General features: G+C 36.1%; 2 protein-coding genes across 2 annotated transcripts; one reads left to right on the top strand and one right to left on the bottom strand.

Annotated features, from left to right (window-relative positions):
- Positions 1 to 19,622: 19,622 nt before the first annotated feature.
- Cdc73 (cell division cycle 73) lies at positions 19,623 to 139,745 on the top strand. The gene is made up of 17 exons (XM_041648886.1): positions 19,623 to 19,970; positions 23,503 to 23,608; positions 26,890 to 26,959; positions 32,715 to 32,777; positions 32,861 to 32,913; positions 35,955 to 36,043; positions 42,423 to 42,639; positions 48,791 to 48,889; positions 50,783 to 50,861; positions 53,173 to 53,237; positions 95,579 to 95,636; positions 107,132 to 107,167; positions 107,472 to 107,559; positions 119,010 to 119,171; positions 120,949 to 121,049; positions 128,291 to 128,432; positions 129,384 to 139,745. The coding sequence occupies exons 1-17, from the start codon at positions 19,840 to 19,842 to the stop codon at positions 129,418 to 129,420; spliced, it is 1,596 nt and encodes a 531-aa protein (XP_041504820.1). The 5' UTR covers positions 19,623 to 19,839; the 3' UTR covers positions 129,421 to 139,745.
- Positions 71,544 to 80,403, bottom strand: B3galt2 (beta-1,3-galactosyltransferase 2). Its single transcript, XM_041648887.1, has 2 exons — positions 79,744 to 80,403; positions 71,544 to 75,509 (listed from the first exon to the last, which is right to left on the bottom strand). Exon 2 carries the CDS (start codon positions 75,382 to 75,384, stop codon positions 74,116 to 74,118), a length of 1,269 nt encoding a protein of 422 aa, XP_041504821.1. The 5' UTR covers positions 75,385 to 75,509; positions 79,744 to 80,403; the 3' UTR covers positions 71,544 to 74,115.
- Positions 139,746 to 141,286: the final 1,541 nt, after the last annotated feature.

Raw genomic sequence — 141,286 nt, 5'->3', positions numbered from 1 at the left:
TCCACCAACTGGACCACTCCATTGCTGGGGGAGAAAAAAGTCTATTAGGAATCAAACAGCTAAGGCTATGGGGTAAAAGCAGGCGAATTTAATGACAGCCAGGTGGGGCCTTTGAGCTGCTACAGGCTGTTCCGATTGACAAGGAACTAGAATACCTTGCCCACAGTAGGCAAGATTTAGGACTTTTGCTGGTAAAGACAAGCTGAATTTGGATTTTTGTTTGTTTACCCACCTGTTTCGAGTCCTTCTGTTAGGACATTGTCACCACCACTGCCATTTGGGTGGTCAATTTGGACCAACAGTGATGACTTCAACAATATAAGAAGGATATTAGGGCCAGGCAGTGCTGGCTCTTGGGAGGCAGGCAGATGTCTGGGTTTGAGGCCAGCCAGGTCTGCAGAAGGAATGCCAGGGCTTCACAAAGAAACCCTGCCTGAAAAAAACAAACAGAAAGAGAAGAGAATGACAATTACTGCCAGCTCGGGGGAGTGGTGGTATATGGAGATTTTACTGAAAGGGGCAGAGGGCTACTTATACAATTCAAGTAAATTCTAGCTACGTAACATACAACATGATAAGTATAGGTCACAATACCACACTGTATTCTTGAAATTTGCTAAAGTTATTACTCTCAAATTTTCTCACCAACAGAAAACAAATGTAGCTCTTAAGAAGGATGGATATGTTCATTATCTTGGTTGCTATAGTTACTGTAAATTGTCTGTGTACATTAAAACATCAAGCTGTGGTGGTTCTTGCCCGGATAGGGCAAAACAGAAACTTCTGTCAATACACGCCTTTAATCCCAGCACTTGGGAGGCAGAGGCAGAGGCAGTCAGATCTCTATGAGTCAGGCCAACTTGTTCTACAGAATGTGTTCCAGGACTGCCAAGGCTACACAGAGAAACCCTGTCTCAAACAAACAAAACATTAATTTCTGAACCGGAGAGATGGCTCATCAGCCAAGCTCTTCAAGATGTACTCTAACCTGCACACATGTAAAGGTTGGATTTCAATCCTGTAACAAATGGCTGGGGTGCCTATTTAACATAGCAAAGCATACCTGACTGCCAGGTTCTGCCTGCATCCCTCAGGCCTTACCTGTTTCAGGGTGGGGTATTCCTCCTGGCAGGCATACCCCACCCTCAACCCTGAACTTCTCCAGCTCAGGGGGTTGGACTGCTCATGCCTATATAATCTAACCATTTTGATTACCCCCCTCTTTGTCTCTTTCTACCTTTATGCCTCCTGTGTGTCTACATCTGGTCCCCTTTCTCCCCTCTCCCTTCCCCCCTCCTTTCCACAGGGCCCAGCCCAGTCTGAACAAGCCCACTTTGGGCTCTCCTAGATATCCATATTCCTGACTTCACTCTCCTTTTAATCTATGTATAACCTCCATCATACCTAGGAGCAGTCCTGTTTCCTTTTCTTTTCCTTTTTTATATTCAGTAGACATATATACATACACAAACATATGTGTGTTATATATACATATATATATATATATATGTAAGTTGTACAACTTAGATAAAGAACTTTTTGTCAGCCAGGAGCTGGTGGTGCACACCTTTGATCACTTCACTCGGGTGGCAGGGACTGTAGGATCCCTGTGAGTTTGAGACTGTCCTGGTCTACAGAGTTCCAGGACAGCCAGAGCTACATAGAGAAACTCTGTCTGGAAAGAAAAAAAAAGCTTTTTGTTATTTTTAGCTTAATAAAACTGAAGGTAGATGATAAACAGACAGGCAGACAGACAGACAGATGGTAGATTGATAGATGTGCTGGTTTCTGACTACATAAATAGTGTATATATAATGGGGGTGTACAGTCAAAATCAAGAGTATATTGATACAGTCATAAATTTGAAGTTAATGTGGGCTATAGCCAGATTGGAAAATATAGGAACTGAGTTTTTTGTTGTCGTTGTTTTGTTGAGACAGGGTTTCTCTGTGTATCCCTGGCTGTCCAGGAGCTTGCTCTGTAGACCAGGCTGGTCTCAAACTCACAGAGAAATGCCTCAAGCTTTAGGTTTTAGATGCCATTTTAAATAACCTTTACAAGCCAGTCTGAAATTTAAATGTAAACTTAAAAGTAGTTACAACAGAAGTCAAAGCAAGCAGAAGTCTGTACACTTGAAAATTAACAGCTATTACTGTCGTCAACATAAATTTGTTCTCAAATTTAAAAATATAATGAAATCAATGGCTGATGGCTTTTAGGCAGCAAGGAAGTATGATGATGTTCAGATTATACTAGGTTACTTACATTTTAGTGATTTTGCCATACAAATATGGAGGGAAGAGAGCAGTGCAGTAGGAAGATAACCGATTATCCTTTTATGCATAGCTGTTGTCTCCAAGGTGGACAACTTTGTTTCTCTGTTTTACAGCACTCAGACTGATCCCCTTGGCCTCCTTGCCCCACAGCCTCCCGAGAGACTCTTAGTCACTGTCACAAAGTTCTACACCCGCAGGGCTAGCAAGATGATTCTGGGTAAAGGTACACCAAGCCTGGTGATCCGAGTTCCAGCCCCAAGATCCAAACAGTGGAAGGAACTGGCAAGTTGTCCTCTGATCTCCTCATGCGTGCTACACACATTAAAATAGATAAACGTAATAATAATTTATAGACAAAAATCAAAAACCTTCCCCCCAGTTCAAGCAGTTCAGATGCTGACTACTTCCTGCTTATCATCTCTTCCAGCACTAGTTGGTTAGGTTCCCCGTCTTCATGCTGAGTCATGGGTTTTCCTTTCCTCCACATTAAAGGTCAGATTTCAGTGCTATCTTCTGTCACATCTGCCTTGTTCTTTCCCTCTTTGCTGTCCAATGCTTCCTGTTGTTCCAGTTTTTGGATCCCAAGAAGGATCATTACCTCAATCTAACTTGTACTGTATTCCCTTGCTTCATACTAAAGAAGGAAATAAACACAGGCATGCGTGCACACACGCAAACATACACACACACCCACATCTGTACAGATGCACCTAACAAAATCAAATTAACTCTCTGATTATGAAAGCCTAACAGCAATCCTTGCCTAGAAACCATAGGATTAAGTAAAAAGTAGAGTGTTATAAACTTCACTCTGGCACGCAGACCGCTTGCTTAAAGCCCCTGCCTCTTATCTTAGGAAAGCAAACACTTGCACGAAGCTGCCTCGAAAAATGATTACCACGACTGCCTGGTTGAAGGTCACACTACAGATCCTATTTGCTAAGAAAGGAATGTTTTTTATTACTACCTGAAAATATTTGTCCAGTGGTGTCTGTTCCTGTAAACATGTCTGATTGTGATGGCAATTCCCCTCAATGGGCAAGGGACTCAGAAGGTATCCTCAGGTGGTCACACTTTTACCCAGCCTACAACACCTGTGGGAAAAGTTATGTCCAGGGCTACTGGACACGCATAAGCTTTGGTCCATGCCTGCAAATAATAAAGCTGAGTTTCTGCTCCTGTATGTTTGATTCTTTGATGGTCAGACTCAAGACAAGGGTTCAGTTCCCAGCACAGATGTAGGGTATCTCACAAACCACTCATTTCTCCAGTGCCAATAGATCTCATACTGTCTTAGGGTATTGCTGTTAAGAGACACCATGACTACCACAACTCTATCTGTCTGTCTATCTGCTTGCCTATCTATCTATCTATCTATCTATCTATCCATCCATCATGTATACAAGTTCTGCTAGCATACACATGCCAGAAGAGGGCACCAGATCTTTGTGAGCCCCCATGTGGCTGCTGGGACTTGAACTCAGGACCTCTGGAAGAGAAGCTAGTGCTCTTAACTTCTGAGCCATCTCTCCAGCCCCACTACAACTCTTATAAAGGAAAACATTTAACTGGGGCTGGTGTATGGTTTCAGACATTTAGTCCATCATCATCATGGTGGGAAGAATGTAGGGGTTCAGGCTCCAGATTAGCACAAATCTCTATTTAGGTGCAAAATGCATCATCTCACTTTTACTTTGGGAGATATTCACCTCAGAATGGGGTACGGATGGCAGACAAAAGAAATTATTCCACCCAAGCATGCCTTAATTTACCAGTTTATTGGAGTCGCTTACAAGAGTATAGATGAGGGGTGACTCACAGAAGCATGAGTGAAGAAAGGCCAAGTGACAACTCAGAAAAGCTGCAAGCCTACAGCTCCTGGCACAATTCACAGATAGCTTGGCCTTCAGGAATGCTTCATCTTAGCAGAGGGTGTTCGCTGCTTTTCTAAACCTAGGGGAGGAAATAGCAAGGGCTTAAGAATCTTGTACCCTTCTGGAGCTTCCTGAGCTATTTTGCTGCTGCTTTGGATTTTTTGTTTGTTTTCGAGATAGGATTTCACTATGGAGCCTTGGCTGGTCCAGAACTATGTAGACCATGCTGGCTTTGAACTCATGGAGACCCACCTGTCTCTGCCTCCCTGAATACTGCTGGGAATACATGTTCACACTACTATCAAGTCTGGTCCTTAAGTTTTATTTACTTCTCGAGTCTTCTGACTCTCCTTCCTCCCTACAGGAGGAGATGTTCCATACAATTGCATAACAGTTCATCATCCTCATTTAATGTCGGGTTATACATGTGGTGTTTGTAGAACATAATGTTCTGCATTTGTGAAATGAGTCTTGAAATTAGAAAGTCGTGCAATCAGCTGGGAAGGTGGCTCAGTGAGTAAATGTGCTTTCTATGGGAACGTGGTAACGTGAATTCAGATCCCCAGCACCCATACAAACGCTGAGCATGGTGGCATGCTTCTGTAACACTAGTGCTGGAGGGGCAGACAGGCAGGTCTCTGGTGCTTACTGGCCAGCCATTCTAGCCAAAAAGGTGAGCTCCATATGCAGGGAGAGACTCACTCTCAAATAAGCTGGGGAGCAGTTGAGGAAGACATTCAACATTGAGATCTGGCCTCTCTATGTGAATGCACACACTGGAAAGCTATCTGAATACATGGTTGTATACCATACACACAAACACACACACACACACACACACACACACACACACTCGCAAAAACAGGGAAAGGGGAGGAGGGGAGAGGAGGAGGGAGAAAGAGGGAGAGATTTATATTTGTGTAATCCCCGAACTAAGACTTTACTACTGTGAGTAAAACGTCAATATATGTAATTTTTCTTTAGTGGCAATGACAAAACATAATTTTTCCATTTTATAATTCTTTTAAAAATATTCTTTTTGGATCTCTTTATGTATTATTTTATTTTATATGTATGAGTGTTTTGCTTGCATGTACTTTTCAGCACCATGTGTGTGTCTGGTGCCTTCAGAGGTCAGAAGAGCGCATCAGACCCCCCTGGGAGGCGTTTCAGATGGTTGTGAACTGCTGTGTGGGTACCAGGAATCAAACCTGCAACCTCTGCAAGAGTAACAAGTGCCCTTAACCACTGACCCAACAACTCCTTCAGCCCCAGCCATTTTATAATCCTTATGTTTTCACTCTGTACTTATATACCTTAGTATAAAGTGAATTCATTCCATAGGAACCCCTCATTTATTTATATATACATATACATGTGTGTGTATATATAGAGAGAGTCTAAGCTTTTATAAGTATTTTTATATTTTTCAAAGTAAACAATGTCCAAAACAATACTTTTGTGTGGAGTTAAAGCTTCACGGCAAAGCATTTGCCTGGCAGCACCGAGCCTGGGTCCAATTTCCAGCTCTGTATAATGAATAAACAAAAACAATTTTAGTTTATACTGATGTACTTCCCATGAACCCAAAACCAGATAGCATCAGCTAGCTGTACACCCTACCTTCTACCATATCCGTCTGACAAACAAGGTGTGTCATTGGAACAATAAGGGTATGACGGCTATGGGCATGAACAACTGCTTGTGGATTGGACTTGAGGCTTGCTCCACTGGGAGGGATGAGAATCCCTGGTACTGTAAATCTGATGAAAATCCCAAGCCTTGGGAGGGCGCGTGCCTTAGGAAGGAAACTAATACTTTGCTAAATGGACATGCCATCAAAATGCCCTCTAGATAGTTATGTTTATAGACGTAGATTAGTATACGCTCATCCTTGGCCAGAAAAACTTTTCTCGAAGTAGTCATCAGTTAATGCAGAAACTCATAATCAAAGTGTTGAAACTAGTGACTTATTGAGTATTCAGCCCTAAATGGGGCATCCTTTTCAACCCATGCCCCACAGCCCAGAAGACAGGATGGAAAAAAGAGGATGCGGAGGAGTACCTGCTGTCATCTTTATACCTCATGACCACTGCAGCTATGGTTACCTGCACTACACTGAAGCTATGCTTACCTATACTGTAGTAACAGTTACCTATGCTGAAGCTATGCTTACTTATATTGTAGTAACAGTTACCTATACTGAAGCTATGCTTACCTACACTGTAGTTAACAGTTACCTATGCTGAAGCTATGCTTACATATACTGAAGCAATAGTTACCTATGCTGAAGCTATGCTTACATATACTGAAGCAATAGTTACCTATACTGAGGCTATGCTTACCTATACTGCAGTAACAGTTACCTATGCTGAAGCTATGCTTACCTATACTGTAGTAACAGTTACCTATGCTGAAGCTATGCTTACCTATATTATAGTAACAGTTACCTATGCTGAAGCTATGCTTACCTATACTGTAGTAACAGTTACCTATGCTGAAGCTATGGTTACCATGCACAACATCAAGCCATCAAGATTAGTCAGCATTCCAACAGAGCACTAATTGGACTCAGGGGGCTATAAACAAAAAGAGAAGTCATAGAAGGTGGAGGGGATGTGTTGGCAGTGCCCCGGGAGAATGTGAGGAGGGACTCTGGAGAAGATATGAGCAAGATACATTGTTCACATGTACAGGCTTGTCAAAGAATAAATAAAATATGTTTGAATTTAAAATGCAATATATGTATAGTTTCTAAAAACATAGTCTAACTGTAAAAAAAAAAGATTCTGTGCTCAGAAAATAATTGTCCACTGATGGAGGAACTTGGTCTCTGTATGAAGTATAAGGGGAATGGGCCCATGGTGAAATCCAAAAGTTGCTCATCTGTTGCAGTGAGACTGGGGTTAAAAAGGAGATTAAGAGAAGTGGGGCATGGTGGACCACACCCTTGATCTCAGCACTTGGAGGGTAGAGGCAGTTAGATCTCTGAGTTTAAGAACAGCTTGGTCTGTATAGTGAGTTCCAGGACAGCAAGAGATCTAGAGAAACACTGTCTCAGAAAAACAAAAACAGAGTCAATACAGTGAAGTCTGGAACAGGGAGAGAGATAAATAGGGGCTTAGAGTTGAGCACGAGATAACCAAGCTAGACAGATAAGAGGGAGGCCCGGAGTCTGGGTCAGTGACCGCAAGTTGCCTGTTCCCTCACAACCCCTCCAAAGCCCTTGAGGAACATATGTAAGTCACTGTTGTCCCTTTATATTGATTCTCCTGCAGTGATAAGACACTCTGATCAAACAGAACATAGAGGAAAGGATTTGTTCAGCTAGACTTCACGATCACAGCCCTTGAGAGAAGCTGAAACAGAAACTGGAGAGATTTTTCTTGGGGCTCACTCTGGTTCACTCATTGGCACATACTTTTGCTTTTGATTTGTTTTACATAGCCCAGGACCACCTGCCCAAGGGATGTTGCTACCCAGAACAGACCAAACCCTTCTATATCAGAAAAGCACTCACAGAAATGCCAAAAACCAACCTGTCCTAGGCAATCCTCAATTGTGCCTTCTCATCTCAGATGACTGTAGTCTGTTAAGTTCTCAATTAAGACTAACCAGGACATGTGTGTTCTTGCTTCTAATGCAGTTAATTATAATAAAATAAAAAGTAAATTGAAAAAAGGAAATAAAAATAAAAAGGAAAGGACAGGACATGACCGCTCCTAGGTATGGCGGAGGAGAAAGTTTATTATAGATGTGTGGGAGAGCACAGCCAGAGGCAGGGACATCTGGAACAGTCCAGAGCAGACGTGATCAGGCTGAGCTGGGCCATGAAGGGAGAGAGGAAGAGGAAGGGAGGGGATAAAGGGGAGAGGGGAACTCATTTTGTACACCAGGTTGGACTGGAGCTCACAGAGATTCGCCTGCCTCTGCCTCGCAAGTGCTGGGATTAAAAGGAGTTCCAAGATAGCCAGGACAGTTACACAGAGAAACCCTGTCTCAAAAACAAACAAACAAACAAACAAGTTTGTCTCATGAGAATGGTGCTGGTCAACATCTGGGTAGTTGGAATCCAAGGAATACTACAAAGTGTAGCAGCTCACAGTTCTGCTCCAGGAAAAAGTTCTCCAGTCAGGAGGGTTTCTCCCAGTGAGGTTTTAGAGCTCTGTCTGACTCACTCTGGAAAAGTGTTACAGCTCTGCTACACTAATTGCTGTTCCAGCTGCCTCCACTCAGGGGAAAGAGTTCACAGCACACAATAAACCTCACTCTTACCAGGAAGGAAGAATCCAGGAGGGTGGCTGCCCCTGCTAGGGTGGGAAGCAGCAACAAAATGAAGAGAATACAGAGTTTATATAGAGTGTGGGGGTGCTTTCCAGGATGGCTTGGAATTGGTAGGTTGTTGTGGTTTGATTCTGGCACAAGCTTAGCGATTGGTGGGATTCTACAGCCTGCCTTTGGAGCAAGCACAGGGATTAGTGGGATTTTAAGTCTTTGGTCTTAGAGTCAAGTCAAGGGCAGAGCGTTTTTTCCTTGGCCCTTTTAATTCTATAGTTGGGGGGTACAAGACTCACCCTGAAAACCTTAAGAATACCAAAACTTTACCTCCAAACACCACAAATAAACACATTTGAGGATTGAGTTTAAAGCACATGAAATTTGGGGTATGTATTGAAACTATAGCATTTTTCACATTGCTTTGTTCCAAAGTATTTTCATACTAAGTCCATAGACACTTTTCACTACAAATTTTTCCTAACATTCCCAACCAGTAATTATGGAAGACAGCAAACGGAATAAGAATCTAGTCTGCAATGGACTTAATATTTAATACTGTTTTCCTAAGAAATGAGACTCGCAAATGTTGGTCCATACACACCGGGCTAGAGAGAGAGCTCATTTGGTAAAGTGCTTGCCATGCAGTAAGCACTGTATTAGGATTCTCAGCACCAGTGTAAAAAGCTAAGCATGGAGGACCATGCCTGGAACTCTAGCACTGGGGAACCAGAGACAGGAAGCTACCCAGAGCTTACTGCTTGATAGTCTTACTGAATTAGTGAACTCCAGGTTGAGTAAGACATTCAACTAAGTGAAAGGTAAGAAAACGAAGAAGAAACCCAACATTTACCTTTGGCTTACACACACACATGCACACACGCAAACACACACAAAACATACGAAGATCATACATCATACAGGGACAGAATACCCCTTTTATTTGTAGCACAATCTCTCCACATCTCCTGCCCTTTCCTCTTTCCTTTCCTGCTCCTTTCTTGCCCCCTGCCCATTTTGAGTTTCGACATGACCCAAGGGAATTTTTAACTAGAGTAAAAACATTTCTTGAGCAAGTGAGATGATTCAGCAGGTACAGGAACTTGCTATGGAAACCTCACAACCTGAGTTCAGTCCCTGGAATCTGTCATGGAAGGAGAGAACCAAGTCCTAAAAGTTAGCCTCTGACCTCCACATGACTGCCAGGGCACACACATACCCACACACATATACACATATATGTAAATACATACACTAATAATAAATTAGAAGTTAAACATTCTCTTTTTATTAAAATTGTGTCTCTTGCCCTACTTTGGGAATCCTCATAGGAGAATATAGGATAGATTATGGAAAGAACAATACTTTCTGAAGAGAATGGCACTCACTGGTACCCAAAGAGGATATTTATGTTAATCAGTGTATTAGATGCTACATTTGAATTGTATACATATAAAAACTGGTTTAATGGGCAATAGCGCTTTAGTCTATTTTGTGTTACAGTTGTCTGTTTATATATGGATCAGTTTTGAAGAACATAGGCTCATCCCTCACAGTTTTAAAGGCTAAGTTCAGAACAAGGAGCTGGCATTTGGTGAGGTGCTTTTTACCGCATCATCCACAGCAGAAGACAAAAACAAGAACCCATGAATGGGGTATGGGGATGTGGGCATACAGGGAATTAACTTCCAACACATGGACTTTGGAGAACACATTCGACTCCTTTTTTCACTTAACTTCCTTAGCAACCCCATGATTTTATATATAAAGAATAGGAAATACTAAAGGGTTAAGTTATTAAGGGAATAATCCTAGCAAGTTATTAATTTAAGCGTTCTGAAGATCCCAGATGCCACAGTTGCAATCATCGCATTATTCTGGTTCTCCAAAAATATTATGTCTCTAACTGATGATGGACAATTTGTCTTTTGAGAAGGAACGGAACTGGGAATTCAGTGCTCTCTTCTGGCTGGTGTGGGCACCAGGCACACATGCATGCATAAACATACATTCAGACACTCACGCATGCACACAAAATGAAACAAAAATATCTTCAGAAAAGATTGATGAAAGAGATCTGAATATAAGTCTCTCTAATTCCAATGTCCCAACTTATCACTACCTTATAAAGGTCAAGCATGAGTCAAAACCTGTCCAGCTTTTTCCTGTAAAGGGCAAATTGAATAGGGCATTGGCGGTAGATCACTTTGGTTCTCTATGTCTCACAAGCAGGAGAAAAGTAGCTTCTGTCAGCATCTGAACTGACAAAAACAGCTGGACCCTGGTATTCTTCTGTGAAATAATTTCATACTATCAAGAGTCAGATCAAACAGGTTGACTTCATGGAACAAGACAAAACAAGATTGTTCCATAAGTCTTGTTCCATATCTGAACACATGTAAATATGATCACTGTAACTCCTACTTCTTTTTAAATTACAACTTTAGCTTCATTTATTTCTTTATTCATTCATACCTTCCAAATATAAAAAACCATAACCCTGTGGGCCAAATCAATCCATATTTTTTCTTTTTCTTTTTGTGTTGGTGATTGAATGTATGCTCTAACACTTAAATATATCAGTTAGTTTATTTTTATACAATATTTAGAAAAAAATGTCTCTAACACTTTAAAACAATTTTGCTGGCCTATGGTGGTGCACTCCTCTAATTCCAGCACTCTGGAGGCAGAAACAAGTAGATCTCTGTGTTCGAGGCCAGCCTGGTCTACAGAGTGAGTTCCTAACAGCCAGGACTATAGAGAGAAACTTTGTCTCGAAAAAAAAAAACCAAAGCAACAACAACAACAAAACAATTTTAAAAGATCAGATAAGAAGACGTGAATGAGACTATGTAGTCCACAAATCTTAAATGTTCTATTACCTTTTAACATCACCCCACTGGGATCATACCACTAACAAGTGACTCTTTAGGGAACACATCCCGACCATATTTGAAATACAATGTTACCCCAAATCATGTAACACAAACCACAAATTGTATAGATTGATGGATGGATGGATGGATTAATGGATGGATGGATGGATCAATAAAGACAGGGTCCCAAGCTGGCCTCAAGGATGCCTTTGAATTTGTGTTTTTTTTAAATTTCTTATTCTATAATACATTGGTGTTTTGCCTGCATGTATGTCTGTGCAAGGGTGCCAGATCCTCTGGAACTGGAGTTACAGACAATTGTTGACTGCCGTGTAGGTGCTGGGAATTGAACCCGGGTCCTCTGGAAGAGCAACCAGTGCTGTTAACTGCTGAGCCATCTCTCTAGCCTGAACTTGTGATCTTTCCACCTGTTTCCTGAGTGGTGAAATTACAAGTGTGTGCTACTAGGTCCTGTCTTGGTTGTACTGAGGATGCAACCCAGAAATTTATGCACACTAGAAGAGTATTCTACCAACTGAGTTATATTCCTAGCCCATAGGCCTAAACTGAGCAAGTCCAATTCAACATTCTCTTACAGAAATGTGCATAGGTATATATAATGTATGGCTTTCCTTGGGCACATAGTCAGTGAATCCAACCTACTTTGTTTAATCAGTGTACATAAAAGAAAAAAAAGACTCAAATGACTGTATTGGCCAATACCATTTGTGCCATGTTTTTGTGTGGCCTGAAAGCTAAGAATGATTTTTTTTCCCACATTTTAAGGGGTTGCTTCAAAGCAAAGAAAGGAAAAGAAGAAAGAATCAAGACAGAAAAAGAAAAGGACAGAAACCATCTGTAGATCATGAATCTTCTTGCACTTATTAGTTAACATCTTACAAAAAAAAAATAATGCCACCTCTTAGTTTGGAACTATGAAAGGCCTGAGATCTTTTATGGTGTTTGAAGCTGACAAGTTAGTCCTCCAGTTTCCTGGGTGATAACAAAAACAGGATTCCCATAGAAGAGATAAAGCGCTTCCCTACTGAAATCACTTTCCAGCGTGTCAGCACTAACCCCTTTTAATGAACAAACCTCCTTCTGAAGGTCTTACTACTGCTTACTAGTGTTACAACATGGGCCGAACTTCAGCACGATTTCAGAGGGGACAAAGCGTGTTTGTCACGTCCAGCACGGCTCCAGCACAGCTCAAGGGATGGATCTGACTGGGGCAGCAAGGCAATTAAGAAAAACACACAGATGCGTAAAACAGTTAGGATAGGCCCTCTGACACAGAAAGACAGCACCCAAGAAGTGCAGCATAGCTATTATATACAGTCCAACAGGGAGGCTGGTTATTGCACACAGCTGAACAAGAAGGTGGTGTTATTACATACAAAGAGGCAGGGTAATTACATACAGCTGAACAAGGCGGCCAACTCCATAGAGGAGCAGTCTTCTTCAGGCCATAAACATAGGGTAGGCGTAAGGAGACTGCTATGGTGGGCAATTTCTGCTTACACTATTAACATCTTATTAACATCTGCTCGTGGGCCAAGGAAGGCTTTGCCGTTACTTTGTGTCTCACCAGAGAATGGTGGTGGTGGTTTGGTCGTGGGGGGGTGTCATCATTTTCCCACGAGTCTGGGGCACTGGAATCCTTGACATGGCTGTTTCTGGGCCAACAGTACACATTCACTCAGGGCTTCGTCCCTGCCACACGCATTTAAACCCCAGAGCTAGGTGACTACTTAAAACAGCTATTCAGATCACGAGCTGAACAACCTTGCAGCCTGGCCCCTCGTTGCATCCATGGCCTATGCCGGATTGCCTCTCCCTACTGTGTGCTCCTGGTAGTCTTTGTAAGCCATTGACACAAAGGGAGGTTTTTTGTTTTGTTTTGTTTTGCTTTTTTGATTTTTCGAGACAGGGTTTCTCTGTAGCTTTGGTGCCTGTCCCTGAACTAGCTCTTATAGACCAGGCTGGCCTCGAACTCACAGAGATCCGCCTGCCTCTGCCTCCCGAGTGCTGGGATTAAAGGCATGGGCCACCACCTCCCGGCACAAAGGGAGTTTTTAAGGAGGTTCAGGAGAGACCCTTGCTGCAGCTGATGAGGCACCTCCGTTGTCTAATTCAGCCTTCTGAAATCCTGGGCACGCTCCTGCCTGAAGCTGCCTGGCCCAAAGCCGAGAGGCCCAAAGCAGTTTACAGTGGATCAGCTGCAAATTAAACTCCAGTATGCTGTCAGGGGTAGTCATCCCCCCTCCCCCCATAATGTCCCTTAGGACTAATCAGAATTCTACTGTTCCTTGATGAAACTGTTTGTTTAGCTTTCAGTCTTTCCATCCGTCTGTTTGCTAGTCTGGTTACCTATTTGATGAAGCTTTACCGGGAGAGGTCAGGCAGAGGTGTTTATCGTTGAGCTGGAACTAAGAGGGTCAGAAGGCCCGCTCAGACCGATGTTTTCAGATCAACTATGCCTTGAGTCTCTGTTAAGAATTATACAAGGACTTTCTCACTAGCTTTGTCTTCTGTCTGTGCTGTATATAATTGTTCTCATTGGAATCACGTTTATCCAACTTGTGTGTGGTGACATATAGTTTATCTTCTTTTGGAAATCTGGGCTACACAAGGGCCATCTTTAGGAAATGTGTTCTCAAGTTCATTTCAATTGAAAACTGCCTAATGTTTGTCAACCACTAACTTTCCTTCAATTTCCACATTTTAAAATTAATTTCTATGTTTATCTAACTAACGACCTTACCAGGGTTAAATATGAACTACAATAGTCATTTCCCTACTTTTAACAAGATTGCCCCTTCCAGGAATGCTTTAGAACAAAAAAGGAAAAATCTTTTGTGAGGAAATTGTTCTTGTTGGTCTAAAAGAAAGAAAAAGAGGCCATTAGGAATTTTGGGTTCAGTTGCCAGCAGTAATCCAACCTGGTATAATGTCATGTGCCTGTAATCCCACTTAGTACTCAGGAAGGCAGAAGGACATTGTTAGTCACATAGCTAGTTTATAGACATCCTGAGTTAAATTAGAACCCTGTCTCAAAGTCACAACAACCAAAGAAAAGAGGAAGAACATCTCCTTTAAGTATGACACTCTCTTTATATACTTATTTTGAAAATCAATAAAATGCTAGTTTTCCCCCAAGACATAGCTAGACAAAATTTGTAGAACCCAGATTATTCTTTAAATTAGCTATAATGAACCTCTTGAGTTGGCAATGTTGTACACCTGTAACTTAAACACTCAGGAGGCAGACGTTCTAGGCCTTCCTGGACTACATGGCAAGGTCCAACCAGAGCTTCACAGTGAGAATTTATTTCAAAAACTGAAAGAACAATAACACAAAAACAAACAAAGTTACACTTTCATATGTACATTTTGTTTTTTCCTATTCTTTTCTTTTTATTCTTCTCTCATACATTACATTCCAACCGCAGCTTTCTCTCCATCCACTCCTCCCAGCACCCACCTCATTCCCTCAGAGCCACTTTGTCTCCATTTCCCTGCATAAAAGAACAGGCCTCCCAGGAATATCAACCCGCTGTGGAACAATGGTCTTATACCCTGAAAAGACTTGTCACTTCTGTTGGTTTAATAAAACACTGATTGGCCAGTAGCCAGGCAGAAAGTACAGGCAGGGCAACCAGAATAGGAGAATTCTGGGAGGAGGAAAGGCTCAGTCTGCAGTTGTCACCCAGACACAGAGGATGCAAGATGGGAATGCCTCACTGATGAAACGTACTAAGCCATGTAGCTAACACAGAAAAGAATTATGGGTTAAGATGTAAGTGCTAATATGAAAGCCTGAGCTAATAGGCCAACCAGTTTATAATTAATGTAGGCCTCTGTGCATTCCTTTGGGGCTGAACAGGCTGCAGGACTGGGCAGGACAGAAATCTCTGCCAAGATCAACCCAATGATGAATAATAAGATACAATAAAACTTGGTACAAACCCCCATACCAGGGCTGGATGAGGAAGAGTCCCATGAGCAGGCAAAAGAGTCAGAGACACCCCTACTCCTACTGTCTGAGGTCCCACAAGAGCACTAAGATAACATATATGCAAATAATTTATACTCAGACCTGACCCTTGAGGCTGTGTGACTGCCACTTCAGTCTGTATGAGCATGAGGCCAGCTTAACTGATTCTGTGGGCTGTGTTCTGAAGTTCTTGACCCCTCTGACTCCTACAATTCTTACTCCCCCTCTTCTGTAGGGTTTCTCAAGCTCCAAGGGGAGTGACCTGATCGAGATCTCCAATTTGTACTCTCTCTGCCTTATGTTTGGCCCTGAGTCTCTGTATCTGCTCTCATCAGCTGTGGGCAGAAGCCTTTCTGCTGATGGCTGGGCTCTGTGTGCATTTAATCATGGGTATTTTTTCATCAAACTTTCTTTCCCTTTGCAGAGAAAGCACAATTAACCTTGTATATTAGTCATTTTATATTTACTTGAAGCTCTTTGTTTCTATGTTTTATCTGTCATGTAAATTATAAAGATTAATTGATGAGCAAACAAACATCCAGTTGTGTCCTCATTTTATGAATATTCAGTTCAATAAGACAGACTAGCTAAGTGATAAAAATGTTGGTAAACTTTTTGTGTTTATTTTGTGAACCTTGAAAAGTGTATTCTTTGAACTGCCTTTGTTACCACAATTACAAGATAAAAAAATAAGGCCTTAATTTCAAGGTAAAAAGGAAACTTCTGGTATTATTCACTCTTTAGTTTTTTTTTCTTTTTCTCTTTCTTTCTTCTTCTCTTTTTGGTTTTTAAGACAGGGTTTCTCTGTGTAACGGTTCTGGCTATCCCAGAACTCACGCTGTAGATCAGGTTGGCCTCAAACTCAAAGATCCACCCAACTTTGCCTCCCAAGTGCTGGGATTAACGGTGTGTGTCATCACCCATCCAGCTCTCAGACATTAAATCTTATATCACGTAAAAATAATGTCAACACGGGCTGGAGAGGTGTTTTAGAGGTTAAGATCACTGACTGCTTTTCCAGAGGTCCTGAGTTTGATTTCCAGCAACCACATAGTGACTCACAACCATCTGTAATGAGATCTGATCTGGCCTGCAGGCTTACATGCAGGCAGAACATTGTATACCTAATAAATAAATAAATCTTAAAAAAATAATGTCAATACAAAGTTGTGTTTTAAACAGGGTCAGGGTTAAATTTATTTCAATTTAAACTTTTTGAATCTCCTATGTTGATTTTCTGAGTCATTACCATATATTTCTGTATTGTTTTTAAATTTTAGGCTGGGTATAATGGCACATGCCTTTAATTCAAACACCCAGGAGGCAGAGGAAGGCAGATCTTTGAGTTGAACACCAGTCTGGCCTACATAGTGAATTCTAGTACAGCCAGGGATACACAGAGAAACCCTGTCTTGAAAGACAACATCAGTCTGACTTCAGGGCAAGGCCAGTTCGGGCACCCTCTCCTCTATTGCTTAAGGTCTTAGGTGGGGTCATCCTTGTGGAGTCCTGGGAATTTCTCTAGTGCTAGGTTTCTTTCTAGTCCCATAATGGCTCCCTCAATCAAAATATCTCTTTCCTTGCTCTCATTTCTGTCCTTCCTCCATCTCGACTATCCCGTTCACTCAAGCTCTCCTTCCCCTTCTTCTTCTCCCCTCGTTCAACATAGAACCTTTATCCAGCAACTGACAGAAACAGAGGTGGAGACCCACATCAGAACACTGGACTGAGCTCCCAAAGTCCAGTTGACGAGTGGGGGGAGTGAGAATATGAACAAAGAGGTCAAGACATGATAGGTACACCCACTGAAACAGTGTATCCGAGCTAATGGGAGCTCATCAACTCCAGTTGGACAGAGAAGGAAACAGCATAGGTCCAAACTAGTCCCTCTGAATGTGGGTGACAGTTGCATGGCTGAGGCAGACTACGGGGCCACTAAGAGTGGCCCAAGGATTTATCCCCACAGCTTGTACTTTTTTTTTTTTGGAACCTATTTTCTTTGGATAGCTACCTTACTTAGACTAGATATAGTAGGGAGGGTCTTGGACCTTCCCCAAAGCAATGTGCTTTACCTGTCTGAGGATTAGATGGAAGTTGGGGTGGGAGGTTAGGTACAGGAAAGGGGAGGAGGGGAGGGAGTGGGAGGTTAGGTACAGGAAAGGGGAGGAGGGGAGGGAGTGGGAAATGGGATTGGTATGTAAAATGAAAAAAGATAGTTTGTTTTCTTTTTTAAAAAAATAAATAAAAAAGAAAAACAACAACAGCAACAACTTTCCCCCAAAAACAAAAAGACTTCTCAGATATGTATATATGTGTCCAAATATTTTTAATATATGTAAGTAAAATATATAGCTATAGTTACCTAGTAAAATGGTATTAATAGATATCATTTTAAAGTTTTAACTTCATTAACTTTTATTTATTTATTTATTTTAGGTTGCTCACTTTTATTTTTATTTTTTTCTCCAAAGCATTTTTTACTTTCATTTGACAAATACATCTTTGATTTCTTTTTTTGAAGTTAAGGTAGTCCTAAATTATATAGGCTGGCTTATTTCAGCCTTTATTAACTTTTAATGCACCAAAAATAATTCATAATTCTCAGATCCTTGACAACTTTTAAGGCAGTAGGGATGTGATTATTTAATCAGTAAACCAGTATTGATGCCTGAATGATATTTAGGTAAAACCCAGATATGTTGGCTATGTATGCAGGGAGTTCGGAAGACAATTAATTTTAATGTCAAATAGGAAGATAAACATTAACAACTTTTCTCATATCTGTAGGAGAGATGAGGATCTGGGGCTAACCATTGTCCCCAAACCTGGACAGATGCAGTTCACCTGAGGACAGGTCTCTGCCTAGAAACAGACACAAGGACCAGAGCTAGAGCTGGAAAATGTCATCACAGTTGATTTCTATGACTGTAGTAAAACATCACAACCCAGGAGCAAGTCAACTTCTAAAAACAAGCATGTAATTTGGGCTCACAGTTGGGTTAGAATCCATGACTGTCATGTCAGGGAGGCTGGTAGCAGTCAGGCCCTGGTGCGGTATCTGAGAGCTCACATATTGAGATACGACCACCAGGCAGAGAATGGCATCGGATTTTGGACCCCCAAAACTTGACTCCAGTGACACACCTCCTCCAACCAAGCCACACCTCCCACTTCTTCCCAAACAGTTCCATAAACTTAAGAACCAAGCTTGAGGTTTGCTTAAGATACACAGGCCACGCAGGGTATGCAGAGTTGATTTCTAGGTTCCCATAACTGTAAGGGCACCAACAAACCTGCTGAGTGCCATTTAAAAATCCCGTAGTCTGGCCGGGAGTGGTGACACAGGCTTGTAATCCCAGCACTGATTCAGAGGCAGGTCTGGTCAACAGAGTAAGTCCCAGGACAGTCAGGGCTACAGAAAGAAACCCTGTCTCAACAAAACAAAACCCCCAAGCCCCCTGGTAGTCTGAAAGTATTCTGTTTTACAGTTTGAGGTTTCTTAAGAATTATTTTCCCCCCACCCCTTCACAACCTGGAACCCTTTGAGGCTTTTTGTGATTACCCGGGAAAAGTCGCTGGGATGGAAAAAAATATTTCCAAGGAAAGGAAGGGGGAAGAAATAAACAATTGATTGTATATCGTTGACGCGTTAGGATGCTTTCAGCGTATTTTCGTATTAATTTTATTCTGCCATCAACCAAGCGATGTTAGAAAACCAGCGACTAACAAATGGTACCCGAATTCTTTTCCCAGCCAACTCATGTCCTCCTCTTTGCAAATGCACCCCTAACCAGAACTCATCCCAAACTACAAAACGTCCGTATTCCAAACTCCCCGTTGTCTGTAGCAGCTTATCCTGACCCCAGGGCCCTAAACCCCTTTCTCTAAGTGTGGGTCTGCAGCAGATAGGAAGGTAGTGCTCGGATCCCGCAAATCGCCTTCAGAGAGTCTGCTCTTAAGGAAGCCTCGCGTCGGGAAAGTCAATGAACTCAGCGCGCGCTCCAGGACGGGAAGCACAGACGCGCCGGGCAGGTGCGCGCGCACCTGTCGCTCGCACGCTCGCTCGCTTGCACAGAGCAGGCTATGCGCTCGTCCAGGGCGATCCGAGGAGCCCGCGCCGGGCCCAGCTCCGCTAATGCTCGGCACCGGGGATCAGCGTGGCCGCCCTCCCCGGTGCCCGGGAGTCGGCAGCGCGCCCCGCGGGAGTCTGGGAGGCTCGTCCGCTCGGGCGCTCGCCGCGCCCCCTGGCGGTGGCCGTCGGCGCCGGCAGAGCGTGGGTCAGTCAGTCAGGCGTTCTCCGCGGGCAGCCCGCGGCGGGGCCTTGCCTTATATAGCGCGGGGTCCTCTGCGGCCTGGGTGGCTTCTGCCCGTGCTGCTGTCGTAGACGCGGGCGGCTGTTAGTGCGGCGGCTGTTGGTTCGCGGCGGCAGCGGCGGCGGAGGCTGAGGGCGAGGCGACGGGGAGAAGCGGCGGCGGGCGCGGCAGCGACGGCGGTGCCCGGGGCCCGCGGCGGCGGCGGCGGCGGCAGCGAAGGGGGCGAAGATGGCGGACGTGCTCAGCGTCCTGCGACAGTACAACATCCAGAAGAAGGAGATCGTGGTCAAGGGAGACGAAGTCATCTTCGGGGAGTTCTCCTGGCCCAAGAACGTGAAGACCAACTATGTAGTTTGGGGGTGAGTGCGGCATGGGCTTCGGCCTAGGGCTGCTGGTGGGGCAGTGTCGGGCGCCCCCGGGCGACCTCGTCCACCCGACCCCTCCTCCTCCCCGAGTCCCTCGGGGCTGGGAGGGAAACGGGTGCCCTGGGGAAAAGTTCTTCTCTGGGGCAGAAGTTGCACTTGTAGGGTGAGGAGGGGAGAGGTGGAGAGGATTCTCGAGCGGTCCAGTCTTTTCTGTGTTGGAGAAGCCACAGGGAAAGGTACCATGGGAGTTTCCACTTCACCAGTTGGTGTTCACCAATTTGTCTTGGTGTCCGCGCAGTGTAGGGCTCCCGCACGGCTACCTGAACCTAGGTATGAAAGCACAAAGCACAGCCTCTGGCGGCCACCCTGTCGCTTTTTGTTCTTAGTTTTTTTTAATTTTTTTATTTTTTGCCCAGAGGCTGCCATGTGTTGCAACTGTCTCCTCTGGCTCTTGGAGCGACTGAGTAATTTTCTTTCTTCTTTTTTTTTCTCCCTTCCCCCGCTTCATAATGGAGCGGGGGAGGGGGGATGATGTTATTCCTCAAGGAAAAAAAAGTAAGGGAATACTACTACTTGAAGTCTGGGAAAGAAAGATTGGGAGAGTTTGGAAGTCTGCAAAATCAGTGTTCGAGATGAAGCAGGACTTGGTTGGGAAGAAAGTTCCTGGCGAAATGGAGTGAACTACACTATACATACGGGCGTGAGAAATTGATCCTATGTGCTTTTCGGAAAGCGCCTTAAAGAAAAATGTTTGGGAATATTGATCCATGCATGCCATGAATTTAAGTCATTCAGGAAATCAAGTTTAGTAATCCCTTGGGGCTTCTTTAACGATATTATTGGCAATGATGCTTCACTTTGATAATTAGAATGATGGAGTCAGAATTTTGGTACCCATTTTTTTTTTTTCTGATTGAATGACTCGATGAATGGTCAGTTAAAAACTAGTTGTTTAAGTGTCTAAGTTTACCGTGTTTTACTCTTTCAAATAAATTACACAGAAGTAATGATTATATTTTATTGGACTTTGATAAACTTAAAAACTCGGTATAGCTGGGCATGGGACGCACGCCATTAATCCCAGCCCTTGGCAGGCAGGGTTGTGAGGGGGTCCTAAATTCAAGGGCAAACTGGTCTACAAAGGATTCCAGGACAACCAGGGCTGTTAAACAGAGAAACCCTGTCTCCAAAAACCAAACCAAACACCCACCCAGCCACCCCCCAAAAAACTCCTCTCAAGGTATAATAAAGAGGTTTAATTTGAAAAATAGAAAAAAAAAAAAGCTGAAAACTCCCGATCCTGCCTTAGGAGAAGTTGACCTAGCTTAGCTAGCGAAGATGAAACGTTTCATCTATTGAAACAAATTGATGTGAAGTGTTCCTAGTTTATAGGAAGAGAACAGTTGTTTACATTTACTTCTAACCCGGGCAGTGTAGGTCTTTAATCCCAGTGCTCTGGAGGCTAGAGCAGGCGGATCTTTGCGAGTTCGAGGCTAGTTGTATACACAGAGCGAGTTTCAGTACAGCAGAGGGTACACAGAGAAATCTTGTCTCCAACGGCCTCCCCCCTCCCAAAGTTGTTTACTTCTAGTGGTGTGGGTGGGTATTTAGAGAGGGTTTCATGAAAATGCGTTTGACACCTGTTCATTCTGCAAAGTCCCTTCCTTGAATAAATGAATGAACAGATGAGCAAGCTTTAAAGAGTGGGTAAGAATTCTACATGAAACGGTGGAATAGCCTTTCAGGGTGATGGAACTGTATACTTGAGATGAAATCTGGAAAGGACATGTTTGGACAAGCGCTTATAAACGAGTGAAAAAATAAAGCTTAGAAAAAAAATTTGAACTTTTCAGCATCAAATCTTTATTTTATTTTGTTTTTTGAGACAGGGTTTCCCTGTATCTTTGGAGCCTGTCCTGGAACTAGCTCTTGTAGACCAGGCTGGCTTTGAATTTACAGAGATCCGCCTGCCTCTGCCTCCCGAGTGCTGGGATTAAAGGCTTGGACAACCACCTCCTGGCTCACCATCGAATCTTTAATAGTTATGTTCCACATGTATACATCTGAATATGTTCATATATAAAAGATTAATCACTACCCTTAATGCATTCAGTGCTTTCTGATATTTTTATAATTATTTTGTATAATAATTAACAAGTAATGGCTGATTTGATGTATCACCTTAGAGGAAAAGTGATAATAGAGGATAGTAAAGTAGGCTTAGGAGCAGCGTTCAAATGGATTCATATAGTTCAACCATCATAGCTATAGATGGAGGGGGAAGGGAGAATTGGAAAACTGTGTATCCTTAAGACTACATTGATTAATCACGGATAGAATTATGTCTTAGATTTGTGTCACCGGTCTGTCTTAGTTTGAGAGACGTTATAAGAATCACATCCTTGAAGTTCGCCCTGTTTACTTTGAGGATATTGTTGAGGATACTGTAGGGCAGTGTCTTTTTTAAAAGAACTGTAACGTGTTTATTTTTTAAGTGCAGCCAGCCCTAGTGATACCTTCCCCTAAGTAGTTTTTTCTGAGTGGTCCTTCCCATTGTGCAACTGCCTGGGTTTCTTCCTCTGTTAACAGAGCTCAGAACCCAATTGTTGGGGTCTGGTGCTAGCCCGGGCCATAAATTATTTCTCTACCAGACCCCAACATAAACTATCTCTCTCTGGACTGGTGTGGAGGAGACGGGAATAAAGACACGACTGACATGGTTTCATTTGGAGGGAGATTTTTAGTGGTGCCTCATGATGTCCTGAGTTCACATCCTGAAGAATTTCTCCGTTTATTTCCCAAACAGTCTTTATACTAAAACTTAACTTAGGGGAAATACGTTAGCATTCTGTCTCCTAGGTAACTAGGTGAATGGCTTTTTGTCATGTCCAGAATTACCTGTCTGCTCTGTGTGCTAGCTGTCATGTAGGCTTGAATCAGCATCTCGATCAGATATCCTCCATATTACAAAGAAAGGAGCAACAACATTCTGACCTTTTATTAGGACAGTGACAGCCTGTCTGCAGGGCTAGCTGACCACCTCAGCTGGGGCCTATGGCTTCAGAGCCTGGCTGCCACACCATATAGAAATATGGGCCTACACTAATTCCGGTCTTATTTGTGTGTAAAGTGAGGCTGAGGATGTAGCCCAGTTGGTAGAATGCTTGCCTAATAGGAGTAAGTTCCTGCATTTGATTTCCAACACCACACACAACATGCCACCCTCAGCTGTGGCGCAGATTTGAGACCAGCTGGGATACATGAGACCTTGCCTGTTTTAAAAATAGAAAAGAAAAAGTATACATAGTAATAGAGTGTGAATTTATATGCCCTCCCTGTTCCTTTCATTTTTTATTTTGTCCTTTTGCTCCAACAACTCACTTAATGAGAGTTTATATTGCATGTATATTTTTGCTATGTTAAGTACATTGTTAGATAATTACTAGATATAGATAATGAATACATGTAACTAAGGTCAAATACTTGATTTGATAAATTAATAAAATTCATGCTTTAATCATTTTAGGACTGGAAAGGAAGGCCAACCCAGAGAATACTACACATTGGATTCTATCTTATTTCTACTTAATAATGTACACCTTTCTCATCCTGTTTATGTCCGACGTGCAGCTGTAAGTAGAATTCATTTTATAGTTTTATTGATTAAACAATTATTGTTTGGTGTATATAACTTTCCCTCATGGTTTTCAAATGTGTGAAATTATTTTGGACAGTCAAAATTAAGCTGCTATGTGATTTATTAAGTTGTTTTAGTTGGCAATTCATTATTCCTGTAAAATCTAGGTAGTGTTTATAACAGTAGACATTTTTTGTTTGTTTGTTTGTTTGTTTTTAGAGGCAGGTTTTTTTCTGTTCCTAAATTCCTGGCTGTCTTGGAACTCTGTGTGTAGACCTTGTCTGTCTCACAGAGATCTGCCTGCTTCTGCTTTTGCCTCCTGAGTAATAGGATTAAAACCTGGTTCCACCAATGCTTGGCATAGTAGTAGAAGTTTTAAAATAGGTGTTTCAAAAAATGTATAAGCAGATGGAAGAACTCTGATAATTCAGAACTATAGTTTCATTTCAAGAAAACTTTTCTTCGTATAAACATAATACAGGGCAAAGGAGAGGTAAAAGGGATGTAAATTGAGTACTCCAGTGTGAAATTCTCAATAAATAAATAAATCCCGTTTGAACAGATACTTTTAGAATTTTAAACAGTGCAGTGCTTTTTTACTTTATTGGCAAATTTGTTGTTTTTCAGTTTTTATCTGCATTTTTAGTGTTTGAAAATTCTTTATTGAGAGGAAATCATTAGAAATAATTTAAAAGGTTCATTTCACAGAGATTGTTATGATGGGATTCTTCCACTGGCAAGGGACTTTTAAAAAGTGATAAAGATTGAGTTACTTGAGTTTTACATTGCAAATTGCAAAAAACGTCCAAATTAGATGGTTCCCAAATACTCTTTTTTTGGATATTGGAGGAACACAGGGGTTTCATGTAGCCCAGGCTGACCTTGTAGTTGAGGATGACCTTACATTTCTGATTCTCTTGCCTCTAAGTCAAGTGCTGGGATGAGATGTGTGTGCAATCATGCCTTGTTTATCTGGTGTTAGGCACTGAACCCAGGGCTTCATGCATAGCAGACAAGTACTCTAAGGATACCTCCAGTCCTTTAGCATTTGTTAAAAATAAGATCCTTATCAGATATCTTGGTGGAGTAGGATATAGAATTATTTTGGAGATATTGATATAATCAGATATCCACTCTAAATGTTGTCTTAAGTTTTGAGTACATACTTTACTGAGTTGTATTAATTTAAAATAGTACTTTTATGTCTTAAACACACTCCTCCTAAGCACCGTCATTGTGCCTTCCATCACTGGAGCTACTACTTTTTGATATCTGACGCTACTGGTGGATCACATTATGTTGTGGGAAATTTACTTTTATAACCTTTCCTCCAAAGCAGTGATGGGTGAGGTTTTTGAATAGTAACTTGTTATTTGGACCAACTGAGAAAGGACTCACCGTTGAATGGGCTTCAGTATTCAGTAGAACCGCTTTTCTGAGCAAGAAGCATATTCAGTGTTAAATACATTTAAAAAAAACCTTAAAATTAGTAAGTAGTAGGGAAATATTAGCAATCGACCATTACATTGTTCTTCATTAGATGTTTAAATAAAAATTGAATCAAGCAGTGGACAGTGGTGGTGCACACCTTTAATCCCAGCACTTGGAGGCAAAGGCAGGTGGATCTCTGTTAGTTCAAGGACAGCGTGGTTTCCAGACAGTCAAGGCTGGACCTTTGAGAGAAACCATCTCTCAAAGAAAAGAAAAGAATCCCCCAAAACAAACAAACAAAAAACAAAACCAGCAAACAAAAAACTAAAACTAAATCAAGCAATAATTAGAATTGTTTGTTAAATAATTTAAGTACTTAGAGATATAAAGATTCTATTCTTGTAGAGTGGTTATAGTTTATAACTTACGGAGTTGTTACTGTGGACCCTTGTATTTTAAAGTCATATAAGATGAAACACTTGTTTTTCTTATCTAAAGTTCTCTAGTCAATTGCCACGTTACTTGTTCTTTGTTGCACGCAGACTCTTCCTGAGGTGCTCCTGACCCTTGGTGCCTTTTACCTTTTAGTGTCAGCAGGTCTTATCATTGTGAGGTAATTGGCTAGTGATACTAAGGGTTCTTATTACTTCATTGTTGTTTAGAGTAGTTGACAAAGATTTTAATCTGTGTAATCCCTTGGCAACCAGTTTTTCTTTCACTCTGTTGCTTACATTAGAAAAATGATGAGGAAAAATGTGGTAATGGCAAAATTCATTGGCCCAAAGATGACTTGATGCCTAAAGTGTACATTTTATGTGTTTTAATCATTTTTTAAAAAGTTGTGATATTTTTAATTATGTGTCTCTGTATATGTCTTAAGTACACATGAGTACATGTACCAGATAAGGCCAGAGGAATCTAGCCTTATCCTGAACTGGAGCTACAGGTGGTTATGAGCCACCTGACATGAGTGCTGGGAATCAAACTCTGGTCCTCGGGAAGAGCAGAGAGTACTCTAGTTGCTGAGCCAGCTCCCTAGCCCCGTTTAAATCAGTTTTAAAAATGATGACTGTAGATAGGTTAAAGGAAAATTACTCATTTTTCTAAAATCAATAACAGGTTTTCAGATAGGATTTTTCACATCTTTTTTCTTCGTTATCTGAATTTATATACCTTTTTATATGCAGCTTCTTAGATGGCTCTAATGTGGTAAACTACTACAATTAACGTTTTTTTTCTCATATACTTGTTACTAAAATTTATATTTAGTGGTTTATGTAGTTCATTTGGAAGAGTTTCAGTTGAGTAGTTTGAAGAGGTTTGATCTGTGGGGAAGAAAGCACTAAGTATAAAGTGAGTCAACATTGGGACTGAAAAGATAGTGGCCCTCTATGTGCATAACATCCTGAGTGAAATTAGAAAATAAGTAACAGCTGGGTGGTGGTGGCGCATGCTATTAATCCCAGCACTTTTGAAGCAGAGGCTGGGGGAATCTCTGAGTTCTAGGCCAGCCTTGTTCTAAGACAGCCAAGACTATACAACGAAACCCTGTTTCAAAAACAAGTAAAGGTTTAGAGAGCCTGAGATTGATACTAGAAAAAAGATAAAGTTATTACTTGCTTTCAACCAAGTGTCTTGAATTTATCTTTCTGAAATTCTCAAAGTCTAATTTCTGAAAATTAACATTTGAGAAATTTTCAAGATTTTTAGATAGAAAGCTTTTTATCTAAAAAAAAACCTGTGACTTTAAATACATGTATGTTAGATAAATTCAGAGATTACATGATATTTATCAAGTTTTATAGTTGCTGCCATTCAATATCTAATTTAAAATTTTGGCTTTAGACTGAAAATATTCCTGTGGTTAGAAGACCTGACCGAAAAGATCTACTTGGATATCTCAATGGGGAAGCATGTGAGTAGTTTTAAAATTGCTCCCACATTTAAACATTGTGTTTTGTTTTTTTTTTTATCTTCCCTATAAATAAGCTGTAGAGGGAAGTTTGTATTTTCACTGAGTGCCTTACCTGAAGTTGGTCTGTGTGCTTCTCCATGTAGTTGCATGAGGGTTCTGTTCATACTGTTGAAGACTTTTGTCTGTCAGTTATTATTTGTGTCTTGCTTTACTGTTTTTTTTGTTTCATCTGAGTATACATATGAGTATATATGTAGAAATATTTATTCTTTAAAAATTATTTTTGATTCCTCTCTCTCTCTCTCTCTCTCTCTCCCCCCCCCTCCCTCCCTCCCTCCCTCCCTCCCTCCCTCTTCTTTTTTTGGAGACAGGGTTTCTCTGTATATAGCCCTGGCTATTTTGGAGCTCACTGTTTAGACCAGGCTGACCTTGAACTCAGAAAGATCCACCTGTCTCTGTTGCCCAAGTGCTGGAATTAAAGGTGTGTGCCACCACCACATGGCTGATTCCAGATTTCTGTTTCATAAAAAGAATTGTCATAATATCGCCACTTCCTTTTTACATGCTCAAAGTTCCTCCTGCTTAGCTTTCATCCTCACCATCCCATTAAAGTCAGAGACACTGGTCGTGCCACATTCCTTTTACCCGCTTTAACTGTGAATATTGATAGTGTTGAAGAGTGCTTCTTTCAAGTCCTTCACTTGACACTGGGTACTGTAGACTTCGGTATTCTTTCTATTCATTATTTACCTTTCAGAATATTTTGTCACTTCTGTGCCTAATATTAGTTGTCTTAGGTTTTCTATTGTTCTGATGAAACACCATGACTAAAATCACTTTGGGAAGGAAAGCATTTATTTTTGTCCTACAGCATGTGGTCCATGATTCAGGGAAGTCAAGGCAGGAACCTAAGAGTGCTGCTAACTGACTTGTTCCTCATTGCTTGCTCAGCCTGCTTTCTTATGGCCCACAGGACCCTTGTGGGGCCCAAGATTGGTATCAACCTCACTGACTTGGGCCCCCCATCAGTCATCAATCAAGAAAATGCACCAGTTTTTTCTACAAATAATCTTACAGAGGCATTTTCTCATTGAGGTTTCATCTTTCCAAATGACTTGTGCCAAGTTGACAAAAAACTAGCCAGGAAGTTTTCTATGGCTTGATGTTTCTTTTTCTCTTGTAACATAGAATCTCTAGGTGATGTCTTCTAAGTTTTATGCTGTAATTGCTATGTTATGTAAATGTTATGTAAATACACATTGCTGAATTCCAAATATAGTTGGCTTTTGAACAACATGGGTTTGATAAGTGCAGGTCCACTAATGTGTAGTAAGGATTTTTTTTTTAAGATTTGTGACTGTTTTGAAAAACATAAGCCATCACAAAAAATATGAAAAAGGTATATTATTATGTTATATACTAACTTAAAAATAATTTAAAAATACAGTGACAGAAAGATGTGTAATAAATGTGTAAATTATCTTTATTCATTTATAATTCAAAAATCTTTTATACACAAAACTTACTTAGGCACATGATATTTCTATACCATATTGATACCATTCACTGTTGCGAGAAATGTAAACAAACATAAGATGCAGTATTAAGTACAAAGTAAAAGGGTAGTATGTTATAGCTTTATAGTCCTCTCCTCTGTCAGTTGTAATAAACTCAGTCAGCACAAGTATCTGCTTAATCTTTTTTTTTTTATAATTTTTTTTTTAAAATTTCATTTATTATGTATACAGAGCTCTGCCTGCAGGCCAGAAGAGGGCATCAAATCTCATTACAGATGGTTGTGAGCCACCATGTGGTTGCTGGGGATTGAACTCAGGACCTTTGGAAGAGCAGCCAGAGCCAGCTCTTAACCACTGAGCCATCTCTCCAGCCCCTCCTGCTATGTAATCTTGTAATGTGATTACTTCTTCAGAATACTGTATATTATTGTAAGAAGTGATTTCTTGCAGTTGTTAGATATTTTTTCATCATATATCATGTGTGCAGCACACTAAAATAAGGGTTGTTGCCTGTTATTGTTAAGTAGCTTCTGGTAAAAATCAGTTTATTAATTTTTTGAGCAGTCAAATTTATACATGAACTTTCAACTTGATGAGAGAATCAGTGCCCCAACCTTCATGTTTATGAGTCAATTGCATATAACTCCACAGACTCTGCTTCATATTTATACATTTACTGTTGTCATCTTCCTTTAAATGTTTAACAGGCTTCTGAATGTCCAAAATAGTGTGCCTAATTTACTCCTTCCCACACAAAACAAAACAGTGAGTCTGTTCTCATCTTAGAAAGGAGTGATGGTACCTTATGTAACTTCATGCTGTGACTTAGGCCTTAAACACTAGTGAAATGATTTTCTGACATATACAGCATTTGTTACATCCTCTTCTCTGCCTTGAAAACCGTGACAGTTTTCCCACTCTATTCCAACCCTATCCTACTTCTCTTCTTCATCTAAAACCTCCTCATATGTTCTCTTTATCTGCTACAGTTTATTCTGTAACAAGATTTGTTTTTGAAAATGTACATTTATTTAATTGTGCCAATCATCTGCTCAAGGCCATTTGTGGGTTCCATCACACTTAGGATAAAGCTCATACTTTTTACTGTGTGGACTCCTTGATCATGTTTCTGTCTAAATCTCTATGGCTTTATCTTCTATCTTTCGACAAAGGAGTCAGTGTATTGATCTTTCAGTTGGTTTAGTTAACCTTAGAGCCTCTGCCTTTACTATTCTGTCTTCAATTTTCTGTATTGTTATTGGGCTCTTATTTTCCCTCCATGCCCAAATATTCTTCCAAGTATTGTCAGTGAAGACATCCCTGACCATTCTAAAATACGGAGTAACATCCACCCTCATATCTGTCTATATGTGATCAAATCATATTTATTTTCCAAACAAATACCATATTTTTGTCTGAAATTTTATCTGTTGTTTACTTGGATACTGTTTATTAGAGACTGAACCTTAAAGGATAAATTGTCCAGTTGTCTTATTTTATTACTCATTAAAGTTTAGAACAGTATTGTATAGTAATTGAAAAAATGAATAATTTTTTTATTCTAATATACATAAATTAGTATTATAGAAAAAATAGATCTCACCTTTAATAGCAGTTATGTTACACATTCTGCCCCATGTTTGTAAGCTGTAGTGTTGGTGTGTGTAGAGAATGTTGTGCTTAATAGGAAGATCCCCAGGACTGTTTTCTTGTGCTATTCTGAAAATGTCTGACTTATTCTTTACATTCTTTTTTCTAATTGTATGTGTGTGGGGTGTGTGTGCCAAAGTTTGTATGTGGAGGTCAGAGACTACCTTGGAGTCAGTACTCTTCTACCTTCCTGTAGCTTCCCAGAATCAAACTCAGGTTACTAGGTTTGTGTGGCAAGTACTTCACCTGTTCCCATCACGCTTATTCTTGAGTCGTGTTATGCAGGGCATAGTACAGAATTCAGTCTTGGTAAGCAAGGAATGAGAAGGAAGCCATTCCTGTAAAGGCAGTTGAGATGGAAAGATAACAAAAAAGCTTTTTATTTTTGTCTGTTTTGAATCAAAGAACATTTAATTATTTGGAGCACGAGAATCATGGTATACATGTTATAAAATGCACCTTTTTTTCTTCTTAGGCTCACTATAATTGCCTCGTAAAAAACGTATTGAAGAGAGTGTAGGATTCTTCAGTTTTACTAAGTGTCTCAAATGCACCTGGTAAATGCATTCATTTTGGGATAGTCTCAATGAGTTTATCAATTCACATAATTTCTTGTGTTTTATATAGGATAAATTTAGTTTTCAAATATACTGTTTTATTAATTTGTAATCATGTTCAATGGAAAAGTTGAACAGCAGTTAAAATAATGTTATAATTAATAGCTTAAGGACATTAACTGTTGAGCAGTAGAGCTACATAAATAATTTTAAATTTTATTTGGTAAAATTGAGTATCTTAACAATTTGAGGAAAAGCAATGAGAAGAGACTAATGATTCTGGAGTATAGAACTTAAAGACCAAATGATTTAAAAACTGAGAATGAGTAGATACATTAATAAAACAACTTTTGTATGTTAGATAAGAAATACTAATGTGAAACTGGTCTTACAGTATGATGGTAGTGCATCTGACTCCAGAAATACACATAGCAATTTAACATTGGAGTAAGACATGCCAGAGCAATGGAAGAAGGTGGGATTATCAGTTAATAATGAAAAAAGTTCTGTATCATAAAAAATAGCCAGGTAGTGGTGGATGGGGAACATGTTTAATTCCACCACTCAGGAGGCAGAGGTAGGATCTTGGTGAATTCTAGGCCAACCTCATCTACAGAACTAGTTCCAGGACAGCCAGGGTTACACAAAGAAACCCTGTCTTCAAAACAAAACAAAACACCAATACAAAAAAGCCCCAAAACAAACGAATACAAAAAAGAAGAAAAAACAAAAGGCCTTGATATACTGGGAAAATGTTTCCACTACTATAGAGTCAGTCAGTTATGATAATTAACACATGAAGTGTGACCTTGGAAATAGACACACAAAAGACCAATAGCTTGAGTATTGATAATCAACATATAGTTAGCAGAAGAGGTGATAAAACCACTTGCAGATTTGATTTGTTTATTATAAATTACAAATTTAAAGAATACAAAGATAAGATTTTGAATTTTGCTGTTTATCAGTGAACTCTGATGAGGCTGTTAGCATTGTTGGTTGTGTTACTAAGCTGTTACAGTTCATTGCAAGTGAAATAGAAAACCTACATTTGGAACTATCCTAGAGCTATATTTAAAATGTAAAAAGTCACATACATGTGAAGTTTCTTTACTATTTTTTGTAATAACAGAAGATCTAGAATTGAACTGTCGACTCATGGGGGAACCAGTCAAATGAATTATAATTATTCCATACAATAGGATACCCATAGAAAAAGAAAAAGGAGTCGGGAATTAGCCTATGTACTGGTATGGAAGGGGTGTCTTTTGTAAATGAGAAACAAGTTTTAGAATATTCTGTGTATTATGCTGCCTTTGTGCACAAAGGTACAAATAAATATATTTTATGTTTCTTGGATTTTTAGAAGAATATACAAGACAGCTAGGGGAGTAGGAATGAACTTTTTGATCCATTCAAAAATAAAATAATTTGGGGGGCTGGAGAGATGGCTCAGCGGTTAAGAGCACTGACTCTTCTTCCAGAGTTCCTGAGTTCAATTTCCAGCAACCGTATGGTGGCTCACAACCATATATAATGAGATCTGGTGCCCTCTTCTAGGTTGCAGGTACACATGCAAGCAGAACACTGTATATGTAATAAACAAACAAACAAATCTTAAAAAAAATAATTTGAAGGATAGTTGGAAGTATCCTACCAATTGTGAACAACTAAAATTTGCATAATTAACGTGATAGTGTATTTGTGTATATTTAAGTATCTGGGGAATTTTTAAATGTGTGTTATAGAGGAGTGTAATCTGAACTGATCAGTTAACTTATGTAATTAGCATCTCACTAATCTGTAAGCTAAATTATTAAAAATTATTTGTCTTTCACAGATTTTTAAATACAGACTTATCTTATTAAGCAAATGCTTGTATAGAGATGTTTTTTGAAACCATTTTACCTAGGGAAATCCTTCTATGAGTATAAGAAATAAAACAAAGCTTGAACATTTCCCCTGGAATAATATCCAAAATATATGCTCAAATATTGATCTGCTTATATGACTTTTCTTTTCTGTTTTCAGCAACATCAGCCAGCATCGATAGGAGTGCACCCCTGGAAATAGGCCTTCAGCGGTCCACTCAAGGTACATTGTGTCATTTCTTTATCTTGAACTTAAAAAACCCCTTTCATAAAGTGCACACTTACTTGCTCCTTTTTTTCTTATAGTCAAAAGAGCTGCAGATGAAGTTTTAGCAGAAGCAAAGAAACCACGAATTGAGGTAACAAACTCTTATTTTTAAAGTAATTTTATTTGTACTGAAACTGGAATTGTGTAGAAATAAGAATTCTTCATAGGCTGGGCAGTGGTGGCAAATGCCTTTAATCCCAGCACTTGGGAGGTGGAGGCAGAAGGATCCCTGAGTTCAAGACCAGCCTGGTCTACAAAGTAAGTTCTAGGACAGCCAGGGTTACACAGAGAACTCCTGTCTTGAAAAACAAAAACAAACAAACATTCTTCATAGTAATTTGGGTAGCTTTTTTTCCCCCTGAAAAGTAGATCAATAGGTAGTTTGCATTATTATTGTATTAAGTTCTGTGGGGAATATGCCATTTTATTTTCTTTGCTATTCTTTGCCTTATTTGATGAAAACAGTGTCCTAGATCTATAGTAAGAAACTATTATCTGATCATGTTAAAGGTCATGTGCTAACTAGTTTAGGTTTTTAGGGCCCTGCAGTCTTAATTTCTGCACCTCCATCTTGCTGTGCCTCCTAATTCTATTCTCTGTTATTTTAGTGGGGAAGAATTTCTAAATCTTACATAAATTGATAGATGTGGCTGTTCTAATAAAACTACTTTTTAGGGAATAAAAGCTACTAGTATTACTTAGGTTTGTAGAACCAAAATTAGAACCAAGGTAGTCTGGCTGCTAAGCCATGGTGCTGTCTATGAATTTTGTGACAGTTGAACTGAAAGTTTCCCCTTTTCCTTCTGTATGAAAGAAGACTGGCCACTATCAAAACAGTGACTACGGTGCGGGGAGGAGGCAGAAATCCTTAATAAATAAATAAATTAAAAAAAAAAAATTTAACACCCAAGGAAGCTAAATGCCAAAGCTACCAGTAGCTTGTAACATTCTCTTTTCTCTGTCTGTCATATATATAAAGTTACAACATAAACATTTGTATTAGTTGTTACTTCAACAAATTGAATTCTCTAAGATACTATGGGAGGAAAAAGAAAAGGACTTTTGATTTGATTAAAATTTTGGTTGTATTTTTTAAAGTCACTAGTTTCTTGAGGACCTTGACCATCATAGATTATAACTTCCTTACCAATGGAAAAAATTAAGTACATTTGCTAAAATATCTTTGCTGATGTGTCATTTTTCTTGACATTTTTACACGGTATAAAACTAACAGGGCATGAATTGGAGCCCAATATTTTTTTCTTTTGGTGTTTTAACTATGCTAATGTATTGTGTATAGTTTTATATGGTCTTATTCTTTGACCTACTCCTTGTTTTTTTTATTTGTTGAATATAAACTTTGACCTAGATAGCTGTCACTTCATTGGATTTTTTTCTTAATCATCCACATATCTTTCAAACTAAATTTCACATGGCTTTCCAATAGAAGTTATAAATCATATTTTCCAGGTTTACCTCAAGCTCATAGTTGTAGCCATTATTGTCTTTAAACTCTTGATGCTTCTGCCTAAGCATCCTGACTTCTGGGATTATAGGTTTGAACTACACACCCTTGCCAGATAAGATTTTGAAATAGTCTATTGAGAACTTTGTAGGGAGATTTTAATGTGCTGAGGAATTTACCTTTCAAAAGCAATTCAAGTTTTCTTCTGGTGTTATGACTTGTATTTGGTAGATTTTGGGACCTGTGGCACCAGATTAAAAAAAAATTGGTATCCAAAGTGAAACATTTAACTTTGATAATGACTTCCTTTAAATGCTAGATTTTTTTTTTTCCATTAAAAATGGATCCATAGGGGCTGGAGAGGTGGTTCAGCAGTTAAGAGCAAGTGCAGAAGACCTAGGTTCAGTCTTAGCACCCACTAGTGATTCATAACCATCCATAACTCTTATCTATATATAACTGCAGGCAGCAGGCATGCATGTAGTGTACATACATATATGCAGATAAAACACTCAGTACTGCCAGGCAGTGGTGGTGCACACCTTTATTCCCAGTACTCAGGAGGCAGATGCAGGTGGATCTCTGTGAGTTCGAGTCCAGCTTTGTCTACAAGAGCTAGTCCCAGGACAGGCACCAAGCTACACAGAGAAACCCTCTCTTGAAAAATCAAGCAAACAAACAAAACAAAACAAAACCAAACCAAGACCAACCAGCCAACCAAATAAAAACAAAAACAGCACACACTCAGCACATGTAAATAAATCTAAAAACTTTTTTGGGAGAGAACATAGAAATAGATGTCTGGGCATCATATTGTTTTTAGTCTTTGATGTTGCAAAAGCAATACATAAACGTTTAGGAGACATTAGTTTCCTTTCAGTAAAATATTCAGTAAAATGTGAGATGTCCAACACTTTATAATAAAACAAGCTTTGTGTTATTTGGAGGCTAGTATATGTTCAAGTAAGCAGCACTAAGCTATGATATTTAGTAGGTAGATGTGTTGAACACATTTTTGGCTTATTGTGTTTTAAATTTGCTGTGGTATCTTAATTTGGATTACTGTTGCTGTGATGAAACACTGTAACCAAAAAGTAGTTGGGAACAGATTTATTTGGCTTTCGCTTCTATATCTATAGTTTATCACTTGAGGGAAATTAGGACAGGAACTCAAACAGGGCAGAAACCTGGAGGCAGAAGATGATGTTACTTATTGGCTTGCTCAGCCTGCTTTGTTATAGAACCCAGGACCATCAGCCCCGGAAAGACCCCACCCACAATGGGCTGGACGCTCCCACATCAATCACTAATTAAGAAAATGCTCTATAGGCTTGTCTACAGCCCAAACTTATGGAAGCATTTTCTCAATTGGGGTTCCAGATGATGCAAGCCTGTTTCAAGTTGACATAAAATTAGCCAGCACACATGGTTTATTAGATCATAGCCCTATGTTCCTTGTAAGTTGAAGAACCTCAGAAATCAGTTCCAGAATTAAGTGATTCAAAATACATTATTGTCTTTGTGAAAATAAAGGCCTTAAAGTTGATTTAAGTCCAACATTGCATGGAACTATTCTGTGGTAATCTTGGTAAGAAGTTATGTTTAGTGATTTTTTTCCATGTAAAGTTAAATAAAACTTAATGTTACTAACCAGTGATTATTTTTAGGATGAAGAGTGTGTGCGTCTTGATAAAGAGAGATTGGCAGCTCGTTTGGAAGGCCATAAAGAAGGAATTGTACAGACTGAACAGATTAGGTAAGGGTTTCTTAAGTAGATAATACAGATTTTACGTAAAGGTATGTGGGAAAATAGAATGTTCAGATGTTACAATTTGCATTTGCTTCTTTTATTCATTGTATGCCCCTGTTCACTAAGTTTAGAAGAATGCAGTTGTTCCTTTGGAATCTATTGGAATTGGTCTAGGATCTCTCCACAGATATTAATACCCATAGGTGCTCAAGTCCCTCGAGTAAAATGGCATGGTATTTGTTTATTACCTGGATACTCTAGATCACTTACTGTGTTAGACTTTCCACTAGTATATCAAACATGAGAACAGTCATAGAAGAGAATATTTATTTAGGCTCACTTTCAATTTAGAGTTCTACGGTTCTAATTTTGGACCCATGTGCAGAAAGGCAGAACATCATTGTATAGAATGGAGTATGTAGTAGAAAGCATTGTTATAGCACACAGGAGAAAAGTTGGGGGTGGGAAGCAGAGAATAGTGTGTGTATGGAAACTAGAAGGACCAGGGAAACAATAGTTCCAAGAATTTAACCCCAGTGAACCACTTTTTTGCTAAATCCAACCTCTTATAATTTTTAGAAACTCCCAAAATAGCATCAATAGTTGGGGACTAGGCCTTTAACACACCACCTAGTCCAATACTAATATATCTGCGACTCCCAAAGACTTATGTTTGTCTCATAATGCAAAATGTATTTAGTGCATCTTTGATAGTCCCTGAAATCTTAATAGTTCCAACCTTATTCAGAGCAATCAACTTAAAGTCTCCTCAAGTAGAAGTCTCTTAGCTGTGAGTCTATAAATTTTAGTAGTGCCAGGAGGTGGTGGCACATTCCTTTAACTCTGGCACTCCAGAGGCAGAGGCAGGCAGATCTCTCTGAGTACAAGGCCAGCTTGATCTACAGAGTGAGTTCCTGGACAGTCAAGACCACACAGAGTTTCTAGAAAAAACAAAAACAGTCCTTTGGGACTAGAGAGATGGCTTAGTGGTTCAAAGTACTGGCTGTTCTTCCAGAGGTCCTGAGTTCAGTTTCCATCAAACACATGGCTTAAACCTTCTATAGTGGAATCTCATGTTGTCTTCTGGCATAAAACCATACATGAAGACAGAGCACACATATACATAAATTAAGTAAATTTTTATTTAAAAAATTTTAGTAACAAGTTCCATATTTTTAGCATACAACAATGCAGAATAAATTATTCTTACTACAAATGGAGACATGAAACATAGAGAGGAATGGGACTAAAGCAAGCCTGCAATCTAGAGGGCAAATGTTAAATCCTGTAGATTCATGTCCATCATCAGTGGCATATGATGTGGTAATATGATATGTGTGTGCCAGTGGGCTTGGGTAGCCCCATCCCTATGGCCTGACTTGTTATAGTCCACATGAGCTCTATGGTTACTGTGGCAGATTTTCTATGCCTGAATTTTGCAATATCCATGCTGAGCTGCCTTGACATTTCTGCCTTTTTATTTACTACTTTTAAATTTAACCCCACTCAGAGTCTGGGATCATGGACAAAATATGACAAATTCTGTGCAATAGTATAGTAAAATGGTTTCTGTAAAAGTCCTAATAGAGGTCTTACTCATGTGAAACCACGTAATTAGCTAGTCTCAGTCTTAGGGCATTCTGGATTTCTGAGGTCCCACAAGAATTAAGCTCTACCTATGTAGCATTCTAGGACTTATCTAGCCCATCTCTCCAAACTTAATAAATTCTTCCTAAAGCCGGGCGATGGTGGCCCATGCCTTTAATCCCAGCACTCGGGAGGCAGAGGCAGGCGGATCTCTGTGAGTTCGAGACCAGCCTGGTCTACAGAGCTAGTTCCAGGACAGGCTCCAAAGCCACAGAGAAACCCTGTCTCGAAAAACCAAAAAAAAAAAAAAAAAATTCTTCCTACAAACCAGTTCTGAAAGCTCCTGAATGGAACAATCAAGGGATAACAGCAGTCTGAACAGACCATCCTGTCAATTTTCTCTGTTAGACTGTTAGAGGAAGATCTGTTTTGTCTTACAGTGTCAGAGGTTGCAGTTGAAGGTTACATAATTCAGTTGCTTCTGGGTTTATGTGTCTGTAGCATCTGGGGAGAAAGGATCAGTGTCACTTCACACATGAGCACTGACCAATCCACATAGCTGTTTTATGTTTTTCTTTCTCTTGATCCTCTAGGGTAACCTCTTTCCTAACCCACAATTTGACTATGGAATTGTGACATTCCAACTCTCAAGGAATTTCTAGTTACTCAGCCAGACTGCCTTGTATAATCTTCACCATAGGCATGACTTCTTTCCTGGGAACTTTACATTGAACAGAGATAAATTACAGTAATTATTCTCACTCACTCTAGAGACAGTACTGTTTTAAGTACTATTCCTAAATATCTCATGGATATTTCTCATTTTGGCTGAACCAGCCTTGAATTACCAGCTTAAACTTACCTAATGGATGGTGGTTGTTTCCAGGTTTAGATAGTTTCTTTGTTAATTCCATGTGCTGGCATTCTACTGCAATACCTCTGTTCAGCTCTTTTTTTTTTTTCTTTTATTTTTTTTTTATTGAGAAAAGGAGAAAAAAAAACAAGTTTCCACCTCCTCCCAGCCTCCCATTTCCCTCCCCCTCCTCCTACCCTTCTACCCCTCCTCCCACCCTTCTCCCCCTCCCCCCACTCCTTTCCCCCTCCCTCTCCAGTCCAAAGAGCAGTCAGGGTTTTCTGCCCTGTGGTAAGTCCTAGGACCTCCCCCCTCCATCCATATCTAGGAAGGTGAACATCCAAACTGGCTAGGCTCCCACAAAGCCAGCACATTAAGCAGGATCAAAACCCCGTGCCATTGTCCTTGGCTTCTCATCAGCCCTCATTGTTCGCCATGCTCAGAGAGTCCGGTTTTATCCCATGCTTTTTCAGTCACAGTCCAGCTGGTCTTGGTGAGCTCCCAATAGATCAGCTCCACTGTCTCAGTGGGTGGGTGCACCCCTCGTGGTCCCGACTTTGCTCATGTTCTCCCTCCTTCTGCTCCTCATTGGGACCTTGGGAGCTCAGTCCAGTACTCCAGTGTGGGTCTCTATCTCTATCTCCATCCATCACCAGATGAAGGTTCTATGGTGATATGCAAGATATTTGTCAGTATTAATATAGGATAGGGTCATTTCAGGTTCCCTATCCTCAGCTGCCCAAGGAACGAACTGGGGACATTGCCTTGGGCTCCTGGGAGCCACTCTAGGTTCAACTATGTTCATAGCAGTATTATTTGTAATAGCCAGAACCTGGAAACAACCTAGATGTCCTTCAATGGAAGAATGGATGAAGAAAGTATGGAATATATACACATTAGAGTACTACGCTGCGGTAAAAAACAATGACTTCTCAGCTCTTTTCTTAAATATTCTGTACCCAGCAACCACATGGTGGCTCACAACCATCTGTACTGAGATCTGGCGCCCTCCTCTGGCGTGCGGGCATACATCGAGGCAGAATGTTGTATACATAATAAATAAATAAATCTTAAAAAAAAATATTCTGTACCATGTAAACACTTTGGTCTTGTTTAAATTCTCCCTGGGTTCTTCTTAGGACCTAGTAAGCCAGGGAAGTTAGAGGAGTGACTTCATTTGTCATTTGTCAGAGAATCACTGTCATTCAGTGTGTACCTAATAACCAGTAAGCCCTTATTTTTTGAAGTTTAGCTAATCATTTCTGGTTGTTGAGCTGTTTTAATCACTGGCACTTCATCTTCTTGGCTAGAAGTAGAAGTCTGATCATTGAAAGTCCAGTGTCGGCTTGAGAGTCATCCAGATTGCTCCCTGGTGAAGACCATGCTGCCAAGCTCAACCAGTGACCTGAGTTTGCTACCCAATTTGTCCTCTGATTTTCTTTCTTTTCTTTTTAAAGATTTATTTATTTATTTATACAGTATCCTGCCTGTAGGCCAGAAGAGGGCATCAGATCTCATTATAGCTGGTTGGGAGCCCCCATGTGGTTGCCGGGAATTGAACTCAGGACCTCTGGAAGAGCAGGCAATGCTCTTAACCTCTGAGCCATCTCTCCAGCCCTGTCCTCTGATTTTCACACATTGTGCTGCATGTGTGTGCACACACAGAAACATGTAATAAAAACAGTTTGAATTTGTCTAAACACGTGCATATAGGCTTTAATTTTACAGCTAGAAATCAATGCAAAATAGAAGGAGAAAAAGGTAGAAAGTAAATTATCTCCGATAACTCATTTATGGTACCTTTTTACGTTACAAATCAAGTGAAAAGACATGACTTCTGTGAACTGTACTAAACTATCTTTTGTAGATAGACTGCAGAAAGCTCCCCAAACAAACAATTATCAGTTTGTTTTTTTTTTAAAAAAATCACAGTATTTAATCTACACCCATGTTTTTCACTGTATACCAATTAAGATTTGAGCAGGAAAGCAGAGTGCAGGAGGGACTGTGTTTAGAATTTCTTTGGAAATGTTTGTGCCTATTACAATGACACTGGAGCCACATTTCCTCCAAATTGATGATGAGTCAGTACATAAGAATTGAGTTGGGATGTCATTTTTCTTTAATGTTTTGTACAGTCCGTGTCTGGACACTGTGTTGACAGTTTCAAATTACTAGTTTTTCCTCTTGTCACCCTTTGTTAGTGATTATTATATTTTTAGCTGTTGCCGCAAGGCCTTGACATTTGTCCTGTGCTGGTAGAGTTCCAGTGACACACTGGATTGCTAGCCTATGTTCTGTTTTTTAAGGCTTTTGTTAAATGTATGGTTTCATGTATGCTAGGTAAAGACTATACCACTGTACCAGTCCTCAACCACTGTTGAATAATTTTTCTTGTTTTATATTATAAAAAACAAAAACACATCTTCAATTCAGACCTTAAAGAGTGGTTTCCACATGTGTTCTCATAAAGGGATGTTCCCTTTTTGGGAGACCAGAATTTTAAATTATTTTTTCCATTGAATTTTCCTTTTTCCTTTTTTTTTTGTACGTTGTAAGTACTACTAAAATACATGTATTTCATTCTTTAGACAAGGATTTTTGCCATTCCTATTAGAGAATTGCTATGAAGATTGTTATATTTAAACCAACATATTTTTGAAAACTGACAATTCCTGGGTTACTGAATTTTTTCTTTGAAATTTTAGATTGGTTTATTTTCTTTTTTAGGGTGTTTAAATATTCTGCCTATGTGTATGTCTGTGTACCATGTCCTTGGTGCTCACAGAGGTTAGAAGAAGCCATGGTGATTTCCTGGAACCTGAGTTATAGATGGTTTTGGGCCACCATGTGGTCCTAGGAACTGAACCCTGTTCCTCTGCAAGAGCAACCTCTGAGCCATCTCTAACCCATGGAATACTACTGATTTATTGTCCCTGAATCTCAAAGAGAAACACACCAGGAAATTGAAAGCCCTAAGAAATTTTCTTATTTTCATTGCATACTACAGTTTTTATTTATGTCATTGTTGGTGAATACATTTTTTTAAATAAAAAGACTGCTTTTTGCCTATTTGAGAGTCAAGTAAATTGAAGACAGAAATTGTCCACAGTACATTTATTTCAGTATGTCTTTTTTTTTAATTTTAAAGTTTTTTTTTTATAATGAAGTTTTAATTAAATTAGGTATGGTTTTGTCTACCAGAAATTGAAAGGACTATTGTGGCATCTACAGTCTCTTTGGGCTCTGATGTCAGTCGTATATGTAGCCTGTAGTTTTACAAACTGGAAATACATTTCATGGAAAAACCCAAGCTTTAGCCTTTTTACAGAATGACATTTTCGCCCCATCACAAGATGCTTGTTTATAGTTTTCATATGTAGAGAGGTACATGTATAGATAACACTGGTAAAGCCTCAGGAATACAAGCAAAAGCACCCGAATTAGTTCTGCTCTTCTGTGGGAGATTTTAAAAAAAAGCAAGGAATTTTATTATTAGTTTTAAATTTAAAGAGATTACTAATTCAAGACTAGGTGGTTCAGTGGTTAAAGCACTGGCCATTCTTACAGAGGATCCTGATTTGGTTTCAGCACACACATAGTGGCCTATAACTGCCTGTAGCTTCAGTTTCAGGGAATTTGAAGCCCTCTTGACTTTCTTGGGTACCAGGCACAGAAACAACACATAGACCTACATGTAGGTAAAGCACTCATACTCATAAAATTAAAATAAATTACCAACTTGCTTTTAGAGTATTATCTTTATGAACTGTTGCCTGTAAAATTCTGTGTGACTATAAAATATTAAGGTTTATAGAAAAGCATATTGTTACTTGCAGTGGTGTTTTTTTTTTTCTCTTTTAAATCGTCATTTTAAGTGCAACAGTATAAATGTTGTACAGAAGGAATCTTTGCTGTGAAATTTTAAAAATAAATTACTTTTAGGTCTTTGTCTGAAGCCATGTCAGTGGAAAAAATTGCTGCAATCAAAGCCAAAATTATGGCTAAGAAAAGATCTACTATCAAGACTGATCTAGATGATGATATAACTGCCCTTAAACAGAGGAGTTTTGTGGATGCTGAGGTAGATGTGACCAGAGATATTGTCAGCAGAGAGAGAGTGTGGAGAACAAGGACAACTATCTTACAAAGCACAGGAAAGGTAATTAAATATTTTACTCATTCTTTGGAGTGTTGTAGGATTGTTTAAAATTTACTAATAGGTTTCAAGTTTTATTTTTTTATGTTTATAAATTAATAAATTAGCTAAGGACTAATTCTTTTCAACTTCTGCTCAGAGCAAATGTATGCTCTGTAAGTTTTGAAAGATAAGAATTTGAATGAGAGTTTGATAGTCTGAGGATCATGCACACCCATGTGAAGGGAGAAAGAGAATTGACTGCACAGTTTTCCTCTAACCTCCATGCACACACACACCCCATACACATTAATTAAAGAAATTTAAAAATTTAATACTAGACGCTCTAGGATGTCAATTAATCTCTTGGAAAAGATACATCAGTCTGTGTACATATTTTCCTCTGCGTTGTGGGCTTTCCTCTTAAGTTTCCTTTGTCATTGATTCTCTATTGCTGCACAAACAATGGTGGTTTGGTAGAACATTTGAAGAAGTGTGTGAGATTGTTGTGAAACTGAGCTTTACATTGAAAGAGACTTTATGTTTAGAGACCCTCTTGGCTTTCTTGAGGTAGGGTCTTTCTTAGTGGCTTAGGCCTGCGTTTGCCTACAAAGTACTGTGAGTACAGGTATGTGCCACCTGCCCTGACTGGTTTTAATTGGTAGAATAATATTGAAACTTTAGCTTTTCATTTACTGTCCCGTTTTGGTAGGAATAAAATAACTAGAAAGAGTGTAAGGAAAATAATAATTTCTATTTATTTTATTCTATTTACTTTGACTTATCTTACATTTTAAGAAGCATTTTCCATGGGCCAGACAGATGACTCATCTGGTAAAGGCCTTCATTGTGCAAGCCTGGCAACCCAGGTTGAATCTCCAAAAGCCATGTAAAGGTGAAAGGAAAAACCAGTTCCTCAAAGTTGTCCTCTGGCCTCCACACATGGTGTGGCATGTATGTTCCCACATTCATATTATGCATGTGTGTGTGTGCACAAAAATAGTAATAAGTAAAATTAATTTAATTTAGAAAAAAAGCCGTTTTTCCAGGCCCAATGAGATAGTTCTGGAGTGACGGTGCTACCCACACAATCCTGGTACCCTGGGTTTGATCCCTAGACTCCTTGGAGAGATGAAGGAGAAAACTGAGTCCACAGTGTTCTTCTCTGACTTCTGCACTTGCACTGTGGTGCATGTGTCCACTTCAACGTATTTAGTAATGAAAAAAGATTATTCTAGAGCTTGGAATTCTAAAGCAATGTGAGGTTATAATCATTCTTTATTTTCTGTTATTTGCAGTTAAATGATAGCATTCTCATTTTCATTGTTTCACATGGCTAATATTTGATTAATACTGTGACTTTTTAGTTCTTTTTGTTTTGTTTTGAGACAGTTTAACTGTGTAACCCTGGCTGTCCAGACACTCACTATGTAGACCAGGCTGTCTTTGAATTCACAGGGATCCACCAGCCTTTGCCTTATCTGAATTATGATTAAAGATTAAAGGTATGTGCCACTATGCCTGGCTTTTTTTTTTTAGTTCATTTTAACTTGGCAGTCTTTAACTTATAGTTTTCTTCTGTCTGAAACATTAAAATTTTAAATTGTTGAGATGAATTCTTTTCTACCAACTCTAGGTGGCAGGATTGTACCAGTTTAAAAGTGTTGTAATTTAATGTTGGTACCACTGTGATTTTTTTTTAAAACAAATCATTTAACAACTGTTTAGAAGGTAGGTTTGCTTTTATGAATATTATCTTTAAAAATTTTTATTTTTGAATATTATCATTTTTAAAGATCAAAATCAAACATTTTGATTGCTGATTTCTAGGTATATATACTGTGTTCATGTGCTAAAGTCTGTAGATGTTAAAGACACTTAGAGCAGCGTAGACTTTGCATTTGCTCAGTGTGCATGTGTGGACACATTTGTCACAGTGCACATGTGGAGGTCAGAAGACACCACTTGAGAGTCAGTTTTTTCCTTTCACTGTGTGGGTTCCTGGAATTGAACTCAGGTTGCCAAGTGTGACAACACCAGCTTAGTGTAGACGTCAGATGACGTTCATTATTACCTATGATCAGACTCTTATTTTCTGATTTTTAAGGGGCAAGAAAGTTAAGTTTTCATCCTCTTTATATAGTTACTACACCCTTGTTAAAGCAACCTGATTTTGTAGTATCATTAAATTATATTAAATGTCTTACTCCGTTTTGTGCTGCTGTAACAGAGTATCACAGACTGAGTCATTTATAATGAATAGACATTTCTGTGGTTCACCATTCTAGAGGCTGGAAAGTCCAAGATCAAGGAACTGCATCTGATGAGGGCTTTCTTACTGCATCAAAAATGACGGAAGGTATCACCTGGGTGAGAGAGAGGGAACGAAAAAGAGGGCTGAAAATAATTACTATTTTATCAGAAACTGACTCGTAAAATCACTGAGCCACTCATTTAGTCTCCACTTAATCTATTTTGAAAGTCACTTCTTAAAAATTCTACTTTTCAGTACTACTGCATTGAAAATAAAGTTTCTAACACATAGATTTCGGGGGATATTTTCAGATCAAAGTAATTTATTATTGAATCATATATATAATATAATTGTATAAATATATTTGTACAAAGATAATCACCTGTAATTCTTGCACACAAAACTTCCTGGTGCTATTTTGATTGATTCTTTCAGAGTTATGTCTTTCATTCAATTTATCACTTTAAAAGTGATCTGATTTTCATGTTTTCACAGTAGAACTGAGGTTTTGTTTGCACTTGGCACTGTGCTGACGTTTGCAGTGATGGTACAGAAGTCGTGGTTGCTAAAACTGCTGGTACTTGACTGAGTCACCCAACATTACTAGCAAATCATGGCGTTCTTCACTTATCAGTTTTAACCTTAGCTTAAGTGTGATACTTTAATATATTTAATGAAGTTTGAATGTGTAAAGCAGTCCTACACATTAAAAAAGCTGTGGTTGCTTTTATGAGCAGCATTTCTGTTATGGCTTGGGTTACTAACTAAAGCACATTTTAAAAAAGAAAACCATCACATTTTATTTGAATGACAATGCTATTCAGACTTAGGTATTTTATAGACATACTCTTGAAAGAGTTTGTCAAGAAAAGCAACAAATAGTATTTGTTGCCAGTGGTAAGATGTGAACTTTCCTGAGAAATTCAAAATTTTGTAGAATTTCTTTCTGCTATGAGTTTTCCAGCTTTCTAATTTTTGACTGTTTTGGTAAGACTTATTAAAATTATGATTTAATGAAAAATGTCATCAGCAAATACATATTTTAAAATGTTGAATAATACAATATATTAATGTTTGGAAGATATATATAATTACATAACTCAGTGATAGATATTTTCCAGAGAAACAATGCATGAATGAAAGAAATCCATTTAAAGTACAAAGTAGATTACACTTTATACTTTATATACTTTAAAAAGTATATTTAATGCTGGGCGGTGGTGGCACATACCTTTAATCCCAGGACTTGGGAGGCAGAGGCAGGCGGATCTCTGGGAGTTTCAGGCCAGCCTGGTCTACAAGAGCTAGTTCCAACACAGGCTCCAATGCTACAGAGAAATCCTGTTTCAAAAAGCCAAAGAAGAAACTATTGAGGACTCTTAAACACCTTTAAACTAAAGTTACAATTTATCACACTAAAGATTAAAACCAACAAATTTTTCAAGTAGGAATTAATTCCTTTAAAAAAAATAAGAAAAGCAAGATTCTATGCAAATATAATACATTTTATGAAAATTCTTTTCCAAAATCTACCCAAAAAGTAGTAAGACTAAAACTTGAAATTTTGTAAATGTGCTTAATATCTAGCTTACTAGACATGATAGCTGCATTCTGGTATTTACTTCTGCATATCTATTGTTATCCTGTTTGGTCAAAGATAAGAAAATCTAGCTTCAGCAGTAAAGGGAAAAGGATTAAGAGATGTTGCAAGTGGAAAACATATCCATAAATACTAGCATTACTACTCAAAGTATATAAAATATAAATGCATTTTTTTTTTGTGGTTTTGGTTTTGGTTTTACTAGCTCTTGTAGACCAGGCTGGCCTTGAACTCACAGAGATCCACCTGCCTCTGCCTCCTGAGTGCTGGGATTAAAGACATGAGCCACCACTGCCCACACACTGCCTGGCAAGAGTCCTCAATAGTTTCTAAGATGGCAAAGAAGTTCTGAGATCTATATTTGCTACTGTAAAAAGTCAGTAACTAATTAGTATCATGGTATAGTGGTAATTATACTAGTGGTATACAGTTAATATAGAACCTAACTTTTGTATACATTTGCATAATATTTAACATGTAGAAGTTAGGCAGTGATTGAAGATGCTTTGGTCATTAGCCCTGTGATAATAGTTTAGTACAAGCAGCAATGAGATGCAATATAAGACAGGTAACTTATTCAAAAGTAAAGAATTTCATGTTAGTACAGTGCTTGCGGGCCATGAGGTTGATGCTAGTCTCACTAGGAAACAAAACAGATTTTGCAAAGTAAAAACTAATAAAGTAGATGCAATGGTAAAATGGGACGAGTAGTTGAAGCAAAGCAATTGAATTTCTTTTTTTCTTTAAAAAGACTTTATTTATGTGTATGAGTGTTTTGTTTTCATATATGTTAGTACACTGTACACAGTCTATGGTGAAGAGAACAGGATGTCACTTTTTCTGGAACTGGAGTTAGGGTTGGTTGTAAGCTGCCTTGTGGGTCCTGGGAATTGAACCCAGTTGCTTGGGAGAGCAACTCTTGACTGAGCCATCTCTCAGATTTCCGTTTTAAAAAGAACTCCGTGTGTGTGTGTGTGTGTGTGTGTGTGTGTGCGCGCGCGTGTGTGTGTGTGTGCGTGTGTGTGCGCGCGTGTGTGCCTGCGTGTGCGTCTGTATGTGTGTTTGCGTTTCCTATCATGAAAATGGGGAAGTTAAAGGGTAATATTGTGGAGTTGATTCTCTTTCTTCTACCTTTACATGGTTTCTAAGGATGGAACTCTGGGAGATAGGCTTTTGTTACAGGTGCTTTACCTGTTGAGCTACTTTGGTGGCTCCAGAATGCTTCATTTTCTAGAGAAGAGAATTGTATTACATTTGAAGTACATGAGAGCAGGAACCATGTGATTGTTGATCATCAATGGATTTAGTTAAGGTATTTAGCTCATAATAGATGCACATATATTCTTTAAACCATTGAATGATTGGTAGAGGGGGAAAGAAGCCAAAAGTATTATTAGTCACTGGGGGATACTGTTAGTCATTAGGTAAAAAAGTCATCAGAGAATAATGTGTCAGGACTGAGGAAGCTTATTTCATGAAGGAAAGAGTAATCACCTTGTTGGCTGTGTTGGGTATTAATGGAACAGCTGATATATGATTACTTCCCGTCTTTTCAGATTTAAAAAATGTACAGCGACTCCTACAAGTATCTGTAACCTTTGGGCATCTGAGGAAGTCTTTGGCAATCTAGATGTAGCACAGGGGTTATTGCACTTTGAGGATTTAGTAGTCCTCTTTCATAGAAATCTGTTACATTTAAATGGTTACTTTTCTTGGTTTCCTATGTTCGAGTAGATGCAGAATAATAAAAAATTGTATATAATTGGTCTATTTAAGTATTTGTAATAACCAGACTCAGGGTAGTTGGCGTTTATTTTTATGTATAATTACAGTAGCTTGTTTTCTATTACCTCAGTGAAATACACAAGGTAAGAGCTTCATAGGAGGTTAGAGCTAGGACATAGCTAGTATAGAACACTTGCGTGACTATGTGAGAGCCTAACATTAGGGGTGAGGGAAGGGAAGATATTTAGCTCAAGATCTGGAGACTGAAAATTGAAGTTTGGACAGTCACGTTTTGTGACGTGGTAATGCCTCAAGACCACTATCAACCCCTTTTGGTACCAGTGCTCAGATAGCTAATTGTTCCTCACTGGGCCTCACCTTTTAAAGTCCCCTCTACCTCTACATCCTACATTTAGGAGCACTTATCTCACATAGCAATCCTCGGGAGACCAATCACTTCCAAACCAAAGCAATTATTGTACCTTGTAAATAGGAAACATTATTAGAAAGAAAGTTTCAATATAAATCGCTTAATGGAAAAACTACTGCTTTTGCACATGTACATTGAGTTTAATTAGAATTTATTTATGTTTTAGAATTTTTCCAAGAACATTTTTGCAATTCTTCAATCTGTAAAAGCAAGAGAAGAAGGGCGTGCCCCTGAACAGCGGCCTGCTCCAAATACAGCCCCTGTGGTAAGAATCTTTTCTGCTTATGTTGTTTTAAGAAAGTGATGTTTATATTGTATTTTATCTTGTAATTTTGACATCTTAAACATTTTACAACAGTAGGGTATAAACTTGCTACTTTAGCATACTTTAAGGCTATAAAGACCCTCTCTAGTTTTAAAAGTTAACTCAGCAGTAATTTTGGGTCATTATTGATGTATACCTGGATGAGAGTCCGAAAAGGGGTTAATTAGGAAAAGCCTTCTAAGTTAATTTGTAGGTTAACTGTAGCTGGTCTATTTATTGCTTGAGAAAATTGTTAACTATTATTAAAAATCTAAATCACTACCTTCCATTTTGGACTTGTTTGAAATCTTTGGTGACCATTTTATATTGGTATATTTATTTTCCCTTGTCATCTGCCATATGGCCCATTGGTTGGACCTCAGCCTTAGCTCCTCTGCTAAGTTGACTGCCTCACTGTTTCAGGTATTGCTTAGGATCCTCCAAACCCTAAATTTATGCATGCTTTATCGTCTCCATTTAAATTAGAAAATACCCTCTAGTTTGCTGTAAATCCATTACCTGTTCTCAAGATTCAAGAAAGACAAAAAATATAACTCAAATTGATTTCACTTTTTTTGTAGAATTTGGAAAAACATTGGTAGAGTACTAAACATAGCCTTGAAAGTAATTTTATTTATGCATGGAATTATTGATACTTAATTTTTACAAATACCAAGCTTTTTTTTTTTTTAAGATTTATCTATTTATTATGTATGCAGTGTTCTGTCTGCATTTACATCTGCAGGTCAGAAGAGGGAACCAGATCTCATTACAGATGGTTGTGAGCCATCATGTGGTTGCTGGGAATTGAACTCAGGACCTCTGTTCTGAGCCATCTCTCCAGCCCCCTGAGTTGTTGATAATATTTAGACAGATACTTTTAGTTGGCTTACCACAAATAGCATCTAGTTGCTATGCAGTGTTCTGAGCATCCAGGGATAAAAGAATACAATGTCATAGTCTCTGTCCTGTTTTGAGTTCATATTGTAGTAAATTAAACCTAAATCTATGAAATGAAGTATAGTAAGTGCTGTGATGTTAAAGCATAGGATGCTTATAATAACAAATCAGACACCTGTCATAGTAATTGGTGGGAAGAATGTGAAGCCTTAAAAACAATAAACCATGGTCTTTGTAAATGTGAGTATTCTATGGTGTATTTTACAGTCATTAAAACCGTTGAAATTTTTATGTTTGGCATTTGATCATATAGATCATATGTATGATCTATAGTAGCTATAGTCTTTGATAACTTTTCTTTTGTAATGTTTGAGTGTAATCCTATTGTAACAGAATGAAGAATATATAAATAGGTATGATTTTTCCCAAGTACCTTTAAGGTGTTTTTAGGTTATTATAGACTATGAGTTTAGTAAGGAATATTTGAATTAATTTATACATAATTAGAAAGTTGCTTTTTTTAAGTTTTAAAAAACTACATCTATTGCTTTTAGAGTATACGTTTTTAAGTGTTTATTGAACATCTTTTTACTTTTGGTTTTTTGCAACAGAACTTTGTGTAGCCCTCCTGGAACTCAACTCTGTTCCGATTATCATTGTAGAGAGTATTATTTTACAGTCATTTAAGTAATTTGAGTATCTCTGCTTACCATATCATCTGCAGTTTTGGTATAAGTACATTTGAAATTGTTTGTTCTTTATTTGTCATTTTTTATAGCAAATAATATTGAAAGTGAATCCTACTCATCAAATTCCAAGTAGTCTTCTTACCTTGTTCTGTCTTTTGGCTCATGTTGGTAATAACACTTATTTTATATGTGTCTGTATCAGGCTTTACGAGTGTTAAGTAAGTAATATTTAATAATATTGACTTGCATCTCTGTTTTGTTTTAGGATCCTACTTTGCGTACAAAGCAGCCTATCCCAGCGGCCTACAACAGATATGACCAGGAGAGATTCAAAGGCAAAGAAGGTATGGATCAGCAAAGGCTTATCCTTTATGTTTGTCCCATCATTGTTGTGCTGAGCTTGAGTGGCAGTGTAGTTTGATATTTAAGAATAAGGATTCTTAAGTAACCTCTGTAGTCCAGATCTGTCTAGTTCAATCACCTCCTTTTGTAATAAAGCTTTTGTTATTGTTGTTGTAGTTTAAACACAGCCAGATTTACTCATTCATATGTGATCTACAGCTGTTTAGATTTACTCAGTCATATGTGATCTACAGCTGTTTAGATTTACTCAGTCATATGTGATCTACAGCTGTTTAGATTTACTCATTCATATGTGATCTACAGCTGTTTAGATTTACTCATTCATGTGTGATCTATAGCTGTTTAGATTTACTCATTCATGTGTGATCTACAGCTGTTTAGATTTACTCAGTCATATATGATCTATAGCTGTTTAGCTCTCACAGTTCTTTTAGGTAGTTTTGAGAGGGCATACAGCCTACAACACATGAAAAGAGTATTTGGACTCTACACAACAAAATTGGTTAACCTCTTGTTGGTAACTTTGATTCTGCATCCAGATGACTTGTGTTTCAGTTAATTTTTGTGTGGATTTAATTGTTATTTCAACTCTATTCTCTCTTACCTCATATCTATAATTAAATATTAAATAGTACTGGTAACTTATTTCATAGGGTTGCTTTGGGTATACACTTGGTACAGAAGATGAAGTTCCTAGAATAATGTCTGATAATGTAATAAACTACCCACAAATGTTTGCTATTATTGATGGTTGTTGTGGTTATAACAATTTTGGAATGGGGAATGTTGTGTGTTGAATTGTTTCCCAAACTATGAATGTGTATATTAAGAGGTAGGGGAAGCATAGAGTTGGAGCAAGTGTGAGAGCAAATTTTGTTACAGCTCCCTTGACAGTCTACCTAATGCAATTCTGAACCGTTTCTTTATTAGTGAGGTGAGACTACCACCAGTTTTTCTTGAAAATTTCATTTATTTTGATTTCACTTATGAAGACAGGAGATAGAAATACTGAAAGTTTAATGTTTACTTTTTTCCCTGTATAATCCGAAGTCTCAAGGTAATTTTTAAAAAGGCTGTATTGCTTTGATGAGTGAATTATATGTACTGACTTCATTTACCAGAGAAAGGCACATGGTGAATAGGTGCCACACAAAGATAGTAATCCAATTTTTAATTCACTGCTGTTTTCTTATGGAATGATTAAATAAAGCAATTCATAGCAAATCTAATCCTTTAAGGACCATGTATACACATATTACACATCTTGTTTCTGCTCCACAGCTACAAAATCTTAGAGTTGATACAAAGGTATTTGGTCTGTAGTCTGTAAAATATTTGCAATGTGATCTTTCCCAAGAAGACTAGAACATGCTATATGAATTTTTTAATTAAAAATATTTCTTTGGTAGTTATATAACCTAGGTGAAATTTAAACAGTGCATGTTTTGTTTTAATAATATATAGAATGTTTATATCATTCTTCCTCTGGAAAAATACTGTCAAAGTTCCAAATTGATGACCGTTAGTTGAGTGACCATAGAAAGAACCAAAACAAAAATGTGAAATAAATTGCCATGTATGTATAGAATTAAATGTTTACTTTTAACAGAGAGCGAGAGCGAGCATGTTGCATTTATGTCCTGCAACTCATTGTTTATACCACCATTTTCTAATTAATGTATAATTTGTCCCTTACATTAAACTTCAGAACAAAACTTGGTATAATTTATGAACTTTCTATTTTACATGCTTTTATAGATACAATCATTTAGTAGTTACTAAAAATAAAGGGCTTAAAAGCTTTTTATTTAGTGTGATTTAAGCTCTATTTCATTTTTATGCATATGGATATTTTGCCTATGTGTATGTCTATGTACCACACATGTCCCTGGTGTCCATAACGCCAGAAGAGGGTATCAGATTCCCCGAAACTGAAGTTAAATGCAGTTGTAGGAGGATTGTGTGCTGGGAATTGAACCTGGGTCTTTTGTATAAGTAGCTAATGTTGATTCTTCTTTTTAGCTCTTTCTTTAGTGTGGTTTTCAAATTAAATTTGAAAAATAATCTTAATCAAATTCTATGAAGTCAATGCTTTGTCATTTATTGAATAAATTTTGCAACTAGTGTCTCAAAAGTTTTTAATTTTTAGGATATGTGATAAAACTGTGTATAGTATATTTAAGTAAGGCCTTATTACAATGTTGAATTGTTAGGTGTAATGTAAATTATGGTTGAAATTTTTTTCTGTGTGTAAAGAAATACATAAATCATAGTAAGTTCTTTTCTTTGCAGAAACGGAAGGCTTTAAGATTGATACTATGGGCACATACCATGGCATGACACTGAAATCTGTAACGGTAAGTTTTTATGACTGCAGAGGTTATTTGTTCCAGGTGTTTTATGTGAGTAGCAGATGGTAAATTTTTATTCTCTACCATTTTCTAATTGAAACATTTATTTTTTAGTGACCGTTGTAGTACTGATAGGTCTGTGTGATATTATTTGATTCATGAGTGTTTTCCCTTTTTTTTTTTCTGATCAGATTTTGAATTTATAAGTGTCTTGACTAGTTTGAAACTTGGGATGTTTAAAGCCATTGAGTTGAAGGTCATATGGGACCCCCCCCCCCCCCTTTTTGGTCGAATATCTTTTGTTCTTTCAAATGTAATTGTCTTTGGAAAAATAAGAATGGGACTGGATCTGTTCAGTGATAGAGCCGTTGCTGAGACTGCTCAGTGGCATGGGATCTGTCTTCAGATCAGTTAAATGAGTAAACAGAGTGTAATAGTTGATGGAGTACTTTTTTTTTTTTTTTGAGACAGGGTTTCTCCGTAGCTTTTGGTTCCTGTCCTGGAACTAGCTCTTGTAGACCAGGCTGGCCTTGAACTCACAGAGATCCGCCTGCCTCTGCCTCCCGAGTGCTGGGATTAAAGGCATGCCCCACCACTGCCAGGCTTTGATGGAGTACTTTTACAGACACTTATTGGAACCAAATATTTATATATTCATGAATATAAGTCTTTGGTTCAAAGATTTTCAGTTAGCTCATTTGTTTTATCCCCTTCTTTTCTTTCCCTTCCCTTCTCTGTTTGTTCCTCTCTCCTTCCCTCCCTTACCCCTCCCTTCCTGCCTTTCTTCCCTCTTTCGCCTTTCTTGCTCTTGGCCCCCAAGCTCTCTTTCTTGCTTTTGCCATGTTGTTTTAAAATTGGACTTAGAAGTTCTGGGGTCCAGGAATCTTTTTTTCTCCATTTCCTGAGTAGGCTCTCTAATTTTATTTTTTTAAAGCTATTCCATAACTAAAATAGCCTGGCCAGAAATAGCCTGACTAACTTCTTTCTGTTTAACACTTTTCATTGTTGTGTAGCAAATGACAGTATTTTATGATGTAGGTAAGGTATACTTTTAATTCTATTTTGCATTTGTATGTTTTGATGCATGCATCTTATACTTTAAAATACTATGCGTATGCATCGGCTATATACTTAAGACCTAAGACTGTTGCTTTTGTCTTTGCTTGTGGGTCATCAGATATTTACACACCTCAGATGACATGATAATATATTTGTTGTGATTTCTGAGTTCAGGTTTAATTTTATACTTAGAATTCGCCATAAATCTATGAAGTTTTGGTTTTTTAAATTTCAAATTGATACTCTATCAAGTATTTTGCTAATATGTCTTTAAATGGCCGATTTGTTTTTGTGTCTTTGAAATTGTCTGTAGGCTTACAGATTCATTCAGCAAGTATTTATTGAGCACTTGTGTTATGTCTTTGACCCTGAATACTACAGGTGTAACCGCTTCTGAAGGTAGTCAAAGAGGCCTCTCTCTGAGGTCAAAGTCCTGCCAGAAGAGCATTCCCCAAAGGAACAACAGGGTTAAAAATGGACTCAGTAGACAGTGATAAGAAGGCCAGTGTTTTCCAGTTTAGTGAGCAAGAGCAAAAGTGGTAAAAGATCAGATATCTTATGTCATTTGTTTGGTTGTTTCTGATTTTAGAATTTAATTAATTGTGGTAAGGTTTAACTGAAATTGATTATTTTGTTCTTTGTTTATGTTTATATTTTTAAAAGACAGGGTCTCAACTTTGTGGCTTTAGTTGTTCTGAAACTCACTATGTAGATCAGGCTGACCTTGAACAGAAATCCACCTAGCTTTGCCTCCCTAGTGCTTGTACCACTAAAAGCATATGCCACCATGCTTGGTTTGAATTAAATTTCTGTGTGATTCAGTTAGTTGATGTTTCTTGGACACAGTGTTTGTTGCTAATTTCCAAAGTAAATTGCCAGGGAACTGAAGTTACTCTTAGGTAACCATTAAAAATTAGGTTTTTTTGTTAAAGGTTTTTTCTTACTCATGGCTCTGAGTGCCATGGAATTTGTTTTTTAATATGAGCTTCTAAATATAAAATATGAATTTAAATAAATTTATGCTGTAGGCATTTAAACACAATAAAATAATCATAAAAAAGGATTGCTTAGGAACGCAACAAAAAAACTAAACGTGGTCAGATGTCTGTCTAATTTCATTACTTCAGTAACCAGAACTGCTACTTTTCATATGCTGATTATTTGCTTGAATTAAAATACATAGACAAGGAATGTTTTTTAGATAAGTTTATTTTTAGTTATTCCTCAAACTTATCCTTAGAATTTTTCCCTTCTCTTATGTTTTGTTTTGTTTTTGTTTTTTTGGTTTTTTAGAGACAGGGTTTCTCTGTGGCTTTTTAGAGCCTGTCCTGGAACTAGCTCTGTAGACCAGACTGGTCTCGAACTCACAGAGATCCGCTTGCCTCTGCCTCCTGAGTGCTGGGATTAAAGGCCTTCTCTTTTGTTTTGAAATTATCATTTGTGAGCTGCAACAGCTTCTTACCTCATTCTACTCTTCAGAAAATTTCTCTTGTACTATCAAGACAGGCAAATGTATATTAATGTAAAAGCTTTTGTTGCTCACAAGTGATTTCCCTGCTTTTATATGTATAATTCATAGTTGCCAATGTTCTTAAAATTTTTAATGTGCCTAGTTCACATAGTTCCCAAAATTAGGGTTTATGTGCATTAGAATTAATCTTTGTAATTTTTTAAAATATTTATTTATTCCAAAAAAAATATTTATTTATTATGTATACAATATTCTGTCTGTGTATATGCCTGAAGGCCAGAAGAGGGCACCAGACCCCATTACAGATGGTTGTGAGCCACCATGTGGTTGTTGGGAATTGAACTCAGGACCTTTGGAAGAGCAGGCAATGCTCTTAACCTCTGAGCCATCTCTCCAGCCCCAATCTTTGTAATTTTTAACTTCAGTATCAGAATAGAATCTTCTTGATACATGAATAGATCAGTACATTAATAATTTTTATACAATTTATTTTTTTCTGTATGTGTTAGGTGTTTTACTATATGTGTTGTGTTTTACTGGTCAGTTCCTAAGTCTAAGTTACTGAAACTTGTATGACTAAAAGTCCTGCAAGTGTTCGATAATAAATATCTAAAATATTAAGGAGTGAGAGAGATGATTCAGTGGTTAAGAACACTTGCAGCTCTTCCCAAGGAGCCAAGTTGGTTCCTAACACAACTCACAACAAACAATTTACAGAAGCTCGTTGGACACAAAAGCATGTACTTCCTGGTTCAGAAGATCCAAGGACTCTGGGGACCTGCACTTATTGTCTGTATTGTGTTAATCATGTCTTAAATAAATGCTGATTAGCCAGGCCGGAAGTATAGGCGGGTCAACCAGACAGGAAGTAGAGGTGGGGCGATGAGAACAGGCATATTCTGGGAAGCAGGAAGCTCTCTCCTCAGTCCTGCCCAGACCATGGAAGAAGCAAGATGTAATCTGCCTGGCTGAGAAAGGTACCGAGCTATGTAGCTAACGTAGATAAGAATAATGGGTTAATATAAGCTACAAGATCTAATAAGAAGACTGAGCTAATGGGCCAATCAATTTTATAACTTATGGAGATCTCTGTGTGATTTTCTTGGGGGCTTGCCGGCTGTGGGATACCGAGCAAGACCGAAACCCCAACAAGCAGGCCCCTTCATGTTACAGATGCACTTGAACTTTCTTTCTTAACACCTTTAATACCCAAATCTGTGTAGAGAATTCAGCTAACCTTTTCTTTTCTTGAGGTGAGGAATCTCACTTTATTTATTTTTATTGTATCTTGGTATCACTTTTTAAAAACAAAATTTCACTATGTAGCCTTGTTTGGCTTAGGATTTGGTATATGGACCAGGGTAACCTCAAACTCATAAATTATTCACCTGCCTCTGCTTTATGAGTGCTGGGATTAAAGGCATGAGCCATGTGCCTAAAGGGATCTCACTTCGTAGATCACCTAGCCTTTTATTTTATGTGAGGGGAACTCCATCTGTCTTTTCCTCGACATATATGGGGTTCAGGTACACATTGCTTCACCTAGCTTCTGTTTAAACTTTGACTTAGATAGCTAAGGAATATGTTTGACATTTAATGGTTCCAGAGTCCCAAGGAGCATAATTGTTTTCAGAACTTATCTTAGATGGAATTTTGCTTCAAGATAAGTTCCCAAGATTCATTCTTTCTTTTTTAAAAAATTCTATTATCTATGGATCTATTGATCGATCTGATCTAATCTAATCTAATCTAATCTAGATATTGTGTGTCTTTGTCCATAGAGGTTATCCGAGGCTATTGGATTGATAAGTCTTGTAACTGGAGCTACAGACATATGTGAGCTGCTATGTGGGTGCTGGGAATCGAACATGTGTCCTCTGGAAGAGCATCCAGTGATCTTAACCACTGAGCCATCTCTCAAAACTGTCCCCAGCATTTTTTAATGTTCTAAGAAACCTTATATCAAATAGTTTCTGTGATAGAGGAATGTGAATGTTTTTTAACATGCGGTTATTGAAGAAAAGAGACTTCATTGGTGGTTTTCTCTTTACTCACTTATGATGGGAATATTCTTAGAAAGAACTAATATTACACAGAATTTATTTAAATAAAACTAGCTTAAAGTTATGGGTTGGAAGTAGAAACTTATTGAAGAAAATTCTTCATATAGTTCATATATTAGTGTTTTGGTTTAGTAGTAATAGTGAGAGTATATGAAGTTTAAATTTAAAAGCCATTTTAGTTATGTTTCATATGTTTTTGTAGTATATATAATTTGTTAATGGATCATCACAGATTAAGAAAATGTCATTTGAGTGTATGTAGTGCTGTGCATCAATATTCTGAATGCTTGGGATGCAGAAACAGGAGGATCGCTGTAAACTTGAGATCAGCCTGTCTATCTAGTTCTAGGCCAGCCAGAGTGTGAAACTCTCTCCACTACCATCCTAAAAAACAGAAAGAAAGTATTACTTGGAAATGCTTTTTGTTATATAGTAAGTAGGATATGGTAAAGGTTTTTTGCTTTATTTGTTTGTTTATTTATTTTTAGTTGGGGTATGGCAAGGAACCTTTTTCTCTGGAGAGGGAAGATGTTCTTGGAGTTGATTCTTGTTATTCATAGGGATTTTATGATTTCATTAAGTACCACTTAACTTTTCTCTAGTCTAGCCTACTTAAGATCATGTAGAAAGTTTATAAACTCCAGCAACTATTTCTTTCATTTTTGTTTGTTTTGAGAAAGGATATTTTTCCATAGCCCTGACTGTCCTGGAACTTGATAATGTAGATCAGGTTGTCCTTAACCTCACAAAGACCATGTCTTTGCCTTCCTAGTGCTAAGATTAAAGGCATGCAAGCATCTCAGCAGGCACTGTCTTCATATTTGAGGAAAGAAATTGTACAAATTTGAAAGCTTTTCTTTAAATGTTCACTTGGATTAAGTCCAATAGCTATAATAAGTAGTTCTTAAATCTTCTATGGTGAACCATTTTTCAGATAGCACATACAAAATGGAGGTATAAGAATATCACCATTACTTTTGTTATTTAGGATAATATAAAATTTCTATTTCATCCAGGTTATAATTCTTAAAAGAAGTTATACATTATAACTTCCCTACATTTTTATAAAATTCTGCACATTGTTCTTCATTGACTAATTTGTTCTCTTTTGCTTACAGTGTTCTGGTAGTACTATACTAGCATTAATGTTTTGACTTTGAGTCTGTCTAGATCTCAGACCAGCCAAGGTGGAATAGGTGCTCAAAGATTTATTCCTTTTGGGCTGCCTGACCTAGGAAGCTTCCCTCCCTCCCTCCCTCCCTCCCTCCCTCCCACAAATAATCTTTTGGATGCTTCCTGTATATCATATCATCTGGTGGATACAGAGACAACAGAGATGAACAAAACCAGACATACTATAGTGTAGGCTTGATTTATGGTCTTTTGGAGAAGAGTTAGTGAGTAACTTGAATATGAAATTATTATTGTAGCAAGTGTGTATATTGAGGAGTTAATGCTTGAAAATGGACCTGAACTTTGAGTAGGTGCGAGAAAAGCAAGAAAACACAAATTGGGAATCGTAAACAAAAAGTTAGAATAAAAACTCTATGATGAACGGGAGAACATGGAAAACAGAAAGATTTGAAAGATTGAGTTGTTTAGTGATTGTAGCAGAGTTTCTTCTCTGAGCTAGATGTGGCCTGATGTTCTTAAATGCCTATATCTTGTTGATCTACGTCTAGCATTATTCTTTTTTAACATCTGTTTTCCTAGTAGATCTATGTTTTAAAATTTATTTTAATTTTGTTTTATTGTTTATGTTCATTTTATTGTTATGTCTGTGTTAGAGTGTTGGATCCTGGAGTTACAGACAGTTGCAAGCTGCCATGTGGGTGCTTGGAATTGAACCCAGGTCCTTTGGAAGAGCAGTCAGTGCTCTTAACTGCTGACCCATCTCTCCAGCACCTCATAATTCTTTTTGTTGATCTAAAATTTGCCTCAAATATATTAGGAATCTGTTGTAACTTCAACTTTTACTTCTTATTTTAAGAGTGTCATCTATATATTAAGTTTCTTTTATGGTATTATCCGCTCATATGTGGATTTTCACAGTAGTCTGAGCTATGGCTATTTTGTTTCTTTGAGATGCCTCACTCATTAGTCAGTAGATGTTAACCCCCAAGCCCCAGTTGGTTTTAAGTTCCTGATCTAAAATAAAGCAGGTGCCAGGTTCCTAAGGAGAAGCCAAGTACTTGGGAGCACTTAAAAAATATGGCTTTGCAGTCAGTTCTAGCTTTGAGCCACTAAATTCTGTTTTTATTTGGCAGTAAAGATAGTAGAATTTACATTGTAAGCATTTAAGAAACTGTTGTCCTGTTTATGCTAAGGTGGAAATGTTGAGCACAAAAGAGGAGTCAATAAGTTGTATCTTTCCTCATTGACTTAGACTGTTATATATACATATATAAAATAAAAAATATGTATGTATATATTCCCAGTTTGACTTACATATGTTTGTTATAGCTTTGTTGATGCATTTAATATTACTTGCTCAATGATAAATTTTTCATTCAGTGTTATCAAGAGTAGTCTGTTTAAATTTTAAGAGAAACCATTTTCTTTCAAATCCATTAGGTATTTTTGTTATCATTGTGTATGCTTATGCTGTAGCAGACATTTTTAGCTTTTTTTTTTTAAATTTTTTTTAAATTTATTTATTATGTATACATATTCTGTCTGCGTGTATGTCTCCAGGCCAGAAGAGGGCACCAGACCTTATTACAGATGGTTGTGAGCCACCATGTGGTTGCTGGGAATTGAACTCAGGACCTTTGGAAGAGCAGGCAATGCTCTTAACCACTGAGCCATCTCTCCAGCCCCATTTTTAGCTTTTGAGAGAAGCTAATTGCAAGAAAGTTTTCATGTAAATGCATAACTCAGGTTGCTTTTTACTATTCACCTGTCAAGACACATGTATGGGAAGAGATTTTATTTATATTGATTTCTTTTCCTTTGAAAAAGAAACTATAGGATTTGAATATGTTATAGAAATTACCTCCACGTCACAAGATTTTATGACTATATTTTTAGACTGGTATGTACTATACTACTTGTGGATATTACCCTTGAAAGTAATTTTTACAACATATATTTCAAGATGCTTGTGAACCACCATGTAGGTGCTGGGAAACAAACCCAGGTCCTCCATGAGAGCAGCACAGGATCTTTGCTGCTGAGAAATTCTTCCAACCTCCAATATATCTCTTAATCTTTTGAAAGTTAATCTTATATATTTCCTAAGTGCTACATGAATAGCCCATAATTAACATGCTATATTTTATACATAAATTTTAAAATTAGACTTGAAATTTTACAAATTGCTTTAAGAAGCCATTGCTAAGTCTAATGCATGGTATTTTTTTTTTATTCAGAACAAGCCTTTGCATAGCAGTTTTGTCTCAAGTTTTTAAATAACAACAACTTCTTTATGGATTTATTTCCTTTTTTTTTTTTAAAAAAAAAAACACTTGTTTTGGCCTTGCTTTTTTTTTTTTAAATATTGTGTTATTGGCTTAGATTTGAATCATGTCTAGATAGGAAAGAACTTTCTAGTATGACTTACCAGCCTATTTGTTGCAGCAAATTAGGCATTAGCTTTTTACTTGTTTTGTTTGTTTTTTTTAAAATGTGAAAAGGGGTGTGACTTTCTTCGGTTTTGTTGTGAGGTTCAAATCTATAAATGAATACCTTGAATTGTATTGTCCTCAGGCTGTTTGATAGTAGAATGGGATTCAATTTTAGTTTTGGCATAATTTGTTTTATCATGCATGTAAATTTTCTGTTCTGAATAGAATAGCCTGTTCTCTTTCTACTTGACTAGTATTTAGAGTGAAGACATTTGGCGAATGGATATTATTACCTTATTATATGAATACTTTCTTTGTGATAGAGAGTTTATGATTAGATATATTATTGCATATTTTGTCAACATAATCAGCATTTAAGTGGTAAGGTACTTAAAGGAGATGAACTGGAGCAGAGCATAAGTACAGATATACCAGAGAATTTTAATGCACATACAAGTTTTATAATATCATTTAGTGTATGTATCTTACAGAGTTTTATTAAAAATCCACTTGTTCCTTTTGGTAAGAAATTTGTATAATCAAATTCACTAATTGATTTTATTTACTCAATATCATCTTTAAGAGATGTCAATAACATGTATAACATACACTTTAAAATTAATCTAGAGGCTAGAGGAATGGTTTGGGCGTTAATGCTTGATGCTTTTATGGAGGACCATGACTCATTCCTGAGCATCTACACGATGGCTTACCACCATCTATAATTCTAGTTCCAGGGTACTTGATGCTTACTTTTGATGTCTGAAACCACTAGACATGCGTGTGGTACATATACATACAAAGAAACATTTGTATTGTGAATTACATATAATTCCAAGAGCTGCGTAAATATAGATTTTAGTTTTTTTTTTAGTTTAATCTCTTATATTACAATTAAATTATTCTGATTTCTATTTCTTGGCATTGACACAACTATAATTCATTTAATTTGAATAAATTTGATACCAATTTTAAACATTTCTCATTGTTAAATTCTAACCCGTCAACTTATATTTAGGCTGCTACTTTTATTAAATACCTTGGATCTTCTTTACTATTTAGAAAAATAGATATTAATTTTTAACATTTTATTTATTTCATGATTGACGATCTGAACCACTTTGTTCATATGACAAAATCTAATACATTTAATCATATGCTATTTAAGGGTGTTAGGTTTTGATACTTTGATGACTGTTGGCTGAGTTTTAGTGTGCTATATCAGATTATAGTGTTTGTAAATGAAGTCTTCAATGAATTTTCAGTCTTTTGTATAATTCTTGCATTCAAATTATTTTCCTACTAATATTTTATATTCATTGGGTTTTCTATTAATATTTTGTATTATTTCATTGGATTATCTGCTTATTTCATCTTTTCCCTCTCCCTTTTCCCATCCTGCCCAATCTCATTTGATCTTTAATTCTAAGTTTTGGTTTCTTTTCCAGGTCTTGTTCTTGATGGATGTTTCTTTTAGTGTTGTTCTTCTTGTCTTTCCTGCCTCTCATATTCCTCTGTGAGTGACTGCTCTCATGTTTAAGTATCTGGTTTAAATTCTTACTACTTCTGCTCTGGACAGATCTTAAAATTAGATGCTAAGTTCTTGGAATTTTGGAATACTGCTTTTCTGTGTATAAGTTGAAGACATTTATTTGAAATGGTTGGAAATGGAAACTTTAAGGTCCTGCTTTTGCTAGAGAAAGTATTGTTCTAGAACTGGATTATTTTTACAGTTGAGCGTGTATTACAGTGACATTGAGATAACATGTTCTTTACATTTGGACTTTTTTCAGTAGTATGTAAGGTGAAATAAAGATGTTGTTGGAAATAGGTCATTTTAACTTCTTATGAATTTAACAAATTAATCATATCTTCTGTTGTCATCTACAAGTAGCAAATTCTAGAGATTATTGATCCTGTAATCATATTTTCCCAGATTTGATACTTTACTTTCAAATAGAGGGTTCTATTTTGCTTATGCTTCTGTTATTATGGTCTTTTACTTGTTGTTTTAAGTATTCTGAAATTAAATCCTTAATTTATTAATTAAATCTTAGAACTGAAGTTAAGCACTCCTTTAATCTTTTAGGAGATACTGAGTTTTATCTTCTGTTATTATTATTAGATAAAACCTCCCCAGTTCAGGTTTTGATGTTATCTTTTGATTTTAGCAATACATCCTATAAAGCTATACATAGTACTATGTAGTGTCCATGAGGGTTAGATGGAGTGGCACAGTAACCCATCGTTTTGATGCTGAATATGTGGGTATGTTATAATGTATATGTGGGTATGTTATAATGTATCATAAATTATGATATATGTTTTTCATATAGTGTAAAAGTTACTGTAGCATTATCATGAAATAAGACTGTACCTTTGGGCTGAGTATGGTAGTACCTGCTTGTAATCTCAGCATTTAGAAAACTGAGGCAAGAGGGTCATGAGTTTGAGGCCAATTTGAGCCACATAATGAGACCTTATTGATTTTAAATATATAAAAGGAAAATATAACTTTAAAGTGAGGGCTGAGGGATCAGTGTGTGACCTAGCATGTGTGAGGCTCTGGGTTAAAACTCCGGCATCATATAGACAAAACAAGCACAGAAAGCTTTACTAGAAATACTTTATCTTTAGCTGCATTGCATTGTAAAAGATGATCTTCAAATAATTTGAGTCAAATTTGGGGACACCTATGATACATAAAATTACTCAGTTTTTGAGTTACTGATACTTTATGGTGCCATTTACTTTGATTACTTCTTGAATTTGCCACTGTTACTTTTCCTTGTTATTATGTCTAATATTTTTCCAGGTAGAATATATTTCTTTAGATACATAGGTAATGTAACTTAAGCACTAGTACCCGATTGTATTCTGTTTGGTTTGGTCAAGGAGTGGTTTTGAGGTAACTAACATTTATTCATAATAATGTAGGTATCCTAAAGGTCTGACTTATCACAAGACAGGATAGGAGTTGTATAATATTTTTGCTTTAATTCTTGGCTTTTTATTAATTACATTGTCATGTTAATTTCTAAAGACACAGTAGCACCGTGCGGTGGTGGCACACACCTTTAATTTCAGCACATGGGTGGCAGAGGCAAGTGGATCTTTGTGAGTTCGAGGCCAGCCTGGTCTACAAGAGCTCTTTCCAGGACAGGCTCCAAAGCTACAGAGAAACCCTGTTTCGGGGGGTGGGGGGGTGGGGGAAGATACAGAGTAACAAGGATTTCTTATTGGATTCCATATTTTGATCCTTTATACATTCCAGCTTGATAAATTAAAGTTAGCTTAAATCCTGCCTTCTTCCTTAATTCCAGTTTAGTGTTAAAAGGCACCTTAGTTTTTTTTTTTATGTCATGGTATAAAAGATTTTTTTTTTAATTCACCCATAATGAATGCAAAAGCCAGAGAAATACTGTGACAAGTACCACTGTGGATGACTATGATTAAGGACATGTGTAGTTATACTGTGTTGTCAGGCACCTACTGTGTAGTTTCAGGATACCACCACTGAAAACATTTCAATTTGTAGTATTTATTTGAAAGATGTAAAGGTACACCATAGAATGAGATACTGTTTGAAAGTTTTCTTCCTAAGAATAACTGGATTAGGTAGAAAGTTTTCTTCACATTTTACTCAGTTGATATTTTACAAATAAAATTCATTAAATGGATTATTTTTCTAATAGAAGTATCTTCTCCTATTCCTTTCTGTCTTCCCTTCTTTCCCTCATACATATGTTGATATAAATGTGCTAGAGGTTGCCTCATACTTAAACTGAATAAACACATTTGTATCTGTTGTTCAAGAAATACATATTGTAACAGGTTCCAAGAAGCTGGCATGCCTGGAAAGCATTGGCTCTTTCCTTGGTCTAGAGTGGGAATTAAGACATGATGAAAGCCTGAAATTTCAGTCTCCATTCTTCATTTGTTTCCTTTTCTTAGTGTCACCTGTTTAATGGGCAAGTAGGCACATTAATCATTCAAGAAATGGCTATTTATAAGTGAGTGATAACTCAGGCACAAGGATGAGTCATTTCTTAAATCATCAGTCACCTTGAACAACAATGTGGAACGGTGAGACTATTTTTCAGGATGAGAGCAAGTTTCCTGTGATGGGAAGACTGTACCCTGGTACAGATTGTCTTCTAGGAACCAGGAGTCTTCTTGGGAATGACAGTAATTACTGACAGATTAACAGCTTCTTGTTATATAGGAGTTGATACAACCCTTAGTGGGTCCACACCTTTCATAATTAAATATATGTGCTTCCCTAATTCTTCTTTTTATTTAGTATAAAGCTTGTATCGGCACTGTGAGACCAAAATTTGGGGTTGGACCTCTTTCTCTGTTAGTATTCCCAGTATTCATGAAGTTTAATGGAACAGAGGGCTTAGGTGTATTGTATTATGACTGCTTTAGTTGGGCCTTCTGGTCAGTGTCACCCTACTGTTTATATTGGCCTCTTGTTTATGTTATGTTTGTTCTTGTCCACCGAAACATGCAAGCTATCCTTTTACGTAATGTGAATATAACACATACCCTCTGTGTCTCTGTAACTTTAATTTATTTCGCCTAAATAATTAATGATGTCTCTAGAAAAAGGTTGTTTTCTAAATCATTTATTGCCTAAGCTTCTCTTTCAGAAATGTTACCATTGTGTTTTTAGTGAGATGTGTACTAGATGGTAAGATGAAAAGTGTGAATTAGGAGTTGGGGGTGGTGGCGCATGCCTTTATTCCCAGCATTCAGGAGGTAGAGGCAGGCAGATCTCTGTGACAGGCTACACAGAGAAACTTTGTCACAAAAAACAAAACAACAAAGCAAAAAAAAAAAATGTGAATAAGAACACTTTCAGACTACTGGATTTTTTTTGTTAATTTTTATTGTTTTTCAAGAAAGGGTTTCTCTTTGTTATTTCCCTGACTATCCTGGAACTCACTCTGTAGCCCCTGACTGACTGCCTTCAAACCCACAGAGATCCACCTGCCCCTGCTGCCTCAGTGCTGGGATTAAATGTGTGCACCATCATTGCCCTCTTCTTCTTTCTCTTAATGTTGTCTAGAGATCAAAATCTCTGATGATGGGAGGTGTTTTAAACAAAAATTTAAAAACCAAACTTTAAGAAAAAGAGCAAAATGCTAGATTATTCTGTCATTTCTAACCCCAGACAGTGTTTTTACATTGTATCAGGCCTAGCCAGAAAATTTTGTAATTAGAGTTCTGTTGGCTCTGCCTCAAAAGGATATGATGTTAGGAACATGGGCTCCTTATTTATTGCAGCATAGTCTTCATTCTGTTAAATTGCAGAGACTAGCACAACTTTGGTTATTCTTCTGAGAGGTTTTGCTAAAGAGGAAAATGCTAGATAGTGTTCAGCTTTGTATTTTATTTTTGTCTGTCTGTCTGTCCATCTATCTACTTATTTTTCCAGCTATTATCATGCTATTAGCTCAGATTAGCTTTGATTTCACAATTCTCCTGCTTCTTCTGCCTACTAATGTTGGGGTTAAAGTCATGAACCACTACACCTGTTTTCAGCTTCTATTCTTTAACTTATAAATTGCTCTTGGATTCTTTCTCATTCCAATTTATTCCCGTGGAAAAGCATACTATGGGCATGGAATCCCTATACATACTAGGAATAGTTTTGTCTGCTAATCTTCCATCATTTAGGATTTTTTATTTTTTTTTGGCTACAGTCATAAAGTAAGCAAACCAAACCAAAAAGTTGGAGAAACTGGTGCAATTAAAGAACCAACCTAGTGCTCTAAAGGCCTAAAGCTGTAAGAGCTCTGAGGATTTGTATGCAGGAACTGAATACATAACACACATACAGAAACGTGTGCACGTGTACACACACAGACATTTGTATATATATTTTATATTTAATTTTTGGTCCAGTTATAGTTTTAGTTAAAGTAGTAACTGTTTTTCTTTGTTAGTCTTTTTTTAAATAAAAATTTGGGTTTTTGTATGTGATGGACAGAGTTCTCTTTAATCTCACAGTTTTATTTGTTGCTGAATTCATTTTATTTTAAAATAAATTTTATTGTCTGTTTAACATGGTGTTATAAGATACATATATAGTAAATTGGTAATTGTAATGAAATAAATTGATATTATCAATTGACACAATCAGTCTAGTTATCTAGATACTTCATCCTAGTCAGTAGAGAGCCTCTTGAAGTTGTGACCTAATATATTTTGACTTCATTAATTCTCATTCCTTGATTTCTGGCAAAGTCATATGTTTATTTTCTACTACAGATACGGAACTCAGCATTTCTGCAAAGATAAATTGTTGATTTATAAGGCAGTGGTATCTAGAAACTGTAACCTGAGCACTGAAAGTGTTCAGTGGACCAGGGAATTGGTCAGTGCTTGTTGCCAAATCTAATGGCCTGAGTTTAGTTTTGGAACTCACATGGTGGAAGGAAACAACTAACTTCTACAATCTGTCCTCTACTTGCTGTGGCATATGTGTGCACAAGCACATGCAAACACACATAGAGTAAATAAATAATTTGGTGAAAAAAACTTTTGAGACAGGCTCTCTCTGTTATGTAGCTCTGGCTGTCTTAGAACTTTCTTTGTAGAGCAGCCCGGCCTTGAACTCCTGGAGATCTGCCCACTTTTGTTTCCCAAGAGGCTTAATTAAAAATAGTTTAAAAAAAAAGTTCTCTACCATTGAGGCTCCCTTTTTCTTTTGATATTTTATTTATTTTTTTAAAAATATTTATTTATTTATTCATTTATTTATTTATTTTTCTGCCTGTGTGTATGTCTGCAGGCCAGAAGAGGGCACCAGAACTCATTACAGATGGTTGTGAGCCACCATGTGGTTGCTGGGAATTGAACTCAGGACCTTTGGAAGAGCAGGCAATGCTCTTAACCGCTGAGCCATCTCTCCAGTCCGTCTTTTGATATTTTAGTAGACAAATACAGAAATTTCTTTTAAAATGCTAGGCAATATCTTTTATATTGCTAGTATAATAATTCCAATGTAATCCTAAAACCAGAGTTTTTGCTTAAATTCTTCCTATCATAAAAGAGTTCTTCTGTTGTTAACAAGGAAGGAACGTCCACATAACCTTATGCTTCACGTGCTTCCTTCTTACAAGAACACTTATTCTGTTGTGAGGGCAGCATTTCCAGTAGCTGTCGATTTATTACATTTTAAAGACCTCATTTTCAAATACCACCACATAGGGGGTTGGAACTTTAATGTATCATTTTTTTATATATCATTTCTTAATCTTGTGTATGTCTATAACATATCAGTTAAAGCTTTGTGATAATAATGCCAATGGCTTTTTGCTATTATTTTTACCTTAGATTGTCTCCCACTAAATACATTGTGATGTACCTTTGTAGTCCTTGTGAATTATGATTGTTATCTATCCTGTGCTATTGAAAGTCCTACTTGTGTTGTTACTTTTGTTTTAATTTTGTTTCATATTACCACTATAATTTGGATTCAAACTTCTGGTGCATAATTGCTGAACAAAGGGATCAAATTCTTGCAGAATTTTGCTAAATATTACAAAATCATTCTCTTTTAGCATCTGTTTCATTTTCATTTCTGCTAGTACAAATGGCCATCCAGAAAGTTTTTCCTTATTTGTTATTTACAGAGTAGTTTATCTGTACAATTTGATTTAGTATTTGTCTTAAGTCCAGGGTTGACCTTGATTTAGGGGATGTATCATTGCTCTATAATGCCTTAATATTTTTCCCCATTTTCTATTGAGGATGGTCATTGCTTTCTACGTCTTCCCTTTTCATATATGGGGGCTCCAGCCTGTATAGATAGCAAGCTTCTCATTTTCTCAGTTATGTTTTAACTATGAAACAATTTTTTTCCCAAAATTTTTATGTTATCACTTGGACATTGTATTGTCTCTGGTTTTTCAATTTTCCAATGTTTCTAACTTTGAAAGAATTCACTTTTTCTTTAAGAACTAATGTTTTTCATTATTGGCATATTTTCCATGAATTTGGAAATTATTCTTGGATTGAGACACAAACAGATACAGTTCTATGTTTTCTCTATGTGGCTATGCTCTTATACAGAGTAAGTTACCAAAGACATCCACATTTTGTCTTGTTATTAATGTTGATACCTACAAATAGTAGATGCTACATAATGTTTGATGAATGATTGGAAACAATGTGTTAAACATTTTATAGTTTACTTGCTTAAGGTTTTGTCTGTCACCCTCTAGTTCTAGAAAGTATAATTTTGGTTTGATTAAATTTAGTTTAACTGCATTACATTAAATGAGTAATTGATATGTTTTAGTTAAAAAGATATAATATTGGCTGGAGAGAGGGCCAGCCATTCTATTATATTGTAGAGGACCTGGATTCACAACTGTCTGTAACTCTAGTTCTAGGGTATCTGTGGCACTAGGCATGCATGCATGGGGTATATATATATGTGCATGCAGACAAAATACTCATACACATAAAATAACATAAATCTTAAAAGATAAGTATAAACTTAAATGGTATGTATTGACACGAAGTAAGGAGAAACATGGATAAAATAGCCCGGATATATCTTCCTAAGATCATGATTCTTATGTGTGGTTAGTACCATTAAAATTTTTTCTATATCCTGAGCAATTTATTGGTAGGGGAGCTTAATAAGAACATGTTTTGTCCATTTTTAAAGCTTGTCTTTTATCTTTTTGTTTTGTTTTTTAAATGAGCATTGCTGTGTTGCTTTAACCAATATGGAACTGCTAGGCTGAAGTAATTGAACTATACCTCATCTTCTAGACTAACTGTAGGCCGGCTTCACCATACCCTGCTTGTCTTTTGTTTTATTTTTTATACAAGTTAATTTTGCTTAGTTATAAATAACTATGCTGTTTGACTTCATTTTAGTTTCTTTTCTGACTCTGCAATGTCATTTATTAAAGAAGTCATGCCAACCCCATGTTAAAAGCAATCTAGGAAGAGTAGGTGCTTGAGTAGTTAATATTGCATTTTATTTCATCTGGGATCTATTTTTTTCTTAAATTTTCTGCATTTCGTTCACTGTATGGTTTTTGTGTAAATGTGTGTGTCACTCGTGCCATGGCGCACAACTGTAGTGCTGAGAGAGCTTGTAAGTCTGGTCTCTTTTATGCCGTGTGGGGGCCTGGGAAAGAAGCCTGCTAGCATCTTTAGATTGTCCTTGAGAAGTGATCTCTGTTGTACAGCTCTGACTGTCCTGGAGCTTGCTTTGTAGACCAGGCTAGCTTCCATCACATCAAGATCTTTCTGCCTCTTCCTGGGATTAAAGGTGTGTGACACTATGCCTGACTAGACTTAGTCAGAGAAGTTTGTTTTGACTGTACTGTAGATTAGTAGCTGTTAAATGGTGTAGTGGATAAATATGCATAGTATCTTATTTGTCTGCTGAACATCCATCATCAGTTGTGAAATTTCTAAGTCACTTGCCTATCACTGTAGGTGTAACCCAGTTCCAAAAATAGCAGTGTACATGTTTTTCAAAATTAAATTTACCATTCACTAATATCTGCAAAGGGGAAGAGAAATCAACTAGTGGATCAAATATGTGTTCTTTTCCCTTTTCTTTTTTATATCTAACACCTGGTGCCATATGCTAGCAAGAGAAAAGTGCCTGTGAAATCTGTGGGCATGGCCAAAGAGAATAAGTAGAGAATGGCAAATAGTGGAATAAGCCAATTTTGCTTGGGTTTGTAGACCTGTTAGCTTCTGTCATAAGTAAAACATGTAGCAGAACAGCATAATGGATAAGACCATAATCTCTGAGATGGAAGCCTTTTACTAGTGTTGTTATTTTATATATATCACCTCCCACATGAGCCTTTTCTTTTAGTGTTACAAGTATTATATGAAGTAATGTACAGTACTTTAACACAGTACCAGGTACACTGCTTCCACGATCAGTGAATAGTGTGTGATACTATTATTGGTACTATTATTGCAGACTTTTCTGGAACTAGAAATTAATAAAGTTCCAATGAGGATATGTGTACTTTTGCATATTATAATACATGAAAGAGATTAAGTAAAATGCGAATTATTTAGTCATTGAAGAATTATTACTTTTAATTTTATCTTAAACAAACTAGAGTTGTAAATACTGAAACTTGCATTTTCCTTTTGAAATATCTGTTAGCACTTTGAGTGTCGTGGTACCCAGTTCACTCTGTAATCTTTCCTTTGATCAAATCCATGTAGTCATTTTCAAACATTTCTTTCTCATATTCAAAAATTTTTCATAGTGCTGAGGTAAAGTAGATACTATTAACAACTGATGAGACTTTCATATAGCGGCTTATTTGGCCTATAAAGTTAACATTTATGCTGTTGGAAATGAAATGTGAAAATAAATTAATAATAGAATTTTTATTTTAAAGTAAGTTTTGGTTGTCTTCTTAGTCAGGATTTCACAATTTAATCTAGTTTTGCCTTGAATTCTCATTCCTCCTGCATCATTTTCCATGTGTTACTAAAGGCAAAACATAGTTTTTTTTTTTTTTTTTTTTTCCGAGATAGGGTTTCTCTGTAGCTTTGGAGCCTATCCTGGAACTAGCTCTTGTAGACCAGGCTGGCCTTGAACTCAAAGAGATCCATCTGCACCTGCCTCCTGAGTGCTGGGATTAAAGGCGTGCGCCACCATCTTTATACTGATTTTTTACTTTGGTTTAATCCCCTTTGGGGTCTCAGATCATCATTATCATTATCTTTCAAGTCAATCATGAGGAATATAGAAATGGTTTTAAATTGATACCTAAGAATAAGTACTTAAATATTTTTAAGGATTTTGTTTTTCAGAAGTCAGTGTTTTAAACCCAATAATACTATACTATTATATTTTCAAATATCTTCAGGGTGTTGGTTCTATTCCTGTTACAAACCTGTACCTTAGTGCTCACAAACGTACATTCCCCCCAATTTCTTCTGTGGCATAATTCAGAGGGAATTAGTTTACGCTGATAGTCCCTCTGTCTCTCATCACTGCTGTGATTTTTTATGTCTTTTTTGTAGTAATACTGGTAACTCTGCAATTATATTGAGTAATTAAGTGAAAAATAATCATTAAGCAAAAGCTGGAGGATGTTTCATAGCTGATTGTTCAGAAACATTTGATGTGGAATAGAGTCCTTAATGCTTCTAATTTAGAAGGGGGGATAAATTTATGGACTCAGTGTATTGCAAACAAATAACATTTTTGTACTTCTGGCAATTTATCCTTTCATAATAGGTTCTGTGATAAAATTGTTAGAATTCTGGTCAGAAACATTCTGACTTAATTAAAATTGATAAATTTACATATAATAATACACTTAAGTTAGTGGGTAAAATTGATAAATTTACATACAATAAAAACACTATTTTTAAGTTAGTGGGGCTCTGTTTATTGATGTTAAAATTCATGATGGGGCCAAACAAAATATGAGAACATTTCTATAACATTCAGTTCAAGGTTTTGGTGTTTACCTTTTAAAAAGTAATAGTACCTTGATAAAAGTGCATTGAATATGTTGTCCATTCCAAAAGCAAACAAACAGTCATCAAACATTTGTAGCTTCTCCCCATCTCTTCCTAAATGGTTTTTAGTTGGTGATGCAGATATTTGTCATTTACCAAATTAGAAACTTAGGTTTGTAAACTTGACATTGAGAGAAATAAGTAAGTTTCACAAAACGATTTAAGTGTTGGATTCTGTACATCTGCTCTCAGGAAATAAAACTTTACCCATTTGTTGCTGTTTGGCAGACATACATCTTAAAAATATATTGAGTGAAATTTCTACCTGTATTCCTTTTTTTCTTCATTTTTCAGCAACACTTCATCATTGTGCTTTTCTGTTAGGACTTTTGCTTCACTGAGAGGAACATGATTTATTTCACAGACATACATGACATAGGTATAGTTGTCGTTAAGCATTCTCCATGAGTGCAATATTTTGTCCAAATGCAAAATTCATTGAAATACTGGGTTGGCCCTTAATACTAATGAGAAAACAAAATTTATCTATTTTGAAACCTTTAATAATTCATTTTAAAAACTTGAGCCTGAGACACATTAATTTTTCACATTTATCACATGTCAAAATAATTTCCCCAGTATATATGAGAATTAATAAAAGAAATTATAAAACACTTATCAATTATTTTTAAAAGTAAATGCTTGAATGAGAATTGCATTGCTCAAATGCCTGAATATATAACTGAGTTTATGGCATAACTTAACTAAGTCTTATTGTGTGTGGTATAAAGTTAGAACTCTAAAGTCAGGTCAGAAAATGTGTTCTTTGCACAGTTACAAAGTACCCTTGTACATTAGATTATATGATGAAATTCAAAGTAAACCTAGGAATCTTTTGACTATCTTCATTTCTTAAATTATGATTTATGTGGAAAATGTATGCTGATACACTGTATTGATCCCTAATATAAGACTTAAACCCTTTATGTATGCATGCTTATTGCATGTTAATACAGAGAATCCTTTTCTTTATACAGTTTTTTTTAAAGTAGACTCTTTTGGGATACCTTTTTGTCATAATGTAATTTTATGAATTAGCTTCTTCAGAAATTAAAAAAATAGTTTTGAATTCCCTTACATGATGAGCTGAACTAAAACTTGTTCTATGTATGTATCAAGTTTTTAACTATACATGCTCTAAGCAATATTTACAAATTGCACACTTGAACAAAAATAGTCTTTTAGTGTACTTTACGGTGCCGATACCTGCCTGCTTTTTCCTTTGCTGCGTTGGCACAGGCGTTGTGCTTATTTTGTTGTAAGTGGTTCCAGTATTTTATCAGTTCACTAGGCTGGAACTGATGAGAGGTAATTAGGTGGCTGTATTTACAGCTTGAGTAAGAAACTCGCCAGTGATTGAACACGAACTCATTGGGAGGGGGCACAGGATCAATTCTCAACTTGGCAAGACAGATCCCTACATACACATCTTCCAAGTGCAAACGACGGATGCCTAAAGAAACCTTAAATATCTTTTCTGCTAGATCCCCAGAAAAAACATAACCAGTTCCTGAACAGAATACAGGGTAACGCTCACTTGGATAAAGGTCTGGTGGCATGTACCACTTGCTGTCTTTGTTTCTGTTAGGTGCGTATCCTCTCATTAGATACCCAGTAAAGTAGTTATGTCTAGGAGGCAGTTCTGGCTTTAGTAACTTGTGTATTAAATACTCAGTGTTGACAAACATGTCACTGTCTGTTTTCATAACATATGGAATATGTGGACAGTATGTTGCAACCCAGTTCATACCCATTAGTGTTTTAATCGTCAGATTATAGTATGTATCTAAGTATTCCTGTTGAATTATATCATGATATTGTCTGCTTTCTTCTAGAATTGCATGTTGAAGGTAGCCATTTAGCTTAATGCTTATGCCCAACAAAAAAATCCGTGTGATTTGGATGCCAGGTGCCAAACTTTCATTGCCCCACGTTTGCCGGATAGCTCTTCTTGCTTCTATTTGTCCAGGTTCTGCAGCTATTAATAATATTAAAAATGGACTTTTCTCTTGGCATTTTTCAGGCTCATTGATAATATATTTGAAATGATAAGAGTTTGGATGTCCAGTACCTTTTTCATTATAATTACTTCCATTGGCACTGAGTGTGTTCTCTAGTCCTGTAACTCCTTGTGGTGATAGATCTGTGTTATTGGAGTTAGTTGCTGTCTGAGGCCTCAGAGTCTGAGGAACTGTTTCTTTCCATATGTTCCGAAGAGAGCTGTGATTTGTCTCACTTTTTGTAGAACGAAATCCTCGGAAAGTGTATGTCACAGGGTTTTCTTTGAATCCAGCTCTACCTGGTAGCCAGTCATGATGGTTGAAAAACAAAAACACAGCAAAAAGAAACACTAGGGAAAGTACACCCATAAGGTGGGTCCGGAACAGAGACCTTTTAGCATTCCAGGTCATCTTTGCAAAGCAGCAGTGTCTTCTCCTCCACTGAAGCATGTTGGAAATATCCAGTAAGATGTATGAGGCCAGAAATACTCTTGGGTTTGTTTTTTTTCTTCCTGAATCAATCCTGTTCTTTGGTCATCATTTTCTGGTTTAGTTGTGTGTCCCTTGAAGTCATTCTGTAAAGATGAAGCATAATGGTTTACAAAATGCAAAATCTTACAAACTAACTTGAAAGGACTCTGATTGCTAATAAAAGGACGTTTTTAAGTTGTGAAAAATAGGATAAGCCAGAAGAAAGCATATAATTTGTTTCCTTTTGACAAAATGAAATAATCAAGGTTTATTTCTTTTAAAATATTCTTGTAACACAATGATCACTTGAAAGGTAAATGATAAATTAATTTTATTGTACTCATTTGATGATCTCAGTAACTCTGGTCACCTGTTCTTTTGACTTAAGGTAAAGATTTTTAAAGTTGTATCATGTAGAAAGAAAAAAAATGTTTAGATTTCTTACAAAGGCTCAGTAAGAAGGCCTTCAGAACAGATGGAAAGTTTATTGACATTAATTAAAATTGATTTGACATGCCATGATGATATGGTTGCACAGTCAGTGTCCTTTTTTGGAAAATGGTCATGTATTGGTTTGGGGACAGACGGTGCAGGTTTGATTGTGGCAGAGTTCAGTTAGTCACAGTACACTGCCTGGCGCATTTCCACTGGCCCCCACTGCTGAAACTCAGTGAGAACATACACCTGTCAAAATTAATTTTCAGGGTCCAGTAATTTCAGTGTGAGATTAGAAAGTAATAACTGATTAATATTTAAATATTTTACTAATTTTCACCATCCACCTCAAATAGGAAGTATCCAGGAGATCAGTCTTTTTTGTTTATGATTTTGGCAAAGGACATGCATTTTTACAGAGTTTTTTTTTTGGACTGTATTTTTGCAAAATATAGGCAGTGGCCACTACTATCTTCAACTGCTTTAAACCCTATTTTGTACAAATTATATCTTAAAATATTCTTGAATTATGTTTTGTTAAAACAAATCTCTGCAGCAATCAGAAATTAGTTTATTTTTCATGTCTTTATAGTAGCATAGCACATTCATTCCTTGATCTTTAAAAAGTTACAAGCTGGATAAAAGAAATGAATGATGCTACATAATGAAATACTGGTTTTTGCAAGAGGCTTTTCAGCAAAGCATAAACTTTATTTGTATTGTATTTGTTAATTGTATTTTGTTTTTTCTTTTTTCCTATTCTTAGATGCTTCTAGATGAAGTGGGGTCATAGAAGTAGTTTGAATTTCAATAAAAGCTGTTTGGAGGAATGGAGACAAATATTTAGCATTTATTTTTCCAACTTATTTTTTTTTAAACCAAACTTAGAAGTAGAAGTCATTTATTTAATCATTAATTTTGGGACTTGCAGTGTTAAATTAAATTTGTGTGCTCAAGAAGTGATTTTATTTCAATAGTTCACTGTAATAATTTCTTCAAGCAAATAAAATTTTAACTTAGCCACTTACTTTAACTTATATGTGTAAATGCATGTTCTTATTTAGCTTATCATAGTGATCGACTTATTGTTGATGGCAGATTGGTTTAACACTGACACAAATACGTTTAACAAGTAATATAATTTACATGTAAGTCCTCAAGAAATTGACTAATTGTAGCATAAAACTTACACATGCCTTACTGCTTAAAGTGTTTGATGGTTATGAATGAAATCCTATTCTAGTAGCAGCCACTAGGAGGAGCAAGTAGATGGGAATTTGAACAAATTTCTAATGTGTACCAGGCACTAAGGTTTGATCTTGTTTCTGAAATTGAATGGTGCTTTTATTGAATAAGGTATTTCTCAAAACTAAAAATGTATTTATTTAAATATATGAACGAACAGTGATTTTTTTTTAAATTTCTAGTTCGCTTTTAGTTTTATTTACATGGATTAAATCTTACAGTATTGTATAAAATTGAAAGCTGTTTTCATCCTGTGGAAACATGGTTCCTATATGACATGAGTTGAAAATTATAGAGCTTCATGGCCCAATTTAGAAACAAATTTTCCAGCCTGTATTTATAAATTATATTTAAAGCTGAAAACTGTTAAAGAATTTATTGGAAAATTATATTATTTGGTAGCCACTAATGATACACACCCACCTTATGAGTCTAATGGATATTGAAGACTTAGGTGTATAAATTTAAAAAGAAGTAACTTTGGAAAGTTCATTTGGTCTGTTTCAGGTGTTATAAATACATACTTATCAGCCTTCTGTTGATATAAAATTGCTTAAAACATGGTTTAGATCCAATCATTCAGATACTTTAAAAGTGCAGACTTACAGTTCAAAAAAGAATAAATTCAAGGTCAGATTTTTAAATGAACCTAAGAGAATGAAGTATTAACTATTATAGTAAGTTACATTGTTTTCAAGAAAAGTGTACTTAAAGTGATATTTCAAAGTGTTTTAGTGTTCTAGAAAGCAGCTAATTATTTTTATTGTAGCTTTGCATTCATTCATGAATTGGTTTTAATATAACTTTATAAGATGGAGGTACATCTTAATTCACATTTCATGAGTATTACATGTTTATAAGTATTAATCTAGGAAGGCTTAGAATCCCTTTACAAATATACCTATTTGATACCCTCCCATTTATAAATGAAACTCATGCATCTAGCCTTAACATTCTTTGCTAAAGTTTCCCAGAATGGAGATATATACCTATATATCTGCTTGTATGTGCTATTAAAAAGAAAGTAAAATTGCTGTAACTGTTTCTTTTGTTAAACGATAAAATTATTCTCAGATTATAATGTCTGTTGTATTTTAGTTTAGTAAATGAGAACAGGATAGAGACTGAAGTATTTTGCCATGTCTTACATTTTTTTAAAAGTAGATCCTTTCTTTTTTGTTTTGAATACCTTCAGTGTGATTCTGTATTTTATGGATTAAAATTAATAAGGATGTTACTATTAAATGTAACCCCCATATCAAGTTTAAAAGTTGGTATAATTATATTAGTTTTTTTTTGAAACAGAGACAGATTTAAGTGATGCTTTGGTAGAAAAACTTGTATACTTTTGTCTTGAAACATTTATTTTAGTCTGTTAACTTAATTTCTAATAAAGATACTAGGAAAGGCTAGATTTTTAAAACTTTCATTTAATAGTTTCTAATTTTAATCTGTTAGAATACAGATACTTATGATTGAGAATTGATGTTTATATACAGCAAGGTTTGATACACATTCAGTCTTAATTTTACTATGCGGTGCTTCCACAGATCTTAAAATTATTTGCTTTTTTTTATTGTTAGTAAGTTTTATGAAAGTGAGGGGAAAAATCAAAGTACGATAGGTTTGTAAAATTGAGTTAGTTGATCTTCTGGTGTTGATTGTCCCCAGGATAGTTTATCTCTTTCTTGTAGACACATGTAGAGGCAATAGATAGATTTTTGTTACATGTGAATAAAGCTCATAAGCCCATTATTGATATTATTTTGATCTTATATTATTAATGAATATTTTCATATCAAACTATTTTATGCTAGATTTTTAATTTCACTTTAAAAATTATCTTTAGGAACAGTCTTATACTCGATTATTTGGAATCAGTTTGTTACTTAAAAGCTCCCTACTTCACTAATGTACTTAGAGCAACTATTTGATATTTCTTTGTTTAAAGTTGTATTCATTGATACTGTAATAACGTGTGACTGACTTCTTGATGGTGTTATGCTTTTCATAAACTTACTGCCGTATGTAATCTGATGCTCATGTTTTAACTTGTAATATCCTTTTGTAGTTCAATAATACCTAAAATTTGCTGATATACTCTTGAACTGTGTTTGTCGTCTCTGAGGAACTAGATATTAGAGCAAAGATATTACTATGAGCTGTTAAGATTTTGTTTTGAAAGGGTTTCCCCAAAAAGACCCTATGAAATTAAGATCATATTAGATGCTATTTAGTATAATTTTCCTGCACTATCTTTTGAAAGCCACTTTTTAAAATGTACTTTAATTTATTAGACAAGGAATCAATTTGACCTAATTTGCTAGAGAATTGCTGGCTTTTTTTTAAAAAAGGGCTACAGATTTTTTTTCCTAGTTTAATTTCTCAGAGAATCTTTTTAGTATATCTAATTACTATTTGTTTTTTCTTTAATGTTTGTAATCGTACAGAATTACTCCCAGCTACATGTTTAGTTGAATAAAACAATGACAGCTTGTCTTTTAGAAAAGACAAATTTTAAAATCTTGTATTTAGAGACCCTTTCATAGTTTCAAGGGCAGTGAACTGCATGAACTTGTTTATCAAGTATTAGTGCCCGCAGGACTATAAAATCATAACACATTTTTAATACACATTGTACACAAGACAGCGACATACCTTTCTTTCTTGGTCAGGCCATTTAGGTGGAGAGGATTATGCCCACTGAAAATACTTTTGGCACGCCATCACTTCAGCCAAAGGAAAAAAAAAAAACAACAAAAAAGCCCCCAAAACGATGCTATCGAACATGCGCACATCCCCCAACAGTCTGCCTCCTGTGATTGCTTTTCACATTATCCAAACTGTCCATCTGTCGGCGTGTCTTCAAGTTACCCTTCTTGTTCATATGTGCCCTAGTCTTCAGAGATTTTCCCTGTGTTTTATTTTCTCTCTTTCTTTAAACAAAAGGGCTGTAGTTGTCCGTTCTATTTGGTGCACTGTTGACTCTTTCCGACAGTTGATGCATTGACGCTCTTTACATCTGCTGTATTCTCCGGCTGGACAATGCGGTGCTGTATTCTCTTCTCAGTATCCATATTTCTAGTAGTAGTGCTGAGCTGCAATGTAAAGCAGCAGAGCTGGGGTTTTGTGTTTCAGTTGCATTGGGGGAAAAAAAAGGCTTTGCCTCTCTTCCGTCGTCGTTGCCTGGCAGCTGCAGGAAGGATTTTTTTTTTTTTTGAGCAGTTTTACTGGGGTTTTAGTCTGTAATATGAAATCCACGGTTCTTCAGCTGCTGCACAGGCAGGCAGCAGTTTAAATGTGGGCTTGACAGATGCTCTCTCTGACAGAGCAGAATTTAACGTCACTGCTTGGCTGAGTCCCACGTGATTGTTTGCATTCATTTTGACTAAAAGCCTAAGGTAGGGAAAAGCTTAGAAATCTTGCTTCTCTGTGTTGTATTATATTTATTCAGAACAAATACAGTGATGTGAGTATAACATTAACGTATGATTATGAAATGGAGGTTATGGTTTTTAAAATCTTTAAACTTATGCAAAGCTTTCTAATATTTTCTGTGTTCGATGGTGGCTTTCATGCTTGTTAAGCTTTTGTAGAGCAGAAGTAACAAAAGCTTTCACATGCAAGTTGGTGTAAATTAACTCTTTGAGTACAATCCTGCTCTTATTTTGTCTAAATTGTTCTGATTTTCTAGTCTAGTTAAAACATCTTTTATTTGTAATTTAGGATTTCCTGTCCCCATTTTCTAGAGCTTATCTAAATCAGTTGCCTTGGATTACTTTATTGATTATGGTATGAATGATTATGATAAGTCTACCTTTTTGCTCTCTGCAGTTTTTAGGGTTCTTGAAAGTAGTGAAGTTAGTTTTAAATCACTTTCTTGTTTTCAGTGTTATATTTTTCTTACTTAAAAATTACATGTATCATAGAATTAAAAAATGATAAAGTAGATATAACATACATGCGTAGATTTTTTTTAATTGGTGAGGTCTACATGATTGCATTTGGCTAAAATCCTAAGGTTGAGAAAATTTTAGAACTTTACTTCTTGTTTAATAAATATCGCACATACTTATACATTATGCAAGTATGTGTAAACAAGTATAGTTATGACCTGGAGTCCAATGCTTCTAATAATGTTTAATACTTTTAAATGTGGTTCAGTAAAATGCCATCAAACAGGTTTTATAAACATCAGAAACTGAAATCCTTCTCAGGTAAAGTTATCTAGGCACCTGGGCGCTTGGCCATCTTTGACAGGTAGTTTTGTTATTTGTTTTTAATGGTCATAATTAACATTTCTCTCTGATATTCTAGAGACACTAACTACTAGAAATTTATAGTTTTAGAGCTGTGCTGTATATTTTGGGTGTGCAGACTTCATTTATTTTTCACACAGTGAGAAATATTTCAGGTGAATAAAAATTGTACTTTAAAAGCTTTAAGTTTTTGTCTTCATGTTTTACTTACATTGTGCTTTGTTGATTTAGTTGTGCCCTATGACTTTAGTTTGTGTCTTACATCTCCTAGAAAAATTAAAAAAATAAAACTGGAGGAAGAAAAAAAATAACTATAAAAGGAGAAACTTAAAGTTTAGAACTTTGGCCTTCCTTAGTTACATTGTAAGAGGAGGACTGAAAGTCGAGTTCTTAACACTCCATAATGCCATACTATAGTGCTCACTGCTTGTTGGGGTCCGTGTGTCCCACCCCTACCCCTGCTTGCTTAATTAGCCACATGCTTAAGGAAATGATGTTTATTGAATCTGCTTAAATGAGTTCTCCAAAGTAGAAATGGACTGGTATTTTGCTTGTTTGTTTTGTTGTTGTTTTATTTTTTGAGACAGGCTTTCTCGGTGTAACAGCCCTGGCTGTCCTGGAGCTCACTCTGTAGACCAAAGCTGGTCCCAAACTCACAGAGATCTGCCTGCCTCTGCCTCCTGAGTGATGGAATTAAAGACGTGTGCCATCACGGCTGGCAAAAGTGGACTTCTTATTATCAGTGATTCCTAATAGTAGGGCTTGCATGAGATTTGGGAACTGTACAGTTACTGTTGAGTGATAAATACCTGAGCTGGTATGTAAATGATCTTCCCTTATGATCATTTTATTATTGTAATATCTATTTTACAAGTGAGGAACTGGTACTTAGAGTTGTGAAATAATTAACCTAAACACCAGCTAGTTACTGATGGAAAAGAGGGTTAGATTAGAATTTTGAAACAGGATTATTTAAAAATTTCAAACTGAATTTCTATAATTTATTCTTAAATTTTATACTGCATGGCTGCTTGAGAAATTGTGAAACTTTCCCCTCCAATATTGACATAGTACCCCAGGAATCATTAATAGAATACTGAATGTATTTTTACTTTTTTTCAATAAATGTTTATGAATAAGCTACTAAATGCTAACATATACATTATGACACAGCTTATTAACTATTGGGAATATAATGATGACAGAAAAAATGCCCTACCTTCTCGAGGGCAGGACAGTGTAATTATTTTGCCAGTTATTGTTAATATATTTTACATCTATCATTTGGTAATACTGAAAGCTGGGCGGTGCTAGATAAGTTCTCAACTTCTGCTCTGCATCCCCTGCAATGTGTTTTTTTATTTTTAATTCACAGCCATTATACATATTCGTGTGGTACAGTGAGACATTTTATACAATGTGTAATAATCATCCCAAGACAACTGGCGGATACACAACTTCTAAGATGGCCTTTTTGATATTGAACTAGATTTATTATGGCTCTCAATTATTGAGGGCTTCATGGCTAACTCAAAAAATGGTCCCTTTCTATGTTGGGTTGAAACCTGAACTACCCACCAGTGAGATGTTTTTTCTGTCGATTGCTATATAACAAGTGTTTATATGACAAGAAGATTTCTAAGATGGACAATTAGAGGTTCCTCTGCATGAGGCATAGTACACAGATAGCAAGAATTTAAATCAAACTATTTTTACTTTTTTTTTTTTTTAAATTTTCGAGACAGGGTTTCCCTAGTTTTTGGTGCCTGTCCTGGAACTAGCTCTTGTAGACTAGGCTGACCTCAAACTCACAGAGATCCATCTGCCTCTGCCTCCTGAATGCTGGGATTAAAGGCGTGCACCAACACCACCCAGTTACTTTTGTTTCTTTAAATTTATTAACAGCTTAAAATCTAGATAGATAGAGCAGCTATGAAGTAAAATTTCCATTACTGATGTCTTCTAACAACTTTAGCTTCCCAGGCAAGAGAAATGGTAAAAATCTGTGACAGGATTTTTACCATTTCTTGTACCATCTTGTACAACTTCTTTTAGTCTGATTTTTTAAAATAAAACTGAATTCTGTGTTTAAACCAACTCAAATAATTGTGGCAGGTTTCTTTGTCAAACTTAGCAAACTGACAGTTGCTTTGCTAAGTTTTATAGCTATAAGTGGCATGTAAGTGTTGCTTACAAAGATCTGTTTTTATTTTCATAACACAGGCCTTATGTGGAAAAAAGGTGTCGATTACTTCGGGTATTGTGGTTCAAACTGTCCACATGTTTCTCTCTCTCTCTGTCAGAATTTTTTTAGGCATGTCTATAATAATCCTTAAGGAACTGAAATTTAAGGAAGGGGTTTGTAATGCTTCCTAATTTCTCATGTCTATGAAATATGCAAATCTTATTTTTACCATATAGTTGGTTCTGAGTGATTTGTATGGTAAAAATTATCAGTAACTTTGGGAATTATCTGTTTATTGTTATGTATGAATTCAGTAATTTCAACAATACTAATATTGAAAAAGTTTAACCAGAATGGCAGTAGAACACTGAGCTACTGTTGTTGAATAAGAGAAAACGGGAGACTTAAGTCCACTCTTGCCTATATTGGTCTCCTTTTTGTTTGTGCTTTACATGACCCCTATACTTGAAACTTATTTCAGCTCATGACAAGAACGAAATACTTTTTTTTAAGTGCTAGATTTTTTTTTAAATAGGTATAATTTTCACCATGTTTTACCTGCATGTTTGAGTATATGAGGGTGTCAGATCCCTTGGAGTTATAGACAGTTGTGAGCTGCCATGTGGGTGCTGGGAATCGACCCAAGTACTTTTAAAAAGCAGACAGTGCTCTTAACTGCTGAGCCATCTCTCCAGCCTATATTGGTCTCCTTTTTGTTTGAAAATTATATTTGACATAGTTATCTAGGAACTAGGGTTAGTTTTACTGATGTTCCCTAATGTACATAATAATATTTACTTGGAGTTTATACCTCTTGCCTTTTTCAAAATACTTTTATTGCATGAAAGATGCAGACAAATGACATAGTTTTGGTTACTTAATGCTAGTAAATAGCTTTACCCTTTAAAAAAATGATTTATTAAAATATTTTTCTGTGAAGTCCACTAGTCATCCATGAACTGTTTTATTGTTCTTTGAACATAGAAAACACGTGTCAGCATAATTGTAAATTAGCAATCTCATAGTGACCACAAGTGTCAGTATTTGCCTGCCTTATTTTTCTCCTTCAATTTTTATTAAATTGGACAGCAGATGCTCATGTTAATAATTTCTTTTGACTTGAAAGCAAAGTTAAATATACATATCTCTTGGAGAAATTATCAGCACGTTCAATTCATATAATTAATAAATATGATTTATACACTATTAACCTTAAAGAAAGTATAATCATTTAAAAATTTTAGTGATTTGGCAAATACATAATTTTGCTTTCATATTCTCAGTGACTTAGCAGTTTCAGTTAGGTATAACTTTTTCCAATTAAAATTATGGTGTTGGACTGTGGAGGTGGTTCAGTGAATAAGGTGTTGGCCGTCCAAGCATGATGACCTGATACGTAACGTCAGCAACCAACTTTTCTTTAAGAGAAAGATTGTATAAAATGTAATCTATATTTTATACTTTAAACCAAAGTATTTGATGATTATATATCACTTATTAGTCAAAAATCATGATTGATATTAATATGAAATGTTTATTTTTCAAAACATCTCAGTTTCTTGATAATTTGAACAAAGAAATCCATTGTATGGAAAGTCACAGAGTTAATAAATTTTATTTTTGATTTTGAGACAGGGTCCTTTTTTTGTAGCTATGGTTGTTCTGGGACTCATTGTGTAGACAGGCTGACCTCTAACTCACAGAGATCTGCTTGCCTTTGTCTCCCAACTGCTGGGTTTAGACATGTGCACCACTATGCATGTAATAATAGTGGCTCAGTTTGCATCTAGAGGTAATCACATCTATAGGCAGATGCAAAAAGCCTGAGAATGTGATTAAGGGTTGCTTCCGGATACCATTTAATGTGCTAAACAAGTATTGCTACATTTTAATGTTTTTCACTCATGTTTTTCTTTGTAATTGCTTATAATAGACCTGAAGTGTTTTCAGTTTTGCAGTATTTTCATGAGCATAATCTGATTTTTCTGGGAATTATGATTTGTTGTATGGAGGAGCAGTGGGCTATGTTCCTGGCACCCGGCTGCCCGCACTGCTAGCTTTATACCCGAAATAATTACACGGAAACTGTATTCTTTTAAATACTTCCTGGCCCATTAGTTCCAGCCTCTTACTGGCTACCTCTTACATATTGACCTAACCCATTTCGAATAATCTGTGTAGCCCACGAGGTGACTTACCAGGGAAGATCTTAACCTGCGTCTGTGTTGGGTGAGAGAATCATGGCAACTCACTGACTCGGCTTCTTTCTCCCAGAATTCTGTTCTGTCTACTCTGCCTACCTAACTTTCTGTCCTATTAGGGCCAAACAGTTTTCTTTATTAGTTAACCAATGAAAGCAACAGAGAAGATACAAGACCCACCTCCATCAATGATTAATCAATCAATTTTAAACATCAAACTTACTCATTCTCAGACATGCTTTACACATGCAACATGTGCTGCATATAGTTTTAAATGTGTTTAGTATACCTGTACTTTGACTAACTCAATACAAAAAGTCAGGCCAAAAGTTTTATGAAGATTTAGGTTTTAGAGTATTAGGATATTCACCGGGTAGCATAACACATACTGGCAGAGGGTGTGTGTGGGTGTGAGAGAGTGTGTGAGATCTATTTCAGTGTTCTGCTGCTCCATGAATGTGGGAAATCTTTTTTTTTAATTTTGTTTTCAAGACAGGGTTTCTCTGGAATTCATTCTGTATACTAGGCTGGCCTTGAATTTAGAGAGTCACTTGCCTCTGTTGGGATTGAAGGCGTTTGCCACCACTGCCTGATTCTTCAGTGTCTTAAAGTTTTCATTATAAAGGTTTTTTCATCTCCTTGATTAGGTCTATCTCCTTCTTGCCTCACCCTTCCCTCCCACCCTCAAGATTTTTCATATCCTTCAATTAGGTACATGTTCCACCTATCTATGTATGCACACACAGACACACATACATGTCTTCTTGTCTCACCTATTACTTTCTTTCTCTCTCTCTAAAGACTTTTCAAATCCTTCATTAGGTTACATGTCCCACCTATCTGTGCATGCACACACTTAAACATTCATGCACTCATATAGGTACTCGCATTCATGAGGACCTCAAAAGTCCAGCACCTGCTTCCACACTAGACCCCTACGGAATAATTAACACTGTTCCAGTTCAAATTCATAGATCTAAGAACTACGTATAATTTACAGTAGGATGTGAAGGCAGGCAAATGATTTTTGGTTTGAAGACACAATGAAATTTATTTTCCTCTTTTACTCTTAGGGTCTTTAATGGTAGATTATTCTCACTTCCATTGGGGGATACAGTGCAATTGGCTTTACTCAGAGTACCAATTCAAGTATTAATCTGATGTAGATACCCTCTTATATATTTCAGATGGTACTTACCCATTCCAACTGACCCACAAAATTTACCATAGTAGCTGTCCTTATTTTGCTATTAACTAGAGAAGTATATACCTTGTCAGTGACATACAATATAAATGGTTCTGTAGAAGCGAACGATTTAGAATTATGCTTAGTGATTGAGTCTTTGGAAGATTATTATCACAATTTCTCTATCTTAAATATTAAATAATATATAAGTGTATATATATTCCTTGTTGTGATTCATTCACCGTTAAACCAGTTTTTCTTTTAGGCATCAAAAATTACAAATGATGAAGTAAAGTGGTAAATTTTTTTCCTTTTCCTTTTTGATTTTTTGAAACAGGGTTTCTCTGTGTGACAGTCCTGACTGCCATGGAACTCATTTTGTAGATGAGGGTGGCCCCTAACTCACAGAGATCCGCCTGCCTCTGTCTCCAAGTGCTGGGATTAAAGGTGTGCTCCACCACTGCCCAGCTAGTAAAAATTTTCTAACGTTACTAACTAGCATTGTTTATTCCAGTTTTGCGTAACTATAATGAGTGCTATATTCCCAAATTACTTTTAGTTTTAAGTAGATTTTGATAGGGTTTGTTTTGTTGTTGAGATTAAAATACTATTAAAAACATTTTGTATTTATGGTAGCAGAAACCCTCTCAAATCGTCATACATAAAACAGACAAATACCTAGCCTGGTCTACAGAGCAAATTCAAGAACAGACTGCAAAACTACACAGAAACCCTGTCTAGAACTCACCCTCCACGCCCCCAAAGACAAGTAAACAATATTATAAGGCTATTTCACAGAACCCCATACCGAGAAGTAAAACTTATTCTTTAAAAAGAACAGTAAGAAAATGGAAAAACTCACAAATTTAAAGAAGTTATTCTTTTTTGTCTGGTGTTGCATGAGCTTTCTTTTCCCTTTTTTTTTTTTTTTTTTCCTTCGAGGAAGTTTCTCTGTAACTTTGGAGCCTGTCCTGGAACTAGCTCTGTAGACCAGACTGGCCTCTAACTCACAGAGATCCGCCTGCCTCTGCCTCCCAAGTGCTGGGATTAAAGGCGTGTACCACCACTGCCTGGCAAGCTTACTTTTCATATGTATTTGCATAGTCTTCCCAACAGCTAACAAAATTTTGTAACTATTGCTATTACCTCTGTATGGATTGCACACTTCAGGAAGAAATGTTATTCATGTTTGTCACCAGTGAATACATCTAGCACTCATGAGAAAAAGGGAAATCGGATAAGCAGACAACCCTCAAAGAGTTTATGTCATAAAGTTTATAGTCAGATTTATTTTTTTAAAATAAGTATGTACATATATGTATTTAATAACAATTAGTGAAAAAAAGAGGACATGAATTTGAAAAAGCAAGGAAGGGGTTATGGGACTGCTTAGAAGTAAAAAGGGATGTAATTACATTCTAATTTCAGTTACATACATGCACACTCTCATCATCTTTGTATTTGTTGGTTGGTGTTTTCAGTCTCCTGTAATTCAGGATGGCCTTGAACTATTTATTCTTCCTGATTTGTCTCTCTCAAGTTGTAGGATTGCTTTCTCCCCCCCCCCCCCCCCCCGCCATGTAGCGCATATGAAATTTAGGCCTTTCCCCTTTCCCTCCCTCTCTATAGTCTCATTTTCACTTTTATTCAGATGTTGTAGATGAGATAAAGTGTAGCTTGGCCTATTTTAACAGTGTGATTTCAAATCAGTTCATGTGTTGCCTCCTTTTCCCCTTCCTCCCTCCCTCTCGTCTTTTCTTGTTGTGATACTCTTTTTTTCATGATTTCCCTTTATATATTGACTTTTATATTTTGACTCAGTGTTTGCCAATGTGCTTTGTTTCTTGCAGACAACAAATAGTTGGGCTGCCTTTTTTGATCCATTTAGCTAATCTCTGTCTTTTGAGAGTTTTAAGCCGTTTATATTTAGGTCTCGTATTTAGTTAGACTTACTGATTCTTATAATTTCATGGTTTTTCTCGTTGCTTGGGTTGGGTGATGTTTTCCATGTTTCTTTTATGGTTTTGCTGAATTGGACACAATTGATCCATGTTTAGCCCTTCTTTGTTCATCTTTCGGTCTCAAAATTTTTTCTTTTTTGTATTCTCATGATTCTCTTTTCTCTTCTTGCTTATATTTCTCTTATGTATCTACTAAAGTGCCAGCTTGGTCATATAGTGTCTTGGTTTGGATTTGTTTTCAAACAACTTATTTTATCCATCAATTAAAAAACAAAACAGAATAGCTGCTGAAGGTGCTGGAGAAATGGCTCAGTGGCTAAGCATTTGCTGCTTCTGCAGAATACTTTCATATAATACCAATGCTCACATAGCAGCTAACAACTCAGTGTAACTCCAGTTCCAAACAAATCTGATGCTCTCCTGGCTTCCTTGTTCTCCTTCATGCACATAGTACATGGGTATACATGCAGGCAAAACATCCATACACACATAAAGAAAATCCACAACAACTACTCCCAACTATAGAGCTTAAAATACTGTTTTTTAGATCTAGAGCAATGACTCAGTCATTGAAAGTACTTGCTGCTCTTTGATGGTCCCAGTTTGGTTCCCATTATACACAACATGTTCTTCTGGTCTTTTTAGCTGCTATGCATGAATGTACTGCTCATATATGCATGATATCTAGACACTCAGATACATGAAAAGAAATAAAAATATTTAAAAATTTATTTAGTGTTTTTTTTAAAGTTTATTATGAGAGATCTTATTTTATTCTGATGTATTTATCTGTACTCTTTAAAATGAGATGGTGCTTTTCATTTGTGGTTTTAACATCTTGGTTATATGGTTTGTTGGAAGAGGTTCTTCTGTTATGTCAATTTGGAATTCTACTCAGTGCCTTTGTGCTTAAATGTATTTCTTTTCTTTATTATATCTCAACCTCTACTGACCTATGGATTCTTAGAGTGTGTCTTGTTCATTTCCCATAGTTCTTGGATGTTGTGCTCATTCTTGGTTTATTACTATTTAAATGTAGTATTTTTCCAACCATTTTCTTTCATCCCTGATATTTTGTTCTGTTTGATCTAATCTGTTGATGTTGCTTTCTATTATGTTCTTTGCTCATTGAATTTTTTCATTTTTAATATTTCTTTTTGAGTTTTGTTTTCTCTTCCAAAATACCAGTTTCTTTGCTGATTTCCTCATCTAGGTTGCTTATTTTATTCTTCAAGTCTTGATTGATTTCCTTACTTTATTCATCTGCTTGGTTATATTCCCTTTGTAGTCATTTGTAATTTTTAGAAATAAACTTTCAAAGTAACTTTTCAGCTTTTTACCTATTTAGAGTCTTCTAATTAAGTAATTGAAGAGTGTTACCCTGCTATTTTATAATATGTGTGTTTGTTTTGCTTTATATAGGCATCGTGGTGAATATTTGTTGTCACATTATTAGTGAGTCTTAGTAAGCTTCGCTAGAACCACCCAGGATAAAACATCAGTGTAACAGCAAGAACAGTGACTGAACTGGTCAGAAGTACATGTTTTTAAGTGTTTGCATATTATAAGAGCTAGTCAGTTTGAGTTTCTGGAAATTCTTCCATCTTGCCAAAGGATTGTTGGGATTACAGATGGAATCTGTACCTTCACCTGTCTTTCTGTAGGGTCTGGGGATTCAGGCACTAGTTTTCCTCATTGTTCATGTAGCAATTTCTCTATTCATTGAGCCATGTCCTCACTTTGCAGAAATACATCTTATTAATAGGTTGATTAATGTTGATGTTATCAGTGAGAATGGGGAATAATATAGAGTAAGCTATGAAGTTAAATATTATGAAGGTACAGGAAAGGAGTGGGGAGGAGAAGGAAGGGCTAAATAAAAGGAGAAACAAGAAGATGGTGAATATTGGGAAGAAGGAGAGACAAAAAGGAGATTTAAAAACTGACCCTACTAAAGAAACCCATGAGCACAGTTAACACAAGATGAGAAATAAAGACCTCTAGACTGTTTTTAGAGTAAAGGTTAGTAGAGTGTATTGTATTGGAGCATTTTCTTTTTCAGTTTTCTAGTAGAGGATATTGTCAGTAGAAGGGATTGTTATTGAAAGTTGGTGACTCTTTAAATTCTGTATTTGTACTGTAATCAGAATGTTAGACTATTGCTTAACAAACATTGCTACAATCACTTTAGTGACTTTTCTCATTCTTGAAAATGACTCTATTGACCACCTTTGGCTTTGCAGTCTGTAGGTCTAACTGGTTTTCATTTGTTGCAGAATGCTCTGAAATTTGCATACCTTTTGTGGCTAACACCTAAAGCAGAGCAGTCTCCTGAGTTTGCTCTTGTGTGGGAGAGGCAAATCTATTATTGGAGGACTTTCTCAGTGTTTTCTAATTTGGAAATACTGCTTGGGAGAAGTGAGGCACTGGGAAGTGTCCCATGAACCAGCCTTCTAAAACTTTCAGTCCTAAGAATGTTTGTTGCCACCCTGAGCTGCCTCCTGACTTGTGGCTCAGGGCTCTCAGTCTCTGTTATTATTATACCTCTTGCCAGAGAAATCAAGGCCATTGTGCACCTCCAAGCTCTTTGACATGCTATGTTTTCTGTGTGTTAGTATGTAACTTACTCAGGGATTGTAGTTGGGTATGCCCAGGCTCTTTAATTTGTATTTGTTACTCCAAGAGGAGCATTTTCTCAGATATTACCTTTTCAAGGAGGTAGAACTGGTCACGGCTCTCTGGGGTATGGAGAGTGTCAGAGTAAATTTCTTTCTCCCTGGTGACCAGGCATCACTTTCACACCAAACCTGCTAATGTTCCAGGAATAGAACTGACTTTTGGTTTCTTTAAGCAGAGCCACCTGGCTAGTGTGTAGAAGAATCTTATCTTCTCCCACACCCCAAGTTGAGTGGACGTATTTCATTTTTGCTGGTTGACTTTTTATTTCCTTGATTATTCAGCTTTCCTATGGTCTCCTTTGTGACTACAGCCCTCACTATTGTTTATCTGCTGTCTCCCTGACTTTTCCCATGTCTACTGTCATTGAGTATACTTAAATTCTGCCATTTTGTTCTTAGTAACTTAAACATATTTTATGTTTATTCTTTCTTTTAATCATAAAATATGCATAACATACACTTTTATCCATTTCTAAGTTTACAATTCAGTGATACTATCTCTACATTTAAAATGTGCAACTGTCACTAATCTTGAATTTTTCATTTCAGAAAAAGAAAAGTGTATACATATTGCTCAATAAGTCTCCATTCCTTCTTGCACTTAGATCCTAATAATGACTAATCTGCCTTTTGTCTCCAAACTTGAGTAATCTGGGTACCTCATATGTGAAAACATTAAATATTTGTTTTTCTGTGTTTTACTTAATTTATTTAGCATTATATTTTCAGTGCTCATCAGCATTATATTGTGTTTGAGTCTTATTTTCTTTATTACAGTTGAGTAAAAGAAGTTGTGTACCTCATATTTTGTTTACCCATTCATATGTTAGAGTTGCTGTTGGGTTGTTCTCACTCTGGCTTCTGTTTGAATACTATTGCTACAAACAAAAATGCACACATATCTATTTATATTCAAATACCAATCTTTAGTTTTTTTGGTAGGTACCCATGGCTAGAATTACTGGTGTACATGGTTATTCTTTGTTTAATGTCTTCAACCACTGTCATACTTGTTTTACATTCATGCCAACCTTGCATTGAGAGTTCTGTTTTTTAAAATTGGTGTTGAGCTTATCTTTTTAAGTTTTCTTTTAGAAATTCTGTGTGTGTGCGTATCTATGTATGTTTGGGTTATGTAAATGTGAATAAAGGTGCCCATAGAGGTGTGAGATTTTTCTGGCAGCTAGAATTGTGAGCTGCCTAACATGGGTGCTATGTACTGAATTCAGATCCTCCACAAAAGTACTATGTGTTCTTAATGACTGAGCCATTTTTCTAACTCCTGTACTTGGTATTTTTTAATGTCATTTTTTCCTTTTATTGTTTGCCAGTAACTATCCTAATGAGAAATAAGATACCTTACTTCTCAAAAGACTAGTGGTGTTTTTTTTACATATTTTCATATGCTTATTGATTATTTGTAAATATTCTCTAGAGAATTTTCTCTTTAAGTTCTGAACCTTTTTTGAATTGGTTCTTTTTTTTCATCATTTGTTATAAGATGAAAGGATTCTTTGTTAATTTTTAATCATATAAATGACTTGGAAAAAACTTTTTCCCATTTTATGAGTTACTATAGTTTTGTACTAAGTTGGAAAAAACTTTTTCCCATTTTATGAGTTACTATAGTTTTGTACTAAGTATTGAAAATTGGAAGTTGAGTTTTATAACTTGTATCTTTCTTTTAAGATTAGTTATTTGAAGTTATTTATGATTTTATGTGAATTTTAGGATAGGTTGTTCTATTCCTGCAAAATTGAGAGTTTAATAGCAATTATTGAATATGTAGGTGATTTCAGGTAGTAGTATGCAAATCCTAACATAGTAATTCTAAAAGTCCAGAAATGGAGGCATATTTTTATTTAGTCATTTCGGGAATATGTTATAAATTTTATTGACCCAAGGCTATCTACCTGGGCTAAAGTTCATTCCTAAACATCATTATTTTAATAGTATTATTAGTAGATTTTTTTCATTTATTTTTCAGCCTTTTTACTATTAACATACAAGCACAATGTGTGTGTGTGTGTGTGTGTGTGTGTGTGTGTGTGGATTTTTGTCATCTAAAGCACTGTGGAATGTAATACTGTAATATTAGAGTAGCTGGTGAGCTTCTGGAATCTTCCTGTCCTTTCTTTCTCAGTTACTAGCATGACAGATCTGTACTACCAACCACATCCGGGAAATACTTTGCCTACTTGTTTAAGTAGCAGATACTCATTTTCCATTGCCATAGGATCTTAGATTATTTCATTCAGTAAAATAAAATAAGCAAGAGTTACTTGTAAACAACAAACCTAAACAAACAAACAAAACTTGTCTTATTTCTTGGAAATGCAACTCTGTCACTGTTTTCTTCTATATAATTGAGGCGTTCTAACTTTCTCAAAATATGTCATGTTTTAATGCAGCTGTAATGCTAGACCCCCCCCCATGAAAAAAAGGAGAAAGCACGTTTCCTCTCCAGTTAACAGTTTGTCACTGCCAAATTGCTGTTCTTTTTCATTCATGCCAAACACACAACTATATACCTTTGAAAATATTTCAGCTTTTCATCTTCACAGTAGAGAGTGGTAGAATTGTGTTATATCGTTTACGCAATTTCAGAGCATCGGAGATCCAAGTATAAAATGCTTTTTTAAGTGGGCATTTGGTAGGGAGTCCTGGAAATGGCTGTAAATTAATGACACAATAAGGATCTTCCTAGTTTTGTCTTGTTCATAAAGTACTGTTGTATCACACTGTATAACTATTTTTGGATTCAGATTAACCAAAACTATACAATAGTGATTTAGACAACTTAAAATTTGCATAAACTGATAAAAGACAATATAGACAAATCTTTCTTTTGCAACTCACAAAAATCTGATTCAATGAATTGAGGCTAAATGATGTGTATAGTGTAAAGAGTGAGATGAAGGAATTTAATGATTTATGTTATGAAGAATTATTAGAGGAAAAGTAGAATTTGAATGCTAATTAACAATGGGAATTGTATTCTTTTCTTAGGTTTTTATTTATACTTATTTCTGTCTTGTATGCCAGTAAGTTATCTTCTTGAGTCAAAGGATATAGTATTACTATTCCTACATACATACCTTGCAGTTCAGCCTTATGGTTAGAGTTCTTATCAGCTAGCTCTTATTTGTGAGAAGTAATCCTAGGAAAGGACTTTTGTTGTCCTAGTTTAGAATGCGTTCCTTTTTGTCACAAAGGAATGGGACTTATTTTTTCTGACCAGAGAATGATTACTTCATTAATCAAGGATTGCTCATTGTACAAACATTTAATTATGTGAACTAGTTACCTGCTTTAAAGATCTACCAAGAAGTGTCATTATATCTCATTATATAACAAGATTAGGTGTTGTTTATCCATTTTTGTACTTACAGAGGAAAAATACTTGAGTAGACTTTAAAATAGGTAGACTAGAATGTGTTTTAGTCATAGACGTATACATGACCTTAAACTTGATTCCCAGCACTTCATTAAAAATAAATCTCAGAAGTTACAAAAAGCAGTCAAATAACACTGTTTCTGAAAATGTTAATGTTTTTCACAATTAAGCAAATAATTAAGAATATTACTTGTAATATTACCAATGTAAATTTTCACTAAATACCTTCATTAGTATAACGTGCTAAAAAGCATAAAGTAAGTAGGACTTTTGCTTACTTGTTTATTTTTCCTCATGATTTTAGGGTCTAGTTCATCATGGAAGACAAGGCATGGCTTCAAGAGCAATTCTGACTGTGACAGTGGTACTTTTTTTTAAGGGTCAGGGATCTTTTTGAGAACAGGGTCTTATGTAGCTCAGAATGGCCTAGAACTCACTGTATTACAAGCTGTTCTCTAGCTGTTCTTTTACACACAGCAATCTTAACCTCTTAAATATTTTATTCTTTAAATTTAATAGGCCTTGGCCAAATGACTGACTAAATGGGAGATCAATAGCAGATCTCTTAAAAATGTTTGTTATGTAAATGAACTTTGATATCATGCATCAATTTTTATCTTTTAAAGGAAGGTGCATCTGCCCGTAAGACTCAAACTCCTGCAGCCCAGCCTGTACCTAGACCAGGTAAAAATACAAAGTTTTGATTTTTTTCTAGATGTTCATAAAATTGAATGTATTTGATGTGTGGTCATCTGAAGAAATCATTGTTTTACTTAAAATATACTACTTCAAATTAATCACCAGTATTCTTTAAGCTGGTCTTAAACTGTGGTACTATACACAAAATCCTCATTAAACTTTGCCAGCACCATTAGTCTTTATATTCTTAGCAGAAAAACAAAAAAGTTAAAATGAATAGTTTACAGAATCTCTGAAGTCTATATTTTTAATATTATTTACTGTCTTATCTTGAGCAAAAAAGTAACTTAAGGAAGGGGTGCAGTTTATTATCAGAAATTTCTGTGGCTGGACCTTGAGGAAGATGGTCACATTGCATCCATGGTCAGGAAGCAGAGGGAGGTGTACAGTGTTCCAGATTAGCTTTCTCTTTTTCATGTAGTTTGGGATCCTAGTGCCTGAAATGGTGTCACTTACATTCAGGGTGGGTCTTCTTACCTTTATTACTGTAATTTAGATAATCCCTTACAGATATTTCCAGAGACTAACATAATTATTATAGTCTCTCAGACATAACTGGAAGCTTGTCTCTTAGGTAATTCGAGATCATCCATCACAGAAACCATCAATGAAATAAGTTATGGGACAGTGTATAATAGTATCATGTAAACTTACGCCATGAGACATTAGTTTGAGTTATTTGTTTTAGTTGAAGAGTTAAAGAACATTTTTAAGATGATTTTTTTTTTTTGGTTAAGATTTGTTTCTAAGGCCATTCACATGTATTTCTTTACTCAGCAATTCTTTTAGATTCATGTTTTTGGTTGTGAGCCTAGCCTTTAAATGGTGAGCCATCTCGCCAGCCCAGATTCATGATATTTTATGCAAATGTGGATTCTTTTTTCCTACAGAAATTCAGCATGTGTTGGTGAGCACTTAGAAATTCCACAGTCAGTTTTTAAAATAGTTGGTGAGCAAGGGTACTATTGAAGTTATTTTAGCACCCATCTCTTCTTGGTACCTAAAACAATTTTTCTGACCCACGTAAAAACAATAGTATATTCATAACTATTTCTATGTTATCCTTGCTAGAATTAAACTTAAGAGCACTTTCTAGGAAGAAGAAAAAGTAAGTAGGAGTGACAGATGACTCTGGGTCCAAAGAATAGTGTCCATGAAGGTAGAGGTATACTATAGAAGCAGCTAAAGCAGCTGTGTAGCATCTTTGGAAGGAAAGGATGTGAAGTTGTGGTTTGTCAATCTCATGAAGGTCACATAAGAGATTTAGGATTTGCAAAAGAGGTAAAACAAACAAAACTGTAAGAATTCTTATCTAGTTTTATATTCTGTGAATTAATATAAAGTCATAGTTTCTCTAGACAAAAGAGTAGAAGGAAGTTGCTGATAATGTAATGTTACATTACCTAAGTGTGATTTGTGTAGAAATGGAAGTTAAGGATATTGATCTTTGAATGTGAAATATCCTATTAGTCTCATGTATCTGAATACTTGTTTCTCAGCTTGCGATGATATTTGGGCATGTTGTAGAATCTTCAAGAGTTGAAGAAAGGCACCCTGGGGGCTTGGCCCTGAGGCTTGATATCTTGGCCCCACTTGATGTTCATTGTGTACCCACTGAATGTGGATGCAATGTGACCAACTGACCTCCTGTTTTCTCCTCCATGCCTCCCTTGTTTACTGCCATGTCTTCCCCACCATAATGAGCTTGTATGTACCTCTTTGGAACTGTAGGCTAAAAACTGTAGACTGTTTTTCCCCTTAGATTGCCTTTGTCAGTTTTTTTTTAACAGTATGTTTGTGAGTATGTATGTGTGCATACTGTGCATTCCACAGAACGCATATATAAATCAAAGGACAATTTAGGCTATTTTTACTGTGTGAGTTCTGGGGATCGAACTTAGGTTGTTCTGTTGAGCCATCTTGTTCTTATCCAGGGTAGTTTTTTTTTTTTTTCAGAGCAACAGGTTAATTATGAAAAGAAGAGGGTTGTGTTCTATTAAACATGATAGTCATAAGTGAAATATCAGGTTCTGAAAATTCCAACTCTTAATATCCTATGCTTCTTTTTCATGTGTTCTTCCCAAGTACACTGAAGGTTTAACTAATAGAAGGAATTAAGTCTAATCTAAATATAATATCTTAGATACTGCCCTGCCCATACATTTGAGATTTCTTCTTTCATTTATTCCTTTTGGTCTCTGTTTCTCTCTATATCCCTACTTCCCTCCTTCACTCCCTCCTCCCCTCCCTTTCTCTTTCTCTTTTAAGTGCAGGGTATTCTGTAGCCTAGACTAGTATTAAACTCAGTATATAGCTGATGTTGATCTTGAACTCTTTTTTTTTTAATTTTTTTTAAAATAATCTCTTCTTATTTTACATACCAATTCCAGTTCTCACTCTCTCCTCCCATTTTTCCCCTACCCCATCCCCCATCCACTCCTCATAGAGGGTAAGATTTCCCATGCATGGATAGTCAAAAAGTCTGACATACCACTTTGAGGCAGGACCAAGGCCCTCTACACACACACACACACACACACACACACACACACACACACACACACACACCCCGCTCCCATATCTAGGCTGTGCAAGGTATCCCTCCAAAAAGCAGTTTAGAGCTTGAACTCTTAATCCTTTTGTCTCAAGTGCTGGCATTACAAGCATACACCATCATGCCTTGCGTTTTACTCTCTTGGTTATTGCTGATTTGAGATAAAGTCTTGCTTCACGCTTGACACTCTGCATTAGCTTTCCTAGTACCAGTACTATATCTATGCTTTCTTACACTTGGCATCATTAATATTTTGTATCCATATGCTCATAGCTCTTACCCACCATTCTGAAAGAAATTTAGATTTCAGTACTACATTGACCTTAAGAACCAGTTTCACTGGGTGTTTGTAGGTTGGAATCTTTATTTGTCCTAATATTTTTGTGAGTACTTTTGTTCAATAGAAATATTTGTTAAATGATATTTCCCAACTTGAGGGATATTGTTTAATATTTGTCATGTTCATTTGCTATTTTTTAAAGCTGGGAAAAAAAGCATGAATACCCCAAACATAGATGAGTAGATGAGGGCAGTATAGAATTGTATTGTTCCTTTAGATGGGATTTGGAGCATTTGGAAATGTGGAATGAAATATTTAGTCTCTACTTAGATTATGGACATAAAGGATGGAATTACATTTCTGAGCAATTTAATTTTTTAAACTTGTATTTGTCAAATATTTGTAATATTTTAACAGAAAAAATCCTTAGATATTTATCATCTTAGAATGTTTTAAAAATTTCAGATCTTTAAGAAAGTTTGGAAAGTAGCTTATGTTTATGTGTTTTCTAGTGCATCGAGAAATATATCTTAGATAAAACCATAATCCCACTGGTTTCTCCTTTTCATAGCCTAATTAAGTCATTTGCCTTTTACCTTTTTTAAAATGCATCACTAATCATATTCAAATTCTCTAGCTTAAATATTTTATTATTTTATGTTTTTGAGGTTACTGTGTAACCTTAGCTATAAAACACACTTGGTAGACCAGGCTGTCTTTGAACTTTCGGAGATTCTCCTCCTCCTTCTTAACTTCTGGGATTAAAGATGGATGTCACAGTACCCGGCCTTCTAACCTTAAATTGTTGGTGTATTATTCAGAATTCTTCTTAAATAAATGGCCTTCAGTGTGTTTATTTAATATAATCATGTGAGATTGAGTTATGCTTGTTATTTCATTCAAGTTTCCTTTTCCCCACTTTTCTTCAATCTTTTTATTTATTCATTTCTCTGTTTATTTGCTTATTTATTTATTTATTTGCTTACTTAATGTGCGTTAATGTGCCTACATATATGTGTGAGGCTGTCAGATCTCCTGAAACTGGAGGTAAAGACAGTTGTGAGCTGCCATGAGGGTGCTGGGAATGGAAGAGCAGATGGTGCTTTTAACTGATGAGCCATCACTCTAGCCCCTCATTTAAGTTTCTTATGATAATAGTCATTCAGCTTATAAACAATGTGCCACCTGTAGTTTTAAATCTATATGCTAATAATTTCCAAATTTTCGTCTTCAGTTAGAGAGCTTTGTCACGTGACACTAACAATATTAGCTATCACTTCTCCATGAACATAAGTTATAGGCATTGCAAAACAAATATAAACACTTTTCCTTCACTTCCTCCCTCCCACCAAGTTCTCCTTTTTTTTAAAATTCTTCAGTAAGTGGCACTACTATTAACTCTTTTTTAGCTTGCAAATCTAGTAGGTACTCTTCATACCTCATTTTACCTTTTATAGATCTGAAGGTGTTGTCAGATTTCCTTTTTCTGCATTCCTCTTTCACCTGTTTCACCTCATTGTCTCTACCACAATTTAAGATCCACCATTTCCTTAAATTAGCATCTTACATTTTAGTCAGCAGACCGCAGTGTATCAGTCTGCTAACTTTCTGTTCCTACTCAGTCCTCCAAAATATGCATGGTAGAAACTCTCACAGGCATCTTTCAAAAAAAAAAATTCGATTAATTCAATCAATTTAATAATAATTGTTACTACCCTTTTTTTACTTAGCCTTAGATTGGAATAAAATAGTAAGAAGGAAAAGCTCTCGTTTAAATCACAGTATTTGAGAAGGACTTTTGCATTAATTCTAACTGAGGTTTCTTTAGCTCCTGCTGGCCTGAAGCTTACTGTGTATGCCAGGCAGAACCCCAAACCAGAGATATGACTGCCATCCCCCCCCACCCCCCCAGATTAAAGGTGTGTGCCGACACATCTCGAAATTCTCCTTTTAATCCCCGTGTAAATCTCCTAACTTTCTTTTGCCAGGGATATGAGCTGAAAATCAGATGATATCACTTTCTGGCTTAAACATTATTGGTCTTTGAGATGATACTTAAATACTTGGGAAGAAAAACCAGACATCCAATATTCTTTCCGAATCAAAACTTGACATTCCATGCCACCTCTGTCATAGTAGCATGTTATCAGAATGATTGGTAGCACGTCTGTAGTTCCTGCTAGTTAGAATTGGGAAGATCAGATCAACCCACAAGTTTAGTTCAAGACCAACCTGGACAACATAGTTAGTCTCCCCCACACAAATGAAATAAACAAACAGGAACTTAGCATTGCATAAAAATCACTATTGAACCCCCTTGCCTCACTTGCACATGCATGCATGCATGTGGCCTCAGTCTTGACTTTCCTCCCTGAGGTTCACACATCTGCTTTGACACTTGGAAACATCCAGTTCATCCACTTGTGCTTTGCAAGTTGGCTCCTTTTCATTCTTCACATTTCAGTTTAAATGCCACTTCCTTTTAGGCATTTTCTAAGTATTTTCTTTAAATGACAGTTTCCCTTTTATTCATACATCTTTCAATTATATGTTCCTTTTTCATTCAGTCTTGTTTGTGTGTAGGAGATTGAATCAGTGTCTTGTGCAGTTAGGCAAGTACTTTACCAATAAGGTATATCCCCAACCTCTTCAGTGTTTTTTCTGTATTTGTTTCTGTATTAGCTCACCCATGCAGCTGAAATCTCCATGAAAGCAAATCTTACTGCTGCTGTTCAGTGACTATGTGCAATGTCTTATACGGAAGTTGTGAGCAATACTTTTAAAATAAAGAATTCAATAATTTGTAATGAAGCAAAGGAGCAATAATAGTATTTCCTTTATCTTTTATTCACTGGCATATTAGCAGTGATTGCATTGCTTTAGTAGCAGCAGTAGCAGCAGTAGCAGCAGGGCTCAGTTAGTGACATAAATACATGCTACATCTGGTTAAGGACTTGGAATATATAAATACACTATTTTTAAATCATTTATGATGCTTAATAGGATGTAGAGTTATCTCTGTTCTGCAGTTGAGGAAACGGAGACTGGGCAAACCTTAACTGAACTCCAGGGTTGTTATAGTTACTACATAAAATATACTTGATTGTTTTCATTGTTTATTTTTTTCTGATATTTTTATTACTTTACAAATAATACCATTCAAAATATCCGCTTCCTCCCCTCCTTTCACTTCCTTCCAGCTCCCCCACTCACCCTTTCCCCTCTACCTCCAGTTCTGAGAGAGGGCAGGGTACCCGGGCCTGTGGGAAGTCAAAGGCCCTCCCCCCTACATCCAGGCTTAGGAAAGTGTGCATCCAAATAGAATAGGATCCAAAAAGCCAGTACATGCAGTAGAGACAAATCCCAGTGCCATTATCATTGATGTTTCAGTCTGCCTCAATTGTGAGCCATATTCAGAGGGTCCAGTTTGATCTTATGCTTGTTCAGTCTCAGTCCAGCTGGATTTGGTGAGCTCCCATTAGTTCAGGTACACTGTCTCAGTGGGTGGACCAACCCCTTGTGTGTAGTAGGAGCTGCGGGCTTGCTTTTCATCCCGCACGGCTAGCTTTACACCAGAAATAATAACACACAAACTGTATTGTTTTAAGCACTGCTTGGCCCATTAGCTCTAGCCCTTACTGGCTAATTCTGATAACCCGATCAACCCATCTCTAATAAACTGTGTAGCACCGGTCTTACCGGGAAAGATTCAGCATGTCTGACCTGGCGGCTTGCTTCATCGTGTGCATCTGCCTGGGAGAGGGGAGCATGGCGTCTCTGAGCTCACTTCCTCTTCCCAGCATTCTGTTCTGTTTACTCCACCCACCTATGTTCTAACCTATCAGGGCAAGCAGTTTCTTTATTTAATTAACCAATGACCTTCTTCCATCACTTGTGGTCCTGACTTCCTTGCTCATATTCTCCCTCCTTCTGCTCTTCATCTGGACCTTGGGAGCTCAGTCCAGTGCTCCCTTGTAGGTCTCTTTCTCTATCTCTGTCCATCGCCAGATGAAGGTTCTATGATGATATTCAAGTTAGTCATTGGTCTGACTAAGGGACAAGGCCAGTTTAGGCACCCTCTCCTCCACTGCCCAGGGTCCTAGCTGGGGAAATCCCTGTGGTCTCTTGGGAACTTCTCTAGAGTCAAGCCTCTTGCCAATTCCACAATGCCTCCCTTAATTAAGATATCTTCTTCCCTGCTTCCATATCCGTCCTTCCTCCATCTCAACTATCCCACTCCCCAAAGCTCTCCTCAACCGTCCCCTTCTTCCTTCTCTCTCCCCCTCTCCCTTTTCCCTTACCCCACCCTCACCCCCACGCTCCAAACTTTTGCCTGGGGTGATCTTATCTGCTTCCAATTTCCAGGAGGATCTATATATGTTTTTCTTTGGGTTCACCTTATTACTCAGGTTCTCTAGGTTCACAAACTATAGGCTCAATGTCCTTTATTTATGGCTAGAATCCACTAATGAGTTAGTACATACCATATTCATATTTTTGGGTCTGGGTTATCTCACTCAGGATAGTGTTTTCTATTTCCATCCATTTTCATGCAGAATTCAAGATGTCATTTTTTTTTAACTCCTGTAGTACTCTAATGTGTAGATGTGCCACAATTTCTTTATCCATTCTTCCATTGAGGGATATCTAGGTTGTTTCCAGGTTCTAGCTATTACAAATGATGCTGCTATGAATATAGTTGAACAAATGCTTTTGTACTATGATTGGGCATCTCTTGGGTATATTTCCAAGAGTGGTATTGCTGGATCCTGAGGTAGGTTGATTCCCAGTTTTCTGAGAAACTGCCACACTGATTTCCAAAGTGGTTGCACAAGTTTGCATTCCCACTAGCAATGGATGAGTGTTCCCCTTACTCCACATCCTCTCCAGCATAGGCTATCATAGGTGTTTTTGATTTTAGCCATTTTGACAAGTGTAAGATGATATCTCAAAGTTGTTTTGATTTGCATTTCTCTGATAACTAAGAAAGTTGAACATGTCCTTCAGTATCTGTTGGCCATGTGAAATTCTTCTGTTGAGAATTCTCTGTTCATTCAGTACTCCATTTCTTAATTGGGTTATTTAGAATTTTAATGTCTAGTTTCTTGGGTTTTTATATATTTTGGAGATCAGACCTTTGTCTGGTGTGGGGTTGGTGAAAAGGAGTGCTTGGAGTCAGGCTGGAATGTGGTAAAGAAAGCCAGAAGCCGGGAATCACCCCGCTGGATGGCCAGAAAGGCTTAGGGAATTGGAGGGGGCCTGTACTCAGTTTCCCGGGACTGTGTGGCCGCGTGGGTACTCACTCACCTCTTCAACATACCTGATTTTTTATGTATGTTTTTAGTATCCAAACAGAGGTACACCTAGCATGATCTTGTGGTATTTGTGTTTAGTTTTTTTGTTCGTGTTCGTTGAGGGACCACCATGTGGAATTTCATAGTGGCTACCGTAAATTACATTCGTGTCTTTAGTGTGTAAGTGTTTCATTTCTCCATCAAGTCCTTGCCAATATTTTCTATAGTTTTCTTAAAAAAAAAAAAACCTAGGGGGAAGGGGGACAGAGAGAGAGAGAGAGAGGGAGGGAGGGAGAACCCTCTATACCATGGCACATATATAGAAATCAGAATGCAATTTTTAGGAGTATAATCTCTTTCCACCATGTGTCTTGGGAACTGAACTCAATTGTCACACTTGTCAGCAAATGCCTTTACCCATTGAGCCATTTCCCTGGCTATAGTTTTTCTTAATGTTAAATTTCTCACAGGTGATAGAGAATCACAATGTAGTTTTTATTTGCATTTCCTTGTGTGCTAAGAGATTTAATTTTTTTCATTATTTGTTATTTGTACTAAGACCTTTGAGAAATATCTTATTTCAATATACCTATTTATTGATTAGTGTATATTTGTGTGTGTGTGTGTTTAGTTTCTTTTTTTTTTTTTTTTGTTTTTTTTTTGATTTTTTCGAGACAGGGTTTCTCTGTGGTTTTGGTTCCTGTCCTGGAACTAGCTCTTGTAGACCAGGCTGGCCTCGAACTCACAGAGATCCGCCTGCCTCTGCCTCCCGAGTGCTGGGATTAAAGGCGTGCGCCACCAGCGCCCGGCTGTGTTTAGTTTCTTTATCTCTTTATAGTTCAGTGTGCAGCTGACAAGGTTTGCCCTCTTGTAGGCCATTCACACTTTGCAAGCCTTTTATTTTATGTAGTTCATTTACCAGAGCTTGGATCATTTTTTGAGCCTGGGGTCCTTAAAAATCCTTCCTGTGCTTGTGCTCTTAAATTTTACTCATTGTGACGTAGCACTTTCAGAATTTTGCATCCCTTAATGTCTTCTATTCATTTTTAGTTAATTTTTTGCTTGCCTACCCTCCCTCCCTCCCTCTCTCCATAGTATGAAAGATGGAACTGGTTTCATTCTTCTGCATTTGGCTATTTCCCAATACCATTTTTTTATGAGACTTATTTTCTCCAATGTATGCTTTTTTTATATCTTTTGTCAAATTAGATGGATATATCTGTGTGGATTTATTTCTTGAGTCTTCCATTCTATTTCTTTTGTCCTCATTCAGTTTTTGTATTGGTTTCCTTACAATTGCTGTTACTGTGACTTTGTATTTTGCTTTGAAACCAGGCTAGTCAAGATCTTTTATGTTTCCATATGAAATTTAGGATTTTTTTCTTTAGGTCTGGAAAATACATCATTATCACATTGAAACTAGGTTACTTTTGATTGTGTAATCATTTTCACAATATTCTGCAACTCCATGAGCATACCACACAGGATTCTTACTGCGCCTGCTCCAGTTTTTGTTTACTCGGGTTTATCCACATGAGCTTCACCATGTCCCTGTTTTGATACTTCTAGGGAGCCTATTACTACTTCGTTGGTAGTTATTTTATCTAAACTTTGAAACTTTATGTACATGTGTGAGCTCTTAAAGTTTTTTTTTCTCATAGTTTGTTTTCTGAGCCTTTACTTTAGCAAATGTTGCTTTACTTTTTTGGGTCTAGGTCTAGATTTCCTTAGTAGAAAAGTAAGAAATCTGACTGAAATGACATTGAGATAGATTCCCTTTTTCATCTCCCTATCATAGCATCTTTTCTCTCTTTTGTACCCATATTTCTGTTCAAAATATCACCAGTTTATCCTCCACCAAATGCTGCTTTTTAAGAATGTATTATATAACAAATAATATGGTCTAGCTACTCAGATTTATTCATGGTCTTAGAAATGAGTCAAGAAATCTTATGCATTTCCTTATGAAGAGGAAAAAATGATTACAAATGTGTATATGTGAGTCAATCTGTGTAGTGATAGAAAGATGATGCGCAGTGTATTCTGTAGTAACAACAAAATATGCAGAGTATAAAGAATTCATTAGGATGTAACATCTTGCTTCCTAAAGAATGGAGTGTATTCTGGACTCTTGAGATTCATTACAGGTTGCAATGTTTCTGAAAACTGACACTGAATTTGAATGTTTTTCTTACTGTCCACCATTTATTAGTTTAATTTTTTGGAGTTGCTTAACCACATTTCCATGTGGACTAACTCTATTGGCTAGAAAAACTTTTCAGGTAGTTTCTTTTGTATTTCGTCTTAGGGACCCTGCTCACTTCCAGTTTACTTGTGTTAGCACCTCTTCCCCCCACCTCCCCTCCCTTCCTCTTCCCTCCCCTTCCCTCCCCTTTCCAGGTTGATCTCATGTAATTGCAGTGTATTTAGATTATATTACCACATTCTTCGGTCTATCATCAGATCTTTCTACTCTCCTAAATGATTTGATTTTTAAATGCTACTGTTTATTCTTTTTTTTCTCCTGTAAAGGTCCATTGTCTTGTTAAGTGTTCACTCTTGTGTTCTTCATTATAGCATCATACAATTTTTTTTTTTTTAAAATTAAACCATCTAGATTCCATGTGACATAAGCATTTCAGGCCAGGTGGTGGTGACACACGTCTTTAATCCCAGTACTCAGGAGGCAGAGGTAGGCCAATCTCTGTGAGTTTGAGGCCAGTCTGGTCTACAAGAGCTAGTTCCAGGACAGCTAGGACTGTTACACAGAGAAACCCTGTCTTGAAAAACCAAAAAAAAAAGAGAAAAAAAAAGCATTTCAAAAGATGTTGTGTAGGCAAATAGTAAAATTTGAACGTTCTTTCCTGCTGCATATTAAAAGCAGTTGACTCACTGCTTTTAATGATCTTTCTGTGACCAAAAATTAAAACATTTTAAAGAAAGAAAAGAACTTAAAAATTATTTCAGATCTTAATCCCCAATAACTTTTTTCTCTTTCCTCAGTTTCCTTACTCTGAATCTACTGTTTTGGATGTTCTTTTAGTACTCTGCCTTTACATTTATAGAAGTGTATCATAAAACTATTTTCTTTGTTAATGAGATCCAGGCATCCATGAACTCACTAATTATACTGTATTTATTCTTTTCTTATACTCTGTTATTCTTTTATTCTTTTCTTATACTAAATTATTGTGTAATGCCATAGCATTTTAGTATTTGTAAAAAGCATAAAATGTGGGATGGCTTGTGTTTTACCACCAGTCATATGAATATCAGTATTAAGCTTCCTTTGTAAGTTGGAAATATTTTGTTTTGTCTTATAGCAGTTGTCATTTTTTTTTTCTGTTTACAGTTTCTCAAGCAAGACCGCCCCCAAATCAGAAGAAAGGTATGATTGTGTCTTTTATTTACTTTAGGAGGTAAATGTAGGTGAGCTAGGTTTCAGAATTAGGGCTCATATGTTTGTGCATCAATTTTGGGTATATCTGCTTAGTATTTTACTTGGTGAGAAATAAGCCACATGGGCTATAAATATCTTTGCTGTTATTGAAAATTAAAATTTTAAATTTATTTTAAAATATTTTAGCACAAGAGAATTAAGTTTATAAATTTAAAAATTATTATAATACAGAAAGTGATTTCTTTTACTAATAATAATGATTTTTTTAACCTTTAAATTTTTTTCTTTACAGGATCACGAACGCCCATTATTATTATCCCTGCAGCTACCACTTCTTTAATAACTATGCTTAATGCAAAAGACCTTCTACAGGATCTAAAGTAAGTAATTTATAATGTTTATTTTGTTGTTGTTGTTGGTTTTTTATTTTATATATTTTTATTTTTATGTTGTTGTTTTTTCGAGACAGGGTTTCTCTATGTAGCCCTGACTGTTCTGGAACGGTCTTTGTAGACCAGGCTGGCTTTGAACAGTGAGAGCCTACATCTCCCTCTCAAGTACTGGGATTATAGGGGTGCACCACCACTGATCACTTAAAATTTGTTTTTTTAAAATAATCTCTTGTTTTTTATGAGACACTGTTGGCGTTGCTATGTAATCTTAATTGTTTTTTGAGATTATAGTATAGTTATATCATTTTCCCTTTCTTTTCTTCTCTCTAAACCTTTCCATGGTACATTTTCTTTATTGTAAAAAGTTTGCTTCATATAGTATATTTTGATTATGCTTTTCCTCTCCCCAAACGTTCCCAGATTCGGCCCACCATCTTACCTACTCCAATACTTGGTGGGTCAGTCAGTCTGTCTTTCTGTCTGTCTGTCTCAAACAAACCAACAACCCATATAGAAATGGAAACTGGAACACACAAGGAAAAGACCAGTAAGACAGAATGCCTAAATAAAACAAAATGAGCCAAAAAAGTGTACAAAAAATACTGTTCTTGATACCATTCATGTTCTTGGCATGGGGCCTATCCTGATGTGGTTAATATACTCAGCAAGACTCCATTGGATAGTAGTTTTCCCTTTTCCAGTAAGTATCAATTGCTGTAGATAGCGTCTTTTTTAGGGGTAGGAACCCATGTTCACTTCCCAGTCTCAACACTGGGGCCCTTTTGGCTTGAACTGGTACAAACTTTATGTTTGCTGCAATGGTCTCTGTGAGTTTAGATTGTATCAGGAATGTTGCATATGGAAGACAACTTCCTTGGAGTCACACATTGAGTAGGCTCTTGTAATCTTTCCACACCTTCTTCCACATACATCATCCCTGAACTTTAAGGGGATAGGTGTGATAAAGACATCCCATTATGATTTAGTGTTCCAAAGTCTCACTCTCTGCACATTGTCCAGTTATGGGTCTCTGTGTTAGTTCTCATTTACTGCAAAAAGAAATGTCTCTGGTGATGTTGAATGAGGCACAGCTCCACGGGTATAACAATATCATTAGTAGTCTGTCTTAGTTGCTTCTCTGTTCCTGTTTTGAAATACCATATCCAAGGTAACTTTTAAAGCAAGTGTTTAATTGGGAGCTTGCTTACAGGTTCAAATCATCATGGCTGACAGCATGGTGTTGGCTGGCAGGCAAGCATGACTCTGGAGCTGTAATAGCTAAGAGCTCATCCCATAAATTGTAGGTAGAAAGGAAGAGTATGACCCACCCAGACTGACATAGGTTTTTGAAACTTCACAAATCCCGCTATCAGTGACACACCTCCTCCAATAAGGCCGAAATTTCTAATTTTTCTAAAACAGTTCTAATAATAGGAGACCAAGCATTCAAAAATAGGAGCCTATGGGGGCCATTCTCTTTCAGACCACCACAGAGTCATATTAGTGCTTTGTCCTTTTAGCAGAATAGTAGCATTAGGTCTAACCAGTCTCAGGTTCTTGACCATTCTAGCAGTTTGATCTTGATTTAACTTTGGTAGAAATTTATCCATTTTTTTTTTTAGGTTTTCCAGTTCAGCGGAGTACAGATTTTTAAAGTATATCCTCTAGGATTCTGCAGATTTCTTTGATATTTGTTGTGCCAACTCTTTCTTTAGTTCCTTGTTGTTTGTTTCTATTTCACTGATTTCAGCCCTCAGTTGGGTTATTTCTTGCTGTTTGTATTTTGTGTGTTATTTCTTCTTGTTCTAGAGCTTTGAGATGTAACATTAAATTACTAATATGAGATCTCTCCATTTTTTTATGTAAGCACTAATGTTTAGAACTGCCTTCATTGTGTCCTATAAGTTTTGCTATACTGTTTTAATTTTCATTCAATTAAAAAGCTTTTAATTACCTTCTTGATTTTTGTCTTGACTTATTTTTTTTTTCCATAGTGAGTTCAGTTTCCATGAGTTTGTATATTTTTTGTTGTTGCTGGTAGGTAGTTTTCATTAATGGTCATCAAATAAGATACAGGATATTTTAGTGTTCTTGTATTTGTTGAAACTTTGGGTTTTTATTATCTCCATTGGGAAGATGTTTTTCTAACATTCTGTCATTAGATGTTAATTAGTCTTTTTGCCATGCAGCGTTTAATATCCTTTCTATGGTCTGTACATTTAGTGTTTTGTTTATTATGTGTTGTGAGGAAATTTCTTGTCCTTTTTGGTATTTTGTATATTGTATATGTTCTTGTACTTTGAAAGGCACATTCTTGGTTAGTTTGGGCAAATTTTTTGTTAAAACTATTTTCTGTGCATTTGGCTTGTGTTTCTTCTCTTTAGGTTAATCATAATTCATAGGTTTGGTCTTTTCATAGTGTCCCAGATTTATGGACGTTTTGTGCCATCTCTTCCCCCCATTTAACATTTTCTTTGACCGCGGTAAACATGTTTTCTACTTTGTTGATAGCTGTAATCCTTTTAAGAAGAAGATAAAAGCAGTTTCCTCTCCAGAAAGTCTTATTGCTTTTAAGTAAATTAAAACTACTTACAAAAGGAAGTTGAATGGTAATTCTTGTCGATTTCAAGGTTTATTATACATTTAATTTATTTGTTTAAGATGCCTCCAATTTGAAAGCTCTCATTTATAATGCAAAGAGCCTGATCTATGCACAGATAGTCACATATCATTTTTATCTTAACATTTTTTAGTGCTTTTGAATGATAATTTTCAATAAACATTTTCATTGAAAGTATGGAAAGATAAGTAATGAATTAAATATTTTTAGTTAAATTTTAGTATTTTGATTGAATGTGCCACCTAATGAGATCTTAATAGTGCACAACTGGACAAATAATATTGTTTTAACCCAGCTTTCAACAGATTTGATAACAATTAAAATTGTAAAAGTACATACAAATTACTTTCTATATTCGTTACTTTTTCATCATTGCATCCTTGAAAAAATAATCTAAAATAACAAGTTGGAGGAAGAAAGATAGCTTTTTCTTATGGTTTGAGAAGATTTAGTCAATAGATGATTGGCCTTGTTCTAAGTGTTCAGGAAATTGATTATGGGAGAGGGAGCCTGTGGAGGAATGTTTCCTTTCCACCTTCTAATTAATACGCAACTATAGTCTTCCCATCATTGATAGTCTGTGAAATATCACCTGGCCGCTGTTTAGGTTCTGTTTTTGTATTTATATAGTTTTCAGCTAATTTTGGATTCTTCAGAGACCTGTGTTATATTTTGTAGCTAATACTGTAGATACACTCTTAATCTAAAGATTTGGTATTGTAAATAAAAAAAAATAAGGGGGGGGATAGGAAAATAGAGACTTGACCTAAAATTCAGCATTTGATGTATGTGTGTGTTGTGTATGTGGATGTTGTGTTTTATGAGTTCAAATGTAATGTATGTTTTATCTCAACTTTAAATTCCTTGTTTAAGGTATATTTTGTATTTCCTGTGAGGCTGTCTTGTACTTGATCTTGGGATTTTTTATTTTCTCTTTGTATTTTTATTTCAATAGTTTTTAAAGCTCCTTATTTTAAAATGCTGTTAGGTCTAATATTTATAGTTTGAAGAAATAAAAAAAAAAGAACCTTTTCCTTTTCTTATTAACCTTACTACAAAGAAGCCAGTTAAATGGACCACAGTTTTAGGATAGATTGTGTCCATGTTTTTTCTTCCAAATTAAAAACATTTTCCTCATTGTTTAATGACTCATTGCAGTTGATGTCTTCCCTACTGATTGTGTCTGCTGGAGACTTCACCGTGCAATTAATGTATAATTGAAACCTCCTTGACACAATTATAATACTGGCTGTTGTCCATAGTTCAAATTGGCATAGATCCTGTTTCATTTTATATAAAACTAAGGATTCTTCTATCTTGTAGTCCTTCACTGATAAACAGAAACGTTTAACATTCTAACTTCTAACAAAATGAAGCTAATATTATTCAAGTGTCAAAAATGTGTTACTTCTGTCAACTTAATTGTGAGAAGGTCAGTGGGATTACACGGTTATTTACAGTAGTATGATTATATGGAACGTGTTGTTCTGGCCATGATGGAATTCCCAGAAGGCAGAGTTAGTTCTAAGAAGAGAGAGCTAGCACAAGGGAACACTCAAAAAATATATATGTAGAAGGTACCCCTTGAAGTCCCTAACTGTTCTTCCATACATAGTTCTAAAGGAACTATTTGGGCCTGGGCAGTAACTGCTGGGAATGAAAACATGCAGGACAGCCTTTAAACTCATACCCAGCCAGTGATAATTCCTGTTCTCAACAACCACAGTTAAGCACAAGGTGTGGTGGTATGTTCTTTGGAAAACAATGTACCTTTTTTCCTTCTTCCTTCATTGAAGATGATGTCAGTTGTCACTTTTCCTTTTCTTGGTGAGTCAGGTGCTAGTGAGACAGTCATCTGAAGAAAATCTGCTGTGATTATTTAAAGATCATTGATAATTCGTCTGCTGTATTTGTATGTGGAGCTCTTTTGCTCCATCCTACTTATATTAAACCTATGGATATTTTATTTCTCAAACGATTTTTTCCCCCATTAAGCATTGAGCTTGTGAATGTGGGAGTACTTCAGGAAGGATTAACTAAGTCAGCACCTGGAGCATTATCAGTGTATATGACTTTTAAGTTCTTAATTTGAGGTTTTGAACGTGCACATAATGTTGTTCTAGATAATACTGTTTTGAGATATTTAGGATTAAAGGCTTGAGGTAGGGAAAATAGGAGGATGGTTTTGTTTCTTACTTGGCCTTCCAATGAATTTAACCTTATAGAGTCCTGGTGTATGAGGAAAGACATTCTTAGTAGATTCCCTGCTTTGAGCAGGTTTTGGACTTCATTTGTTATTGCAGAAGCTCTCAGTAAAATGTGAAAACAAAGCATTGGTTTCCAGATTCCTTCTCTACAGACTGCTTTGGAGTTTCCCTCTTTACTTAGTCTTTTCCCAAGCAATGTTTATAATTTGCTTTCTGGGACAGATATGCCGTTAAGATTTTTATTTTCATAGACTTTATTAATACTTCTTAGGGTTTTTTGTTTTGTTTTGAAACACTGTTTTGTTTACTCAAGAATTCTTGCGTAAATGTCATATACTAGAAATAGGAAAAGAGTTTTTCAAAGTAAATTTTTTAACTCATGCCACTGTTCCTTAAATTAAAAAAGTGCCTATAGAAGATAATTGCCATAATTCTTGACTGTAAGTGAGAACACAGAAGAACATTATATTTTATATTTTAATTATCAATGTGACAAATAAGTACCTGAACAGAGTACGTTAAGGAAGGAAGTGTTTATATTGGTTCACAAGTTTGAGGATATAGTCTGTCATAATGGGGGAGGTTGTCCTGGTTTGCTTTCTATTGCTGTGATAAAACACGGTCCAGAACCAACTTACATGAAGAAAGGTTTTATTTGTCTTAAATATCCTAATCATACTTTATTGGGAAGAGAAATGAGGGCAGGATCTCAAGGCAGGTATGTGGAGGCAGAAACTGAAACAGTCATGGAAGAGTGCTGTTCACTGGCTTGTTCTCTGGGGTTCTTTCTGCATGCATATATATATATATATATATATTTCAGGACCACTTGCCAAGGGGGTGTCACCATCCCCGCTGGGCTGCACCTTCCATGTCAGTCATTAATCAAGTCTGCACAGGCTTGTCCACAGGCAGTATGACAGAGTCATTTGCACAATTAAGGTTTTCTCTTCTTGGATAACTCCATCTTATGTCAAGTTGACCAAGCAACAACAAAGAAAAACTTAACTCGCAGAGAAATCTTGGCCCCGGGAACATGAGTCATGTCATCATAGTTGAAGTGCAGTCAGGAAACACAGAGAGATGCTAACTATTTGCATTTTCTTTTTCATTCACTTGGAATCCAGCCATGGAATGGTGTTACCCACAGTAACACCTGCCTTAATTAACTTGTCCTTGTTTGCTTTCTGTTGCAGTGTTAATGTGACCAAAACCAATTGGAGAGGGAGGGATTTAATTTATCTTCAGTTATAGTCCATCATTGAGATAACTCAGGGTAGAAACTCAAGCAGGGCAGAAACTAAGAAGAGACTATGGAGGAATGCTGTTATTGCCTTACTCCCTAGCTTCTGCTCAGCTACTTTTCTTATATAGCCCAGAATTCTCTCCCTGGGTATTGTATTGCCCTCAGTGATCTGGATCCTATACATCAGTTAATAAGTCAGACATGCCAGCAGGCCAACCTGATCAGGCAATTCATTAGCTGAGACTCCCTCAGATAACTCAGGGCTGTTTTAGGTTGAAATCTGAAGTTAAATAGGAGATAACCCAATCTAGCAACCTTGCTGGGTAACTTGTCTTTTAGGTCATTCTAGTTCTGTTCATTTGACAAATCAGCATTAACCATGACCGTTCGCAAATAACATGGTTCCATCTAAATAATTTTTTTTCAGATTGGTCTTTCACTTTATCCAATCTTCACAGATATGCTACAGAGCAGCATACTAGTTGATGTATAAACATCATGTCTGAGTGAAGTTGAGAGATGGTAAATTGGGTAAATTGCTTCTTCTTTTTTTTTTAAAGGTCAGTTGTAAAATTAGTAATGTAATACCACTTTAGATAAGAAGATAAATTCTTAGTGAAATAAACATAGTTAAATTTAGTATTAAATACTTAAATTCATCTCTAGGAATACATTTAAAGCTTGGTAGACTAGGGAATTTTTTTCCCTTATATTTAACTGTCTGATATATTGTCCCTCCAGATGCTGCTTTATAGCTAAACTACTTGGGCAAGGAAAGGCATAGAAAATAACACACTATTGTTTGTTCTGTTAAGACTTTGGTTATACCTTAGAGGGTTAATTTTGCCTTATTTATTTATTTTGAGATCCTATATTATCTTCTATCTAGCCATTGCTATCATTAACTGGTATTTCTTAAGGCAAAAGGGGAATTGTAATAGAAGATAGTAGGTTGATAATTGGTAATTAATCTAGAGTAGCCAAACTAGTAGTACTGTAATATGAACACTTTGGTCATACTCTTTGTTTTGTTGAGTAAATCATTGTATACTTTATTGATCTAATGTAAACTTATGTGTTATGACTTTAATGTTGGTGCAGCAGTTGGAATATATCCTACAATTGATAATGAAAATTTTAGAGTTGTCAGGGCTCGGTGACAACCCTGACACAATGTTCATCTTTCACATTAAACATTTCTAACAAGAGACTTATGTCTACAGTATATAAGGAACTCTCACATATTGACATTAAAAACTCAGAATCAAAAGACTTGATATTTAAATAAAGAATACAATATCCAGTAAACACAGCACTTCACACCATTCAGAAAAGGCAAAAGTAAAAATCTAGCTCTCAGGAATTTTTGATAAAAAATACAAAATGGCAGCTATTGTTTAAAACTGATCTTTGCAATTTCTTACAAAGTTAATTGCACTCCATGATTCAAAAATTCCACTTCAAGGTATGTATATAAAAGAAATGAAAATATATGTCCATAAATCACTAATGTAAAAAAAAATCATTATGTAACTCCTGTGCTAGCTTTATTTCTACTATCCCACATCTTAGAACCTCACTGATGAGGATGGAATGATTATTCCCGCTGTTATTTTTTTATATTTAAATTTATCATATGATATTAAAAAGAAGGGAATTTGGGAGATGTATTGGTTGATATTGTCAACTTAACAGGATCTAGAATACCTAGGAAAGAGGCTGTCTAAATAGGTTAGATGAGATGAATCTTTGGACAGCACTATTCCAGGGGCTGGGATCCTCCAGTGGATAAAATAAAGGCAGTGAAATGTGACAGGCATTCATTGCTCTCTGCTTCCTGATTGTAGTTGTAATATGACCAGCTACCTCAAACTCCTGCTGCCATGCCCTCCCAGCCATGAGGGACTGGCTGGACCCCTGAACTAGGAGATATAATAAACTCTTTTTTCCTTAAGTTTGATTTGTGACAGCAACTAGAAAAGTAACAAGACAGGGGCTAATTAAGATGAGAACTCTGCCCTCAGTAATAGGATTAATGCCATTGCAGTTCAAACCTCAGAGGATTCTCTTGCTCTTTTTATTGTGAGAACATGGGGGTACAGATTGAACCCCTAAGTAGTTGCTTCTTCTAGGGGCTTCAGGTGTGTCAGTATCTTGACGTAAGTTGTCCAATAACCCACCTTGTCTATTATGTTTTTATTATAACACTTGGAACGAATTCTGAGACCTATACATCCACCATTAGCAGGAACAAATTAGTTTCAGCTTAGTATAGTGATAGAATACCACTCAGTAGTAAAAAAGCGCAAACTACTGATCGTATTTCCACATTATGGATGAATATTAGAAATACTTGATTGAAGATACCAGCTGCAAAGGATTATTTCCTATATTACTTTATATATATGAATATGGCAAGATCAGTGTGTGCCAATGGGCATATAAAGTGATTATTGAGAGAAGAGTAATAGGAATTGATTGAAGGTGCACAAGGCATCTTAATGAGTTATCAGATTATATTTTTTAAAGATTTATTTAATTATTTGTTTTATGTATAAGTGATCTATCTGCATGTAACAGATCTCAATATAGATGATTATGAGCCACCATGTGGTGTTGGGGATTGAATTCAGGATCTCTGGAGGAGCAGCTAATGAGTTTAACTTCTTAGCCATTTCTCCAGCTCTCACATTATATTTTTATGAACACGCTCTGAGTATAATTATAATTTTTTTCACATTTAATTGTGTGTAAATTTTATGTCAGTGTTACATGCAAAAATACATTAAAATAAATTCTACCTTGGGAGAGGAATGATTACAAACTTATGTCCTGATTATTTTGAAGGCTCTATATAGAGCATTTAAATGGAACCTAAGAGAACCTGTACTGCAGGTAAATCTCTGCTGCTTTTTGTTCTTAAGGTATAAATGGAAATTTTTATGTCATAACTTCAAATATTATAGTCTGTTAGGAGAAACAGCCAATTCTAGTAGAGAGATCATGGGTTTGAGTTATGTACAGTATCATTAAAGTGTTGGAGTTTAATTGGCAGTTATTTTTGTTTCTCTTACTGGTATCCTAGTCCTTAGTGCCCCTTAGATTTGATCAGTAAGATGAACAGTTGGCATATTAATCTTTTCAGTGAACTTCAGAAGTGGTTGTAAGGCTTATCCTTATGTTGCCAACTGACCAAAGGCTGACCGCATTTTGAAAGAGAGCTGCTTCTTATTGTTAACAGAGGAACTCTGCTGTTCTTAAAATAGAAAATACCTTGACTCAAGCAGGCATTAAAACACTAGAACATGGGGGAAAAAAAATCAGTTATTTTTAAAACTCTGAATCATATGAGTTGAACATTAGTAAAACTGAACCAGCTAGTGTGGAAACTAATAAGTTGAAGTAGGTTTGTCATAATTTTTATTAATTGGGTAATATCATTTGCTTTTATTTATACTTCATTATTGAAGTACTTTATAACGTTTCAGAATCAAAAAAAATATGGTATTCGAAAAATTTAACCTCAGCTAGGTATAAACTGAGACAAAGGAAACCAATCTAGTTTTGGTGGTAAGAGCTCTGTTTTGTGTGTCTTTTGCATTAGTTGAAGAGCGCAGAGATCCAAGTGTGTGTGTGTGTATGTACTAATAGTTAATGTTTTCCATTTGCATGTGCAGGTTTACTAATTACCTTCGTTAATTCATTTTGATTTACAAATGTTTCCGATATTACATACAATATTTTAAAATATAATGTTTTATTCAAAGTGTTGTTATTTGACATTTTTTATATAAGCTTGGTTAATTAAAACAAGCAAAAATTATTACAGGAGCAAATTATTAGCAGATAGAAAATAAATATGAAATCAGTCCATCTCAGATAGTTCTGTACTGTTGTTATTATTAAGCACTAAAATCTTTCATTTCCACAAAATTAGCATTACTTTATGAAAAATTTCAAAGAACCCTTCCCAAGTAAGTATAGACTTCTGTATTTCAATCCTAACACTAGCCCAGCCCTTAGCCTCTTTTTCATCTTCCTACCCTTGGGAAGCACATACTCGGCAAGTGCAGTGATTGTATTTTCTGATTTCTTTGGAGGGGCTAAGCCATGACTAATGGACACTGTGTTTGGATTATATTTATTTTAAAAATTAGAGTGTTTATAAATGCTTAAGTATTAGCTATTTTCTTCAGTTCTCTGAAAGAATATTTGACAAACAGCTTTGGTCCCTTTTGTCTCACAGTTGGAGGTATACTCTGTCATGGTAGAAAGCACTGGCAGCAGGAGAGAGACAGGTTGTCACACTGCATTTGATTCAGGAAGCAGAGAGAAGTGCATGCCCATGTTATGTTAGTTTCCTTTTATTCAGCACATGTCCTTACATTTGGAATAGTGTTGTATAGTCCAGGTGGATTTTCCTTCTTCAATTCAACCTTTCTGAATTCCCCTCAGAGATACATCCAAAGGAGTGTTTTCATACCATTCTAAATTGAGTCAAGTTGACAGTTAAAATGCCCACCATTATATCTTATAAAACATAACCAGGTTCTAGGATGGTAGTATCTCTTCAGAACGTTAAGTTATTTCATAGTACATCTTCTGTGGGAGAGGATGCAATAGAAACACATGGAGTTTATTAATACTGCTGTATGATAGTATTAAGGTGTTCTTAGAACAGACTATTGTATATGCTGATTTTCCTACTTGAGAATCTTAAAAACACAGAAGTTTAATATCACTTTTCTAATTTTCCTTTAATATCACTTTTCTAATTTTCCTGAAATATAAAAAGTGTAGAAGTTTTCTTTTTAAAGTGTCTTGTGAAATTTGGGATAAGTTGAATCTTTCAGTGTATAATCTATCTAGCCACAAAAGCATCTTCCTTTTAAATGGCCTTTTGATTTACCATCATGCTTTCCTATAATTAATAGCATTTGAGAAATCAAATTAATGTTACAACTACTGAGTGCTCATTAGTGAATATAAATTATTTATACATGTACATTGGGCACCCATGAAACACTAGTTCTTTTTGGTATAGAAATTAAAAACCATCTGGCAGTGGTGGTGGCACATGCCTCTAATTCCAGCACTCAGGAGGCAGAGGTAAACGGATCTCTATGAGTTTGAGGCCAGCCTTCTTCACACTGCTAGTTCTAGGATAGGCAAGGCTACACAGAAACCCCGTTTCAAACCCCAAATCAAAGCAAAACAAAAAGGGAAGACCCATACTAGTACTCCAACTCTTTAGATCTACAAAAAGGCAAACATTTTAGCTTAAGATAATAACATTTCAGAACTATTTGAAAATATATTTTCCTTGTTTCATCATATTGTGTACTTTTTCTCTACTTTTTCAAAGGTTTGTCCCATCAGATGAAAAGAAGAAACAAGGTTGTCAACGAGAAAATGAAACACTAATACAGAGAAGAAAAGATCAGATGCAACCAGGGGGCACAGCAATTAGTGTCACGGTACCTTATAGAGTAGTAGACCAGCCCCTGAAACTTATGCCTCAAGACTGGTAAGAAGAGCCTCCCTCCCTTCCCCCATTCTCCATGCATTAATGTTTTGTTTGCATCTAAAAGGTTTTCCTTTTGAAATATTTATTTTGTGTCTATGGGTATGCTATGGTGTGATTGTAGGGATCAGAGGACAACTTGTAGGAGTTGTTTTTTCTCTTTCTACCATGTGTGTCCTGGATCAAGCTAAGGTTGTCAGGTTTGGTAGCAAGCACGTTTACTTGCTGAGCTATCTTGCTTTCTCATTTTGAAAATGATATAAACAAGTATACTTTATAGAATATTCTTGGAAAACTTATCCATATGTGAAGATCTATGCCAATAATGCTGTCATTTCTAGAAGAATCTTACTCTCACATTATAATATGTCGGAAGTTAACATTTAATTTATTTGTGTGCTTACTTTTGAAGATGCTTTTGAAAGTTTGGGGCTATATTTTTGTTTATGATTTAATTTCAGCCTCAAACTTTGAGAAGAGTATGAATTTTAAAGTTGCTGTTTTTCTTGGTAACTTCCCTGGTTGTCATTGTGTGTGGGATATGTGCGTGTGGGCGCGTGTTTCTTTTGAAGCATGGCCTCACTCTCGTGTGGGCTTGAACTCACAGTCGTCCTTTTGCTTCAGCCTCTTGAAAACTGGTTATTGGCATTAATTCCATGCCTGACTTAGTCTAGGTCTTGAACAGAGTAACTGTTTTGTTAGATGTATAGAATTTTTTATCTAAAGCAGTGATTGTTAATGTGTGCTATGAAGATCCCTGGGCATTCTGAAGTCCTTTTAAAGGGCAGCCTTTTTCTGTAGTACCTCTCAGGTGATTATTTATTCTCTTCTTGATATATCAGTCCTTAAATAGAACTTTTCTATCCAGTGCCCAAGATGAATCATTATTTTCCTTCCTTCTTCTTTCCCTTTCCATCCTTTTTTCTCTCTGCCTTCTGTTTAGTGAACTGTTCTTTAACCTAGCCATTTATTTGCCTCCTCATCTGAAAATAGGGTACAGTAGTATTCACCTCACTAGAGTGTTTTGAAGATGAAATGTGTTAACATGATTAATTTATAATATGGTTAAACAACATTGTCTCTAGTAAATACTTTAGTCAATGTTACTAATGGTAAGTAACTATCGTTATTTTGTTTCTGACTCTTGTATGCTTAAACTGCTCATGGCAGTACTTTATAAAAGTTTTAACTAAATATTGTCCAAAATAATGAAATATGAGGACCTAGAGATTTGTTGTTCCTTGGAAAACTAGTCTGCATAGCTGGAAAAAAAAATGAGTTGCTTTAAAAACCAAACTAACATTTAGTGTAAATAAAATAGTTGTCTAAAACATGGTAAATTAGAAAAGTTGAGGTGTTCTTATACTCAGATTTCTTCCTAAGGGATTAGAAGATTTAAAAATAAGTCTTGTAGTTTCATAAAATGACTGGAAAATTACTGTAATTCAGCATTTTAATTAAGTTTAAATATTTAATATGTATTTGAATTTCCAGTAACTTCCTTTTAAACCAGTTTGTTCAATTAATAAATCAGCTACTGATCCTTATTCCAGTCTGCAAGCAGACTTTTTACTCGAGGTAAGAAAAAAGGATTACAGAGGTGACCTATAACCATTGTTTGGAACCATCCCCAGAAGACTTAGGTTTATTGTTTGTCTCAGCAAGAAGACTGCTGGGAAGACCTTCATAATTATGAGACTCCTTTTTAAGGATTTGAAGTAGTTATAGCTCAAGTTTGAGGTATTCTCCTCTCTACCACTTCCTTTTTTTCTGCTTGTAGGGATCGGGTTGTAGCTGTTTTTGTTCAAGGTCCTGCTTGGCAGTTCAAAGGTTGGCCATGGCTTCTACCCGATGGATCACCAGTTGACATATTTGCTAAAAGTAAGATTCTCGCTCCTTATGCTTACTGTGTATTCAGTATAGAATTAGTTTTTAAGAGAAAGAACCACATGTAAGTCACTCTGTATATGAATGTATTAAATAATTATCATTAAGTAACATACATACTAACCATTAGCAACCTGTGAGATATTTTTAAAGCCTTTTGTGCATTAATATTTTCTATGTGGTTATATATATATATATATAAAACCACATAGAATATATATATGCGTGTTACCTATGTGTTACATTGCTAAATATTTTAGGTTACTTACATTATAAATCTTTCAATATGCCTATATATAGTTATTAAGATTGATAACTAGCTTTATATAATATACATTGTATAGAGTAATGAATTTCACTTATTTCTGATACCTGCATATATCAAGCTGTAACTAAGTTTTTATATAGGTTGACTTGCTGAATATCAGCACTAACTTAAAGCGTCAAGGACATTTCTCAGCCCATCTGGGATGGTTATTGTGTGACTGGCCTTTCTTCGTTCAGTTCTCTCAGCTCAAGGGTTCCTTCTCTGGAGAAGCCTTACTAGTGCTTGTTTCCTGGCAACTTATAATTTTTATATTTTTATTGGTGTCTTCCCTGGCAAGAATGCAAATACCACAGTAGGAACTTTTTTCTGCTTTCTGTTTCATTCACCTTTCTGTTCATAACAAAAGAATGCCAGATCCTACATATGAATTATTTCATATAGATGAAATCTGTTGAACATACATTGATGTAAATTGATGCAGTAGATTATTTTAGTGTATTAGGTGGAAAGAATAGTCCAACTATTACTTAATTGGTGGGCTCAATTAAACTATTAATGTTAGTAAAATTAATTAAAAATTATTCTCATGAGATAGACAATCAGTGACAACTTATTGTGAATATGAATTATACTATTATACAGTCCAGATATTTTAACAGCCCATTTTTGTTGGTAACATCATTCTGTCCTAAAATTACAGTTTTAATAATTTGTTTTTATTTTACCTTAATCTGATCTTAACGATAAATTACAACATTGCTGTTAGGATGATAGTTTTTTATGTCATTTCTGAGGAATGCATAGAATTGGCACATAGAAAGTTAAATATGGAGAGAATTGAAATGTGTTAATGAACGCAATACTTGTTTTATTTTAGTTATTTATTTTAAATCTTGCCTTGTTGGCTATAGAAATGATTTGGTTACCTTCAAGATAAAAAGACTCTGAGTTTTATTAGGAATATAATATGTTTATTTTGATTATTGAGATTTTTGTTCTTCCAAGGTAGATAAGGATGTTGAGAATTTAGCAATAATCAGTAATTTTATTCCACATATTATTCTTTCTCTTCCTTGTTGCTTTCATGCTAGCTCCTTTCCGGCAGTGGTTGGCAATGTTTGCCTTCCATATTTAAATGACTCACAAGACCAAACCATGAACTTGATCTCAAACCTTCCTTTTTGTAACTACTATGAAACAATTACTCCCACAAACTTGTGCTTAGTTCTTAAGCCACTGTAGCTTGGCTCTTTCACGAAAATTGTTTTTTTACACCTCCCAGTATTAGATAGTTTTGATTTTCTTTCAGAATTTTACTGTGTTGACTCATTTCTTACTTTTAAAAATGCTTGTTTTTGAGTCCTGGGCTTTGTTTGATTTCAAGGGTTTTTTTTTTTTTTGTTACATTTTAAGTTATTGTTTCTCTTTAAATTCTGAATACCCTCTTAAGGAAATCTTACATTTTTGATTTCTTGTTTTGTTTTGTTTTTTTGAGATCTGTCTGTCCTGGAACTCATTCTGTAGATCAGGTTGACTTCAAACTCATGTAGATCCACCTGCCTCTGCCTACCAAGTGCTGGGACTAAAGGCGTGTACCACAATGCCTGGCTCACATTTCTAGTTTTTTATTTTCCTACTTTATAAAAATTATGTCTCTTCTTTCACCATTGTGGGACTGTCTGTTTCAAGTGACACCAATGAATTGACTTACTCTCTTCACCCTTTTTCTGTGATTTGTCTAAACCAGAAGCTTAGGACTGTATTGTCTTTTAACTCTTAGTGCTTGTCCTAGTTTCATTATTGTTCCTATAATAAAGTAGCTTGACAAAAAGTGGCTTAGGGGAAAATGTGTTATGTCAGCTTATACTTTCAGGTTACAGTTCATCATTGTGGGGCGTTTAAGGAAGAACCCTTATTTATTTAGCTAGCCATAATCACATCCATAGTCAAGAGCAGAGAAAAATGAACATATTTATGCTTGCTTGCTTACTGGTGCTCACCACAGATTTCTCTACTCTTACACAAGCTGTGTCCCAGGGAATGAATGGTGCTGCCCATAGTGGGCTGGTTTTTTCTACATCAGTTAGTAAATGACAGTCTGCCAATGAAATGCTTACAGACCAACACAGTGTAGAAAATCCCTCAGTAAGAGTCTCTTCTGACGTAATTCTAATTTGTTTCAAGTTGGTAAATTAACAATCACAGTGCTTTTTTCAGCTTTTACAGTCCCACCTTTTTCCACATCATAATGCACAATAGAGAATTTAATTACTTATATTAATTAAGAGAAACTTGGGAGTCTAGCTTAATATTGCATAATTATGATGACAATTAAATTTAGCAAAGATATTAGATGCTGAATTATATAGTTTCCAAATAAAATTCTCTCAAAAATATAATAAATTTAAATTCGCAACTTTAAATTTTAATGTTTGAGTAGCTGAGTAGTTATATACATTTATCAAGGAAAATTGTTCCCCCAACTATTCTAAGGCAAGCGTTGTATCCTCAGCTCTCAAAATTTTAAATATTTATTTTACTTTTCTTATGTATATTTGTGTTTTGCCTTCATTTATGTATGTGCACCTTCTATCCATGGAATCCAGGTTATTGAATTCCTGGCAGCTAGAGTTTACAGGTGTTTATGAGCTGCTAAGTGGGTACTAGGAATAGAACCCAGGTCCTCTGGAAGAACTGCCAGTGTACTTAACCACCATGACATTTCTCTGCCCCATTTCTCAAAGATTTTTTAATGATAGTTTCATCAAATTCTTGTTGATTACTATTAAATTTTTCAATTCTCTACAATATCTTCCCTTCATCATGGTATGCCATTAGTGTTTCTGTTTTTCAAAAGGATACTTTTTTTTCCTGCTGAAAATTTTTGCAAAGTTTATGAATTTTGCTTAAAGATGTGTGTTATTCTGAGGCATATGATTTTGTTTTGCATTGTATCACAAATTTTATTTGTTTTTACTTGAAGAAACTTAGAAAACTGTGGTTTTCCTGAGTCACAGATAAATGTTATGGCAGTATATTAACGTGTTTACATTGTCTTATTTGTCTTTGCAATAAAAATATTTTGTCTGTTTCAGGACAGCTAGGGCTACACAAAGAAATTCTTCCCCCAAAATAAATAAATAATTTGGGGGGAGGGGCTCAAACTAGACTACCAACTTTAAAAAGTCTAGATCAAAAGTAAATAGCAGTAAAAATTATTAAAGAAATTATAGGCTTTAATGATTCAGATGAATCATTTAAATTAAATGTAACTTTTAGTATGTATTTAGTGGAGATGTATGTGTGTGTTAGGTGAGTATATACATATGTATGTGTGAAAGTATTTGTAGGTGAAGGTCAGGTTAGCATCAGATATTTTACTCATTACACTTGTTAGTTCTGTATGTGTGTCAGAAAGAATGAGAATGAATATATTTAGTATGTATGTGGTATGCAAAGACAATAATTTTGTGTGTATGTGTTTGTGTTCATTCCCACAGAGGCTGTGATTCATATCATGAAGTCAGCTTACCCTAGAGTATAGAGAGAAAGTTCTCTCCTTCCACTGAAGGTTTTGGTGATCAAACTCAGTTGTCAGGCTTATTTAACAAGTGCGTCTTATCTGCTGAGCCATCATGCCAGCCCCAATTTATGTTTTGAGACAGGTTTCTCATTGAACCAACTTTTAGTTCATCGTCTTGGCTAGTCTGGCTAGCCATTGCGCTTCAGGGATTTGCCTTTCTCCTCAGTCTTTGGGGATATAGTCACAAAGTATCAGGCCCGAATTTTTTTTTTTTTAATTGAAAAAAATTTCCGCCTCCTCTCCACCTCCCATTTCCCTCTCCCCCCCCCCCCCTTCTCCCACTCCTTTCCTTCTCCCTCTCCAGTCCTAAGAGCAGTCAGAGTTCCCTGCCCTGTGGGAAGTCCAAGGTCCTCCTTCCCCCCTCCATCCAGGTCTAGTAAGGTGAGCATCCAAACAGACTAGGCTCCCACAAAGCCAGTTCATGCAGTAGGATCAAAACCCAGTGCCATTGTTCTTGGCTTCTCAGTGAGCCCTCCTTGTCTGCCACATTCAGAGAGTCCGGTTTGATCACATGCTCCATCATTCCCAGTCCGGCTGGCCTTGGTGAGCCCAATAGATCAGCCCCACTGTCTCAATGGGTGGGTGCACCCCTCGCCGTCCTGACTTCCTTGCTCATGTTCTCCCTCCTTCTCCTCATTTGGACCTTGGGAGCTCAGTCCGGTGCTCCAATGTGGGTCTCTGTCTCTATCTCCGTCCATCACCAGATGAAGGTTCTATGGTGATATGCAACATATTCATCAGTATGGCTATAGAATAATCAGGCCCGAATTTTTATGTCACATGAGAGATACTATCTCAGGTACTTTTAAGCTCATATGGCAGTCAGTTTACTGACTGAGCCATTATTATAGCCCCTTTAAATGTAGTTTAAGCAGCAATTTTTAATGTAAAAGTTAGCATTAGAAAAACAATTGATGTAATAAGCAGAATGAAAAGTATTTAGAAATGTTAATTTACATTTAATGCAATAATTTTATAATTTTGTTTGTTTGGTTTTTGAGACAGGGTTTTTTTGTGTACTCGTGGCTGTACTGGAACTTGCTCTGTAGATCAGGCCTACCTTGAACTCAGAGATTCGCTTGCCTTTGCCTCCAGCTATAATTTCATAAACTTAAAAATAATCAAAAATTGTTTTTTACATAATATATTTTGAAATGGATTTTTTCTTTTGTTTGTTTTCAGGACAGGGTTTCTTTGTGTAACACCTCTGACTGTCTTGGAACTCTTTTTGTAGACCAGGCTGGCCTCAAACTCACAGAGATTTACCTGCCTCTACTTCCCAAGTGCTCAGATTAAAGGTGTATGCGTCACCACGACCCTGCTGATAGTGGGTCTTTTCAAGTCTGTAACACAGAATCCCTTAGTGAATTGTTTTAATTAAGTGTGCTTTTAGTAAAGTTTATTTTTAAGGTTAATAGTTTTTAAGTAATTTTTTTATTATATCTTCCATTTATTCATTTTTACTTTCTTTGAAGACTTGAATCTTGATTAGTTATTAATGTCACAAGCCAGTGTGTTAGGTAGACATAGTGTAAGTATAGTATTTTGAGAAGCTGAGCTGGGAAGATGGCTATCATTTGAGGTCAAACTGAACTACATAAATGAGATCCTGTCTCAAGAAAACCAAAAACACCAATATGCAATGAAACAAACAGTCCACAGGTTACAGTCATAAAAATTTTTACAGTCACTTGTTTTCTCTTTAGGAAACCCTCATACCAGGTAATTATGGTGATAATAACAGTTATGCAACTAGGGAAAAACCCCACAAAGTCTAAGGGAAATAGCATTTTACATATGTGTTTGCAGAGCAAAGCTCCATTCATCATACACGGAGTGTACATCTAGAAATAAACCCGTTATGATGCCCCAAGTGTTCTTCAGAGTATAGGAAAGGAAGATAATTTTTTTCATCTGCATTAGTTCTTCAGTTATCTTTTAAGATTGAAAATCATACCATTTCGTTTTCTTTAACTTTTGTAATATTTAACACATTTGGAATAAAATTCAGATACGTTTCATCCAGACCATTGCCTACCCAACACAAATTAGTTTTTTCTAAGGCATTCTAGGTATGCTTCCATGTGAGGACCTCTGGAAACATTTCTGTTTTATTTTTCAGTCTGAAATCCTATTCTATTATACTGCCTTTGCAGCACATAGTTTTTACTTCCTGCTCGTAGTTGACTCCTCAAGAATTCCTCCCTATGTGCCTCGTCCACAGTAATGCCTCATTTTTCTCAGTGCCATTTGAATATTGAATATTTATCTGGTTACTGGCTACTAGAAGTCTGTGGAGATGGACAGTTTACTTTGATCACTGTTGGACTCTTCCTGCATAGAGTAGTTCACCTTTGTATGTAAGCACTCTACAGGGTTTTCTTTTTCTCTCCTAGCTTTTGTTTTATAAACCAAATTGTATTAGTTTGGTGGGGAAGGATAGAAGTTGGGTTTTGTGTGTGTGTGTGCATTTTTCTTAGGAGTCCATTATTGAGAGACATCAGGACAGAAACTGAGCTGGCCTAAAGGCAGGAGGGAACCAGGGAGGAAAGCTTTGTGGCTTGCTTAGCCTGCCCAGAAATAGCACTGCTCACACTAGGCTGGGTCCTCCCACAATAGTCATTAATCAGGAAAATGCTCCAACAGACTTGGCTCTAGGCCACTTTGATGGATTTTTCTCAGTTACCTGAGCTTGTGTCCTGTTGACAAAAATCTACCAGATTCACTCCCATAGTAATCTAATCTCTCAGGTATTTGTTATTCTAGCTATGTTTCTTCTACTCAACTGAGGAACTCCTTTTCTTTATCTAACAAATATTTTGTAATTATTTTTTTATATCATTCACTGATAGGGCCTTCTAAGGCCGGTATCACTCTTTGTATTTTACTCCTAAAACTAAATCATTGTTTCTTTGAGCATTCTCTTAATACCGTGTCACTTTATCCATTGCTTGCTTGTTTTTTCTCTAAGTTTTAAGTTAAACTTAAAATCTGTAAACCATTTCTGAATTTATGTCTTGTGAGAAGGTATCCTTTTATGTCTCTATGATATTATGCTCCCTTACTGTATTGTATTTGATTTATCTTTTTCTTACTATCCTTCACTGAATCATTAATTTTTATCTTACCTTATTTGGTATTTCAATCTCCAATAGCTAACTTGTGTTGACTTTAAGTATCTCTGATGGTAAAATAGTGCTTAACAGCTGTTTCACAGATCACTGGTAATCATGTTAATGTAGCTTCAGTTTGGTAATAGAAAGATTTAAATTTTGTTTGTTTCAGTACTTGTTTTTCTATTACTTTCTTTCCAGAAAGTGTTTTCATAATTTTGGCTACAGTTTTAATAAGAATGCTATTTTTTATTCCCTGTTCCCCATGTAGTTAAAGCCTTCCACCTCAAGTATGATGAAGTTCGTCTAGATCCAAATGTTCAAAAATGGGATGTAACAGTATTAGAACTCAGCTATCATAAGCGTCATTTGGATCGACCAGTTTTCTTACGTTTCTGGGAAACATTGGATAGGTAATTGTGATCCTAAAATATATTCATACGTGCTTTATTTTAGTGATTTTTATCAGAATTTTAAAATCTTTAAAGTTATAAGCTATAGTGTGTAATCCGTTGCTTTGAATATAGTCTGATTTGACCAACATAATAATTGATGATTGACAAATGCTTTGATTTATTGACTTGATATGTAAATGTAGAGTTTAGAGTCTGTTAGAAGGCATATTAAACTGTGTGAGAAGTCAGATTTTGTGATCTTGCTGCCATGAATTGTGTAACCTTCTGAACTGCATTTTCTTTAAAATAATTTTTTTTTTTTTACAATTTTACATACCTATCCCAGTTCCCACTCCCTCCCCTCCTTCCACTTCCCCCACCTACTCCCTGCCCTACCTCCCACCCACACCTCAGAAGCCTGAATTTCATTTTCTGTCTGCTTAGGGAGCCTGGTGTCAGGTGACGCCTGGGCTTTACCCCTGAAAGGTTGAATTTAATTCTTACATTTATTTGAATTACTAGGATAGAACTGTTAAGTCCTTTAACATAACAACTGTTCTGAAACTTACAGACATAAGAACAGTGAATTATCATAATACTGTAGACTCAGCTGCTATTGTGTTCCCTGAAAACTATTTCTTGTTTGGTGTCTCTCATTGGATTGTGTCAGTTTTCTCAAAGTCATTACTATAACTGGTAGTAAGACAAATATACTTCCAATAAGCTCTTAGGTTATAGAATTTAATTAGAAAATGTTTTGTTTTTTGCTTACTATTTTTCAGAAATTCCAGAATCTAGTTTCCAGCTGCTTAGTAAAAACAGTATTTTGCCCTTAGTGATTTTAAATTTATAAAGAAGTCACCCCTTTTTACATGTATTCTTAAAATTTCAAAATTTGTATTGTCATTACAACCCATTATTATATTTTTGTATCACCATCATAACCTATTATTCTTTTTTTTTCTCCAGATACATGGTAAAGCATAAAGCCCACTTGAGATTCTGAATCATTTGATTCCTTCTTTTCTGAAAACTTGGTTTAAGAAGCATGGATATAGCTTGATCTACAGACTGAAACCCAAGCTTTATGAATTCATCAAGAACTTGCAAATGAAGAAGGCCACAGAGCAGTCTTTTATGAGACCTTGTTTGATGCTATGTGCTTCAAAGGGCATTTCCTCCCATCCATACAAGCAAACTTTTTTGGCTTACAACTATTTTTTTAATATTAGCCTTCTAGTCTGTAATGGAAATTGTATATTTTGATAGAAGCTTTTTCTCTATTGGTTAAATTAGCATTACTTAAAATTTGTTTCTTTAGAAATAAATGCAGGTTATAAATGTGTGTATATTTAGAAGTTATTAGGCTCTCTAAGCCATCTTGCTTCTGATTTTTCATTGCTCTATGATTCCTTTTACTGGAAAATAATCTTATGAATGGTTTTAAATTTTAGAGTCTAGAACTTCAAAACCCCACCAAAGGGAAGTAATTATTAAATCAGTTGAAAGTCAGCCTGTGTCTATACTATGTCTATACTAACTCATGTTTAAAAAGGAATAATGAAAAATCAAGAACAAGTCTTCAGTTTCTTTTGAACTCAGCCTTTTCAAGATTTCTTTTGTAAATGAATACATTTAATGAATGTACATTCTCTTTGTTGACTTTGATGATTTTAAATTTAAAGTGATATATTTCTATCTGGGATATGTTTCCACTTGAAAAGAAATCTCAAAAAAAAAAACAAAACAAAGATTAAAGTGTAAAAAGCTGTAGTGACTTTTACTTGGGAAACTAAAGTATGATTTGGGGGACTGAGTACGTATCAACCTAGTTACAGTGTAACTTGAACTTCTAAGTTTGATTCTTATATGCTATAGGATTTTTGAGTCTTCTATTTGTACACATGTCAACTTGGGACTTCTTCCATTATCTCTAAATATTGATAAATTCCCAGGCACCAAAGAACACATTTGCTTACGTGTCTGAACAGAAACAAGATAAAAAAAAAACAACACTGGTATTTTTATGTGTGTTCAATGTGGTATAAAATATAAAACCTATATTTTAACTTAGTAAAGTATTTTACTATTTCTCTACTTTAGACAGAGTGTTGCATCTAAGCTGCAATGAATAACCATGCTCCTTAGTCCTGGTTTATCTTTTACTATTTAAAAGGAGTGTTTATTCATTGAAACCGAGTTTTTGTCATTAGAGCTGTTGACCATCCCATCTTGTGTCTTGTTTTCCTCAGTGGCTATCTTTAGGTTATCAAATTGGGGGATGTGGGGAGAACAGTAAGACATTTAGCTTTTTCTTTCATTCTTGTGAGGATACTTAGCCTCTTTAGAATTTAATGCTATCATAAAGATGAGAAACAAGTATTATTTATTTTATTAACTTACTATAAAAACCCATTATCAGTAAAAACAGAAAAGATATTTATTCAGGTGGAATTCAGTGGGCTTTCCAGAAGAGAAGCAGCTAATGTTTTAAATGACTTTAATACATTTTTAGTGTTAGTAGGTTTTCCCTACAATTTCCCATTCTCCTGCATCCTCTTCTTTCTGGTAAAAGAAAACTCACTTTATTCACAGAATTTCTCAGCATATAAATCTATTCTTAAATTATGTATTGAATAAACTTTTATCCACAATAAAATAGTCAGTGAGTCAAACCTGTAATACTTTAATGTAAATTACTTGTTAAGACTACTGCAAAGTGGACATGAACTACTTACTACCTTTCCATAAAGAGATTTGGTATTTATTCTTACTATCTGAAATTTACTTGATAACAGAATATGATTAAAATTGATATCTACGTTGAACATGGTTTATTTTTCTATTTTAAATTTGCTTTGTGTATAGTCAAAGGTTTCTGGGTATACTCTGTAACTTAGTAAACCTGGGACTATGCTTTTCATGTATCTTGAAATCAGATCCTTTTTGTGCACTGGGAATTTTTTTTTGTCGTTTTATTTTTTAAGATTTAAAAAAAATTCAAGGTGGCAGCTTAATGAGTTCCATGATAGCATTCCGGTTGTACATGCCATTTTACTTGTTCTCTTCTCACCCACCGCTGTCCTCCCCAGCCCTCTTGCCTCCAGTTCCCTGTTTGCTTTCCTATTACATATATTCTTTCTTTCTCATTTTTCCTTACCCTTCCCTAAGAACTCTTCTTCCTTCTGTATCATAGTCTCCTTTCTTTCATTACCTACACATAAACATGCATATACATTTTAGATGTTTTTAATCTGAACATTTTCGTTCCCTAAGTAAGTTTATGAAATTTTATAGTGATTAATTATAAAAATAAAGGGGAAAAGTAAATTATAAAGATCCACTATGCTCAGCCAATCGTTCATTTTTCTCCTGTGACTCAGTTCTACAGCAGCACCTAACACAGTGCCTTGCACATGTAGGCATTCAGTAGTTATTTCTGTGTGTAAATGGATGATGTGTTTTCAACATAAGTGATTCAGTCCATAAAAATAGTTTTGACCTTATTTGATCTTAGAATTTAAGAATAAAGAATTGTAAGCAGTGAGAAGAAATGAATAGTTTCAAGAAAATGAGTATACATTAATAAGTTTAGTTTATCTGTAAGTTGCTAACTGAGGTACTTTTGCCAGCCTTACTTGTAAAAGGAAGGTTCTCTGTTATTTGGAGTCTTGGTGCTAAGTAACAGTAAGAAAAAAAAAAGTCATTTTTAATCAGAAGCTCATCATTTAAGGAGATTTGAAAAATACATCTGAATCCTTACTCTTTTTTTTCTGGGATAAACTCAATTGTCACTAATTTTTAAAAGTTTTCCAGATAAGTGTGAAGTGTGTGTGTGTGTGTGTGTGTGTGTGTGTGTGTGTGTGAGAGAGAGAGAGAGAGAGAGAGAGAGAGAGAGAGGAGTGAGATTCACCCACTTAAAGTGTTATTGGAAGTAATACCAGTATTAAATGTTGTGTTTCCCCCCTCCTTTTTTCTCTTCATCTGTGTATGTTTTGAGTGTATATGTATGTATGTTTTGAGGCCACTCTTTGCACTAGACCATCTCTCATTAGTATTTTGGCCTATATCCCCAAATGACAAATTCAAATCTTATTTATTTAATATACAAGGAGTATTTTGCTGTTTAATATTTAAACATTTAATATATTTCATTATTAATTAGTATAATTTGTGGTTTGTTTCCTGTTTGCTTATTACTTGACTATTCTTTAGCAGCAGCAGAACAGCAGTTTATACAGGAAGAACTAATTCATGATGAGGAAAATCTCAAATATTTAAGTTCAAAGAACTATTCACTTCTTTGCTATGCAGAGTAAGATATAATTCAATTATGAAAAGAAAGGCATAGTTTGAGTTAGTCTACACAAAAAGGTTCTCACCTAAATGAAAATCCACTATCTAATAAATATTGAAGAAACATTTCCTAAATAAAAATGCCTGTGACTTCTTAACGCAAAGCGATGACAGTGTTCTTTGTTTGTTCGTTTGTTTTGGGAAGGGATTATTTATTGCACTGATGAGCTATGCAAAATTATTTGACATTTTAAAGTTTTTTTTTTTACAAAATTATAAATACAGTAGTTACTAAAGCTGGTTAGAATCATTTAGAAAGTGGCTTTAATCTTTGTGGGTTTTTGTTTGTTTTGTTGTTTGTTTGTTTGTTGTCTTAAGAAGCCCAGAACCATGTGCATTTTAGGCAAGCACTTCTCCCAGTGAGTTAGTTACACTCCAAAACATAGATTGTGAAATTGTTTAAATGCAAAATTATAGTTAAACTAGAGAAAATTTATTTTTAATCCCCCACTCCAGGGAAATTTTTTGAAGCATGTGTGTGAATGCACATACATGCATACACACACAAGTCAAAAGATTTATTATTCTGTCTAACTTAAATTCATATAGAATGTTGAGAAAATTATTAGATAAAATCTATAGAAGTTTCTTTTTAACTGAAAAGCTGGTGCCTGCTGTTTTTCCAGTAAATGAAGTTTAAATTTAATTGTGTTCACTTTGAAATTACTGGACTGAATTTCCATTATCCACTTTCATATGATGATTTTTATCATTTATAATGGAGAATTGATTAACCTTGACTTAGACAATTTGATTAGGGACTTTAAAGTAGGTCCTAAATTTTTTGATGTATTCCTGGCCATGTTTAGAAGTATGTATTGTCCCTACCGTAGTTTCTGCGCTAACATGTTGGCAGAACAACTAAGGAAAAATTGAAAATGTACAAATGAATGTATAAAGAATTCCTTTTAGTAAGTATAGGTTAATAATGCTTTCAGGCCATTGATGTGTTTGGTATTGTGTGTATTTTAGGAACTGTTCATAAGGCTATCTTGGAAGTTATAAATTGCCATATACTGAAACGCAGTAAGCATTTTTATATGAATAAAGTTTGTGAACTACAACCAGATTTGTGCCAAAATTTAAAGGTTGGATTACAGTATGTCAAAAGTAAGCTAATAATCGTTTCAAGTATTTTGTGTGCTGTTGCATTTTGTTTCTATTTTAAATGTAAGTAAAGCTACTCAACCTCCAACCCCAGTTATAGTTCTTGATAGGTGACTTAGTCCCTTTTATGGTAATGGCCTCTGTCACTGGTTGCTTAATCATCAACTAGTGTTGTTTGTGAAGCAAAGTAACTCCTGAATAGAGCTTCATTTGAGGTCTCCATTACCTGGTGAAATATTCTCATTTTCATTCCATTTTTCTTAGCTTTAAATTGTGGACTTTATTTTACACGAAACATTTTGCTGTTAAAAATCTTGGAGATAGCCAGGTGGTGGTGGTGCATGCCTTTAATCCCAGTTCTTGGGAAGCAGACGGCAGGTAACAGGTCTCTGTGAGTTAGAGACCAGACTGGTGGTCTACAGGAGCAAGTTCCAGGACAGGCTTCAAAGCTATATATAGAAACCCTATCTCCACTCCCCCCTCACCCCCCACCAAAAAAAAAAAAAGATCTTGGGTATATCCACCTTCCCTTAATTCCCCCAAAAGGCCCTGAACAAAACACAACAAACGAAATGTGAATGTATGTGTGTGTGTTTATACATATGTACATGCGCGCGCGCACACACACACACACACACACACACACGTGTGTGTTTGTGTATATACATACACAGGTATACAGTGCATACCTACCAAGAAGGCAGAAAGTATTGTGAGTTTGAGATGTTTTCTTTATTAAAATGATGTATGAGATGTGTAGACATAGTCTTTTTGTTTAGAAAATAAAGCTGTTTACTTTTTGGAATTAATGAGTTAAATCCAGGTAGTCTTTTTTTTTTCCTCTGAGTTAATAAGTTAAATAATTTCTAGGATTAGAGTTCTTCGTAAAGTTATCAGGTTTCATTGACCTACTGAATTTACAGTTGAAGTATATCAAATTTCTTGTTATTGTAATAGTATTAAAAGTATATTCCAATATTTTACATATAAATATTCTGATTTTGACATTTTATAAATACCAAACCACCTTTCTATATAATCAAATACAATTGAATCATTAACAACATTATCTTATTGGCAACACCAGTAATAATATGTGAATCTGATGTGACAGTTTTTTAATAAAGGATTTAATGGGCCATTCCAAATCTCATTTTCATTCTTTTCACAAGTGCTCAATAAATATCAACTTTGTTCTTCTGTTCCTTTCAATCATCTGCTCTTAGATCCATGTCTGTGAACTAAAAGCGAATGTGCTGTTGGTTATTAACATGACTCAGATGTACATGTTAATAGCACATTACCAGGTAAGGGTTTTCTTTCTCATTTTCTGAAAAAAGTTTCTCTTTAAAAATTTACTTACATAGTGGTTGGCATTTTGTGTGAATTGGAAGACTTAATAGCTGTTTTTTTTTTAATGACTAGAAAGCCTAATCAAGTAGCTCTGTAGTCTGTCTTATAGTAGATCCTTTGTTCCATAATTTATACTTTATATTTCATCCTTATAAAGAATACTGAATTAATAAATAGAGCTGAGGTCACACTGAACCTGGAGCCATCTGAGAAATTCTGTTATTATATTTTTATATTTTATTGGATTCTGCTTTCTTTGCTAACAAATTCCTGGGAGATACACACCAGGTTATTTATTGACTGTGGTGAAACAAGGTTGTGTATTCTTACATAACTGCCTTCCTAGAGTTAACAGACTAAATGTGATGGCATTTTCTTTTTTAAATTGGCAGGTAATGTAAACATCCTTTGAAATGGAGCGATTTGAAAGATTTTTATCAGGACTCTAATTACTGGGAAATAGAAAAGTGAGCTTTATGGCTCATGAAATAGTTTTAGCACAGTTTACCATCATCAATATTGATGGTGGTTTTGACTGAAACAGTTTGAAAATGCCTTTGTAATTAATAACCCATTACAGAAACAAATGTAGAGCCATGAATAAAATATTTGAGGTTTAAAATAGTTCAAGGATAAAGTTGACATTGGACCTTGAAGGGAAAAATTATTTGAGAATCTTTACTTGAAAAGGAAATATGGCAGAATGTGAATTTGGGAGTTAGGCAGACTTCTGATGTGATATTTCTCCAGAAACATTGAATTGCTTATTTTATTATTATTTATTTATTTATTTTATTTTATTTTATTTTTGGTAGAAGTAGCAGCAGACCAGGGATTTGGAGACATTTGCTAGGTGATATGTGTTCACAGCAGGTGGAATCCGAGTTACACAAAGAGTAAGTCAAGGAAAAGGATTAGTGGAGATGAGAGGGTTCCTCTACACTAGAAGCTTCACTCAAGTTGGGCTTGAGAGATGAGAAAGGGAGATTGTGTGCGATGTGTAAATTCAAAATTTTTTTTAAAGTGCGAGTACCCAGGTTGTTTTTTAATGCATCTTATTTTATGAAGGCTAACTTGAGTTGTGAGCTGACTGCTGGGTACTAAAAAAAAAGCATCCTTGAATATACTGATGGTAGGAAAGAGCATTATATTAATGGAGAACTTTTCTCTGGGGAAGTTTTATAGACTTTGAATAAGAACTGTTCAGATGTTACCAACTTTCTTTTCCTACATGCAGTTAGTTACATGTTCTTCTGGTTCTTACCGTTCTTGTGTCTCTTTGCTTGTTAGCGTGAGGTGCTATGCTTTATATTTTTGGTGTCTTTTTTTTTCTTCCATTTCTTCCTCCCTCACTTTCCTACCAATTCCTTGATTATGCAACTGAAACTCGGCACTATTCCATTGTCTTCACTCAGAAGTGGCCTTATCCTTTTCTTGATAGAGGAAACAGAAGCCATGAACTTCATGCTACTGTATGGTTTAAGCCTTGAATCTACATTTGAGCATCTTTTCTTCCTAGTGGTCTAGTGTCCTGTTGCTTATTAGGGTCTTGTATTTCTCTACAACTTCTCTGTTGTAGTATTTGCTATACTATTCTCTCATCTATTCATCTTGTCACCCTGTAATTACATCCTTGAGCACATATTTTTAATGTTTGTCTTAAACACCAGTGGTGTTCTGGGAGAAGGCTTGATTACTTGTAACCCGCGTCCCTCTTTCTCTTCTAGTGATCGTTCCTAATCTCTAGGTAAGTGTCTGTGACACTAAACAGGACACGTAGTTTACACTCTGTTCTGTCTACCAGAATATGGAATGGGCTCTGAACTCATGAGTCTTTCATTCAAAGATCATAGAGGAAAAGTGGTGGTGTCCACATTTATGCTGCCAAGACGACTACCTTCAGGTGTTGTTTATGGGTCTCATGATGAGCTCACTTTCATTGAGCTTGAAAAGGGCAAGTCTTTAGTGGGGAAAGTGGAGATTTCCTTATGTTTGAATTGACAGATTTCTGATTAACAAGCTATCAGCCGCCAGAAATAGAGGTAATTGAGTTCTTGCCTGTGATCATTGCTGATTAGATCAATAGACAAAGGAAAGTATACAAGCTAAAGAAAATATCATCTCTAGTGAGAACACTCAGGAGTACTGCCTCATTGGTAGAGATGAAAGAATTTGAATTTTCAAAAGTTATCTGACACAATTTTTAGACTGTGCTTTCTATAAAGCAAAATAAAACCCTGAAAGTACTAGCAAAGAAAGGAGTGGCCAAATTGGTACAAGATTAATAATTTGCTAAGAGACAAACAGAATATTGAGTGTGACTAAGAAGAGCCAGTAAAAGCAAGAAATATTAGGCACAATTTGTAAATATTGGGAAATTCCAATAGTTGAAAAAACTGACTGCCAGGCAACACTGGGGGAAAATATAGTTCTAGGTAGATATTTCATTTGGGTAATTATTGTTAAATTTGTGCCAATGGCAAACTGTTAATGAACAAAAACACTAGTCACACTCCCACTGAAAGAGATAGACAATACACATCTGTTTTCAATGGTCACAAATGATAACAGGAAAAAAATGAAGCAGAGGAAATATTTGGAATAAAGTGGAGTTCACCATTTTACAGCACTAAGAATCAAAACCAGGGCTCTGCACACTCTATTGTTTTGTCATTGAGCTACATCCTTGGCTCAATTTATCATTTTATTTGGATGGACCGACACAAATAAAATGACTTGTGCAGTAGGTGAACATAGCCTTATGAATATATGGGAAGAAAGCACTCCAATAAAGAAGAGATCCAAAGCCATGGATGAGCTAGGATCATATTTTTGAGAACTGACAAGGAGGTCACTGGGCTGGTGAAGGAGCAGGAATTGAAGTACGAGAGCAGTTGCACTAGGAAACAAGATTCTGTGATGTCTTATGGACCCAGTGAGACCACTGACTCTGGCTTCTCTTTGTTTAATGCAGAAGCTGTTGGAGAGGTTTTGAGAGGAAAGCTCTTATATTTAAGTGATATAAGAGTCACTGATGGATTAAAAAATAGACTGTTTAGTTAAAAAGGGAAACACAGGAAGAGAAGCTCTTTTGTTTCTGCAGTAATTTAGACAGGTAATAAAGACATAGGCTCCTATGTTACTGGTGGAAAAGTGATAAGTGGGCAGATTTTGGAGCTAATTTGCAAGTACAGCAATTGGTTGTAGTGTGCAAGACAATAGAGTCAGCAACATTTCAACATTTTTGTTAACTTTTTGCTTGAACTGAAAAAATATTCCTGCTGACTAGAGTGGACAAGATTGTCTTAAGTATGAGATTTGGGAATGGTAGCACCTGAGAGGATCAGTTTCCTTTTGAAATTTTTCAAATGCCCATAAACCGTGCAAAAAGAGTCTTTGGGTTTTAGGCTAAAGAGGAATGCCCAAAGGAAAAAGAAAAGCATGTTTCTAGACTTAAAGCTGCAACCAAATCTCTTCAGGTAAGGTTACCTTGTCACAAAGTTACTCTTGGATGCATTAGGCGATGTTTGGTAGTAGCTTTATCTGAGGAACGCGCCCCTAAAACTTTTAAGATAAAATTATTTGCAATGAATATCCTATGGTAGAATAACTGAGAATTTGTAATATGAATGTGATATGTTTAGTCATGAAGTCCTACTCTGTGAAAAAAACCACCCTGTCAGTACTGAGCTGTTTTAGCAAAACCTATAGGTAGGAATGAAGAGAATAAACTTACAGAAGCATTTTGGAATATTTAAAAAAATAATTTGTATTGATGTTTTGGAGATTTTAAAGTAGGTCTAGAAGTTATTTCCAAGTTATTATATTGTGAAACTTGAAATTTTTGCTAGGTAATGAGCAAGGTTTTCAGTCACAAAAGCACAAACCCTAAGTATTTCAGTAAACTTTTTAAAAATATTTTTCTGGTAGGACTTTTTCTTGGAAAATATTCATGGACTTTTTTTTTATCTGTTTTCATAACTTTTAACCTTGTAATTTAGCAAAGAGCAAATTTAGGAGAAAGCTCGGTTGTGTCATTTCTTGAATTACTATGGCTGGCTGTCATTTCCACTGCTGAGCCTCTTGTGCTACTTTACTGTTCTGTGAGTTGTCTGTAAATTGTTGGTGAATGAGGGAGTCAGGGCACCACTGTCAGGCCTTGTTCGTAATTCACTTTGTATCCAGATCAAGTAACAACATCTGTATCAATATATCTGTTATCTGTTAATAAACCTTAATTTAAATACAAATACTTACCTTACTGTCCTTTTTCCCCTCAATACTTCAGTGAATCATCTTGCATGCTCCCTGATTACTCAGATTTGGAGACCTGTAACACTGTATTTTCTTGTCAATGTCACAAAATATCTTATATGTAAAATAATAATAAAAAGGAATTACTTGAGTTCACCGTTCAGAGGGATTGTTCCATGGTGCGTGTCTCATGTGCATGTGCTGAAGGGGCACTTGGTGGAACTCATTTTTCCTGTCTGAAGGACAAGAGACAATACAGAGGAGGATACTAGCACCGCACCGACTTTCTTTTTTTCTTTGTTATTGTGTATTCATGCTCCCAGCCTGTTGGCTGGTGCCAGCTGTGTTTCGGGAGGGTCTTCCTTATCAATAGTTCTCTCTGGAATTGCTCTTTAACCCCAAATTCATAATTCTTAGTACAGTTGGCAATCAAGAGTATTACAACCACTAAATAAAAATATAGTTGTGTTTGTCAAAAGCATTAATTTGTAGAGTAGTTGTGTGGTTGTTAAAATTCATATTCTTTAGTTCCTGTCCTAAACTTTTAACTGGCTGCATACTCTTTTCCACTATGGCTATGTGAACACCATATAGGCATTCTAGATGGATACAGTTGTTTGTTCTTATGTCACTGCTACAGCAACATCCCTGTATATGCATATATCTATCTGTGTATGAAATATATCCAGCTGTTTGTATGAGTATATAATGGATACATGCTTGAAAGTGGCATCACTGGCTCAGAAGTCATTTTTTTAAAAGTTTTACTTTAACAGCTGTGGTGGTTAAAGCCTGTAATCCCAGAACTCAGGAGGCTGAAATGGAGCAGTCACCTGGAATACATGGCTAACTGGGCTATGGTATACAATATAAAACACTGTCTTTAAAGCAATGAAATGAAAGAGAAACACTAGATGCATATGTAGGTAAAGATGCACACTTTTGGCTCTGTCTAGTTTTCTATGTCACCACACCCCCTTTGAGTGCTGAGACAACAAATGTTCTCCTCCATTCCTTTTTTTATTTGATGTGTTTCATCTATGTCCTCATTTTGAGTGTGTAGTTGTGTGTGGTTTTATCTTTTGATCATGAGTGGATTTATCTAAGTATCCTCACTGTCTGGATACAGAAATATGACATCAGCACAGCAGTTCTTTGTGCTACCTCTATTACTAAATAATACTCCTGTCTCAACACATGCAGTTAGCTAATCTATTTGAATTCTTCATAATTTTGTCATTTTGAAACTATTCTATGATACTCTATATCAGTTAGACACCGTGTCTGTTAGATGAGCCTTTTTAATCCATAAACTTCACCAGCTTCTGTACCAATAGTTTTTTTTTTTAACTTCTGAGTAGCATTTAATGCTATGAATGTGCTGTAGTATGTTCAAATATTCACCTGTGGATATTCAGGACAGGAGCTGTGTCTGGGTGCAATAGAACTCATATAGCAATCACCTTCATGTGAATGTGTGGACACAATTTTTACTCTGATAGTCAGGCCTTAAATGTGGTTTTTGAATGGTGTGATAGCTGTGTATTAGTAGTCTTTAAATATGTCTGACTATTTTGCAAAGTGACTGCACCTCTAAATTCTCACTATTTCTCCTTGAGGGTTGGAGTATTTCCAGTTTCTTACCAGCCTTTGATATTATCATGAATTTTTTTGATGTTTTAGTAGATGCAAATTGTAGTTGGACATATATTTAGGAACAATTTTTTATCTGTATTTTTTGTCAACATGTGTGCTCATGTCTTCTTTCCATTTTTACTTTTACTTTTTTCATCCACAGAGTT

Source organism: Microtus oregoni, unplaced genomic scaffold, assembly GCF_018167655.1.
Source record: "Microtus oregoni isolate MIOR12 unplaced genomic scaffold, Mior012 000003F_ref0000135, whole genome shotgun sequence".
Lineage (NCBI taxonomy): Eukaryota > Metazoa > Chordata > Mammalia > Rodentia > Cricetidae > Microtus > Microtus oregoni.
Note: the sequence above shows the minus strand (reverse complement) of the source record. Positions and strands in the feature narration are given on the sequence as shown.

Bases quoted from the DNA above. Each gene is read 5' to 3' on its own strand.
- Cdc73 (XM_041648886.1), top strand. From the start codon at position 19,840: ATGGCGGACGTGCTCAGCGTCCTGCGACAGTACAACATCCAGAAGAAG. The intron at 32,778-32,860 runs GTACATTGTGTC...TTTTTCTTATAG, and splicing joins CCTTCAGCGGTCCACTCAAG to TCAAAAGAGCTGCAGATGAA. The intron at 32,914-35,954 runs GTAACAAACTCT...GATTATTTTTAG, and splicing joins CAAAGAAACCACGAATTGAG to GATGAAGAGTGTGTGCGTCT.
- B3galt2 (XM_041648887.1), bottom strand. From the start codon at position 75,384: ATGCTTCAGTGGAGGAGAAGACACTGCTGCTTTGCAAAGATGACCTGG.